At 37.4% G+C, this 141,069-nt stretch overlaps 15 protein-coding genes and 1 non-coding gene across 17 annotated transcripts; 10 read left to right on the top strand and 6 right to left on the bottom strand.

Moving 5' to 3' along the window:
* The first annotated feature begins 5,746 nt into the window (after positions 1–5,746).
* On the top strand, positions 5,747–5,821 carry Trnaa-ggc (transfer RNA alanine (anticodon GGC)). Its single transcript has one exon. It is a non-coding gene; the product is annotated as a tRNA-Ala (tRNA).
* Positions 5,822–11,294: 5,473 nt separating this feature from the next.
* Positions 11,295–19,058, bottom strand: LOC146163413 (uncharacterized). The gene is made up of 8 exons (XM_083382148.1): positions 18,907–19,058; positions 18,696–18,798; positions 18,054–18,260; positions 17,244–17,405; positions 16,832–16,935; positions 16,285–16,444; positions 15,552–15,690; positions 11,295–13,420 (listed from the first exon to the last, which is right to left on the bottom strand). The coding sequence occupies exons 1-8, from the start codon at positions 19,016–19,018 to the stop codon at positions 12,692–12,694; spliced, it is 1,716 nt and encodes a 571-aa protein (XP_083238274.1). The 5' UTR covers positions 19,019–19,058; the 3' UTR covers positions 11,295–12,691.
* Positions 19,059–43,755: 24,697 nt separating this feature from the next.
* Positions 43,756–46,780, bottom strand: LOC146163412 (monocarboxylate transporter 13-like). The gene is made up of 4 exons (XM_083380486.1): positions 46,567–46,780; positions 45,861–46,004; positions 44,426–45,190; positions 43,756–43,880 (listed from the first exon to the last, which is right to left on the bottom strand). The coding sequence occupies exons 1-4, from the start codon at positions 46,778–46,780 to the stop codon at positions 43,756–43,758; spliced, it is 1,248 nt and encodes a 415-aa protein (XP_083236612.1).
* Positions 46,781–52,168: 5,388 nt separating this feature from the next.
* LOC146163411 (monocarboxylate transporter 13-like) lies at positions 52,169–53,822 on the top strand. The gene is made up of 3 exons (XM_083380485.1): positions 52,169–52,373; positions 52,753–53,517; positions 53,704–53,822. Exons 1-3 carry the CDS (start codon positions 52,169–52,171, stop codon positions 53,820–53,822), a joined length of 1,089 nt encoding a protein of 362 aa, XP_083236611.1.
* A 2,049-nt stretch (positions 53,823–55,871) lies between these two features.
* LOC146163410 (monocarboxylate transporter 13-like) lies at positions 55,872–58,502 on the bottom strand. The gene is made up of 3 exons (XM_083380483.1): positions 58,298–58,502; positions 56,176–56,940; positions 55,872–55,990 (listed from the first exon to the last, which is right to left on the bottom strand). The coding sequence occupies exons 1-3, from the start codon at positions 58,500–58,502 to the stop codon at positions 55,872–55,874; spliced, it is 1,089 nt and encodes a 362-aa protein (XP_083236609.1).
* Positions 58,503–64,091: 5,589 nt separating this feature from the next.
* Positions 64,092–66,990, bottom strand: LOC146163409 (monocarboxylate transporter 13-like). The gene is made up of 3 exons (XM_083380482.1): positions 66,786–66,990; positions 64,407–65,171; positions 64,092–64,210 (listed from the first exon to the last, which is right to left on the bottom strand). Exons 1-3 carry the CDS (start codon positions 66,988–66,990, stop codon positions 64,092–64,094), a joined length of 1,089 nt encoding a protein of 362 aa, XP_083236608.1.
* A 5,075-nt stretch (positions 66,991–72,065) lies between these two features.
* LOC146163408 (monocarboxylate transporter 13-like) lies at positions 72,066–79,634 on the bottom strand. The gene is made up of 7 exons (XM_083380481.1): positions 79,592–79,634; positions 79,350–79,398; positions 78,999–79,135; positions 78,032–78,141; positions 74,691–74,880; positions 72,361–73,125; positions 72,066–72,184 (listed from the first exon to the last, which is right to left on the bottom strand). The coding sequence occupies exons 1-7, from the start codon at positions 79,632–79,634 to the stop codon at positions 72,066–72,068; spliced, it is 1,413 nt and encodes a 470-aa protein (XP_083236607.1).
* Positions 79,635–81,637: 2,003 nt separating this feature from the next.
* On the top strand, positions 81,638–86,260 carry LOC146163407 (uncharacterized). The gene is made up of 11 exons (XM_083380480.1): positions 81,638–81,684; positions 82,590–82,751; positions 82,879–82,928; positions 83,044–83,142; positions 83,581–84,534; positions 84,708–84,860; positions 85,098–85,198; positions 85,369–85,463; positions 85,723–85,846; positions 85,939–86,083; positions 86,158–86,260. The coding sequence occupies exons 1-11, from the start codon at positions 81,671–81,673 to the stop codon at positions 86,202–86,204; spliced, it is 1,944 nt and encodes a 647-aa protein (XP_083236606.1). The 5' UTR covers positions 81,638–81,670; the 3' UTR covers positions 86,205–86,260.
* Positions 86,261–87,154: 894 nt separating this feature from the next.
* LOC146163406 (dolichyl pyrophosphate Man9GlcNAc2 alpha-1,3-glucosyltransferase-like) lies at positions 87,155–90,364 on the bottom strand. Of its 2 annotated transcripts, XM_083382207.1 has the most exons (8): positions 90,127–90,364; positions 89,516–89,690; positions 88,739–89,158; positions 88,505–88,676; positions 88,173–88,307; positions 88,037–88,107; positions 87,713–87,968; positions 87,155–87,654 (listed from the first exon to the last, which is right to left on the bottom strand). In XM_083382207.1, exons 1-8 carry the CDS (start codon positions 90,230–90,232, stop codon positions 87,460–87,462), a joined length of 1,530 nt encoding a protein of 509 aa, XP_083238333.1. In that variant the 5' UTR covers positions 90,233–90,364; the 3' UTR covers positions 87,155–87,459. The 2 variants fall into 2 exon arrangements, with proteins under 2 accessions (XP_083238333.1, XP_083238334.1); XM_083382208.1 differs by lacking the exons at positions 87,155–87,654; positions 88,037–88,107 and having other exon boundaries at positions 87,799–87,968.
* An 898-nt stretch (positions 90,365–91,262) lies between these two features.
* Positions 91,263–94,436, top strand: LOC146163405 (UMP-CMP kinase-like). The gene is made up of 5 exons (XM_083381275.1): positions 91,263–91,342; positions 91,768–91,914; positions 92,264–92,401; positions 93,522–93,695; positions 94,275–94,436. The coding sequence occupies exons 1-5, from the start codon at positions 91,265–91,267 to the stop codon at positions 94,305–94,307; spliced, it is 570 nt and encodes a 189-aa protein (XP_083237401.1). The 5' UTR covers positions 91,263–91,264; the 3' UTR covers positions 94,308–94,436.
* Positions 94,437–98,871: 4,435 nt separating this feature from the next.
* LOC146163404 (uncharacterized) lies at positions 98,872–104,215 on the top strand. The gene is made up of 2 exons (XM_083382484.1): positions 98,872–99,071; positions 103,398–104,215. Exons 1-2 carry the CDS (start codon positions 98,872–98,874, stop codon positions 103,834–103,836), a joined length of 639 nt encoding a protein of 212 aa, XP_083238610.1. The 3' UTR covers positions 103,837–104,215.
* A 5,316-nt stretch (positions 104,216–109,531) lies between these two features.
* LOC146163403 (uncharacterized) lies at positions 109,532–114,858 on the top strand. The gene is made up of 7 exons (XM_083380479.1): positions 109,532–110,742; positions 110,889–110,985; positions 111,378–111,557; positions 112,086–112,286; positions 112,917–113,043; positions 113,720–113,805; positions 114,422–114,858. The coding sequence occupies exons 1-7, from the start codon at positions 109,532–109,534 to the stop codon at positions 114,674–114,676; spliced, it is 2,157 nt and encodes a 718-aa protein (XP_083236605.1). The 3' UTR covers positions 114,677–114,858.
* Positions 114,821–119,723, top strand: LOC146163402 (tetraspanin-1-like). The gene is made up of 4 exons (XM_083380478.1): positions 114,821–114,916; positions 117,270–117,455; positions 118,903–119,073; positions 119,574–119,723. Exons 1-4 carry the CDS (start codon positions 114,821–114,823, stop codon positions 119,721–119,723), a joined length of 603 nt encoding a protein of 200 aa, XP_083236604.1.
* Positions 119,724–121,328: 1,605 nt separating this feature from the next.
* LOC146163401 (uncharacterized) lies at positions 121,329–126,485 on the top strand. Its single transcript, XM_083380476.1, has 5 exons — positions 121,329–121,394; positions 122,454–122,651; positions 123,022–123,207; positions 123,824–124,000; positions 125,093–126,485. The coding sequence occupies exons 1-5, from the start codon at positions 121,347–121,349 to the stop codon at positions 125,315–125,317; spliced, it is 834 nt and encodes a 277-aa protein (XP_083236602.1). The 5' UTR covers positions 121,329–121,346; the 3' UTR covers positions 125,318–126,485.
* Positions 126,486–127,690: 1,205 nt separating this feature from the next.
* On the top strand, positions 127,691–132,377 carry LOC146163400 (tetraspanin-18-like). Its single transcript, XM_083381451.1, has 5 exons — positions 127,691–127,834; positions 128,467–128,661; positions 129,422–129,598; positions 131,099–131,278; positions 132,014–132,377. Exons 1-5 carry the CDS (start codon positions 127,772–127,774, stop codon positions 132,173–132,175), a joined length of 777 nt encoding a protein of 258 aa, XP_083237577.1. The 5' UTR covers positions 127,691–127,771; the 3' UTR covers positions 132,176–132,377.
* A 1,686-nt stretch (positions 132,378–134,063) lies between these two features.
* On the top strand, positions 134,064–138,873 carry LOC146163399 (tetraspanin-9-like). Its single transcript, XM_083382663.1, has 5 exons — positions 134,064–134,161; positions 134,800–134,994; positions 135,818–135,994; positions 137,487–137,666; positions 138,428–138,873. The coding sequence occupies exons 1-5, from the start codon at positions 134,099–134,101 to the stop codon at positions 138,587–138,589; spliced, it is 777 nt and encodes a 258-aa protein (XP_083238789.1). The 5' UTR covers positions 134,064–134,098; the 3' UTR covers positions 138,590–138,873.
* Positions 138,874–141,069: the final 2,196 nt, after the last annotated feature.

The raw sequence follows: 141,069 nt of genomic DNA, 5'->3' as shown, positions 1-141,069 counted from the left end.
AAAAAGCAAAGTTAGGGTAAATGTGGCATTTTTAAAATATTTATCATTAGACAGTCGCTTCAAATGCCGAAATAACGGTCAATTCAAGTCAATTTTGGACATGCGGTCAGTCGTATAGTTTTTCTCCAAAGCATTATTATGAATAAAAAGTAAAGTCATTTAAAAACAGCCCTTAATGCGGATATAGGCCAAACTTTTTACTCTTTCTAACCAATTTAACACGTAACCGATTCTGGTGGCAGGAAAAATTCGTGCAGTACAACCAGCCGGTGAAATTGCGTTGCGTACCCGGCTACTACGTCAAGGGTGAAAGCAAGATGGCGTGCGACAAGGACGGGGCCCTGAACCCCCCTGGACACACCCTCGAGTGCCGGCCGGTCCCCTGCCTTGAACCCCAGGCCCCCGAATTTAGCTCTATTGATGGAGATGGACGCGAGTACAGTAAGTTTTGTTAAATATTTTTTTGTTTTCGCTGGAGTAATTTAAAAAAAATGTTAAAAACTGTATTTTTGCATGATATATATGTTTGATTAATTTTATGAAATGCTTTTATAAAATTTTTCTTCTATTTATTTTATTTTTATATAAAATAGTTATGTTAAATGTTTTCTTTTTTTTCGGTGATGGAATAATTTTTAAAAATTTTTATGCATTACATTTTTTCTTTTAAATTTATGAAATGCTTTCATAAAATTTTGAATACTTTTTTTAGAATTGTTGTAATATTATTAAATATCCTTTTTAGAGCTTCAGTAAAGTTTACAACCTGTATTTAACGAAATATAGCAATATCTCAGGAACAAATCATGTCGAAAAATATCATTGAAATTTTTTCATTTTGTAAACCTTAACCTTGTAGTTTGCCTATAGTAATGTCCACCATAATGAAAGTTTTAGTTTGTTATATGGCACCATACGTCAATGCTCTTAGTCGAAAAATAATAAAAAAAAGCAATCTCTTAGGGACTAAGATCCTATTGCTAGTATAGTAATAAAAAATCACATTTTATTATTTGTAGACAAGACAGTGGCAATAATGTGCGACCCAGGTTACTGGGTGAAAAGATTTCACAATTTCCTGATATTACTATGCCAGGAAGACGGGTCATGGTCCACCAATCCTGAAAAGGTAGACTTGGGCAAGTGTCTTTCCGCTTTCACTTGTAAATAGTTTATAAAGCTTGCTAAAAATCTATTTTTGGGTTTAGCGATTCGAGAGAAGAGTTAGATTTTATTATTTTTCTCGCATAATTTGAGTTATTCCGTTTTATTTATACGCTCTTAATTCTAAATCGCTCAATTTTCCAATTATAGATCTTGATTTATATTTAAGCAGCCTATTTTTCGCATTAAGCAATGACAATATTGATTATCAAAAGTTAAAGAGATCTTACTCCACATATAAACTCATTTTTTTCAACAGGCCTTTATGAAACAAATAGGGCATTATATAGAAGAAAATCTAAAAAAAATTCTTTTCTGCCACTCAAAGTTTAAAATAACGAGGATCAGGTATTAGTTTAGAGATTTTGACGTCACTACCAAATGGCAAGTGATCGGTGAAATGACAAAACGGTGACCACTACCAATAAAAAAATAGCAAGAAAAACGGCATACAAAAATATGGTGCCAAATATCAAAAACATTCAAACTCCAACAATTAGCCGACAAGCAGTGTCAAAGAGCATACCTGTAATTTTTAGACAACCTTAAAACGGAGCCAAACTCGTATTCCAACATTACGTGCAGCACAATATTTGTAGGTCCGTTGTACCCCTGTGTGGTGCGACACGCCAGGTCCGTTCGAGAACGGCACTCTGATCGGCGATTATGTTAATGGGAGCCTGCCTTACCTTCACGAGTACACGATCACGTGCGACCCTGGTTTGTGGGTGGTGCACAGCAGGCTTACGGTGCAAGTCAGTCTGTGCGGAGTCCAGGGCAAGTGGGTGCCAGCCATTCCCCCAAGCTGCGTACGGTGGGTTATTTTGTTTTTTTGTGCTCGCTTTGCGCATATGCCGTGATGTGCTATTTTTGTTGTGCGTGTGGTTCTTTTGGGGGTGCGCGTTTTTGCACATGTGTGAGTGACGTGTGTGCTGTGTGAATGTTTGGTTTTTGGTTCATGTTTGATGGGGTTTGACACTGTATTTGTTTCAAAATCTAATTTTAAACAGTACCTTTGTCTGATCCCATACCAATATATTAAGTTCAACAAGATGCCTTCGGAACGGCTTACCAAGGGCTCTTCAGGATTACTTTGTACAAACAAGATGCAGCATTCAGTGGTGCTTTAGTAGTTTCTCGGCGTGCACCCCTCTTTTTAGATAAGCTATCCCGGTATAGCCGGGGGTCGTGAGTTCGAACCTCACCGCAGGCTATAGTGTTTTTTCTAGCCTGAACTTGCACTATAAGGCTTACTGATTTTTTACACAAATTATGACTAAGGCATCATGTGTACAAAAAAAATTATAGATCGAGTCACAGAGCTACTTAATAACAGGTCGTCTGAACAAGGAACCTGTGGGACTTTCGCTGTCGTGCACAATTATCCAAATAAAATATTAGTTTAAACACTTTCAAGAAGATGGCAGGATCTGGTCAATAAGGTTTTTTTTATATGACTTTACTGAAGCGCCGTCCTGTACCGTTCCAGCTTACTTTCCCCACAGAGTTAAACTCTTACATTTTTTATTTCAGAATCGTTTGTCCCGAACCTCCACCAATGGACAAAGCTACGCTCACCTTCAAAAACATGTCGGACTCGGCCGCCATCTACGCATGTGATCCCTTATACTGGATTGCAATTGGCAACCTCACTCACTGGGTTCTGTCAGGTAAGAAACAGACCAAGGTCGAGTGTTTATTCCACTTCCAGGTGCAATTTTAAGCGGCAAATGCTCCGCTGGCAAATGTAGCTTCAGGGAAAATACAATCAAATGCATTGAATAAAGGAGCGTGATGTTTTGACTTGTGTTGTATCAAAAAGCATTGAACGCACAATACCGTCTAAATTTTATCTAACATTTTAAACTATAAGTCTTATTTTTTACTGGTTTAAAATATTTCTTGCATGTATTCTTGTCATTTTCTCGCTCGTTTTTTGCCTCACTTAACCTTCGCGACGTGCTTTTATGAAACGTTATTTTTTTAAGTTGTTTTTGTACACTGGAATATCCTTGACCCAATGCCTGGCTCCACCCCTTATTAAGTCCAGAGTTTGGTGCGCTTAATCGGTGTTAAAAATTGCCTTTATTGCTTACTGCGAAGGTCAAAAGCATGTGAGGGCGGTGTGTTCTGAGACAGGTGATTGGAAACCAATGCCGAACAAAGACTTTGTGTGCAACTCTATTTACCAAGGAGACACTGACAAGAAAGGTAACAACAACATACCGTTTTAAATGCAGGCCCTTTAGTTTTTGACGGCTTTGTAGGATAACGCTGTCAGTTAGACGATTTGATCAGGTGTCATATATACTATATGTTTATTGTAAACATTAAAACCAAATACGACAGCAGACTAATATCACCAGTTTTGATAATAGTATCGGGGTTGTGCGCTTGCGTATTCGGCGGATATTGCTTTGAAACGCAATCTGATGACCGTATATTGACGGAAAATAAACAAACTACATTATAGTAGTAAAGCTGTTACTGTTTTGTGGAAGACCAGCATACAATTTTGCATATTTGTACTTTGCACTTGGTTTAATTAACGCCTAAATTAATAGTTTAACCTTTGTTACATGTATGTACCACTGAAGTGGTATGCTACAGCTCTAAAAATAGAATTAATGCTCGTCGTGCACAATAAATTAACCTTTTACTCGAAATCTCAGACTTGCGTTTGGAACAAGTCGTTTGATATAATCTTTTGGCGTTAATTCAATAAACGTAATGTTATAAAACAAATATTATACAAGTGGTACGCAACGACAGTAAAAAGAAAATTAGTGTACGCGGCTAGAAATGGGTTAAGGACCACTGGTTTAAATTGTAGTTACTTTACCACTCATTTGCCTCAGAACTTCGAACGCTGAGCGCCGACAGGTCGAGGGGTTTGCCCTTCAAGCAGCTGGTCAGAAACTTGCCCAGTTCCTGGATGACCTTTGACCCCGATTCCATGACGATTTGGGACGGCAACGTACGTCACGATCCGAAGCAAAACGTCACCGTGACCAGCGTTGTGTCTAATCCGCATCGAGATGTCACGTGAGTTTGTTTCAATTAATAATTTGTTCGGCCGACAAAATTTTATTATACGGGTTAATGCAATTCATAGCAGCAACAGTTATTTAGTAAGTTTGTTTGTGTGTATGTTTGTTTTAAAAAATATGTACATATGTATGACAACATTTTGTTTTTAAACGCATTTGTTTTGTTTCTCGAATTTGAATTAAAAGTGTTTCCGTTCAACGTTTGGCCTAGTTTTTTTTAGAAAAACATAAAAAACATTCAAAAATCGATTACTTTTACGTAAACCGGCTGTAAAGCCCAGTAATACAGTAGTATCTCTATGGAACTATTTTAAACCAGTGTTTTGAAGAAGTATAGACTGCGGTACACCGATTGCAATAAGCTTTCAAACAGCTTTTTAAAATTGACGGGGCCTTTCAAAAAGTTTTTATTTCATATTGCAATCTATTTCATATTACTTTGGCCCACTTTTATTGAGTCTTTACTGGGCTTAAATATTTTTTGCCTCGCAGGTTTATCTGGGACCACAACCCACTCACCTTCTGGCAGGGCGCCGACGCCACGTCATCACTTAATGACGTCAACGACACGCGGTGGATGATCGAGGTGCACTTGGGCGTGACGAGGGCGGTGTCGGGCGTCATGGTGATGTGCGCAGACGACGGGAGATCAGACGTTACAAGTTTCTCGATGGTGTTCGCCGGAGCGGATAAAGTCCCCAACAAGATCGGGCCGTTTAGAGTGAGTTCGAGTTGTTGGAATTCTTTGGGTTTTATATTAGAGATATACAAATAGATATAAACTTTATTAGTGAAACGACTTAATTACTCTACAAAAAAGCTACCTTCGACTAGCTAGTACAAACTTCCTTATACATGTGTCTTAAAATAGAAAATCAAACATCCCTGTGAATCCTTGACGTTTTATTTTTATTGATTGTTTACGCAAAATGGGGTAAATTTTTAATGTGCCACAGTATTCGAAAAGGTCTCGGAACTATTCGAAAGGTCTTAAAACTACACTTAAAAACTTTGCCGGGTTTTAATTATGACGTCATTACTATGCTTCAAAAACAGGCAAAATGCACAAAATTTAAACGTGAAAGGCATTTTTTTAGGTTTTTGCTTTTAGTAAATTTGCTTGAGCGATAAAAGGTTTATTTTTTTTAATAAAATATTTTTTTGACAAGTTCACCTTTCAAGGTACAATCGCTGCATTGGATCGCAAATCGTGACTGAAATCACACTTTATTTTATGGTATTGGATCGGCACTGATAGTATCGTACGAGTACCGATACTACCATTTGATATCCTGATCTGCTTCGATCTGATATTACTGGGTTTAATTGAAGGGTACCGTGTTAATTGGATTAGCAGCCTGGTTTTGAAATCCTAATCCTTATTCGAATGATGGTTTCAGCGGTGAGGTATTGAGGATTATTTGGAGGTTAAGTATAGTTGGGAGATATGGATCCCCTTCATTGAAGTTGCTTGTACTAACAGATTGAGCAAGCATTGGCGTATTGTTGTTTCTCGACTCGTTCCCTTCTGAGCCTGCATAGCTCAGTTGGTAGAGCGACGGTCCCGGCTTGACCGGAGGTCGTGAGTTCGAACCTCACTGCAGGCTAGTTATTTTTCTAGCCTGCTCTGCTTGCATCATAGATCAACAGATTCGGTGAGTCTGCAATGGCTTTCGGTGTACTAATTATACGTAAGCCGTAGTCGTTGGTCAAAAAGCAGCTTCGAAGAGCTAGATCACAGTTATTAACACACATATGTGTGAATGTTTCATTGAATAAATGATATGGTACTGTGGATCCCCTTCTATGAGGTTGCTTGTACTAACAGACTGAGCAAGCATTGGCGTATGGTTGTTTCTCGACTCGTTCCCTTCTGAGCCTGCATAGCTCAGTTGGTAGTCCGACGGTCCCGGCTTGACCGGAGGTCCTGAGTTCGAACCTCACTGCAGGCTATAGTTATTTTTCTAGCCTGCTCTGCTTGCATCATAGATCAACAGATTCGGTGAGTCTGCAATGGCTTTCGGTGTACTAGTTGGCAGATATTCGGAGTTTATAGAACTTTGAGTATTTTCTGGGTTGTAGTGTTAAGCTAAAATGCTTGTTTTCGCTAAATTGCATAAGTCGAAAAACGGTATGACGTAAAAGACAGTCAGCGAACTAAACCGACTTTAAACGGTCTTAAGACGTGATGCGGCCAAGTGAAATAAGTTAGCAGCTAAGAGTGTTTAAGTAAAAGGTAGATAAAGCAAGGATAGCAATTAAGTTATATCTACGGTTGTAGAATTGAGGAAACACGCGTTTTTAAATTTATTATAAAATAAAGGACCAGGCGCCCCTGCTTCCATTATTCCTTAAAATGCACTGGACAACCAGAAAAAGTAGTGTGTAACTTAATAAATTAATACTAAATCATTATATGCTGGCATGCCCCCTCTAAACTGGATTTTTTGCTTATTTTAGCTACAGATATGCAAAACAATTCACGTTTAGATGTTATTATGTCGCTTCACGTTATGACGTCATTCAGAGTTTCTAATCGTTCTGAGCGAATTAAACAGATCAACTGCAAAGCTAAATTGCACGTTTTTACACAAAACATAAAGAAACATGTACGAACCAGACTTGACAAACTAGATTTATGTTAGCTTTTTAAAATTAGATTAGAAATAAAATTAAATTATTTTTTTTTCCAAATTAGATTAGGATTAGAATTACCGAATTCTTAAAAAACGAATTTGAATTACATTTAACTGGTCACAATCAATTTTATTTAAATCGCGAATTAGTCCAATAAGAATCTAAATGGTGAATAGGTGTGTGTTACGTTTTATGCCTTTTAGTATATCATATGCTTTCTGGACGGTAAACATCACCTACAAGTTTTTTTTCCATCCAAAGAGTTTTATTTCAAATTCTTTGTTTCGAATGAGAGACTAAAAATGCCGTTGGACAAAATAGCATTTTTGGTAAAACCCGAATTAGATTAGAACTACAATTAGAGCCCACAAGCAATTCACAAATTAGAATAGAATTTGCCGCATTTCGCTCTAATTCATTGAAGTAGAAAACTAGAGTTGGCTAGTTGTCTAAGTCTGGTACAAACATTAATTTTAGCTTTGCAGTGTTTAATACCTTCCAGGTTTACGGCGACTTCGGCATCAGCGGGAAGCCTCGTCCCGACTTCGACCTTTCCTACAGCTCGGTGGCCACCCCCTGGGTCTTCGGGGGCTTCCTGGAGGAAGTGCTCTGGCTCCACCTGATCCTGGACGGCGCCGTGGCACCGGGAATTCCCCCGGCCATCCGTGAGATCGGCCTCCTGGCTTCGGAGGTCGAATGGGAACCGGCATACCCAGTGAACCCGATCCCGGGGTTGTTAATAGGTTCCGCTCTATTGTTGCTGGTTGCTGTAGCGTCGCCATTCGTTTATTACCTACAGTCGCGGCGGAGCGCTACAGCTTTGCGCGTTCCTCAAGAGTCGCCGCTACTTACCTGCTTCGACTACGAGCTCGCCTTCGAGTTTCGCCGGAAATCGGCTTCGAAACGCGGCGCGCAACTTCTGATTTACCCGAACTTCGCCCGCTTGAAGAAAGTCGCAGTTCTTTGGCTGCGCGGCGACGACGACTCCTCCAAGCTGTTTAGATCCCGCGCTGGCCACTGTTCCGTAGCGCTTTCCCTGGCCACTGAGCTTCCATTTGAGGATTTCCAGCTCAAGTTGTTTAGGCTCAACTCAAGCGAGCATCCATTCAGCGTGTCCTCTTCCGTAGGAGGCGAAACTGATGATTTGGGAGCGATCCGCTTAACGGACTTGCGCAACTGTAGAGAATGGACTTCCGCGCGGTCGAAAAAGGGAAGAAGGCACAAGGTGGCCAACAATAAAGTCACAACCGTCCATATGCGCGCTCAAGAGCAGAACACCCCATTTCAAAGCTTTGCTTCCTTCCTAGGCTGCCACCTGCTCGTGTCTATAGTCAATCCACCGCGCAACACACCACTGACCAGAATGGACCGTCTGATGACCGCGTTGGCCACTACAGCGGTGTCCACCCTCGCAACGCTCTACTTCCAGCTGATTTTCGCGCCTTCAGAACCTCTAGAATCCCGTGAAGTGGCGATCGCCTTCGCAGCTGCCGTCGCAATCTTTGGAGCCGTAACTTCACTGCCTCTTCCAACAATACTCCGCTACTTGTACGCTGGTGCTGGACACCTGTGCAAAGGTAAGCCGTCCAAGCGCTTCCTCTACCGATTCTGCACGCACGGGATTTTCGCGCACCGCTCGGAGCCGCGTCTGCCCTTCTCCAAAACGCTGGCCGGGCCGCTCCTTGAGCTGCTAGACGTAGCGGCCGGCGATCCTCGGCCGGTAGATGTGGCCACACAGTGCTTGGACGACATGATGTTCGATTCGGACTCTGGTTTGCGAAGGCGCTGGTCTAACCCGGACATGGGACAATCTGCCGTTGTGCCGCTTAGGCTTGCTTCTTCTACTCTTCCCGCTTCGGCGCCGCCCAAAAAGGTTCCCTCGTCATCCGCGTTAACGTTGGCCAGCGTCATGGTTCATCCGAACGCCGAGGGCCACCAAGACTTGGCCGGCGTCTCGTCGCAGTTTTCCTTTGACTCGTGCGAGTCGAGTATCAGCCAGCTGGCCACGGCAACTGACACTGAGACGCACGAGAGCGTCGACCTCGAGCTGCGACTTCTGCGGGAAAACGACGCCTCAAAGCCCGCCGACGCCACCAACTGCGTCGAGATAACAGACGAACACTGGGGAGGTGCTGGTCAGCCGAAGTGCAGAGTGAAGTGCGAAGCGAGGAGAGACAAGCTTAAGAAGACCTTTCCGCCACGCAAAGTGAAAACTTCATCCACCATCGAAAGAGGAGACGCATCCTGTCTTCCGCCGGCCGTTACAGATCCGGAAAGCGGCGACATCGCAGTCGACGGCTTCACCTATCGGCGGCGAGAGTTGGAACGCGACAACCTGCGGCTTGTCGTCTCTTGCAGCGGCGATGAAATCCTGGAAAGGCGAGTTGACCCTTCGCCAAAGATTTCCAGTCTCACAAGCGCACTTTCGTCCCTGTCTTTTCTCGGAAAACGACAGAAGAGCTTTGGAGCCCCACAACCGTCCGGCGCCGCCAATAAGAAGACGACCTACGGAGTTGCCGGTAACAAGAGCAGCCTCTTTACCTTTTCGAGCTTCTCGGAAGAACCAACGCTGCAGCTTCCCCGCGCCTCAGAACATGACTTTCTGAGCATCACAGAAACCTCGGCAAGCACTGAGAAGCCTTTGGTGGTTGGCGGTGTTTCTTCGTCCGAAATCACCGCAGAGATACAGCAAGGTTATAAAGGCGCCTTCAAACCGCCAAGCGTCGACGTTGAAAGCCTGGAGGACAGTTCCCTGGAGAGTGTCCTGTCTCCAGCTTGCTTTCAGAGCCTTTCCGCAGCTCAAACCCCACATAATCCCGTTCAGTTGCCCGTTCAGGGCCAAAACATCTCTGATTTCGGCGGGGAATATTGCGCCAAGAAGGGCCGACTCCATCACACCGTTCTTACTCATGAGCACAACGCCAACGCTTGCTCCCCTTGCTCTATTCCTCCCGGCGTCTTCATCTCATGGCTCCTGGCCGCTCTCACGGTCACCTGCTCCCTGTGCGTCATGTTGCTAGGCAACCGCGTGAGCGTGGCGGCGACGTCGGACGTTTACCTGGCCGCGGTCGTGTCCGTGCTCTTCCTCTGGATGGTCGGGATGAGCCTGGATGCTGCCGTGGGACTCCTCCTCTTTGATGAGCAAAGAGCTTATCCGGATTACTGCATCCGCAGCAAGACACAAGAGGAATCTGTGGAGGAAGGTGACGATGAAGAAGATACGATTCTGTGATTGTGGTTTTAGTGGAGTGCCTTGAAGGGTTAATCCAGTTCGAAAATGTGCTGTGGTGGTGTTTCTTATGCTCAGATGGCTTTGGTGTTATTCAAACCGATTTTAACTTTACAAAAATATTCTGACATTGGAGTTTTCAAGCCGATTTCAACCTTACCAAATGCTTTGTTCCTAGTAACTTTGTCGTTTCCTGGGACTTCGTTCTCGTCAAACCTATTAAGACTGCCAGAAATTTGATTACCTTTCCTAAAGATAAGAAAACGGTGACCTGTTATCGATCAATGATAAAACAGTGCAAGAATGGCGTAACTATTATTATACTTGCTATGAAGCCTTAATAAGCATATTTTTGCATTATCAAAATAACGTCAACGATTAGTTGCATACAGTGAAGTTCTGTGGTCAAAATAGACAGATCTATGAGTTGTTGTTTATTTCATTTCAAATTAGTGGTTCTCAATCAGTTGCCAGAAAAAAATTTGCGAAAAATCCTGGAATTCACTAAAAGCAAACATATTTTTTTCGTATGGCATAACTTGTTAGATGTACATTGCATCAATTTTTATTTTATTTCGCCTAGGATGACGCTATGCATGGGTGTAGTAATGCGAAGTATTGTTTTATGGCAGTGGTTCCCAACCTTTTATGACTTGCTGGCAAAACTAAAAAAATAAACAAATCAAGTACGAAATGTAGCAAATATAATTGAATTTATTGTACTTTTTAATTAGTTGTATCAAGAGTCTCACCCATAGAGCAAAACTAGATTGTTAAAAGCCCCAAATATCTATCGGCATCTTGAGCATTAGAAATATCACACAAAGGTGGATTAGAACTACTTGTTTAGGGTTAGTGTTAAAGTAAGTCGTACTGCGTAAACAAAAAGTTGTTTGAAAGGTTGGGGACCACTGGTTAAATTCAAGCCACTTTCAGCCTATATGAACTACAAACTACTGTTGCTATTGGCAATTTCCACGTCTTTTTTTACCTGGTGTCTTAACATTTTTACTGATTTACGCTATTTTCTAGTATTTGACATTGTATAGAAATTTATAGAATCTATTTTTTTTCCTTTTCATACACTGTTTCTGCATGTTTTATTTTTCAGAGTTTACCAAGTTCCGCGTTGACTTTTTTCGCGTTTTATCGTTTTGACTGCCGAGCCAAGAATGTGACAAACAAAAAAACAAACACACGGGCGTTTTGTCGATAACTTTTTATTTACTGCAAGCCCGCTACTCCCTCGCAGCAGTAACGTGTGCAAAATAATTAACATCTTACTCTCTGAATATGAAGAATTGCCAGCAATAACAACAACGACAACAAAGTGAAACTGAGAGCGCGAAAGCACAGCGACATAAAAAATACGCAACAAATAAAAAGAAAAAAATGCGATCGTGAAACCATTTGATACGAGTCTGTTTGCGAACTAAAAAGTAACACTGTAGCAAGGTCGCGCTTTCAAACAGGCAGACTTTCCATGCGTTTAAAAACGACGCCGAAACAGTACATCACATGAAACTTAGCACAAAAAACGAGCGAAAAAATCGTATTTCATGTTGTGTCGTAAAAAAGCAAAATGTAACGCGCGATTACAGACATTTAAAGACGCAAGAAAACAGCTAGCTAGCGGTGATAAGATACGTTTCGGAGCAGCAACTACCAACACGCTTCATATAGATTCTATGGCACACCCGTAACAGCAAATAAAATCGATCAAAAACGAAAAAAGGCACATTTCATAGTACAAATTCCAAAAGGTGGCAGTGAAGAGCTGTCTCGCTGAGAATTTCGTTCGCGTATTGGTTGCCTGGCAACCGATCCAAACAACAAAACTCGGGAGAAACTTTCGACGAAAAAAAAGCCCCCCGGGACGAATTCGGTCCCTTGTTTCCCACAGTGCTGAACGGCTCGCGACAATAAACTGTTAAAAGGCCGGAGCGGTGTTTGGTTTTAAACCAAGCGTCGGACAACCGGGAAGAACAATTGCGAAAGCACGTGTAACGCCGAGCTGTAGCAGCGACGTGCCCACACTGGTCGTACGGGCTGGAAGCCAAAGACAATGGGTCGCGTTTAAGACAAAGCGTTTGGAACTTGTTCGATTGAACGTATCACGCTACATCCTCTTTTTTTTTTCAAGGAACAACAACAACAAATAAGCTACGCTTCGATTTAAAGAAAAAATGTAATGGTTCGGACGCAAACGGTAATAGAGAAAAACACTCAACGAAAATCGGTTTTTATGGGATCATACCTCGTTCGGTTTAATAATAAAACATCTGGCCTAATGGCCTGTATATAAACTACATGATCGCGAAAGTTAAAAAATTGATAGGATAATAAGGGGAAATCTGTGCGGATCTTTAACGATCCATGTTAAGGACATCTTGTTAAAACGGTTGCGGGATAAAGCCAGATGTACTTTGACACATTGGTAAATCGTTAAAACGAATTAAACCTTGTACACCAGCTTATTACGATGCAAGAAAAAAAATCACTTGTGAGTTAAGAAGCACAGGTGTAAGCACAAAGAGTGCTTAATCTGCCGTATACCGCAACAGAAAAGGTTCCTGGTCGTTTTCAGGGCTTAGTTTCAAAATATTACCAGCTACGACTCTAAATTCGAGGATATTTTGCGTGACGGCGGGCTGGAGGCAAGTTGCATAAGCGCCATGGCTCCGTCCCACTGGTCTGAAGAGGTGTCGCCTGAGGAAGTGTTCGCAGAAGAAGAGGAAGATGACTTATCCACTGAGTCTCGCCTGACGATCACACTGCAAGCGATCGACTTCCGTTCGTCACTAGGTGGCGTGCAGGGGTCGCTTCCCTCTTCTGTCGATTTGAGATCGCGAAGGAAGCTATAGTGGCCGAGTCGCGGAGGTGGTGACTTTCCCCCGGTCTCTTCAAGGCTCAGCAGGCTCTGGACGGAAGCGATCGACGTCGATGCCAGACCCTGCTGTTGCTGCTGCTCCAGGTTCAATCTGCGTCGCGGCGAGTCTCCGAAAGCCGGGAAGGTTGGAATAGCGGGCAGCGGGCGTTCAATCGGCGGGAGACTTAGCTTTCCGCCGATGCACGCATTCTCCGCGGCCTGTTGTTTCAGCAACTGCTCGTTGTAGGCTAGGATACGTTTTTTGACCGGCTGCCGCGGGTCGAATTTTGGAGGTTGGGCGACTTGGTTCATGCGCTTTGGCGAGAGGGGTATGCGGACCGCCGGGTCGTCCAGTTCGGCGCCGGGTGGCCTGAAGGGCCCGTTCGTTTTGCGGTTTTCGTCGGTCAGCAACTGCCGTTTGACCGATGGGCCTTGCGTGGGAGATCTGGGCTTGGGAAGGTCTAGCGATATCTGTAAAACAAGGTTTTGTTCAGATGAGGGTCCGGTCATGTATGCTGTTGGTAGAGTATATAGACCAGTGCTATTCAATCGGTATACTGTATAAAGTGTATAGTGCATACAGGCAAAATGTAGGATATTTAACTAACAAAAGGTATACGAAGGTTATAGAGATTAGGGCGGTATTATAGTGCATGTCACGCCGGAGTATTTTAAATTCATCGTACTTGTCCGATACCTAAAGTTTTGTAGTCCGGTACAAATGACGTTATTACTTTGTTAATATGGTCAAACGAGCAAAATAGATAAAAAAGTTTTTTTTAACTCCAGTTGTTAAGCCTATCACAATTTGGAATCGGATCGGCAGCGATACTATTACTTGACATCGGGTATCAGCTTCTATTCGCCATTATCGGACACGCTTAAATGGCTTAACCAGGTTTTATTTTTGGTTGCCACGAAGGCCTGACCAACGTGAAATCCTGTTTTTCAGGCAAGATATATTACCAATACATATACAATCACTTTACCAAATAACTAACTTTTTTACGATTTGTGAGGTACGATGTTCTTAGCAAGGGTAAACCATAGAAAAAAAGGTTAATGGGCACTGGTATGGACATGTGCACACATACATAAAAATACAAAGTGTCATTTAGGCAGTTTCTATATAAAATCTATTCTTCGTTTCAATAAAAATTGAACGCCCTAAGTGTTTTTGCTGCAGTCGCAAACATGAGCATTTGTAATTTAGCTATTTATGTAACTAATTATGGAAAGACCCAGCGTACTCAGTTAATCTCGATACTGCGGTTTAGCTCTTGATAAGTATCGCTACGGTAAACACCCATCGTTTGACGGCAGGGCTTTAAAAAATACCCTTTTCAACATTTCCAATAAAAGCTGCCTTTCAGTGAGATTTAAAATCATGGTCTTTATGCGATCTTAGGCACGCACTACAAACAAACAGCCCAGAGGTGGGGCAAGTGGACAAGTTACTAAACAAATTAGAACTCAAGCAAATATGGCTAAGTAACGCGGTTAATGTTGCCTATTGGAATGTCCCTGTTTGTTATTGATTTTGTCGACCTGACTTTAGTGCCCAAAATATTAAAGAGCGGCATCGCAATGAATTAGGAAGTGTCGGTCATCTCTATATAGCCTACATATGACATCAACTGTAGGGTTTTTTTCCCTGAAAGTCCCTGTTTTATCGATTTTGTTAACTCGACTTTAGTGCCCTAAGTGTTGGGAACCAGCATCGGACTGAATTAGAAAGTGTCGGCCAACTCTATGTACATATGACATCAACCGTAGGGTTTTTTCCCTGAAACCCGTTTGCATTACAGAAACGCTTTATCAGAGCGCAGTGTTAAATACAGCATATTAATGGCTATATTACATAAAGCATATTAATGGCCATATTACATAATACCATCATAAACAAAATCTGGAAGTTCTATTGGTTTTACTAATGTTATATGAGATTTTCGATATGACAATTGTAAATTTGTTTTGAGTGTCTTAAACTTCGTCTAACAATAACAACATTAACTGCTTCGTCTTGTTATTTGTGTCGAACTAGGTAAAGAGGGCAAAGGGTTGAATTTGGAAATATATAATCCAAATTAGAATGTTATGATTTGAAATTATGACTCAATATATTATAAAATTTGGCTGTTTCTGGGTGGCAACATATTTTTATGAAACAAATTTAAAGACTTTAAAAATCATTTTAAGGGGTCTAAAATTAGATTATTCGGCATGTTTTGAATGTAATTCGAAAACAAAACAGTATATATGTCATGTTCAACACAATAAAAAAAACAGTTTGAAAATTTATTTTAGTTCTAAAAAAACATACATTGAGATGCACATGAAAGTTATTAGGACTTTAAATTGAAAAGCATTTAAAGAGTCCAAGACTTAGTGCAACCCTATGGTACAGTAACAGTCCACATCGCAATTTGTATTTAGATTTGAAGTAAGTTATTTAGATTCAGTTAAATTGGAATTTTAAATTATGCTACTATTTAATTGCATTTTTCAAAAAGCAACATCTCACTCAAATCCCCATTTACGTCTAACAACAGGTGTCACCCAGCCAAGACAAAGGACAACTATTCGATTGAGGGGCTGCTACCTTTGTTGATTTTGGTGTTTCCATTGTCGTCGTTGCTATTTCGCATTTCCCGTGATTTGAATCCTCATCGGAACTTGTGTACGTCTCCGAAGATTCGCGTTTCAGGTTCGATCGATTTGCACTGTTGGTTCTGTCCAGTCTAATCAGGAAACATTACTAACGTTATAACTCGATTTAACTGCGAAAATGCATTTACCAAGACAAAACATTTCATTACAAGTGAACCTGTATATGAATATACTGTTGCTGCCAGGCATTGCACCTATTATAAAGTTGTTCTTCCCAAAAATACTATTTAGAAAAAAACTAATAACTATTTGCCGGAAGAACAATTGTATAACTGAAACTCACTGTATATGTTTTTAACCAGTAAATATAAAATTGTGAAACATTATTTTAGCATATTGATAAATAATATCGAATAAGATTTTATGTAATGGAGGCGTTTATTTTGCTTATATTTTCTGTTTTATGACAATACAAGTGAAGCATATTTATTTATTAAATACCAAATTAAATAAGCTTCGCTCAAACTAAGATTACGATTGTGTGAGCGTGTAATTAAACCTATCTTGATTTAGCCAATTTGGTAGTAAAATTCATCAAAAACTTCAGGTTGTATAGTAACGCTTGGACATACTGGCATTTAAAAGTAGCTCCACTGACCACTGCCATTACTAAAAACTTATTAACTTTAGTAAAATTCTATTAGCCACACTCTTTTGAACCTTACCTTGACCGAACATATTTATCAAGCCAGGAAGATATAGCAGTGTCCTGGCGTGGCCCACTGACCAGTAACCCCTCCAAAGCACCTCGGTCATCACGCAACAACTTTGCACTGGGATGGTCGGGACAATGGCGGTTGGCATGGGTAAATCGCACCGGGCATCCTAGAAAAATTAATCAGGGATAAATTTACAATTTCCTACCTAAAGATTATATGCTTCTATTATACTGATGCTATACTGAAGGATGACGTTTAGGACAAAATGATAATGTAAGTCAAATGTTAACGAGTATTTTTTTAACCAGAAAAGGAGTTCTGCTTTGGTAAACGTGATAACTACAAAAGTTAATTGTTTACCTTTTTATACACATTATTGTGTTTCAACATTGCAGCCACCTTAAAAATTTTACTAGACCATATACCTTTTTGTTAACTTTACAAATCCCAATAAAGTTAACGACTGCAAATTAAAATGCAATAAAGGGTATTCAACATATAAATAAATCACAGCATGGATCATTAAAATTGAATGAAAGTGCTGTATGTTTACCTTCATCAGAACATTTAAATGGCTTCTCCCCTGAATGTAATCTTTGGTGAGTTTTTAGTTGGCCACTCTGAACAAATGATTTTGTGCAGTTGGGATAGTCACATCTGAAAGGTAAAATGCAAATATTTAAAATCTAATTTGCAGACTGGTGGTTTTCTAATTAAACTGACAAAACAATACCAACTATATATTTGAATTTTCCCGCTATTTCCAATTCATGAAGAGCCCTTGTTAACTTTGAACTCAAGTGGTACAAAGAGCTACTTCAACAAGAAATGACTTAAGCGCCGGAAATTCTAGTCATGTGAATGTGATACAAAAATGACCCACTGAATAGCACAGTTTCTTACACATTTCATTAAAACACTTAATATTTTACAGTTTTGCATGAACAGTGTGTCCCGTTGCCTACCTGTAAGGTCTTTCGCCAGTGTGCGTGCGAAGATGGGCCTGAAGAGACTTTTCTCTTGGAAAAACTCTGTGGCAAATGTGGCAACGGATTGTACACGTTGAATTTGATCCGAAATATTGCAAAGTCGAGATTACATCTGCTCTTGGCCTTCCCCGCTTTGACCTGGTAACATAGTTAAGCTTTTGAAAATTAACATATCAAAAACAACTACATTTTTTTAATTTTACCAAAGAATAAATTTATTATAATAAGTAAATAGGAAATATTTTTTTAGGGTCTAACTTTCTTTGGATACTATTTATGAAAAGGTAACAGGTTAATGCAATTAGGTGTACAACTGGCTTAACTATCAGCACAAAGGTTGTTTTTTAAACAATTTTGATATATTACAAACAATGTGGGGCTGCTGATAACTATATGTTGGTTTTATTTTGATATTTCTTAGCTGTTTCTTATTTTTTCAGGGTTTTTTCCTGTCAAATTTAATAAATATATACCTAATATAAAAATATATATTAAACAATAAACAACACATCAGATTAAATTTTTAAATAAAAATGACTCTGGTCTGCCAGCGTGTTACACACTTTTATAAAAAAAATCAAAGGAACAATAACAAATCTGGGAAATTTAGTTTTACAATGGCACTTTCTAAACACATCACTTGGGCTGTATATAAAAATAAATACAAGGCTCTTTTTATTTTATTACAAAACTTAATTTAAAACATTCACAGACTTTGTGGAAACCATGGTACTCTAAAAAAACATTTTTCTAAATTTCACTTGGAAATGTTGAAAACTGTCCTACCCGGTAGGTGTCGAAGTAAGGGGGCTTGTCTTTGCAATCGAGGTTAGTCTGTGGATGTTTGGTGAAGAAACTGAGCCACCCAAAGAGGGTGAACTTCTCACAGCGGCATGCAGCGTGCTGTAAGAGCCAGGCTCGGGAAAGGAGTTTTGGTGGGTGGGACCGATGTTAATCGGGGGTGAAAGTGGGGGCATTCCGGTACAGCCATATCTGATTAGAAAGCAATCTGGGGTTTGTATTCATTCAAAAAATGGTTAATAAGTGAAAACAATTTTAGCGGCATGCATGTAATGTAACATTTTTTAAATGCATAATATACAATTTTCTTTGCAATATTTATAGTTAATTGCCACATGTTAATTGTTGAACAAATGAACTTACTATTTTCCATTTAAAAACAATAATAATCATATTATGCAATAAAGACTCTAAAAAATATTTTGTCAAAACAATGATTCTCCTAATTCAGCAAATTCAGATGCTTTTTATAACATTAACAAGCAATTATTATCAACTGTAATTCCTTCAATTGTAAGTCATTTTCACCAAGTTAGTCATTAAATTGAAAGTCATTTTCACCAAATTAGTCACCATTTTTTTTGCACCAAAAACAGAAACTATTACAGACGTTAAATAGCTTTGTACCTGTTGATTTGTGGAAGGTGAAGAGGTGGTACTGACTCTTGTGGGGCACGCCATTGCCAATTCGGATTCAACATGAGATTTTTGTACAAGTTTGAATCGCACTCTGAAAAGAAATTCAAAAAAGGTAAAGCAGCGCATAGATTTAGTAACTGCCCCAAAACATTAAAAAATACCAAAAATCAACAATTTGTTTAATTATTTTTTTTAATACCGTAATCTGAAAAGTTCGGCAAAACAGCTGTTGGTAATTTCATGGTAGAAGGCATCATAACGCTTGAGTGTTGTTCCCTTGCAGGCAAAAATGGGTAAGAATAAGATGTCATGATAACAACTGGTTGTTATTTTAATTCATAAGTTACTCATTATACAACAAAAACTTCTGTAATTTTAAGGAATATTAGTATTAAAACAAAATTTAACCTAATTTGGCTCTGGTCTACAATTCTACCACATTTTTTGCCGGGGGGTTTAAATTGCTAGTACATTATTTGGGTTCGGGTGTGAGTCAGCATTTGGGTTAGGGTAGGTCAAGTTTTATCATTATATTTATTTTCCCATATTTATTTCTTATTTGCAATATTATTTTTGTCAACTTATTTTGCTACTGTTAAAAAAAGTGTTGGAATTCTCAAGAATTTTTGTTGTTTTTCCAAGCATACCATTTATAAATCACATATAGGAATTTTAATTGATCATCACCTAAATTTGACAAAGTTTTACATGTTACATTGAAATAATAAAACTGTCTCACACTGAAAGAGAAATCTAATAACATACTAAGGACTTAGAAAAGATAGTTGAAATAAAAAAAAACACTTAATTTTAACCCTTTTCATTGAATTTACTAAATAAACTTGCAACTTGGAAACTTTCAAAAGGTTTTAAATACAATGAAATGCAGTCAAGTTGCAACGTGCACCACATGAGCTACAAACTTAAGCTACCGGAAAGCAAATTAACACGATTTCAAAAATAGCTCAGCCCAAATATCCTGCCCCCACGCTTTCTAAACCAAAAGCGGGACAGTTGTACGGCAATTTATAATTATCAACACGCCCGCACTCCGGTAACCGATGTTAGCGTGGGCCCGCTTTTCGCGCCACGACAACATATCCGAAAACAACGCAGCCTCATCCTTCCTTTTCAGCTGCTGCTGCTGCCTCAACAAGCAAAAAAGCACGTGCATCGGGCGCTTTTCGCGCGTTTTTCATCGGTCGCTTATTAACCGTTTCCGCGACTGTTATGCGTGGTCTTGTGTAAACATCGTCGACGCGCTGTCCTGGTATTTTACAAACGGCCTAGAACGCAAGCCTTTCCCCGACAAGGCGCAGTTGCTTTCGACTGCCAGGCACCGTCGCCGACAGGTTACTCTCTTTTGTCGCAGCACTGCAGTTGACGAAGCTACGTGGCCGTTTAAATGACCTGTTTTGGCGCTTTGGCTGTGCGCCGCCCAGGCTTAACCTAAGCGAGACTGAAGCAGTCGCTTTTCCCGCCGAAATCGATTTGGCCGCTCACGTGAGCGCTACGCGGCGGCGGTGCTAGCGAATCAATGGGGGAAAAAGGGAAAATTAAATGCCCGCGCGCTTCAAGCGTGCAGATAGCGTTAGGTAAACAAAGCAACGGCCGTTTAATTTTGCCGGCAAAGATCAGGTCTCGACTCGACTACGGCTGCCATTCGTCTGGCGCGCCGTTTTGCGCGTGCTTTTCCAACGTTCGTACGTCGTTCTCAACCATCTCGCTTACTGACAGACGCCGAATCGCGATTGTTCGGGGGGAAGTAAACCGATTAAATTGCGCTCGGGTTATTAGACGAAATCGCTGAACCCGGCCAGCCTTAACTTGTTGCAAGAGTGCTACTGTTTAATTAGCCACACATACCTTTGTTTGAATTGATTGAGCGGTACAGCTGTCAGAAGTGCTACAATAGGATGCTTTCCAACAGTTCAGTTTTTTTGGTGGCTCCACTTTCACCAGAAAAAGGATACATCGCCTTAACATATTGCCTTAACAGATTGGCATTTTTCATATGGAATGAATAGCAGGCCATTAAAATATCCCACCCATACAATTTAAATGAAGGAAAAACGCGCCAACGGATTGCATGCCCATATTGTTGAAAGGCCATGCGACCGCAGGCCTATTGTTACTTGGTTTAGGCACAATACGGAACAAAATTCCCAAAGCCTAATTGACCTTTTGATCAAAATCCAGGCCGTGGATGATTCCAAAACAATCATAACTTAACAAAAACAGTTTATTTACCATACCTTATATGGTAAATATTTACTACTTAGACTACAAAACCTAACCTTCGTTAGATCCCCAAATTTACACACAATCTTTATTAGATCCCAAATTTTACACCTAATTTTCATTAGATGCTAAAATCTATTTAAAAAGTAATATAGCGAAGCAATTCAAACTAGGGCACCCAAACGTCGACATCAAAACGTTCTATGCCGGACCCACCCAATCGTCCCATACCCTCTCCCTGCAGTTTAAAGCGTTATATAGGCCTAATTCCGGTGAATTTAAGACTTATTTCGACAGGTTTATGTCTTATTCAGACGATTCAGGTCTAGTTCTGTCGTTGATGTTACAGCGTATTTGCACGATCATTTAGTTGGGTTTAAGACTATGTTTTTTGTAGATTTTTCTGCTTTAGGTGTTGTTGTGTGCTCCCGCATTAGTTTACTATATGCGCTCAGTTTTAGACGGTTTCCAGGCTCCGGGTAGCTTTACCGAGGCTGTAGGTTTAATTGCCCAAACGCACTCGTAGCACACCAATGCATTAACATTCATCGATTGACTCCTGCGCCATAACACAGGAAATTTGGTCCTGGGCTCTAAAACGGCCTTAATAGATCTATCCATCAATACGGCTGATAGCCTACTTGTAGCGAGCCTGAACATTGGTATAGGTTTGACTATAGTGGCGTATAGAATGTGAAAAATACGACTACGAATGTGAGCAATATGTAAATATTATTTATATGCCTAATGCGGTATTTCTCATACATTTTTTGCGGCGAGCCAAAAAAGAAAGCCTCGACCAATAGGTTGAGAAACACTTGCCTACTGCGTCGCATATCCTTTTAAATTAAAAGTTGTATCAATTTAAACGAAATTAAAGCAATGTGTGGTCCGCGAATGTTGTGTTTCGCTTCTTGCGTGCAGCCCTTGTATCTTTTTTAGTTGTGCAGGCCTGCCCCAAACTTATTGGAAATGTCCTATGCGAAATGTTTAAAACCGTTCTGCCAAAAGTGTAAAGATCTTTTATTTTTAATTAGGAATAATATAAGTGCGCGAGTTAGGCACCATTTTAGGTCTCCGCAAATATTACTGTTTGACCGTATAGTTGCAATACCAAACGTGCAATTACATCTTTTAATGTGTTTTTATTATCTTAACCAACGTTTAATGTTCAACATGTCTCATGGGAGGATCCAGAGGGTATAGAGGACACCAAACTATATTTTATGCTAAATTTTGCTATATAAATGCGAAACATTTTTGCCAACTTCTTTAATTTCCTAGTGTTTTTGTATTATCTCATTGTTCTCACTTCGTGCGAGTAGCAGAGATTCAGGTTGTATATTTACGCACTAGTTCACTCGGAAAGAGCGGGTGTTTTTTAAGATTAGTTGTTCAAGACATCCCGTTTTGGCATGAACCTATTACGTCATTGTTGAAATTTTACATGCCCCTCACCCTAAAATCCCGATTCTGACCCTGGGCCCCAACTGACGAAGTATCCGCCCTTTTACAGGCTTCCAGCTCTGGTAGTGATTTTGGTAGGAAAATGATTGATGAACAATTCCGAAATAAATTAGGTTCAAAACTGTTTTTAGCTATTCAGCTATTTAGCATACAAACATACTCAATTAACTTCTATGGTTACTTTGGATCAGCTACATTTATAAAAGTAAAGATATGTTTTTTTTTTAAACGGAATGTATTGTGTTTTATGCTTCCTAAGCATGTTTACATTTGTAGTAGTTACCCAACCAACATATTTATTTCGACATAAAAAAATGCACTTGCTTAAACCCTTAAAAATACAGAAATTTTTGAAAATTATATCGTACTGTTTTTGCTTCGTCATGCATGACACGAATCTAATTGTTAAATTTTGGTTTTCGCAAAAGAATCACCGAAACGTCAGACAAATTTGACGGAAAGCCAGTCCCTACAAACAGCAGCACCTAGTGGCCAAAATTATAGTGCTTGTTGCTTAATAGGAGTCGCTATAACTCTTGGAGTCTTGGTATACATTTTTTTATTTTTAAGGTGTTAAGGCTTGCGTGGTCAGATTTCAAAATAACTTACGAAATATGTAGCCTACTATTGCATGTATAGGTAAAATGAAGTTGTAACCAGTGTTGTAAACAAGTCATTTTGAAATTGACTTGACTTGTTATTTAGTTAAAAATACTTAACTTGGCTGGGAAAAAAGACTTAACTGGGATTTTTAGTTTTTTTTTAAATGTCTTGTTTGATGCGCCCTGAAGTAGGAAAGGTAAAGAAACACTGTCAAAATCTCTAACATAAAATTTGCATTCAAATGAACGGTTGAAATTTATACATGCAAAAGGCTGTTAGTGCTTTTACTATTAGCCTTCTAAAATATTCCCTCATAATTTTGAAATTACTTGGTAAAGAACCACAAATCTACAGTAAAATTCAATTCGCTTTTTTTGTCCGTAAGACAGCAAACATAACAGCGCACAAAGAGTTTAATGGAATTATAAACAAGTGATAAAATAGCAAAATAAATTAATACGACGGTACAAAATATGACATTATAAGATCTAGGATTTTTTTAACAGTGTAGGCCATATATCTACGTTTTGAACTGTGGAGGAACAAGAATTTGCTTTACGGTCAAAATGACTGCTGGCGGAATTTAAAGTAAATCGCTTCCTACCTTATAACCTCGTTATTTTACAAAACTCAAAAATGTCATGTTTAAGGGTGACCTAAAGACTTAAAAAAACGCAAGAAGTTTCAATATTATAAAATTATCTAAGCGGAAATATAACCGATTAAAAATGAATTCTAGTGCTGACGTTTATTACTGTTAGATTTTAGCTAAAGAGGTAAAAAAAACAAACAAGACGAATAACCAACAATTTTTAGACGATCTAAAGATAAAGTCATCTTTTTTAAAAGGTTTTCTAAAAGCGTTTGGAATCGTTTTTTACCGTCCCGATTTTCTAGAGACGAGAACGAGTTTTAGACGATTAAAATATGTTTTAAAACGTTTGTGTCGCTGCTTAAATGCGTTTGCAATACGTCTACTAAACGTCTTTAAGCACACGTTTATTACCGTTACGATTTTAGGCCTTCTGAAAACTTGAACGCAATCTAAAGGAGTTGAAGTTTAAGAAGATTTGAATATGTATTGAAAACTTTTCGTGTTCAAATGGGTGAAAGTTTCAACTTCTTGCAGGACGATTGCGTAACAGTGGAATATGAAGAATTGCTGCAACAGTCGCCAACATTGCAGAAATCAAAAACGACAATCTCATATCTCCGAAAGTGTCGATTAGGTATCCTAAACAGATGAAAAAGTTAAAAACACGTTGCGCTTATCCTATAGTGCAACATATTTCACCGTCAAAATACGGCGGGTATACTGCTCTAATAATAATAAATCGAAATGTATTATTTTAACGACATTCTTAAAATTTTCAAATAGGCTTAGCCCTGATTGAGTTTAAACTTTAATGGACCATTATTCTTTTTTTAAATATCCTATTGACCAAATTTGCTATGTTCATGGGCGTAACTAGCCGAAAGGGTATTGCACAATGTTGTAATGATTTAAGCAAATCTACCATGGTACTAGGGACTTGTTTATTTTGCTAAGGTCAGTAAAAACAAGGGAATTGAACTCTTTGTGGACCAAAAGAAAAATTGCTGGTGGTCAACCTCCTACTCGTTTAGAATCACTGCTTTAAATCATAAAATTATTGCAATACTCACTATGCATCCTTTTTGTATCAGTAGCTCGTATATGATAACATTTTTTCCTATAAATTTCTTCAGATGTAGCTTGATAATGAATTGTAAAGCCAAAAAGACCAAGTAGATCGACATCATCTAAGACGTTTCGATACTAACTTGTATCATCTTTAGTTAAATGTGAAACGTCTTAATCAAGATGATCTCGATCTACTCGACCTTTTTGACTTTGCAATTCATTACTATCAAGCTACATTACAGATTCGGGCATAGTGTAAGTATATTGGTATCAGTTCTGGAGACGTGCTTTGCCGGAATCGAAACGCCCTGTGTCCCGGCGCCTACAGATGGTCCATACCCACTAAAACGGTTTTCAGTTGCTTCTGCCTTTGCTGGATGCTGTTACTTTTAAAAGCTGCCGTTTTATGAACGGTAGGGCGGATATTTCGGTCGGTTTGCTTAAAATAGAGAGAAAACAAGAAACAAACGCCCTTACCTATAAGTGGCAAAACGCCGAATCCCAAGACGTTTATCAAAAAGCCGCAGAGGCCGATCGCCCACTGGATCTTGTTTTCTCCCACAACCTCGCCCAACAGGGGCACGTACATTACGTGAATCGGTCCGTTCATGAGACTGTGTACCGCAGTGTTGGCAATAAGGCCGGCGTAAGTTGCTGCGAACCATGCCGAGGCAGCTATAAAGGCGCTTATGAGCTGGCTGACCAGTAGCACCCATACTATGTTCACGCGCTCTAGGTCTCCCAAGGCCCCGGCACCGAACCTCGAGGGCATATTAAGTACGCTGTAGATGGAGAGCAGGGCTGACGACTGCATCGGGTCAACGTGTAGGTCTTCCCTGGCGAACGGTATTAGAAATGTGAGGTAGGCTCGCCACCCACTGAACGCCGCGAACGTGATTGCAACGAGAAGCCAGAATTTTTTCCTCGACAAACACAAGTTGGTAGTCGTTATTATATCGCGAATTGCGTTGCCGTTGTTTTCATCTCTTGACTTGTCGCTTTTTAAACGGATAGGCCTGTACAGCATCGAAGCCACGGTATAGTTAAAGCTGAGTCCGCCCAGAAGCAAAATGGCCCCTCGCCAACCATACAAGTCGATTAAGTATTGCAAGAGAGGGGCCAGGGACAGGGTTCCAAAGGCTGCTCCTGTATGGGATAAGCCAAGTGCCAGCATCTGTCTTTTGTAGAAGTACTTTACAATGACAACGTAATGAACAGTGCTGACAATTCCATACGAACACCCTTAACAGAAACAACACATTTTTCGATAATTGTGTAACTCTAGCACAGTTGCACGAAATATCTGTGCCTCAATAATTTTTTATCAAAGAAAAAAAAACATAAAATAGGTTGGAACAACCAAAAAAAAAACAGGACGTATTTCAAAACAGATTAGGCTATTTATTTAACCGTGCATTAATAAGATACTTTCTGCTGAACAACATATTTACTATTTTATTTACATTCTTTCTCAATTATTCCCAATCTATTATCCCTGTAAAATTAGGTATAGTGACACAAATGAACTAAATTATTATAAATCTAGTTTTTTTTTATTGGTCTGTGGTCCACCATAAAATATGTCCATGGCCCACTGGTTAAGAACGGCTGGTCTAGTACCCCTTACTATTAAGCAGGGTGTATGCATTTAACAATAATCTATAAGGTTTTCATTTTCTTATGTAAAATTACGTCGAAGAGTTGTTTGCCCTTTACTCTACCTGGAATAACTCCAGCTAAAAGGTAAGCCATGATAGGGGTTGGTGAAAACGCCGCCAAGCATATTCCGATCGAACTTGCAATGGAAACCAGAACACCTGTTTCGCGGTAGCCTAGCTTGTCCACTAAAATCGGTGCAAACAAATCTGAAAAAGTAACATATCGTAAATGGCGAGTTAAGAGTGTTTTTTTAAACGTTGACACTTATCGTCTTTTTACTTAGATAATATTTTGTAGTTTATAATTAAATTAATTTTAGTACCGGTACTCTGGGTGCTACGTGCCACTGCTGGTGATCGTCCAACCGAGTTTGTAGTGCCTTCTATGTCACCTATGCGCTTTCTTGTTACATATCACTTGTGACAGTTGAATTGCTGTCAGCGTTTGAGCCACTAAACAAACTTCAAAGATCTAAAGGCCCTTAGTATAAATAATAATAATATCACTTTAACTTACAACCAAATGCTCTTCCAAACTCGTAACATCCAGTCAGCCAGGTCACTTCGCCGAGGCCGATGCCGAATTCTTGCATGAGAGGAAGATAAAATATCGGGTAAGTAGCCACCGCGCCTTGCGCCAATGCTGTCGATATGAAAACCCCAAAGACTACAAACCATCCCCAACCCCCATCCGGTGGGTCAACGGCTGGGGTTACAGGCTTATTTTTTCCCCTTTTGCCTGCGATCTCCACTTGATGGTCTCCATCTTTTTCGATCATCACTTGATGGTTAATTTTTTTCTCTTTTGGTACTAGTTATCGTCTGTAAACAGTCAAAGAAAACATTGAATTCACCGCTAACACCTCGTCCTACAATTCTCTTTCGGTACTAGTTATCGTCTAAAAATCAGTCAAAGAAAACATTATATTCACCGCAAGCATACCGTCCTACAAAATGCTACTCTAGGTTAGGTATGGGACTGTGACCTATATCGGTATGACCAAAAGTTCCATACCTCAAGTTTAGTAAGAAGCTGTCCGATCTGGGTATCTGAAAACCCTCTTTTTCTCTCTTCTACTGAATTAAACTCTGCAAGGGCCTGACTGGTGAAATCACCAATTTATTACAAAGTACAAAGGCCCACATTTGGGACGCGGCCCACTGTTTGCCGACCACATGTTTGTGCGTAAACCTTGTGCCTGACACGATGACTTCTAAGGCTAAACATAGAACTACCGCACTGACAATGCTTAAAATAAAAGGCTTAACTTCGAGTGTTTGAACTTATTGCTACAACAACGCTACAACGCCATGGTTAATAATTGTACAATTGTATAGTGAGTAAGGGTGATGCATATTGTTTGTGGAACTAATATTGCCCTTTGGCTCCGTTATATCTGATTCCTATCAGAGGTGGCTTACATAAACCGTAGCTATACCCATAACACTTGAAGGCTGTGTTTACTACATTCGAGCAGCCTCATCTGGGCTGCAAATACAAAAACACACAATGTACACAAGATCAACACCTAAATCTACAAAACCATAGTATTATGACCAACGACATAAAAAGGCCAAATGGCAGTAATATCCGCAACAGACGAAAAAATGTCTGAATAATACCTAAACCTGTACGAGAAAAGTCCTAAATTCAACATAATAAGACCTACATTGACAAAATAACGTCCAACGCTAAAGGAAGAGGGTATGAGACAATTGGGGGACACCTGTCTGACATCGACCGTTTGGGCGCCCTGGAGTTTGAACAGATTTTGAGTTTCGAACAGTCTTGGCACCTGGGCGAACTTAATTGCGCACCGAGATTTGTATAGAGCAGTAGGTATCTCCTAAAGTTGTGTCGGTAATAAGCTGAATTTTGTACACAGTCCTTGCTTTACTTTGGCTATCAAGCAAACGCACTTTAGAAAAAAATATTAAAAATACATACATGCACCGTCACTATTAATTTATCTTTGCGCACTTTAGCAGTTACGAATTTGTAAGGAACATTAAACACCCACTTCAAATGAAATTAAACATGATCCGTTTGAAGATGCTGTCTCCTAGTTTATATCCTCTTAGTTTAAACTTGTTAGCTAGACAATTAAGGGTGAATATCGCTAAATATTAACATTCATACTTTTGAATATTAAGGCTATACTTAGGCTACTTGCACTAGAGTGCTGGTTAGGCTTCTGATTTAACTTATTTCGGTAATAGCTTTTCGTGATACACCCGATATGAGTATTCCTCCATCTTTGGTAAGTACTACTTCAGCAGGGCTAATTACAGTATTTAGCTACTTGTGTGGATTGCATGGCTTATAGTTTTCTTTACGACGAATATTACCTTAAAAGATTATTGTTCGAAATTACATAAATAGTTTTATTGCTTCAATGTATCTATCTTTCTATTTACAAATCTACCGCAAATAGGATCGCTTATTCTATTTGTTATATCCCTTTGTTAATATTTTTATGCCAACTCCGGAAGACAGCCTTATCATACCAAGCAAATTACTTCTTTGACGTGCGTTGTACGCGCCACGGTCGAAACATTAATTCATACGAGGCAAACTTCCTGTAGTGAAACGCGTCTCCTATTTCAGCCTTGCAACGATCTAACACAGTTTGAGTTTGAAGCTTGTCGCCAAAATCAAGCAAAAAATTAACTATCGTGGTTCAATAGACGAAGGATACGGTTTCTACACAAAAAAAAAACTTAGGCTACCAAGAGTTTGGGCAAATGTATTTGAAAAAGCGCAATATCTACCACACTTTAAGAAGTTACAAAGCAAGACACCGCAAAATAAAAGCAGTGTAAGTGCTACCGTACACAAAACGTTAACGTACACACAGGGCCACTTATGCCGTCGCAGTAAATTTAACAAATGTTACACTTTACTTATTGACAGATTACCAGGCCGCCAAACAATATTATTTATAGCACAACTTACTAAGAATAATCTTCCGTGTAGCAAATATTAACTTGAACTGCGACAGTCAGGCAAAAAGTGAAAGACTGCATATCATGAATCTTGGTAACTTAATTCACAACGATCACCGCATCATTGTCACATAGAAATCGGTATTGCTGGCAAATCCTCGTTTTCCTAAAATTGCTTATTATGTTCCGTTGAACAAGGACGCCGCAGCGATTTCAGGGCAAGGGTGGCGACTTTTTTGGTAAGGGCAACATAGACCGCAGGCGAGCGTAACGAGCCGAAATATTGGGGGGTCCGGGGGTAGAAAACAATAGAAAATTTAAGAAACTTTTAGTACTCGGCTTGAGTCAAGTTTCTTATAAAAAAATGCGTGTACAACACTGCTTTATGATTTCCGTCGCATAATATTTAACGTTGTGAAAGCAATATATCATTTTTCATGAAAAGGGCACTTTCCCCCCCCCTGCCCCCCTTAGCAAAGGACAGGAGGGGCGCTTGCCCCCCCCCCCGCGTCCCCCCTCTCCGGCGTCCCTGCCGTTGAAGGCCTGTTTTATTTGCACGACCTGGTTAGCGTTTATGTTACTGAGCAAATATGGTTAAAACGGTTTAGTTTATAGATTTCTGAATCTGTTTTATTAGAAACTAGACGAAATACCCGGCGTTGCCCAGGTTAAATGGAATATTTACCAGTTATTCTTACTGGTTAAAAATTAATTACACTTGCAATAACTATCATAATGTACGAAGTCTACCTGAATTTTATCTGGTTAAACAAAATGAAACAATCCATCATACTGTGGCTCTTTATTACTATTGCACATTACGTTGTAACATGTTAAACTGATAGCCTCATGTTATAGCCCATAATTATTGAAGCTAAGTTAGGTAATCAGCATATAACCCGACAGTAATGTTATGTATAGCGTAAGATCTTCGTAAGATGCATAAATAATGCAAACATATTTTTTTTAATGTCATACTAACAAATTTGCTTATGCCTAAACGTTTGTACTGCGTGCCACTAAATAGAAATTTCAAATCATGTCATATCGTGCGTCTAAAATCGGTTAACTTATGTTTCCCCACAATCAGAGTAACACCCCAAAGCCTGTGTGAAAGCGGCATTAATGTGAAAGAGGAAGGGCGTGTTTAATTATATGTGACTTATCGGTGTGGATCTAAAGATTTAATTCTTTGTCTTCGTAATTTCCCAGTACTTTTTTTCATTTGGTTAAAACAATCTAAAGATAAAAAATAATGTATAACCTGAAAAGCAGTTTTGTGTCTGAAATAGGTCACTAAAGGAAAGTCGCGAACGCGCTGTGACCATTTAATTACTAATTCACGTTCTACCAGCATTGTATAAGCTTGCTGAAGCCGCATGACATTGCCGATGATTTTAAAAAGCTTGGGGTATTTAACATCAAAACAAATTGCAACGTTGTGTGTTTGTTTTAATTGAGCTACTAAACACACAACCTTGACTAAACACTTCTCGCATATTTTACGTAACGAAAACCCGTGACTTATATCGATCGAAAATCACTAACAAACGTAAAGTCGCAGAAGCAATTGCTCAAATTGCGCGAAATTGAAGCAAATAAGTCATCACGGTAAATACCATACTGCATCCAACGAAAAAAATCCCGTTTGAAAAGTAAATTTGCTTAGTGTTCAAACCACTGCAATAAACGCGATATTTTGCAAACTCAGTCCAAATGTTGCGTAGTTTAAACTCGGTTAGGGTTGTTGTAAGCTGTGTAAGTGTCTTAATGCCTCATAAAAGAATGTTTAGCAAAACCTGTAATAAACGCAATATTTTGCCAACTTAGACTATATTTTACGTGGTTAAACAAACTACAAAAAGCTATCAAACATAAAAGTATAAACTTTGCCACATGAAACTTTATTTTTACCAAGGCAATGTACTTTACTCAGGTTATTGCCTTATAAATGTGTGAAAACGCTTTACCCTTTTCGTCAAGAGGTTTTGCGAGAATATTTAAGCAAAAACGTAATCCCAGTGCTAAACTGCGTCAAACGTAAAAATCCTAATTGAAAAAACAAATGCTTTCTGTTAAACTGCTGCAATGAACGCAATATTTCGCGACCTCTGTCAAGTATTGCGTGGTTAAACCAATTGAAAGAAGTCATTAGACTTTGGCCCAATCACCATCACAACATTGCTGGAAAGGCTTGTTGGATATAGCCTATGTGTAGGTTTCCTGATGTTTATTCAAAGTATGTTTAGTATACGACCCGTGTGGTAGCAGTATTTGACGTCCAAAGAACGAAAACCTAGTTTGAAAAGTAAATCTGCTTAGTGTTCAAACTGTGACAACAAATGCGATGTTTTGCGAACTCTGTCTAAATTTTGCGTTGTTGAATATACTGCCAAAAGTTTTAAACTTAAGTCTTTACTTGGGACGTTGTACACGTTCGGTTACAATAAATTTTATAAAATATTATGTTTTTTGCCTTTACGTGACCCTATTATTTACACCAAAGCGCTGGTCGTCCCTTGACTTATAAGGATTGAAATTAAATTACTTTTTTCACACGATTTTTTTATACTCAGCAACAAAATATGTAGCGACATTTATCGATCCAGAATTGCTAACAAACGCCTTAAAAATAAAAGTTGCTCATCCGTAACCGGTTTGCGACGGCGCTCGCTTGAGATGCGAGACTTTCTCTCATAGAAAGAAACAAATTTTTTTTCTGTCTGGGAGCACACGAGTTTCTTTCTATTTTTCCCATTTGCTCGGCGACTCGATGAAGAGGAAGCAGAATGAGCGACGTTGCTCTGTCTCCCTCCCTAAAATGAGCCACGCTGCTCTGTCTGTCTCCCTAAACCGCGAACATGCAGCCGACTGCCGACTCACAAACTTTCCATTTTATTATGTTTAGATGTACGTAATCAAACTAGGCGCTTGAGCACAATCTCGTCTACATGAGAAGAAGGCGCTAAAACCTAACCAAATTAGTGATAAAAGTGTCTCCTTTTTTGCTGCAATATTAGTCACTTAGGCATAGACACATCTTTGTGTGGGTGTAAAATTTATAAGTTCTCTGGTTAAAATGAGGTCAATTAATATATATTTGATATATGACGGATCACTATTGTCATGGAGTTTGAACTTTGTGCTTATTTCGCACCCTGTGTTTTGTTGTCACACATTAAAGTCTACTTCCCTGCACCATGCACGTCTTATGCGCACGTTAGGCGCAGTAATTGAAGGTTAACATTGGAATGGTGACTGCATTGTGCGCCTTAAACTTGGTGTTTTTCGTTTCGTGGTACAACATTACTTCGACGCCCATGAGTAACCTTCTAAAAAATACAACGGATGTATTTTTACCGTGATCACGTACGCAGTGGGCCCAAGGCGAGGCCATTGCACCTTGGCTGACCCTTGCGATTACCCTAAAACCCGGCCGTATAATTTCTGTTAGCTGGGTGTGCGTTCGCGAAAAAACATAAAAAAAGAAACCAACAGTTAACAATATGTAAATCTTTATACAGCAGGATGACAAGGAAACTCATTAAGCGTTCCATATTAAAAAACGAATACAACAACTAAAGTCTGCAGGGTTTATTTCGCATAATTTGTTTTCACCATGGGGTCATGCAAAATTAAAAAAAAATGTAGAAATTTTTCAGGCTGCTCCTTTCTTGTGAAAATCTCAACACACTACTGTTAAGCTTTATAAATTACAAAACAACAATCTTTTGCCTATGCTTTTATAGCTACAGTATATCCACATTCCCTCTTTTCTCGTTCATTCGATTGCTATTTAACTTTACGTCACACACGACTAAGCTTTCTACGTTTTTACCCTTTGGGCTTCTTCTCAGATATTAGTTTTTAGTTTTGTGTTATTTTTTTATTTTGTATCGTATAACTAGCATATTTAAGCGTTTGTGATATTGCAAGTCCATATAATTTGGTCAAGCGCTAGTCTTTGAAGTCAGTTCATTTAGGCTACGGTTCACACAAAACGTGTTTTAAACTTCGGCGCCTAAGGCGTAATAAACGTTTACAGTCGAACGCTTATTGTTCTCACTAAGTAGTCATAGAATTCGTTAAAAAGAGAATATTTTTACTTTTATTTCGTTATTATTATTATATTACCTAAACGTCATTCCGGATCGTCCTGATTTACTTTCACAATGGTTTAACTTTAACTCAGTGTCGTTCACGCTTCGTTTGACCTTACAAACTGGCCAAAAACATTGAAATATTGGACCCTATTTATTATAAATCATTAGGTCTAAATGTATTTTTATGAAAGCGGCCGTATTGGGGTGGTAATTTGTTTTAATACAGGTTTCCAAGAGTGAAACCGCACTTTCGTTGAAAGCTTAACATGGAATAAAAACTAAATATGTAGTTAGCATTTCAGCTTCTTGCAAGACGATTGCGTAGAAATGGAATGTGTAGAATTGCAGAGAAGGCCACCATAATTGCAGAAATCAGAAAGGCCCATCTTATATCTTCAACGCTGTCCACCAAAAAGCCTAAACAAATGTAAAGTTAAATGGGGGGTCTTTTTTAAACCACACCCGCTCTGCAAACAAGAATGTCGATTATTTTTTGCGTTGTGTGTTCTAACTTTCTTATAATAGACATAATAATTACCGCAATAAAATCACTTACTTTAAAGTTGTTATTTTTAGATTTGACCACAGGGGCTAATCTGCATGCAGTGAGGCTAATAAAATTACGAACTAAATTATTTGTATGTTTAATCCGTAAAAAGATTAGGTTAATCTCATATATTAAAGCACTTAGCTAACATTGTGAACGTTTCGAATATCGTAACAAGTTAATACGATCTTTAAAATTTGCAGGATCTCCCAACAAAAATCCTGGCCCGCGAATCGGTTGTTAGCTATGAACGTATGTGTGCCGTTTTGTTGATTGGTACCACTTTACATTTGTCGCTTACGGTTTTATACTGTTTGTGTTTGGATGCATATATCTATATAAATATATCTGTCAACTGGCCATATATTTCGAAAAGTCGACGGTTTATATATAACCTTCCTTAGCCAGAAGAATCATTTTCAAATAACTTATTCAGTTGTTTCGATGAGATGTATTTTTGTAACCCCATTAACCCTAAACAAACCAATATTTTATAAGACGATACCAAGACTGCTTACCTATAAATGGCATGATGCCGAATCCAAAGGCGGCAAGCATAACGCCAGCAAGAGCGATTCCCCACTGAATCTTGTTTTCTCCGACCACTTCGACCAAAAGCGGAACATATAAGGTGTGAATGGGGCCAGTCATGAGACTGTGAGCAACAGTGTTGGCCAGAAGACCAGCATATGTTCCCACGAACCAGACCAAAGCAGTTATGACGGCGGTTATTAGCTGTGTTACCAGAAGCACCCACACTATATTAACCCACTCACGGTCGCCCAAGGCACCAAAAACGAACCTCGAGACAATGTTTACGACGCTGTAGATTGACAGCAGGGCGGACGACTGCATTGGGTCAACATTTAAATCTTCCTGGGCAAACGGAATCATGAAAGTAAGGTAGGCTCGCCAGCTATTTAACACCGCAATCAAAATAAAGGCAATGAGCCAGAACTTTTTCTTCGCCAAACACCACTTGGCCGTCTTCAGCATATCAAGCATACCGGCGTTTTGGTCGTTTTCTAATTCATCGCTTTTCAAGTGGATTGGTCTGTACAAAACTGACGCAACGGCGCAGTTGAGAGTAAGACCCCCCAAAAGTAATAAGGCCCCTCTCCAACCGTACAAATCGCTTAAGTATTGTAACAGGGGAGCAAGTGATAAAGTTCCCAGAGATGTGCCGATCTGGGACAGACCAAGGGCGAGTAATCTCTTTTTGTTGAAGTATCTTATTATGATTACGAAGTGAACCGTTCCAAAGATTCCGAGCGCACAGCCTAAATGAAAAAAATCAATTTCTTTCACATAGATGCAAGGTAGTTGAGTTGTACAATTATGATTAGCTATTTGGGTTTGCACTTTGAACTTGATTTACCATCACTTAATATCATTGTACCTATATACCTGGGATTATTCCTACCAAGATGTAGACCATGATAGGTGTTGGCGAGAAAGCCGCCAGGCTAATTCCTAATGAGCTTCCGAAAGAAAACAAAAGACTTGTTCCACGATATCCAATCTTTTGCATTAAAACCGGTGCCAACAAAACTAAAACAGCATATTGTTTATGACAAAGTTTAGTAGTACACAACCCGTTTTTTAAACAAAAGTACATATATGTAAAATTGACATCTCCTCCATATAAATCGTGAATATGTTTAGGGTTGGAAATGGTTCAGCGTCTCTGAAATATATTCGGCATTTTGTTGTAATATCAACAATCATACGCTAAGTTAACACTAAATACAAATAGTTAAAGCTCACTTACAGCCAAACGTTTTGCCGATCTCATAACATCCAGTCAACCAAGTTACTTCGCCAAGGCCGATGCCGAATTCTTGCATAAGGGGAAGATAGAATATGGGGTAAGTTATACCGGCACCCAGGGTCAACCCTGACGATATAAAAACCCCAACGACCACAAACCAACCCCAACCCCCATCGGGTGGGTCGACCGGGAGTGGTTGAGGTATGTGTTTCATGAAACCTTTAGCTTGCTAATAACGGAGAATTGTGTTGATTTGTTGCAGTTTTCAAAACCACTATATGCAACCTTAATTCTTAGGTCTTGTATTGCTGTAAATATCTAACCAAACTTGGAATTTTTACGGCACACAGATTCATAGAAACAGCTTATAAAAAACCTGGCATTTTAGTGTTTAACTCCAAGCGCCTTATCTCGAATTTAATTTGAACCATTGTAAGATGACTTTACAAAGAGACGTCATAAAACAAGTACATATTTTACACAATCACAAGGTCGACAAACTTTGTTTAAACAAATCGTACTTTGCCCAGTCGAATGTTTTAAACTTGAGCTTGAATTGACTTTCACGCGACGAACTTTCAGAACGTCTCCTAACCGAAATATTTTTGTTTTCCCACCAAATAGAGTATAATTTCTGCGGATCAAACTAGTCTATGTAAAAAAATACTTATATTTGATTGTGACTGTCGTTCACAATTTTCTATGAACACATTGAAGAGTCCAATATGCCCCACAGGCAATGAAAAATAAAATAACTAATACTTTTGCTCTCAAAAATATTGTTTAGTTTGTTTGGAAACGAGAAAAGCATTAGATTTACCATGATTGTAAATGCAATATTGGCAATAATTGGACAATTTGATTTGGCATTGTGGCAGTCTCAAAATAAAATCATATTGACGTACCAATTTATGCTTTAGAACAGTAATCTATCTTAGGTTTAGCTAGGATCACTGCAATGCCTCAAAAACGAATTGGCAATTAAACATAATCACTATAGCTTATATTATCCTGTGCTTTGAATATATCAAATTAGTCGGGTCGTTTTACCGAATGTGTTAAACTCATAACGAAGTTATAAATGTAAATTATGGTTTCACATCTTGCCGGCCTTTGTAAAAACCTTTTAGTTGTAAATTTTGGCAAGTATTATAACGTTGGGTGCCAGCCTAACCGGCCATGGACTGGTTGGGACATCAAACACGAACTGCTGTCAGCTAAGATTACCAAAAATGGGCCTGTTTAAGTTGACTGCATTTAAAAAAAACACAGGTAAAATTTCCTGACTAATCTGATAAATAAAACGCTTCACAAAACTAAAGTGGTAATTTACCCGGTTAACACTTATTCTGTAACTTCCCATGCATAGTTCGAAGCCCGGCTAAAGACGCTTTTTTTTAGTATACCTCATTCATAATAAGCAACAAGCGTAATTCCGTTTAAAGTTTTGCCCTGAAAAATTAGAGGTAGGCTCGCCAGCTGCTGTACACAGCAACGAAGATCGTAGCGATAAGCCAGAATTTGACCCGCGCCAAACACCACTTGGCCGTCGTTAGCATATCACGCATTCCATTCACGCTGCTCTTGTCAGCTGATTCATCAGTCTTAAGCCGAATTGGCCTGTAGAGAGCCGAGACGACAGCGCAGTATGCAAATTAAATCGATATTACAAAATCAAAACACTCCCATCACCTATTAATTTAAACGCAATATCAAACTCAAAGCGCAAAATGCAATGTCATATGTTGAAAAAAAGACGCAAAGCGAACATGTGCGTCGAAACCGTTCAGTGTGCAATCGCTAACTTTAGGAAAAAAACTATACAAAGACGGTGAAGTATGTGGGATTGATTTGGTAGAATCATGTTTCGACCATTAGCCGCGCAGTTTCCCAAGTTTCATGTACAGCACTATGCTTAATTACAAGCACCTGCAAAACTACACAAAGATTGTTTTCCCCGCGTGTTATTATGCCACGATTAGCGCAACATCTTGTGGTTGAAAGAAAATAAGTTGTGTCATTTACAAACCAAACACGTGGTCTTTTGATATAAAAGTAATTTTGCGGTGACTATCATTACATAAAAAGGGCGACTTTAAACAGTCACAGTTAGACCACCTTTGAAGAGAATCTGCGTTAGTTACAAAAATTGTTATACCCACATCGGATACTAGCGCGGACAGCGGATAGCGAGAAACAGTAGTATAACTCGACGTTTTTAGAGAGAAAAAAAGACGGTGCACCTTAGCGATGTCATTTGTTGAATACAACCTCGCTAATCAGCTAACCTGAACGAAAGGCAAAAGAGAAAAAATCCTGCGTTTATGATCGAACAAACAAGAAACGAAAAACGGCGTTTTGCGTTTCATTTTGGTCTTGCACTAGCTCAAGACGTGTGACCCAATTGCATTAAAAACATTGTCGCTTTGGAAGGTGAGTTAAACCCTAACAAAAAACGATAAAAGCACTTGCGAAAAGGGGGGGGGGGGGGTGCCGAACCCAACCTCGCCTGATTCTGTTTAACGTGCAAAAGTTAAAATAACTAATTCAATTTTGTTAAAAAAAATATTTATCGAAAACAGTTAATTTTAACCCAAATCATTTGACACGATGACTCAAGTTCAAGTTGAGTTTTGCACGTTAAACAGAATCAGGCGAGGTTATCATTTTTAATCGTTTAACGTTTTATTTTTATGTCAGTGACTTAACTTGAAGTTGACTTGCTTAAATACTGACCTCAATGGAACTAGACTTGGGCAACTGCTAACTTGGACTCGAAGCTAGATTACGTCACAAATGACTTGACTGGTACTTAATTCATTTAAAAATGACTTGTTTATAACATTGGTTGATACTGGATTTAACTTGCCTATTAAAGTCAGCGAACTTTGCATTTAATTAGCATCATGATAAAATATTCCTCCATTAAAATCGGCAGCTAATACTTTTCCCGAAAACTTTTCCTTGATAGTTTCAAGATATCTCACTTATTATCAGTTCAAACACATTTAATAATAAAATATATATATATATATATCTAAACTATAGACATCGATAAATTGTTAAAAACATTATGGAAACATTAAATAATTGCACCATGTATAACACTTCTAGCAGAATACAATCGGTGTACAGGACGTAGGCTAATACACAGGGGTAAAGGAGAGGTACACAAAGCCATTTTATTTGACCCCTGTTTTAAGGGACAGGGGCTGCTAGTTTTTGGTAATATTACGAATAGGGTACAACGTAAAATAGGTAATATGGCAAAATTAAATAAAATAAACAATTCAATAAACCCATATATGTGCAATTCGTTTTGCGCGTAGGATTTTTTACAGTTATTTAATTTTTCAGATACATTGTGGAGTGTAGTTTTGTCAAGCCATCACCAGAAATTTGTCTGCCCCTAAACAAAAACCTGTACCTACCCCTGTCAGTAAATGCCTGATATTTAAACAGTCGTGTAGTTACTTAGTAGTAAGTACACACAACAAGTGCAAACACGAGAGCGGACAGCAAGTTTATTTAAAAGGTCGTTTTCTTCATGACGCTCTACTTCTGACGTCACAAAAATGAAAGTCGAAATGGAATCACGTTTTCTTAGGGCAGTGTCATCCTATGGTTCTCGATCCTAAATGGATCGCCGATTGATTTTGTTGAAGCGTTTATTTCATTAGTTTGCGAAGTTTATATGGTTAGATTAATCAAGATTCTGAGCAATTAAATTTCTTTCAAAGATATAAAACTGTGGAAATACGAAGACCTTGCTCATATTAATTACTTTAGTATTTATTTAGTCCATTTATTTTATGTCTGGTCTCCAAAGCTTCGTTGTTATGCTAACGTTTTGTATTTTGGGTCGCCGCGAAGTTTAGAAAAGGAGGTGCCATTCGAAGACGCTTCTCTAACCAACTTGTCAAAATGTGTCCCTGTTTTATCACTTTTTGTAAGGTAGATTAATCTCCAGAGAAGTAAAATAAAACATAGGCCGAAATTTGCAACTCAGCTGGCAACATTATAACAACTTAGCAACTTATTTACTTCCTATAGCCAGACAGCGACTATAGGCCTAAGGCCCTACATAAAAAGTTTATGATGCTTACACTGTTTAGCTGGAGTCTATTTAGACACCATTTTCGTTTGAAAAAATAGCAGATTTCCACAGTGTTTTCCAACGAGATGCAGGTAATTTACCTTAATAGGTTGCAAACAAATAATTTTAGTTTCTTGGCGAATCTAAAATAGAGAACATATACAAGCCCGTCAATAAGATAATATTTTTACGGCCAATTGTTATTTAAGCTAGCAGAGCGTAAAGGTAAAAAGTTTTTAGGCAAACTCATTGTATTGTCAGTAGTTATATTACTAATGAACAGGGTGGCCACATTCTTTTGGTAACTTGAAGGCCGTTTCGTTATAATGTTTCAATGACCAAAATCGCACTTTTATTGAAAGCAAAACCCGGAATAAAAACTAAAGCCTGAACTGTAAAGAATATAAATATAAAGTTAGAATTTCAGCGACTTGCAGGACGATTGCGTAGAAATGGAATGTGGAGAATTGCGGACAAGGCCACCATAATTGCAGAAATCAAAAACGCCCATCTCATGTCTCCAACGCTGTCCACCAAAAAGCCTAAACAAATGTAAATTTAAAGGGGGTGTCTCATTTTCCCTAAATAAAATCTGCCTAAAAAATGAATGATATACACTGTACAGGATTTATATATATTCTTTAGCTTTGAACTGATTCTTTTTCTGACCTTTTTAGTCGTTAGGTCACCAGTAAACTGTTGCTTAAAATTAGCTAATTATTTTACGACAAATACGTCTATTACGTCACACGTTTGCTTGTTTGCTGCTGCTAATGTTGCATTGTTGGAGTCTTTTGTTAACTACTTGTGTTGCTGGATGGTTTAGTAGTTGTGACTTGTGAGTAGCCCTACTACGTTAACGAATATTTCTATTTGCAGATAAGAATGTTTAAAACGTCGATAAATATGCCACTGATCCTATGGTAATTCGGTAAGTCATATTGTTAGATGTTTACTGTACTGTTTCATTAGTTTACTGATTTCTTGGTATTTAGAAACCACATTATTCCGACGACTGAAAGCGAGTTTACTAAACTTAAGACAGTAAAAAAGAGCTACTACGACTACGTATTACAACATGTGCGGTTTAACAAATGGCACAACATTTTTAAAGTCACGATTCCAATGCCCTTGTATTTCTGGTGAAAACAGAAAAAAACTAGCACCGAATTAGGTTTAAAAGCTTTTTGCTCTCAGTCAGGTACAGAACATTAGTCAACCTCGTGAAGGGCCTTTAACTAAAATTGCTGTACAACAACTTTATAAATTTAAAGTAAACAACCATATATTTTATTTGATAATTTTGTTCTGACTAAACTCCGTTATGAAAACCCAAGAAAATTAAGAAATACTGAATAGCAACTGGGTAAAATGATGTGCATTAGTTCCTTATCTCGAATTTAATTTGAGCCATTGTAAGATGACTTTACAAAGAGACGTCATAAAACAAGTACATATTTTACACAATCACAAGGTCGACAAACTTTGTTTAAACAAATCGTACTTTGCCCAGTCGAATGTTTTAAACTTGAGCTTGAATTGACCTTCACACGACGAACTTTCAGAACGTCTCCTAACCGAAATATTTTTGTTTTCCCACCAAATAGAGTATAATTTCTGCGGATCAAACTAGTCTATGTAAAAAAATACTTATATTTGATTGTGACTGTCGTTCACAATTTTCTATGAACACATTGAAGAGTCCAATATGCCCCACAGGCAATGAAAAATAAAATAACCATTACTTTTGCTTTTAAAAATATTGTTTGATTTGTTTGGAAACGAGAAAAGCATTAGGTTTACCATGATTGTAAATGCAATATTGACAAAAATTTGACAATCTGCTTTGGTATTGTGGCAGTCTCAAAATAAAATCATATCGACGTACCAATTTATGCTTTAGAACAGTAATCTAGCTAGGAGCCTAAGATCACTGTCATGCCTCAAAAACTACTTTGCAATTAAACATAATCACTAGCTTATATTATCCTGTGCTAGGAATATATCAAATTAGTCGGGTCGTTTTACCGAATGTGTTAAATTCATAACGCAAAGTTATAAATGTAAATTATGGTTTCACATCTGGCCGGCCTTTGTAAAAACCTTTTAGTTGTAAATTTTGGCAAGTATTATAACGTTGGGTGCCAGCCTAACCGGCCATGGACTGGTTGGGACATCAAACACGAACTGCTGTCAGCTAAGATTACCAAGAATGGGCCTGTCTAAGTTGACTGCATTTAAAAAAAACACAGGAAAAATTTCCTGACTAATCTGATAAATAAAACGCTTCACAAAACTAAATTGGTAATTTACCCGGTTAACACTTATTCTGTAACTTCCCATGCATAGTTCGAAGCCCGGCTAAAGACGCTTTTTTTGAGTAAGTACCTCATTCATAATAAGCAACAAGCGTAATTCCGTTTAAAGTTTTGCCCTGAAAATTACATCGCGTATTGTTAGCATCATTCTTAAAAAATTAAGCTTAGTCATCACTTGAAACGCTGGTAGCACACAATAGGTGCTCAGGGGTGATACATTGGGTAGGGAAAGAGGGACACTAAACTATTTTGATTTGAGTTTTCATTTTATGGGGCCTCAAAAGAGTTTTAGCCTTTTTCTTGCGGTAATGCACTATGATGATGACCATAACGCTATCTATTGCCTACTATATTTAAATAAATTTCCTAATTTTTAAGGCCCTTATATAAAAATCGAGCACATCCCTGCTAGTGATTGCCTGATATTTAAACAGTCGTGTAACGGGGAAAACACACAACAAGCGCAAACATGAGAACGAACAGCAAGTTTATTTTAACTGTCGTTTTTTATGACGCGTATCTTTTATGATGTTCCGCTTAATAACCTGACTCGCGTCCCCCCCCCAGGCCCCAACCGCCCTTAAAACTATCGGCAGTAATAAGTTCGATTAAAAAGTTTGGTGTTGTTTTTTTTGCAACACGCAAAAGTTTGACCGGAATTTGTATTGCAATTAAACTATATTTACAAGTTTGACCTTGTTATGGCTACAAAGGACTTCATGTAAGATATATTTCTAAATTACACCACTGTGAATGAAAACTGCAAAACTTAAATTTTTAACTGAAGACTCCAACAATGAGAACGAAATATGAATAACAACATCGTCGAAATTAACTTAGGCCGAAATACGACCGAAATAGGACTAACGCATAATGATCGGATAAAGAGTATAAATGGAAATAAACCTAAAAACGGCAGAATAACTCAAAAAACAGTTCACCTTACCCCAAACCCTACCCTTAACTTTGTCACCAACTCCACTAAAAATGTCATCCCTAACTCTAAATCTAAGCCCACTTATATAGGCATACCCTATCCCAAAGCAAACAGTGTCATGCCACAACGGCGGTGGCCAATCGTGAAATACCCTCTCCCTACAGTTTAAGGTCTTGTTTAACCCATTTATATATTTTCCCAACAGATTTAGGCCTTAATCCGACAAACTAGCTCTTATTCCGCCGAAGGTATTATTACTGCGCTTTTAGTTTTATAATATCGCTGGTCTTAAACTGTGGTATTATACTTAAGTAAAGTCATTTTGTCCAAAAGACTTGGCGAGTCATTTGACAACAGTGAATTAATTTTGTCCAAAAGGCAATTCATTTGAAGTGTTACGTGCACCAAGTCATTACAACACTGCTTTATATGAATACCAAACGTTCGTCAAATGTACCTATGTCAGGCGACTTAGTCGTATTTGAACTATGGTAGTAGTTCAGTCGCAGCCAAAGTTAAAACACTCCCAAACAGTGGCAACTAAACGAACGTATGCAAATTAAATCGATATTACAAAATCAAAACACTCCCATCACCTATTAATTTAAACGCAATATCAAACCTAAAGCGCAAAATGCAATGACATATGTTGAGGTTTTGAAAAAAACAAAATAAAACAGGCCCGGCTCGACGAGGTTTCAGAACTTTAGTCTTGACGAGCGATTGTGTAGCAACGGAGCATGAAGAAAAGCTGACAAGGCGATTAGTATCGCTGAGGCCAAAAATGCCAATCTGAGATTTCCAAAAGTGTCAACCAGAAAGCCTAAACAAACAAAAAGTAAAAACATTACATTGCTTGCTTGGTCTGCCAGCGCGTTGAATATTTTGCAAATGTGGTAAACTTTTGTCTTTACACGAAAATGTATTTTTTTTATGATGACATTTTTGATCGTTTTGTTGAAAGAATTTATCTACCTTCATCCCCTTCTTATGATGCGTATAACTGTCTTACAAATAATTGTTTAGTTAAATGACTACACTTGGACCTGATTTGACCTTTAGTCTTGGCAAAACACTCTAATTTTAAGTGATTATAGATTTTACTATTTCAGTTAAACTAGGGTAACGACCATTTTAAAACTAAAATAATGTGCTTGTTTGTTTGCTAAATCAAATCAAACTAAATGCTTCTCCAAATTAACATATTGCAGTTTAACATTTGTTTTCATGCTGATGATTTGACTAATGAATTGAAAAAGGGTTTGATTTGCTATTAATAATAACTTAACTTGAATTCGTTTTATAAATCAGTTAACTGGAATCTAAATTATTTTGAAATGACTGTTAGGTAGCAACGATAATACTTACCAATAAGCGGCACGATACCGGAGCCAATGACGCCGTACATCAGGCCAGTCAGACCGACTCCCCACTGAATCTTGTTTTCACCGACCACTTCGACCAACAGGGGAACGTACATAGTATGGACGGGGCCGGTCATGAGACTGTGAGCAACAATGTTGGCCAGAAGGCCTCCAAACGTTCCCACGAACCAAATCGAAGCAGATATTACGGCGGTTGTGAGTTCTGTTACCAACAGCACCCAGACTATGTTGACCCGCTCCAAGTCTCCCAATGCGCCGAAAACAACGGCCGATACTATATTCACGACGCTGTATATGGCCAGCAGAAGAGAAGACTGCATCGGTTCGACGTTCAAATCTTTATGGGCGAACGGAATCATGAAAGCGAGGTAGGCTCGCCAGCTGCTGTACACAGCAACGAAGATCGTAGCGATAAGCCAGAATTTGACCCGCGCCAAACACCACTTGGCCGTCTTTAGCATATCACGCATTCCATTTACGCTACTCTTGTCAGCTGATTCATCAGTCTTAAGGCGAATTGGCCTGTACAGAGCCGAGGCGACAGCACAGTTAAGACTAAGGGCGCCCAGAAGCAAGATGGCTCCTCGCCAACCGTACAAGTCTATCAAGTACTGCAGCAATGGCGCCAGGGCCAAAACCCCGAAGGCAGACCCGGTTTGGGTCAATCCAAGGGCCAGCATTCGCCGCTTGTAGAAGTATCTCACTATGACAACGTTGTAAATGGTGGCAAAGATTCCGAGGGAGTATCCTGCATCAAAAAAGCTATCAAAGTTGCTCGGAACTTGTTGCTGAATTTTTTTTCTTATATCAAGCCAAAAAACTCGTCAAAAGGTTTGGTACGGTAGAGCCTATATCGTGCAGCCCGCGAAGCTCTCTTATTTGGCTCGTATATAACGATTACTATTCTTGTAGACTTCGTATTTTTATCTTCACTGAGTACGCCACAGCCGGTGATTAGATAAGGGATGTCCGATGCTTGATAATTTATTTGCATGCCGATAATTGATATTTGGGGAAAAAGTATTTCGACCCGAACCGATACCAAATGATGCGCTTATTGGGCACAAAGCAAAACAGGCGAAATTGAAATGTCCAAAGGCATTGCTTTTCAGTTAAAGCAAAACTTGCTTTATCGTCATGCAGCTCGGTTACCTCGTTGTTAACCCACAATAATTTCGATAAAATTGCCGTTTAAGATTGAATCCCTCCGTTGGATTTCGAATTTTAGTTGAAAATCCAATATTAATTTAGGATGAGATCGGCGCCGATCATAGCAATTGGCATCGGGCACCGGCTCCGATCCGATATTATCGGTCATTTCTACTGGGAAATATCAAGTATTCTATAAAGCTGTACTTAATTTGATGATACAAAAACAACCAAAATGACTGTTGAAACGCTTAGAGATCATACTTTACCTGGAATTACTCCAACCAAAATATACGCCATGATAGGCGTTGGTGAGAAAGCGGACAAACATATTCCGACCGAACTTGCAACGGAAAACAATAGACTCGTTCCACGGTAACCCAGCTTGTTCACTAAAACCGGTGCGGACAAGTCTGAAAACAACCATAATATCAGTAAAACCACCAAAGGTATCTGGGAAAATATACAGGAATCACAAAATTAACAAATATCAACTTTGATATTCGATTTATAATAGATGGAAAATAAATTTGTGGTTATATCTCAATTGGGTTGCGGTGTTATACTAAATAGACTGCAATGTATACCAGTAGCACTAGTAGGCCTACTACCATACTAGCATACTTGATAAAGTAAAACATATATATAGCCTATGATCCAATATTCTGAAGTATTGCTGTTTTTTTGATTAAATTAGTATTTAAGCAAATCAGTACGTTATGGCAATATCAAATTTTTGGTCGGGTAAAAGTAGAAAAACACGGTGGTCGGGGAAATATTTAGATTGATCAAAAGTTTAAAAGCATTACTAGCAGCGATATAGCAAAACCTCGCAAAAGTAGATCCGAGTCCTGCTTTGGCGGCCATTTAATATATCAACACCTACTGTACTCTTACTTATAGCGCCATTACAGTCCTGTTAATAGAAAATACAGGCATACTATTGAAGTACTTATCTCGACCAACTGCACTTACAACCGAACGCTTTCCCGAACTCGTAGCATCCAGTCAGCCAGGTCACTTCGCCAAGGCCGATGCCGAATTCTTGCATGAGAGGAAGATAGAATATGGGGTAGGTCACCGCCGCTCCATATGTCAGGGCTGACGAAATGAAAACCCCAAGTACGACAAACCAACCCCAACCCCCATCAGGAGGGTCAACAGCCGGGTTTTGAAGCCTAGTTTTCATTTCAATTTTGGTGAATATTGAATAAGCGAAGGTATTTGATTTTCCTAAACAGCATATAGCAAAACAACAGATCAATGGTAAAATAAACCTTTGAGGCTTCAGCGATATTTAACGACACGCAATTATTACGCCCTTGAAACAACTACTGTTGGCCCAACTGTCAATATTCGCAAAATCAATTACGCGTCTTCGCTCGCTAGCCATTCGCAAAACTTTTGGCTAGAAAAGTATATTTCTTCGCAAATTTTCAAAATCAGACATCCATTTTTCTCTATAGCAGCCTACTTGTACCCATATTATGAGAAACTTTTTACTTTCAACATAGCTGTAGCAAAACTATCATAGAAACATGCTGACATCCTTAACAACTGTGCTTTAGTGGAATATCGGTTCTTGTAAGATTTGCAGCGCGCTTACGTCCACGTACATACAAGTTTCGTACTATTGGTATCCGCAATCCTAAATACTCTTCTCCACTCAGTAACGATTTTGCCAAGGCGTCACTTTTCTGTTTGTAAAAATCATTCTGTATAAATACCCTAGGTCATATTTCGCCAAACTGCTGACCATGTACTTAATATTTAATCGAGGCCAAAACCGGCTGAACATCTCGTATGCAAACATATGAAAAAATACGAGTTGGGTTGAAATGAAAAAAAATACTGTGGTCATTACCCGATCACGTCTTACGAACTTCCCCGAATAAACCTGTATGGCAAGTTTCCTTCAATTTTACAACTATAGTTTCAAAAAACGCAACACCCCAAGTTCACAAAATGTCTTCTACTACTGTTTTGCTGATTCAAGGCAGCAGCATTAAAACCAAAGTCCTAAAAATATGCACGACGACATTTGTTCTGGCTATTTAAGTTAAGTAGTAATAGTAATATAAGCTATATTTGTATTGACTATTGATTTTATACGTTTTTCCGGTATTTAGACAATCAACGCGAAATTTTTTAAACAGGTACAGCCCACCTTGGTTTATGCTAAAAATGCCTATTTCAACATCAAAGTCGAGTCAAGATCATATAGTGCAGGTAGGATTTCAAATTTAAACCCCCAAACTTTCTTGGCGCAAAATTTGACCTAAACTGTCACCAGCTGCATTGTCACATACAAAAGTTCAGAATCACTTTTTAACACAGGCGCAGATGAACACAAAATTACAGGGTTTGTCTTCATAAGTCAAGGATTAGGCAATGTTTATTATGGCAATATAAACATAAGCTTTCGGTATGTTTACCAAGCCGCTCTGCAAAAAAGCGTTTTTATTTAGATGCGTTTCTCCTACGACCAGTCTCTAGTTTCGTAAAAGTTTTTGTATAAAAAGCATCTTTATTTGCAAAATAAGCTTTTAGTATAGCTTGTCTAACGCTACGATGACCCACTATTCCGATTCTACTGTCCAATTAGCCAGTGAAGGGAAACGCGTGTTTCCTTTAACGTCGTTTATAAATGCCTTGTTTTTTCCCTGGCGTTCAAAATGCATTTAAATGTCAAGAACGTAACAGGTTCATAACAATTTTACTGCGGTGTAGCGCTTAAAAATGTAATCAATTACTGTTGTTGGAAATTGAAAAAAAACAGGGATTTTTAACCGTAACGTATTTTTTTAGACACTTTCGGACAACTTTAATTTTGTTGACACGCATTTCCAAACCTAAAATTCAGAATGGGCGCGCCAAACAGTTTTGATTATATCGCTTAAATTAAAGGCATTTATAATTTAATTAATTCAACAAAAAGAATTTTTGAGTCTGAATGTGTTTCAATAACTAAAAAACTGGGGGCGGCAAAAAATTTTGGACCATTGGTCTAGGCCAGACCTGGGCAAACTAGTACGGCCCGCGGACCTGATCCGGCCCGCGGGTCATTTACAGTAGAATTTTAACATTTTATTTCTTGGTTTTGGAATATTTTATTGAATACTTACTCTTGTAAGGCATGCCCTCGCCTATTCTTATTCTTGCCAGCTTGTCTAAACAAGGATATTTAAAGAATCTTTTAAAAGGAATCACACGTAGTAATATGTGTATTTGAGATACCCTTTTCTGACACGGACCACCTAAACATTTTCTGATTGTCATACGGCCCGCTCTCAAAATTAATTGCCCACTTCTGGCCTGGGCAATTTGTACATTTTATTTTATTTTATGGATTCAGATAGAACGGTGGTAGTTTTTCACTGGTAAAACATTCACCGGTTTGCAGCTGAGCCATAATAAACATGTGATTTTGCAAATGCGCTAAAAGCTATTTTACTGCAAAAATCATTTGCTTTGCAATATTGTTCAGCCATGTTCTACGTTGGCAAAATACTTTCGCGAAATGGATTTTTAATCTAAACATTTTGTTAACTATATAGCCTAAGAAAATGGACCGCTAATCCACCACCAGTGTACCGTACCAAAAATGAATTTAATTATTAAAAAAAAACTCACCAAAGAAATCAATTTGAACATTTCCTCTAAATAGTTGATTGTGGACTATACAGCCTTACTTTGAAAGACAAAAAATCCCGAGCAGTTTATTGAACCGCGTATCTTTTACAAATCATCCCAGGATCCGATCACGAATCGACCAGAATCAGAACTTCGGACATTTTTGCAATACGAAAACAGCACGAATTGTTGAAATGCGCTCTAGAGGTTTAGCGCATTCTTTGTCTTGGCGGCCAACGAGCAACTCCTGGGGCAGCTCAATGAAGGGAACGATGTATATCGTCAAATCATAAGTCAAATCATATATGATTGGCGTAGCTTAAACATACTCAGAAGCGAAACTGCAGTATCAAACCAAAATAACAATACGCACAAAAGTTAATTCAGAAGGGTTTAATTGTGTGTTCATATCTCTATCGGTGTCTCCAATAGCTGATGTATCAAGCGAGCATCGAAATTTGTAAAGGTATTATAACGTCAATATGTTTCGCGTTTGTTGTAGTAAAGTCTGTTTAAAAACGTTCTGACTTGTTTCCGTTTTCCCGTATGCATCCTGCTTACCGAAATCGATAACCAGCTAATTTCGAAAGCGTTCGCTTATACTGCCTTGTTAGATAAATCTAATTCTACTGTAAAGGCGCGTTTACACTACAGCTGCGCTGGGCGTAAAATTGTTTTCACTACAGCTGCGCTGGGCGTAAAAATCGCGGCACTGGGCTTTAGTTTAACAAAGCTGCACGGGGCTTGAGTTTAGCAAAGCGTAACTGTAAGCTAACTGTATGCTAACTACAGCTGCTGCACGGGGCTTGAGTTCAGCAAAGCGTGACGTTAAGCTAGCTACACGGGGCTTGAGTTTAGCAAAGCGTAACTTTAAGCTAGCTGTAGCTGCTGCACGGGGCTTTGAGTTTAGCAAAGTGCTCGCCACAATAGAATTCAAATGCAAATTACGATTTGCTCAGCTCAGTGCAGCTGTAGTGTAAACGGGCCATTGTACACAACTAAATGAACGCCATACTTGTGAGGCGTGTTTTCTGAGTTGTTGTGAACTGCATTCATTGAAAGCGCAGCTCAGGCAACTTTTCGAATGTAAAATGCACCTATTAATCTGACAATATGCATTTTGAATCGTCAAGGCGGATTGTTTAGTTCCATTTAGTGGAGTTAAATAGATAGTACAGTGGTCAATGTCCCCATGTTTAAATATACACTATAAAGGTTAAAGTAATATTATTGCTTATGTGTTAATTTTAATTCTAATGTAAATTCTGTTTTTCGCTAAAAAGTCCAATTTGAGAAATGGCTTTCTCAGTTTGTCAGTCGGAATAATTTTTAGTCGGGCATACGAACAGTAGGCCTGCAGTCTAAAAAATGCCAATCTTGGTGTATTAATGTTTAATATTTGCATCCTTCGGAAATAATCAAGGTAATTCTAGTTCAGTTTAAGTTAAATTTTTGATTTTCACGAATCCAGTAATTCTGAACTTATCTGGGAAAACGGGAAAGCTTTAGTTTTGATTCTAATTCACATTAAAAAAAATCTGTTAAAACCCTGATTCGACGTTGTTAATGGCATTTATCGGAGGTTTTTTATGTCAATAACTAGGCCACATGTCAATACATAGGATTACAATTTGTTTACACTTCCGAGGCTATTGATTCACGACTGATTAAACATCAGCATTCACGAACCCTTTTTCTGGTGACCTGCAGTTTTCAGTGTTGCAGACGTGGGCAGCTTGCATATATTTCCTTTTTCGGTAAAACCACAACAAAAATTGTTTGTTTGCAAAGTTTTGATTTGTTCAGCAGATAAGAACTAACAATTTAAAGATGTCAGTATAGTTATTAATGAATAAACTTTTGAAGTTTAACATGCAGTTACAAAAATTCGAGTTTTTAAATCTGTTCCTTTGTCCAATGGCATTTCAGTCTCTTAGTCGGGACTAAAAGTTTGAATTAATATTTTTTACTCGCAACAACTTGTAGCCTAAATGCAAAACATGCTAAAAAGTACCATGATTCCCACAGAAATATTTGCCACTTGCATTCCTGCGAGAAAAAATGCAGTTTCAACTAAATTAACTGTGATTTAATTAAATTTAATTCTGGTATAAGTATAGTTTATTTTATGCAGTGTTGTAACCAATCATTTTGAAAGACTTAAGTCTCCTTCAAGTCGTATGTAAAATAACTTAAGTCCAAGACAAGTCTTTTTGAATAAATAACAAGTCAAGTCCCAGTCAAGTCATAATTAACGCAAGTCAATTCCAAGTAAAGTCCCCATAACATTTACACGTTTAAGATATTAAAAAATTATTTTTATTGCTAGAAGCGCTTAGTCAATTGTCTAGAATACCATGTTTTGAGTTAAAAGCGTAATGCCTCTTGAAATTAATCACCGCCATCTGGAATGTGTTATTAAAGTGATGGTATTTTATGGAAAAACCAGCAGTCACATACACTTAACATGCGGAGTCGATTGTGTACGTTTACAGGAGTGAAATTATTGAACTTATCGTGTACGTAAACCTGTAAGTACTGATTTACCGTTTCTTCATTCGTAATAAATATTCTATCATTGTGGTCACTCCCACAAGTATACCTGAGTCCCAGGTCCGACTTGCGCTTCACCAAATTTGCAAACTAATATTGCCGCAAACTGTAAAGGTGGAATATCATAATAGTGATTGACTATGTTTTAACAATGTATTGTTTGTGGGTGAATTACATCACACTCCAATGGATTGCTGAACAAACACTTTGTTTTAGTTGCATAAATAGGTGAACTACATCGCACTTTTGACTGGAGTCGGACTCGGGACTCGGGTTGTTTTTAATCGGCTGCGCAACCCACTTTTAAAAATCATAAAATTACCCAAGGCCGATTTTTCAAACTGATTTCTTATGTCTTGGGACATGTGCACAAATAAGACCAATGAAAATAATGCCTACAAAACAGGCTGTTGACCCACCTGATGGGGGCTGGGGATGGTTTGTTGTCGTTGGAGTGTTTGGTTCGTCAGCCCTGACATATGGAGCGGTGGCTAGCTATCCGGTATTCTACCTTCCTCTCATGCAAGAATTCGGCATCGGCCTCGGCGAAGTGACCTGGATGACTGGATGCTACGAGTTCGGGAAAGCGTTCGGTTGTAAGTATCGTAGTATAACATGTCCGTGAGCAATCCCTTATTTATGTCTTTAAATTCTAAAGAAACTAACAAATTATTTTGGTCTATTTTGTTTTAGATTTGTTTGCACCGATTTTGGTGGACAAGCTTGGTCACCGAGGTGCAAGTTTTCTGTTTTCTTTTGCAAGTTCGGTCGGAATTTGCTTGGCGGCTTTTTCTCCAACGCCAATCATGGCTTATATTTTGGTTGGAGTAATTCCAGGTAAATGCAAATGCTAACAGTCGTTTTACGAGTTATTACGGCTTTAAATTGAATGTCAAACTAAAAAATAGTTGCTTTTTAACGAAACGAATACTCTGTTACCCTAAATTAATAAAGTTTTGAATAACTGTTGTTCAGGCTTTTCATGTGGCATCTTAAACACCGTTTGCAACGTTGTCTTATTGAGATATTTCCAAAAGCGGCGAATGCTTGCTCTAGGCCTGACCCAGGCTGGATCAGCCGTCGGAACCTTGGCACTCGCCCCCCTGTTGCAATACCTGATCGACTTGTACAATTGGCAGGGAGCTTTTTTGCTGTTGGGCGGCCTCAGTTTTAACAGCGTTGCAGCCTCAACTTTATACAGACCAATCCGACTAAAGATTGACGAAACAGGTAATGAAGAGAGAAGTAACGGAATGCTTGATTTTCTCAGGACAGCCAAGTGGTGTTTATCTCGTAGCAAGTTCTTGTTGTTTCCTGCAATTTTCGTGGTGATGTATAGCGGCTTGAGAGCCTATCTCAGTTTTCTAATTCCTTTTGCGCGAAAGGAACTCCTTCTTGATCCAATGCAGTCATCATTTCTTCTGTCGCTTTATAGCGTTGTTAATATCTTCTCGAGAACTGCATTCGGCGCGTTGGGAGATAACAAACGGGTAAACATCGTGTGGGTTCTACTGGTAACTCAGCTCATAATCGCAGCCATAACTGCTTTGGTCTGGTTCGTGGGAACCTATGCCGGTCTTCTGGCCAACACTGTTGCTCACAGTCTTATGAGTGGCTGCATTCACGTCTTCTACATTCCGCTGTTGGTCGAAGTGGTCGGTGAAAACAAGATTCAGTGGGGAATCGCTCTTGCTGGTCTGCTTTACGGCATTTTTGGCTCTGGAGTCGTACCGCTTATAGGTAAGCTTTCTTTTGTTAACCAGCTTTTGTAATAATGTTTTAGTGACTTTACCTATCTGCCGAGAATATATGCTTACCGGATGGATTTTGTTATATAAATTACATAAAGAAAATGCGCCTGAGTTTTTAAATTGTTTAATAAAGATAATAACAACTTATACCGCTTTAACCCTGTCATTTGTTTAGGCTTGATGGTGGACAGTGTTGGAGATATCAAGTTGGCGTTTTTGGCCTCAGCGGCACTTTGGACATTGTCAGCTTTTTTACATTTTCCTCTTTTGCGCAATTGCCCAGCAAGACTTTGAACTAACTCTTTTACAAGAAATATCTTCGAGTGGCGCTTGCTTTATTATATCTCCTATAAATAAGCTGAAACAATTTTGTCGGGCCCAAATATATTAGGTTTTAAAGAAAGAGGGAAAGCGATTAACAAAATTATTTTATGATCATTATGATAGACGTGAATTACATTCTACAAGTATTTTACACTATCGTTATTAGTGTTTGTTGAGTAAACCGTAAAAATATCAATTTAACCCTCTCCATTTTAGTACAACTTGCAACTTGCACCCCTTATTTAAGGAACAACTTGAAATATTTCCTTTAAAAAATGTCACCTAAAATTCATTATAGTTATTTATTCATCTCATAGGTACGAATAGTTTTTATTAATATTACTTGTAATTTATAAGTCCAAAATGGCGTCGAATGAATACATTTGAAAACCACAGCTAATATGCAGAGATTTTACCGCTAAAAGCAGAAGCCAATCCTAGGCGGCAGCGTCATATTTATTAAACACTTTCACAAGTCAAAAAATGGAAAAGTAAATTTCGCAAACAAATTGTCTCATAGCAATTTAACGGAAAATTAAGTTAAATTTGAATTAAGTTTTGTATTGAAAGTAATGAGCCGTTTTGCAACAAAATAAAAAAGGTTTAGAAATATTTTGAATCTAGATTTAACTTTGCCATCAACAGTTTTACTTCGCTCATTTAAAGAAGGCTATAGTATAAGGCAACTATGCATACTTCAAATTGTCCGGTTTAGGGGTCCGCAAATACGTTTTAGGGCGTCCAAAAATTACCACGTAGAGCGCGAGCATATGTTTGTTATTTAACGACTGGCAGTTGCATGGCTGAAAACATGATCACAGCGTACTCCATTCATGCTTAAGTGTTTCTCTTTCCTTGCTAGACCGGCCTGGCAAATTCAGTTGGCAATTGACGCAGCTATAATCCCCAACTTAAAAGCGCAGTTCGGCCGATATTTAGAATGTAAAATACACCTAGCAATCTGACAATAGTCTTTTCAATTTGTCAAGGCAGTTTGTTTATTTTAGATTTAATGGAGTAAAATACTAAGGTGGTCTTGACCACATGCACATTGGAGACCCCGACTAAGATATGAACACGCAGTTAAACCCTTCTGAATTCAATTTTGTGCATACTCTCAGATTGCGTAGAATTTATTAATTAATTTGGTTTGCTAGCGTAGTTTCTGGCTTGTAAGTGTATTTAAGCTACGCCAATCATTTATGATTTGCTGAAAAGTTTGTTATACCAAGCTCATTGCTTGTTTTATTGATATTTGATTTGGCGTAACGCAGAGAAAATCGCTTGAAGCCTTAAATTATAATGCCACTTAACCCATCCAAACTACAACTTATAGCAGCACCCTAACAGAAATAAGAAATAATGCTACCAATATAAACACCCAGACGAATATGTGGCAGGATTTTAGACCAGCGGCAGTATATGTAGTGAAAACGCGATGAAGTTATCTAACAATAACTATATGCCCTCTTCTCTCCAGTTTAGTAGGCTACATCAAAAAGGTCAATGTGTATTCTATGCATTGTTGTAATGACGTCAAGTGCACTTAAGTAACTGTTTTTAAATAATCTGACTGAAGCAAATAACTTGACTTGACTTCGGTCTTTTGAACAATTGGGTTAAAAAAATGTGATTTCAACAACCTATTTCAAAAAATAGGTATTTAGGTATATTTTTTGTTGCTCATAATCAGAAGAGTTAAACAATTGTTATAATTTAACGTTTAATTTATATGACAAGGACTTGGAATTTACTTGATCTAATTTAGGCTTGACTGGGTTTTAAACTGGACATAAGTTATTTTACAAATGATTAGACTGAGACTTTTTATAATTTCAAAATTACTTGTTACAACACTGCTCTGTGTATTACAGACTGAGTATAGCTGATTAATAGAAAAACATTTAACGCAAATTTCAATAATATTTAATGTAAGTTTCTTTGAGAATGTCGAAGATTTAAGTCCAAATAAAGAAGGACAGGCGCCACTTTAAGATATTTTTTTGTAAATGGGTTATTTCAAAGTCTTTCTGGATGATTGCGCAAAAAAGAAAAGTGTAGAAAAGCTGACAACGTCCAAAGTGCAGCTGAGGCCAAAAACGCCAACTTGATATCTCCAACACTGTCCACCATAAAGCCTAAACAAATGTCAAAGTTAAGGCGGAAAAAAATCTGTTATCATTTTTTTAGACAAGGTAAAGCTTGTTATATTAATACTCGAGCGAATTTTCAAAAAGACCTTCTAGCAAACAAATATTCCCAGGAGACGGGCAGAGTTAGTAAAACATTTTTATAGAAGCAGCTTAAATAAAATAATACTTACCTATAAGCGGTATGACGCCGGAACCAAAAATGCCGTAAATCAGGCCAGAAAGCGCGATACCCCACTGAATCTTGTTTTCTCCGATCACTTTGACCATTAGCGGAACTTCTATGATGTGAATGGGACCACTCATGAGGCTGTTAGCAACAGTGTTGACCAGAAGACCAGCATAGGTTCCCACGAACCAAACAGAAGCAGATGTGACTGCGGTTATTAGCTGAGTTATCAGCGAGACCCACGCGATGTTGACCCGTTTGTTGTCTCCCAATGCGCCAAATGCAGTTCTCGAGAAGATATTAACGACGCTATAAAGCGACAGAAGAAATGATGACTGCATTGGATCAAGAAGGAGTTCTTTTCGAGCAAAAGGAATTAGAAAACTGAGGTAGGCTCGCCAGCCGCTATACATCGCCAAGACAATGGCAGATATCAACAAGAATTTGCTACGAGATAAACACCACTTGGCTGTCTTGAGAAAATCAAGCATTCCGTTACTTCTTTCTTCATTAGCTGTTTCATCAGTCTTTAGTCGGATTGGTCTGAATAAAGTCGAGGCTGCAACGCTGTTAAAACTGAGGCCACCCAACAGCAAAAAAGATCCCTGCCAACCGTACAAGTCAATCAAGTATTGCAACAGGGGGGCGAGTGCCAAGGTTCCGATAGCTGACCCAGACTGGGCCAGACCAAGGGCCAGCAATCGCCTCTTGTTGAAATATCGCACTATAACAACGTTGAAAACGGTGTTCAAAACTCCAATTGAGAAACCTGAACAAAAGCAGTATATAAAAGATTTTAGTTTAGTGCAGTGGTCGGCAAACTGTGGACCGCGGCCCAAATGTAGACAGCAGAGCAATTTTTAGTGGCCGCCTGAATGCTGTACTTAAATTGTATTGTATCTTAAAAGTTGATCTGGCAAAGGAATTTTGATATTGTCTCAGCGTGTTTCTGGCCCGCCTGACAAATGTGGCCCTGTCAGATTTTTGTTATTTAACATTGTAATACTGTTATTGTATCGCGACGAGTAGCCTAATATTTGTACAAATTTTACTACAAGATTGACTTAATGTATACATTTTTGCGTTTGGTGCGAACGTTTTACTTGATTGCGGGTGTCGCCATTAAGCTGATGATGTCATATTGTGTTAAACTTATGCATAAAGTATACGTCCGACTAAGGTAAACGTTTCGCCAACTGGATTTTAGCTCATATTTGCACGAGTTCGTTTGAGAACCACAAGTGTTTCTAATAAATTAACTTTGTGACGTTATTCTAAAGCCTCCAACTCAAACAAATGCCTGGATCCACCCCTGTTTTTGTAGTGGGCCTTTTAAAATTTAACTGAAATAAGAGTTTATTCGCTTTCTAAACTACCAACTCGTTTTTGCGCATGGCATTCAATTAAAGCGGTAAAAAACAACTATTAGCATTTGAATTTACCTGGAATTGCCCCAGCCAAAATATACGCCATGATAGGCGTTGGTGAAAAAGCCGACAAGCATATTCCGACCGAACTTGCGAAAGAAAACAAAAGACTTGCACTGCGGTGACCAAGCTTGTCCATCAAAATCGGTGCGGACAAATCTAAAACAATATATATTTGTAGATAACAAAAATTTGGTTTCTCAGAGTTACATCGTATTTGCCAGAGATTACCGATTTCTATGAGACAATGATGCTGTAACCGCTTTGAACTAACTTTCTGAGACATGTAGTCTTATGTTTTTGCCTGACTGTAGTGGTGAAAGTGTTAATCTTGTTTTTGTGTAAAAGGAAATACCAATTAGGTTCGACAACCTGGTCGGTAGTGTAACTGACGCTAATTGCCTTAGATTCTCCCGTTTCTCCAAATAGTTGGTGAGCATAATATTTGAAATTGTACGACGAGGTAATTGTATTGGACACGCGTACTGCCTTTGGTGCACTTCGCTGACTTTTGCTTGATTTCAGCAAAAAACTTTAAATTACAACTGTGTGTGCTTGATTGGTGGCTAAACAGGAAACGCATTCACAAGCCTCATATAGCGTTTTGCGCTTAACCTGGTGCGTAAAACGAACGTTATAGTCAGAATCTAAACACAATAATACGGAAATACTTAAAACATATTATACTACGATACTTACAACCGAACGCTTTTCCAATTTCGTAGCATCCAGTCAGCCACGTCACTTCGCCAAGGCCGATGCCGAATTCTTGCATAAGGGGAAGGTAGAATATTGGGTAAGTAGTCATCGCGCCAAATGTTAAGGCCGACGAAATAAACACTCCAACTACGACAAACCAACCCCAGCTCCCATCAGGAGGGTCAACAGCGAGTTTTTCAGGCATTATTTTTATTTTGCTTATTTTGGAACGTATCTCATAAAATATTTATAAGAAATTAGAGAATCATGTGGCCAAAGCCTTGGTGATATACTAAAGCTTAGGAGCGTTGGTTATATATTAACTTTCCGGCATTAAAGGTCGAGATGCACTGCCTTAAGTCGCTTTATTCTGCAAGTTGCCGCTGTTATGTTTTTCAGCTAAGTCGCGCAAGTCTCAACGCATTCAGATAATTAAGCAATTTTCAGTCTTCAGTAGGCTACTTATCGTTCATTATTTATTTACGTTTTTAAAACTTTTATACTTCGTCCAGGTTTTTGCTGAGTCTTGATGGACAGCTGGTTCTGTAAATGCGCTAATTTTTTATATAGGCCTACCCAGTGTTGTAAAGACTTAAGTCAATGACTTGACTTAAGTGCACTTAAGTCACTGTTTTTAAATGACTTGACTTTGCTTAAGTCATTTCAAAATGACTTGTTTACAACACTGGGCCTACCTAAGAAAATAGACTGCTTAATTCAGCGCGGAATAAAACCACAATATATTTCATCTGGCCTAAAAATTAAATTAGACGTTAGGAAAAATCACCAACAAAACGTGTATTAAATTTAAAAAACTGTTCAAATTTTCGGGACTGCACGCTAAACTTCAAACGTATCCTAGCATGTTTTAATCTAAATTAACAAAAAGTATGGATCATACATGCAAACTGCCCACTTCTGCAGCATATTTTCTGCTAACACTGAAAAACTGCAGGTCGTCAGAAAAAGAGTTCGTGTATGTTTTGATGTTTAATCAGTCGTTGGTAGCCTAGGAAGTGCAAACAAACTGAAGCGTTAGTTAATTTATGGACTTAAAAACCTCGATACGTCCTGTTCAATGCTACCAGCCGCTTCACGTAAAACTTAAAAAATATGAATATAACATGATTACACCAAGATTGGCAAATTTCAGTCTGCAAACTATGTAGACCTAATGTAACTTTGAAAAACAATGAAGGCAAATTTCTTTACAAATACTGGAATAAGTTCAAATAAAGCAAAGGCCGCTTCATTTGGCGATGCCTTGACATAGCCCGGGGTCAGCAAACTATTGCGCGCGTGCCAGACACGCTCCGCAGAGTTCCCGAGTGTTCTTTAGTTACCGCCAGTGCTTTGAGTTGAGTGAATAAAGATGATTATTCTAAATGGTTGGTTCAAAGTCTTGCTGGACGATTGCGCAACAACGGAAAGTGTAGAAAAGCACTTAATGTTACAGTAACTTTTCATTAACATTGTGATATTAAACCAGTTAAACATATTTTTTATGTACGTAACTATAACTCTGCGTTTAATATGAAATAATAAGTATATATTTACTTAATATTCGCAATGTAGTCAAATCTCATACAATATAAAACCTACACTGGTTGTATGCCTAATGGTGCTTGTTGTTAGCTTACAATAATTGTGGCTAATCTAACATTAATGACATGGGTTTATAAGCACCTGTAGGTAAATAAATACAAATTAAACAGAGATAAATTCTACAGTCACTAAAATCAAGCTATCCGGAAAAAGTAAACGTTTAAACTTTAAAAGTCAACATTAGGGGAAAATGGGCGCTCTTTCACTTATGTACGTGAAAAGTTATGCAAAAAAAAAATACTAATACCGCATACCACAACGCATATTGTTTGGGTTAGGGTGCGGGTTAGCGTTTGGGTGAGGGTGGGTCAAGTAATATTATGTTTACTATTAATAATAACTTGACCCACCCTCAACCAAACGCTAACCCGCACCCTAACTTAAACAATATGTGTTGTGGTAAGCGGCATTTGGAAGAAAAAATTTTTTTATTAATTTTTACGTACAATAGTGAAAGAGCGCCGAAAAATGTTTACCAATGTCGAATAAATATTTCCAAGTACATTATATTATCTGAAAAGATCAGCCCCAACATTGTCTGAAAAGGGCTATGAAATTTTAGCAAACCATTGTGTCTATATATGAACTGCGTGTGCAGTAACAGTTCTACCGGCTTATATTATACACCTAAACGTATTTCGCTTTGTTGCGATGTGCGCGCGCACCCACCTGGCGCGAAACTTGGTTGCTATAGCGACAGGTTGCGTTGACAACCGACCTGTACAAAGTGGAGCAAGTTGGAAATGTGAAGTATTCGTATTTTGTGATGTTTGGGAGCAACATAAGTCAGTAATAATTTCGTAAACCCGAAATTATTGAAAACGCTGAGAGCACAAAGTCCGTTTCTCCGCTTTTTAGTTAAGTCCTCTTATTTTTTGTGAATCAGACTGATGCCTACAGGACAAAATATCTGTGTTGTTAGCATACACTCCCGAGTTTATGATGCTTAGGGGGCTTTGAAAGAAAACTTGTGTATAATGAAGCATAAAATGGAATAGTTTTAGATTTTTGATATTTTTTTTACAAATAGCAACAAATGTTGTAAGTTTTGGCAAAATTCATAAAGACTATACTTTAAATGGCAAATAATAAATAAAAATCACTTTGTTACAATGCTGCTCAACAGGCCTAAATAAAACATAACCTATAAATAATAAAGTATTACAAAATAGTTTTTTTAACAAAGTTACATCATGTAATAGGATTGAAGTACATCGTGTAATAGGATGGTTGAAAATGCAATTTTAACAAAAAACGAACGTCTTTATGGTTTTGGTTTAAAAGATTTTTCAATATTTTGTAGCAATGACCTCTTCCTTAAAAAGACCGACAAAGTAACAATCTCTAAAACCATAGTATTAAGACCAGCGACGTAATATAGCCAAATACGCAGTAATATTCACGACAGAATACGAACGTAATCGTCGGAATAAGATCTATACCTGTCGGAATAAGCCCCAAATTTATCGGAATGAGGCCTACATGGCCATATTACTGACTTCTGTTGCTGGATCCCAAAGTGTGTGCTTGCTTACTTGGCTGTTTCTGGTGTTCCACTCCCCAATGATGTTCATCTCATTAGTGCTGGTATTCTGCTTCCCATTACCAGTGCATAGAACCCCTTGTTTTACTCCACATTGATAGATAGATGCACTGTTCAATTGGAGAAACTTAATAAACGTAAGACTTCTGCCCAAAGCAGAAATAAAGAAGGGAATGTCATAGCAGAAAGTCAACTTTAAATCGAGAAATGTAAAAGAGTTTGTCGATAAATTTGCAAAACTTATGCTCCAAATTAATGCTTCTTTATTTAAATTTTAAATTTTAAAATTTGGTGAGCCTCAAATCGGGCCTGGGACTGAGGTATAGTTGTGGGAGTGACCACAATCAGAGAACATTTATTGCCAATGAACAAACGGTAAATCAGTGCTTACAGTTTTTCTTACGATATAAATTCTGCAACTTTACCTCCGTAAACGAAGCCTACTCAATCGACTCCACATGTTGACAGAATGACACTACTGGTTTTTGCATAAAGTACCATAACTTGAATAACACATTCCAGATGGCGGTTGTTAATTCCAAGAGGCATTGGCCTACGCTTTTACATTATAACACAAAACATGAAATTCTGGACCATTGACTAAGCGCGTCCAGCAATATTCTGACACAGTTAAGGCACATGGACAGACGTACGTTGACGTTACAAACGGGCAGACTGACCGAACAGAATAACTGGGGTTTGGCCCTTTCACAGGGTACAAGCTGCTAGGAAAGTATGACGTAATCCTGCTCGAGTCAGAAGACCCGAGTCCTATTCCACAGCACTGCTTCAAAGCAGTGTTTCTCGACTTTTTTCAGCGTTTTGGTATGGCAAAACAAAAATTTACACGGCACTTTTTGCCAAACAACAACATCATTATTTGAACATCGTTTTTTATCTGCCATAATATCATTAAAAACAAAAAAATAACTGCGACCGATCTGAGAATTTTCTTGAGCCGCACAGGTGTAGACTAAACTGCTATAGGCTTGTTTTATTTTTTAAAATGTGATTAGAATTTCAAATCAGAGTAGGCCTATTTCAGTTTTTTATTTACTCATGTTATAAGATTAGAACATTTTAGTTTTTTCAAATTAATTTAACGAAATGGAATTACAGGATTCATTATAACCAGAAAGTAAACTATACTTGGACCATAATTAAATTTAATTAAATCACCATCAATTTAGCTTAAACTGCATTTTTTCTCTTGATAATGCGAGTGACAAATATGTCTGTGCCAATATTGTTACTTTTTAGCATCTGCTGCATTCACAAGCTGTTTCTACCAAAAAGAATTAGTCCAAATTTTTGTTCCCACTGAGAGACTGAAATGTCATTGGACAAAGTAGCAGATTTGATAAAACCTGAATTAAAACGTTTCGATTTTTGGTAACTGCATGCTAAACTTCAAACGTTTATTCATTAATAACTATACTGACATCTTTGAATTTTTAGTTCTTGGCTGCTGACCAAATAAAAGCTTTACAAACAAACAATTTTTGTTGCGGTTGTTAAGAACAAGAATGAATTACAAATGCAAACTCTCCACGTCTGCAATAATGAATACTGCAGGTCGTCAGAAAAAAGGTTCGTGTATGCTGATGTTTAATTAGTCGTGAATAAAGGGCCTATAGAAAGTGGAAAGAAATTGTAATCCTATCTATTGACGTAACCTATTTATTTGACATAAAACCTCGATACGCTCTATTAAATGCCACTTACGCTTTCGAATCCGATTTTATTGAAATAATTTTTTCCAAGTTCTTAAATCGAATTTGAATCAGTTTGAGCTTTCTAGGTTTTCCAATTAGTTTCAAATTATTGGATTAGGGAAAACGAGATATTAATGAAGCAATGTTCAGCATACAGTTCCCATCCTTTGGTATTTAAGTTTTTAAATTTTTCTACTTTGTCCGGGCTCTTTGCTGAGTCTTGATTGACAGCTGGTTCTGCAATTGCCCTAATTTTTGATCACAATATATCATTCAGCCTAAAACTAAAATTAGACGTTAGACAAAGTCACCAACAAAAATGTGCATTAAATTAAAAAAACGTTTCGATTTTTTGAAGCTCCATGTTAAGCTTCAAAAGTTCATCTATTAACAACTATACTGACACTTTGAAATTGTTAGTATTTACTACATATCAAAGTTAAAAAAAATGAATCATACATGCAAACTGTCCACTTCTGCAGCATAAACTCTGTTAACACTGAAAAACTGTAGGTCGTCAGAAAAAGAGTTCGTGTATGTTTTGATGTTTAGTCAGTCGTTGGTAGCTACGGAAGTGCAAACAAATTGGAGTCTGTGTAGTTATTTATTGACACAAAAAAACTCGATACGCCGTATTAAATGCCACTAACACCTTCGAATACGACTTTGATCAAACATTTTTTTTTAATTCAAAATAAGATTAAAACAAAACTAAAGTTTCCAGGTTTCCCTAATTAAATTAGAATTACGGGATTCGTGAAAACATGAAATTCTACTAAAATCTTAACTAGAATTGCCTTGATCAATTAGCATTTATTTTAAAAATATAATACTTTTTGTCGGACGAATAAATTAATATAACATTAGTACACCAAAATTGGCACTTCAGTATGTACTATGTAACCAAAACATTTTTTGGCAAATAAGTAGTTCAAAGTCTTGCTGGACGATTGCACAAAAAAGGGAAGTGTAGAAAAGCTGACAACGTCCAAAGTGCCGCTGAGGCCAAAAACGCCAACTTGATATCTCCAACACTATCCACCATAAAGCCTAAACATATGACAAGGTTAAAGCGGTAAAAGTTGTTATTATTATTTTCAGACTGTGTAAAACCTGTTAAATCGGTAACCCATTTGCCTCGTGTAATTTATATAACAAAATCCATCTAACAAACAGATATTCTCGGCAGATGGACAAAGTCATTAAAGCACTTTACCAAAGGCAGGTGAAATAAAGGAATGCTTACCTATAAGCGGTACGACGCCGGAACCAAAAATGCCGTAAATCAGGCCAGCAATGGCGATTCCCCACTGAATCTTGTTTTCTCCGATCACTTTAACCAAAAGCGGAACGTATAGGATGTGAATGGGACCACTCATAAGACTGTGAGCAACAGTGTTGGCCAGAAGACCGGCATACGTTTCCACGAACCAGACAAAAGCAGATATGACGGCTGTTATTAGCTGAGTTATCAGCGAGACCCACACGATGTTTACCCGTTTGTTGTCTCCCAATGCGCCAAATGCAGTCCCCGAGAAGATATTAACAACGCTATAAAGCGACAGAAGAAATGATGACTGCATTGGCTCAAGAAGGAGTTCTTTTCGCGCGAAAGGAATTAGAAAGCCGAGATAGGCTCTCAAGCCGCTATACATCGCCATAAAAATGGCAGGGATCAACAAGAACTTGCTACGAGATAAACACCACTTGGCTGTCTTGAGAAAATCAAGCATTCCGTTACTTCCCTCGTCATTAGCTGTTTCATCAGTCTTTAGTCGGATTGGTCTGTATAAAGTCGAGGCTGCAACGCTGTTAAAACTGAGGCCACCCAACAGCAAAAATGCTCCTTGCCAACCATACAAGTCGATTAAGTATTGCAACAGGGGGGCAAGCGCCAAGGTTCCGACGGCTGATCCAGACTGTGCCAGGCCTAGAGCAAGCATTCGCCGCTTGTGGAAATATCGCACTATAACAACGTTCCCAACGGTGTTTAAGACTCCAACTGAGAAGCCTGGACAAAAACAGTTAATTAAAGACTTTATTAGTCTAGTGCGGCGTTTCTTAAACCATGCGCTGTGAAATGTTGAGGAATTATAAAAAAAATCATCAAATTCTGTATGACTTTCTATTTAACTAGTGACCAGGGCTGCGGAGTCAGTTGAAAATAACCCGAGTCCCTCTCCGTACAGAAAAATAAATCAGGGTCTAACTCTAGAGTCCCAAATCCGACTCCGGCCAAATGTGCGATTTCGTCAAGTCCCGAGGCGGTCCAGACTGTCTACAGTTTGTATTTCACACATTTACGTAACTGAAATAATATGGGTATTCATTATTCAGCAATCCACTCATATGGGTGTCATATGATTTATCCACCCACAATACACGGTTTAAAAATATTTCACCATTTGCTATTCCTCGATTACGACCTATAGTTTGCCGCTTTAACTATTTTAAAATTTGGTTCTGCCCATGCGCAGGTCGGACTCGGTATTCGGGTTGTTTTACGTGGTCTTACTCGAGTCCCGAGTCCAACTCCAGCTAAACAAACCGACTCCATGGAGTTTCGAGTCCGACTCCGCAGCCCTGCTAGTTACAAGCATTAAGACCAATTATAGAATAACATCAACGCTGAAATAAAACACAGCTCGGAATAGGATCAACGTAGGACCAATACCTAGTAATCGAAATTAGATCTAAACGGGAAAATAACTTAATCAACGTTTTAGATTATCCCAACTCCTCCAAACTTCAGCACTTACTTCTCCAAAAAGTCCACTCTGAACCCAAATTTTACTCATTACAAACACCTATCCCCTATCACAGATTTATTTGTTTTAAGATTTTGTTGTTTTGTTGGTCTTATGTGCTTTCTAATTTAGAGGTCGTATTGTAAAGATCAGACATACTGAAATGTTAGATTTCAATCGAAGAAGGATATTTTTTTCAATTGTTAAAAGCAGTATTTTTTCTCAGTGTTCCACGTCATATATATGTGAACGGAGATTTTAGCTATAAACAGCACTGTGTGTTTTCATAATTTACAATACTAAAGGCTCATTTTATTTTTTATTTTTCTTTCGGCTTGTCTCACAGAGCATATTAAACTTTTATAAATAATAAAATTAGGAGGCCTGTGAAATAAAAACGAAAGAAAAAAAATCGAAGAAGATAAAACAAGATAACCCAAAAAAATTTATTTTTTATTTTTTTAGGGGTAAAAAGTTTAAGAAACGTTGGTTTATAAGTGTAACAAAGTTTTCGTTTCGTAAACGCACACTTTTCGAGCATGACATTTAACTTAAAGTCCGAAGACCTCGCAAAACGACTGTTAGCATTTGAATTTACCTGGAATTCCTCCAGCGAAAATATAAGCCATGATTGGCGTTGGAGAAAAAGTCGCCAAGCAAATTCCGACCGAACTTGCGAAAGAAAACAAAAGACTAACACTGCGGTGACCAATCTTGTCCACCAAAATTGGTGCGGACAAATCTAAAACAATATAAATTATAGATGAAACTAAATAGCTTGTTAGTGTCTTACTTTCTGTCTATTAAAGTTTTTGTTACTCAGAATGTAAAGACAATAATACGGATTAATCACAAACGTGTTATGCTACGATACTTACAACCGAACGCTTTTCCAAAGTCGTAACACCCAGTCAGCCAGGTCACTTCGCCAAGGCCGATGCCGAATTCTTGCATAAGGGGAAGATAGAATATCGGGTAAGTAGTCGACGCTCCAAATGTCAGGGCTGCCGAAATAAACACCCCAACTACGACAAACCAACCCCAGCCCCCATCAGGAGGGTCAATTGCCTGTTTTGTAGCCATTATTTTCATTTTACTTTTTTGTGATCACATCTCCAGAAGTATTAATAAGATATTAGTTTCACAAACATCGGTATGAAGTCAGAATAAACGGTCATTGGATATTTTATGGCTTTTAAACTGGGTTGCGGAGTCGGGTAAAAATAACCCTTGTCCGACGGTCAAATGTGCGATGTATTTCATCTATTTATACAATTACATTAAAAGCTGAAATAAATTAGGCCTACATCAATTACAATTTTCGGCATTGAATCTTCAATTTTCTCAATATCAATGTAGGCCATTGAGCCAAAATTTTATCAAATTAAAATTACACACAATGGAAATGCCTCAATTATATTACAACTACATAAAAACCTGTAATTAATTACATCAAATACTATTACAAATTACAATTGATTTAACTCTGGTGTCCAGGAATTCATCCACCAACCATCCAACAATACATTGTCGTGAAATATTCCATCATTTATGCTATATCACCTTAACAGTTAACAGTTTGCGGCATTATCAGTTTTGACATTTGGTGAGGCGAAAGTCGGACTCGGCATTCGGGAAATCTAACGTGGTACCTGCTGGAGTCCCGAGTCCGACTCCACAGCCCTGATTTAAAGCATAGGTTCTCATTTTTTTTGGTCGCAGTATGCCAAAACAAAAATTCAAAGCGCACTTTTTGCCAAACAACAATATAACCATACTTTTGATCTGCTATAATAATATCGTATAAAACAAAAAAATCTGCGGTCGACTTGAAAATCTCTTGAGGTGCACTGGTGCAGACTTGAACATATATAGACTTGTTATCGCTTTTTTAAATTATATTGCAATTAAAATCAGAATATCTAAGTTTTAATTTAGTTATGATAGAAGTCAAATTAGAACATTTTAGTTTTTTCCAATTTAAATTAGAACTGGAATTATCGAATTCTTGACAACCGGAAAATAAAGTATGTTTTACCCAGAATTAAATTTATTTAATCAAAATCAATTGAGTAAAACTGCATTTTTTTTCTGGAGAGTGCGAGTGCCAAATATTCTTGTGCAATAATTGGTACTTTCTAGCATTTTTTAACATCATATGCATCTTCAATTTGTTTAGACCAAAGAATCCTAATTTGAATTTGTTATTCCGACTGAGAGACTAAAATGCCACTGGACAAAGCTTTGATAATAATCACTATTCTGTCATCTTTGAATTGCTAGTTCTTAGCTGCTGATCAAATCAAAACTTTGCAAACAAACAGTTTTTGTTAATGTTGTAAACAAAACATGAATTTATCATGCAAACTGGCCACATTTGCAACACTGAACACTGCAGGTCGTCAGAAAACGGGTTTATGTATGCCGATGTTTAAACAGTTGTGTTATAGCCTAGGAAGTGCAAACAAACTTGATCCCTATTTAATGACGTATGTAGCTTATTGATGGACATAAAAACCTCTATACGCTTCGTTGACACTGGAATTTTCGCGTTGTGGCCATACCTAGAATTGCCGCGAGCGGTCAAATTGACCGTTTGTCCAATAATGAAAAAATGCAGAATAATTTAGCTATTTTTAATATAAGTTTATTTAACTATTGGGAGGCTTGTGTCTTAGCAGAGGTGAGATTAATATACGTTGTAGACTCCATTATAATATCATGTTCTGGAATATAGCTAATTCATAGGCCATAGCAATGAATAGCATTGTAGGTCCCAACCTACTTTTTAGTGGCGTAAAGGGAATTCGATATTGAAATTGTTTGAAAAACAATTGATTTTCAAATATTCTAAAACAAAACGTTCTCTTTTATACTGCTTTTTGTTGTTATGGACCGACTACAAGTAGCTATTCAAAAGCATACAAGACCAAAAAATTGCAGCGCTCAACGCAATCCACATATTCAACTTGAACTCGTACAGTTTCCACAAGCTAATACACTGCATCCACAGCCTATAGTTTTGTTTTGTTGATAGTTCACATTGGTGAGGATTTACTTCCGCTATCTGCTTCCATCAACTATTGAATTCTGATAAGACTCGTTGACTCAAAATCATTAACTAGCTCGTAACCAACTGTTACCAACCACTGCAAACAATCGTTTCATGGTTGTTTTTAAACCATGGGAAAACAAAAGACTATCTTTTAAGGCGATTTTATTTGTGAAGGAATTAGAATTTGCTTTACTGCTAAAAGACCGTTGGCTGTAATTTAAGGCAAATCGCTTCCTACCTCATACTTTGGGTATTCTAATAAACTGAAGATTTACACGAAAAAAGGTGAACTAGAATTAGGAACCTCAGTAAGTTTTCTTTATTTTAACAGGGGGTGACATGGCCACCGTACTATCTGAACTCCACTAAATCGAAACTAAACAAACTTTGATTGAATTCAAAGTGCATACTGTCAGGTCGCTGATAAATTTATTGCACATTCAAAAAAATTATCATAGCTCCGATTTAGATAAAACAACCTACTGCATAGTAAAAACACGTCTGGCATTAAGGTTTGCAGTACAATTAATTCATAAATACAACGTCCAGGAAACGCGAATGCGTAAGGGATTATCTGGTCTATTATCGACCTCGGTAAGCATATGTTCGCTCTCTACAATTTTCAATATTTCAATAAGACCGGTAATTCTAGTGTTAAATGCCACTAATACTACTAGCTAAATATCCTAGTAACCGGCTGCTGAAATTTTTCGCGTAAACTGACCTATCACTGAGGCGGCGGGCTCAAAAAAATGTGCAGCCAATGCTCTCCAAATGTGCACCAAATATGCTCGAAATGTGCAATTGTACCTCGAAATGTGCACTGGTAAACTTTTCGCCAACTGGATTTTAGCTTCATATTTGCGCAAGAGTTCTTTTGAGAACCACAAGGGTTGCTAAGAAATTAACTTTGTGACGTTATTCGAAAGCCTCCAACTCAAACAAATGCCTGGATCCACCCCTGTTTTTGTAGTGGGCCTTCAATAACTCTGAAAAGAGTACTTTGGGCCGCGACAAAAAAAGTTTGCCGACCACTAGTTTAGTGTAACACAGAATTCGCTTTCTAAACTACCAACTCGTTTTTGAGCAGCATTTAATTTAAAGCGGTAAGACATTGAAAAACAACTATTAGCATTTGAATTTACCTGGAATTGCCCCAGCCAAAATGTTAGCCATGATTGGCGTCGGTGAAAAAGCCGCCAAGCATATTCCGACCGAACTTGCGAAAGAAAACAAAAGACTTGCACCTCGGTGACCAAGCTTGTCCATAAAAATTGGTGCGGACAAATCTAAAGCAATATATATTTGTAGATAAGAGACAAAATAACTTGATAATTCCTTACTTTCAGCCTAACAAAAATTTGGTTTCTCAGTGTTACATCGTGTTTGCCAGTGATTACGGATTTCTATGAGACAATGATGCTGTAATCGCTTTGAACTAACTTTCTGAGACATGCGGTCTTTCATTCTTGCCTGACTTCAGTGGTGAAAGTGTTAATCTTGTTTTTGTGTAAAAGGAAATACCAATTAGGTTCGACAACCTGCATTTTCTCCCGGTTCTCCAAAATAGTTGGTGAGCATAATATTTGAAATTGTACGACGAGGTAATTGTATTGGACACGCGTACTAGCCTTTGGTGCACTTCGCTGACTGTTAAATTACAACTGGGTGTGCTTGATTGGTGGTTAAACAGGGGACGCATTCCCAAGCCTCATATAGCGTTTTGCGCTGGACCGGGTGCGTAAAACGAACGTTATAGTCAGAATCTAAACACAATAATACGGAAATACTTAAAACATATTATACTACGATACTTACAACCGAACGCTTTTCCAAAGTCGTAACATCCAGTCAGCCAGGTCACTTCGCCAAGGCCGATGCCGAATTCTTGCATAAGGGGAAGATAGAATATCGGATAAGTAGTCGCCGCTCCAAATGTTAAGGCTGACGAAATAAACACTCCAACTACGACAAACCAACCCCAGCTCCCATCGGGAGGGTCAACAGCCTGTTTTTCAGGCATTATTTTTATTTTGCTTATTTTGGAACTTATCTCATAAAATATTTATAAGAAAGTAGAGAATCATGTGGCCAAAGCCTTGGTGATATACTAAAGCTTAAGAGCGTTGGTTATATATTAACTTTCCGGCATAAAAGGTCGAGATACACTGCCTTAAGTCGCTTTATTCTGCAAGTTGTCGCTGTTATGTTTTTCAGCTAAGTCGCGCAAGTCTCAACGCATTCAGATAATTGAGCAATTTTCAGTATTCAGTAGGCTACCTATCGTTGATTATTTATTTACGTTTTTTAAACTTTTATACTTCGTCCAGGTTTTTGCTGAGTCTTGATGGACAGCTGGTTCTGTAAATGCGCTATTTTTTTTATATACCTAGGAAAATGGACTGCTTAATTCAGCGCGAAATAAAACCACAATATATTTCATCTGGCCTAAAACTTAAATCAGGCTTTAGGCAAAGTCACTAACAAAAATGTCCATTAAATTAAAAAAACGTTTTGAATTTTTGAAGTTGCATGCTAAACTTCAGAAGTTTATCTATTAACAACTATACTGACACTTTAAAATTGTTAGTATTTACTACATATCAAAATTAAAAAAATGAATCATACATGCAAACTGCCTACTTCTGCAGCATAACCTCTGTAAACACTGAAAAACTGCAGGTCGTCAGAAAAAGAGGTCGTGTATGTTTTGATGTTTAGTCAATCGTTGTTAGCTAAGGAAGTGCAAACAAATTGGAGTCTGTGCAGTTATTTATTGACATAAAAAAACTCGATACGTCCTATTAAATGCCACTAACACCTTCGAATACGACTTTGATCAAACATTTTTTCTAAATTTCAAAAAAAGATAAAAACAAAACTAGGGTTTCCAGGTTTCCCTAATTAAATTCGAATTACGGGATTCGTGAATACAATAAATTCTGCAAAAATCTTAATTAGAATGGCCTTGATCAATTTGCATTTATTTTAAAAAATATAATATTTTTTCTCGGAAGAATAAATTAATATAAGATTAGTACACCAAAATTGGCACTTCAGTCTATACTATGTAACCAAATATTTTTTTTGGCAAATAAGTAGTTCAAAGTCTTGCTGGACGATTACGCAAAAAAGGAAAGTGTAGAAAAGCTGACAACGTCCAAAGTGCCGCTGAGGCCAAAAACGCCAACTTGATATCTCCAACACTGTCCACCATAAAGCCTAAACAAATAACAAGGTTAAAGTTGTTATTATTATTTTCAGACTGTGTAAAACCTGTTAAATTGGCACTCGTGTAATTTATATCAGAAAATCCATCTAGCAAACAGATATTCTCGGCAGATGGACAAAGTCACTAAACAATTTTGCAAAAGAAGGGAAAAGAAAGGAATGCTTACCTATAAGCGGTACGACGCCAGAACCAAAAATGCCGTAAATCAGGCCAGCAATGGCGATTCCCCACTGAATCTTGTTTTCTCCGATCACTTTGACCAAAAGCGGAACGTATAGGATGTGAATGGGACCACTCATAAGACTGTGAGCAACAGTGTTGGCCAGAAGACCGGCATATGTTCCAACGAACCAGACCAAAGCAGATATGACGGCGGTTATTAGCTGAGTTATCAGCGAGACCCACACGATGTTTACCCGTTTGTTGTCTCCCAATGCGCCGAATGCAGTTCTCGAGAAGATATTAACAACGCTATAAAGCGACAGAAGAAATGATGACTGCATTGGATCAAGAAGGAGTTCTTTTCGCGCAAAAGGAATTAGAAAGCCGAGATAGGCTCTCAAGCCGCTATACATCGCCATAAAAATGGCAGGGATCAACAAGAACTTGCTACGAGATAAACACCACTTGGCTGTCTTGAGAAAATCAAGCATTCCGTTACTTCCCTCATCATTAGCTGTTTCGTCAGTCTTTAGTTGGATTGGTCTGTATAAAGTTGAGGCTGCAACGCTGTTAAAACTGAGGCCACCCAACAGCAAAAATGCTCCTTGCCAACCGTACAAGTCGATCAGGTGTTGCAACAGGGGGGCGAGTGCCAAGGTTCCGACGGCTGATCCAGACTGTGCCAGGCCTAGAGCAAGCATTCGCCGCTTGTGGAAATATCGCACTATAACAACGTTCCCAACGGTGTTTAAGACTCCAACTGAAAAGCCTGAACAAAAACAGTTAATTAAAGACTTTAGTAGGTTAGTGCAGCGTTTCTTAAACCATGCGCTGTGGAATGTTGAGGAATTATAAAAAAATCACCAAATTCTGTTATTAACTAGCGACCAGGGCTGCGGAGTCAGTTGAAAATAACTCGAGTCTTTCTCCGTACAGAAAAATAAATCAGGGTCTAACTCTAGAGTCCCAAATCCGACTCCGGCCAGATGTGCGATTTCGTCAAGTCCCGAGTTCGGTCCAGACTGTCTACAGTTTGTATTTCACACATTTACGTAACTGAAATAATATGGGTATTCATTATTCAGCAATCTACTCATATGGGTGTCATATGACTTATCCACCCACAATACACGGTTAAAAAATATTTCACCATTTGCTATACCTCGATTACAACCTATAGTTTGCCGCTTTAACTATTTTAAAATTTGGTTCTGCGCGTGCGCAGGTCGGACTCGGTATTCGGGTTGTTTTACGTGGTCTTACTCGAGTACCGAGTCCGGCTCCAGCTAAAGAAACCGACTCCGTCGAGTTTCGAGTCCGACTCCGCAGCCCTGCTAGTGACAAGCTTTAAGACCAATTATAGAATAACATCAACGCTAAAATAAAACACAGTTCAGGATAGGATCAAAATAGGACCAATACCTAGTAATCGAAATTAGCTCTAAATGGCAAAAAATAACTTAATCAACGTTTTAGATTATCCCAACTCCTCCAAACGTCACCACTTACTTCTCCAAAAACTCCACTCCGAACCCAAATTTTACCCATTCTCATTACAAACCCCTACCCCCTATATCACAGATTTATTCGGATCAAGATGTCGTTGATTTATAGGTCTTATGGGTGTTCTCATCTAGCGCTCTTATTGTAAAGATCAGGCATAATGAAATACCCACCAGCCAGTGTTGGATTTCATTGAAAGAAGGATATCTTTCAATTGTAAAAAGCAATATTTTTTCTATTGCAGTTTTCCACGTCATATCTCTTTGAACGGAGATTTTAGCTATGGCCAACACTGTGTGTTTTCGTAATTTAAAATACTATAGGCTTTTATTTTTACTTTCCTTTTTTGGAGGCCTATGAAATAAAAACGATATAGCAAGATAACCAATAAAAGTTTAGGCCTAGTTGCGTCCTGCATGGGGTAAAAAGTTTAAGAAACATTGGTTTAGCAGTGTAGCAAAGTTTTCGTTTTGTAAATGCGCACTTTTCGAGCATGTTATTTAATTTTAAGCCGTAATAACTCGCCAACGACCGTCAGCATTTAAATTTACCTGGAATTCCTCCAGCCAAAATATAAGCCAAGATTGGCGTTGGTGAAAAAGCCGCCAAGCATATTCCGACCGAACTTGCGATAGAAAACAAAAGACTTACACTGCGGTGACCAATCTTGTCCACCAAAATTGGTGCGGACAAATCTAAAACAATATATATTATAGATGAAACTAAATTACGTGTTAGTGTGTTACTTTCAGCCTATTAAAATTTTTGTTACACAGAATTTAAAGACAATAATACGGATTAAATCACAACATGTTATGCTACGATACTTACAACCGAACGCTTTTCCAAAGTCGTAACATCCAGTCAGCCAGGTCACTTCGCCAAGGCCGATGCCGAATTCTTGCATAAGGGGAAGATAGAATATTGGGTAAGTAGTCATCGCGCCAAATGTTAAGGCTGACGAAATAAACACTCCAACTACGACAAACCAACCCCAGCCCCCATCGGGTGGGTCAACAGCCTGTTTAGTAGGCAATATTTTCATTTTACTTTTTTGTGATCATATATCAAGAAGTATTAGTAAGACATTAGATTCCCAAATATTCGTATGAAGTCAGAATAAACGGGCATTGGGTAATTTAAGGCTTTAAAACTGGTTGCGGAGTCGAGTAAAAATAACTTAAGTCCGACTCCGGTCAAATGTGCGACGTATTTCACCTATTTATGCAACTAAAACAAAATGGTTGTTCAGCAATCCATTGGGGTGTCATGCAAAGTTGGTTCAATTACATTTATTCAGTTTAATAACAATTGCATTACAATTACATTAAAAAGAAATGAATTAGGCCGACATAAATTACAATTTTCGGCATTGAAACAATTTTCTCAATATCAATGTAGGCCATTGAGCCAAAATTTTATCAAATTACAATTACACAGAATGGAAATACCTCAATTACATAAAAACCTGTAATTAATTACATCAATTACTATTACAAATTACAACTGATTTAACTCTGGTGTCATGTAAATCATCCACCAACATCCAACCATACATTGTCGGAAAATATTCCATCATATATGCTATACCACCTTAACAGTTAACAGTTTGCGGCATTATCAGTTTTGATATTTGGTGAGGCGAAAGTCGGATTCGGGATTCAGGGAAGGTGAATTATCGAATTCTTGACAACCGGAAAGTAACTATGTTCAACCAGATATAAATTTATTCAATCAAAATCGATTTAGTAAAAGTGCATTTTTTTCTCTTGAGAGTGCGAGTGCCAAATACTCCCGTGCCATTATTGGTACTTTCTAGCATTTTTTAGCATCATCTGCATCTTAAATTTGTTTACACCAAAGAATCCTAATTTGAATTTGTTGTCCCGACTGAGAGACTAAAATGCCACTGGGCAAAGCTTTGATAATAATAACTATTCTGACATCTTTGAATTGTTAGTCCTTAGCTGCTGATCAAATCAAAACTTTGCAAACAAACAATTATTGTTGAAGTTGTAAACAAAAAGAATGAATTTTACATTCAAACTGGCCACATTTGCAACACTGAACACTGCAGGTCGTCAGAAAAAGGGTTCATGCATGCCGATGTTTAAACAGTCGTGTTTTAGCCCAAGAAGTGCAAACAAACTTGATCCCTATTTAATGACGTATGTAGCTTATTGATGGACATAAAAACCTCGATACGCTTCGTTAACACTGGAATTTTTGCGTTGTGGCCATACCTAAAATTGCCGCGAGCGGTCAAATTGACCGTTTGTCCAATAATGAAAAAATGCAGAATAATTTAGCTATTTTCAATATAAATTTTATTTAACTATTGAGAGGCTTGAATCGTAGTAGCTGTAAGATTAAAATACGTTCTAAACTCCATTAGCCTATAATATTATTTTCTGGAATATACTTAATTCATAGGCCTTATCAATGAATTGCATTGTAGGTCCCCAAACCTAACCTAGCGGCGTAAAAGGAACTTGATTTTTTTACAATTAACCTGAACAATAAAATTGTTTGAAAAAACAATTCATTATCAAATAAGCTAAATAAAATCAAATCAATTTTTTTCACTGCTTTTTGTTGTTATATGGACCGACTAAAAGTAGCTATTCAAAAGCATACAAGACCAAAAAATTAGTAGCGCTCAGCGCAATCCCCATATTCAACTTTCATACAACTCGTACACTTTCCACAAGCTAATACACAGCATCTACAGCCCATTTTTGCAGTTTTGTTTTGTTGATAGTTCACATTGGTGAGGATTTACTTCCTCTATCTGCTTCCATCAACTATTGAATTCTGATAAGACTTGTTGACTCAAAATCATTAACTAGCTCGTAACTAACTGTTACCAACCACTGCAAACAATCGGTCCATGGTTGTTTTTAAACCATAGGAAAACAAAAGACTATCTTTTAAGGCGATTTTATTTGTGAAGGAATTAGAATTTGCTTTTCTGCTAAAAGACCATTGGCTGTAATTTAAGGCAAATGGCTTCCTACCTCATACGTGGTTATTCTAATAAACTAAAGTTTTCTATTTTTTAACAGGGGTGACATGGCCACCGTACTATCTGAACTCCACTTAATTGAAACTAAACAAACTTCCATTGAATTCAAGTTGCATACTGTCAGGTCGCTGATAAATTTATTGCACATTCGAAAAAATTAGCATAGCTCCGCTTTACATGAAACAACCTACTGCACAGTAAAAACACGTCTGGCATCATGTAAGGCTTTCGTATGGTTGTCTGGTTTGCAGTACAATTAATTCATGACTAACGTCCAGGAAACGCGAATGCGTAAGGGATTATCTGGTCTATTATCGACCTCGGTAAGCATATGTTTGCTCTCTACAATTTTTAATATTTCAATTTTCAATAAGACCCGCAATTCTTGTGTTAAATGCCACTAATACTAGAAGGTAAATATCGTAGTGACCGGCTTCTGAATTTTTTCGTATAAGCTGACCTGTCACTGCGGCGGTGGGCTAAAAAAAATGTGCACATTGTGTTCCAAAAGTGCATCGGCGAAATGTGCACCCAAGGCTCTCCAAATGTGCACCGAATGTGCTCGAAATGTGCACTTGTACTTTATGTTGCACCAGATGTGCACCTTATCTGCTTGTGCCAAGTTCAAAAGTTAAGCCTGCTGCACGAATACCTAGAAAGTTTTAGTGTGAATCATTTCTACTACACTATACTTTTTGTTATTTCAGGAATATTAACCGCCTACGGAATACTAAAAGATTTGAAAACTGTTTTTTAGGGTGTTAGCATGTTAAATTCGCAGTACCGTATGAAACAGGACTTAAGTTATGTTTAGCAAAATTTAGAACAAAGTTGCCTTTTTAACCAAATATACAAGTGGCAATAATTTGGTGACTCTGACAGGGTGTTAATAAAACGTCACAACCCGCTCCTCCCATTTTACGCAACTATCGCGGTCAATTATTTCCATTTCCAGTCAAATTTACATCCTGAAATATTTTAAGTAACAATTAACGATGTTGGTCGGCGAGCTTACGTGGTCTACAATCTTGCCACAGCGTTGAAACAAATATTAAAACAACGTACAATATTTGGGTCAGGTGTCACCATAAATTGTTTGGAATGAAGAGTCAAGTATTGTTATATTTATTATTATTGCTTAACCTACCCAAACCAACCCGCACCTTATCCAAATGTGTTCGTTGTGGTAGGATTCTAGACCAGTGCCCCAGCTGGTCACAACACGTTTGGAGCTTATGGAAGTGGCCACCACCCTGTCTGGAAAGCATAACAAGTGCACTTATGACTTTGTTTCAACAAACTTGCACCCTATAAATTTAAAGCAGGGATGCGGAATCGGTTCAAAATAACCCATGTCCGACTCCCGAGTCCGACTCGGGTCAAATGTGCGATTTTGTTGAGTCCCGAGTCCGGCTCTGACTCAACAGCCTGTATTCCGCCAACTTACGTAACTAAAGTAAAGTAGATGTTCAGCAATCCACCCATGGGGGTTTCGTATAATTCGTTCATTCAAAATATATGTTTCGAAAATATTCCACCAAGTGCTAATCCACCTTTATAATTTCCAGATGGTGGCCATATCAGTTAAAAATTTGGTACTGCGCATGCGCATGTCGGACTCGGGTAGTTTTATGTGTTCTTACTCCAGTTTCGAGTCCCGAGTCCGACTCCGCAGCCCTGATTTCAAGACCCCAATTCTTGTGTACACCACCTGGCGTGGTGCACTTTTGACCTTACCTACACCTGATCATTTTAGTCGTGCACCCGCAAGATCTGTCATACTTTCCAACCTTGGTCCCTCACCTTTAAAAGGTTCAAAACCACTGATTTGACTAACCTAAAATCAAGCGAAACTTAATGTATTTAACCTTAGGAATTTGCTTTTTTCAACTTCATATGTTGTTAACCGATTGTGTAACTTAATACGTAGGTCTAACTACGACTGATATTAACATGTCAATATATTTTTTTCTAGATTTTAAATGGGATTAAAAACAAAAAACAGTTTTCCAGGTTCCCATAATTAAATTAGAATTACAGGATTCGTGAAAACAAGAAATTTCAGCAAAATCTGAACTAGAATTGCCTTGATTAACTCGCATTTATTTGCTTACCTATAAGCGGTACGACGCCGGAACCAAAAATGCCATAAATCAGGCCAGCAATGGCGATTCCCAACTGAATCTTGTTTTCTCCGATCACTTTGACCAAAAGCGGAACTTCTATGATGTGAATGGGACAACTCATAAGACTGTGAGCAACAGTGTTGGCCAGAAGACCAGTATAGGTTTTTACAAACCAAACAGAAGCAGATATGACTGCAGATATGACTATTAGCTGAGTTATCAGCGAAACCTACATGATGTTGACCCGTTTAATGTCTCCCAATGCGCCAAATGCAGTCCTCGATACAATATTAACGACGCAGTAATAACTCGTAAAAGGACTGTTAGCACTGAAATTACCTGGAATTGCTCCAGCCAAGCTTGTCCACCAAAATCGGTGCAAACAAATCTAAAACAATATAGATATTATACATGAGACTAAAACTTGTTAGTTCCAAACTCGTAACATCCAGTCAGCCAGGTCACTTCGCCAAGGCCGATGCCGAATTCTTGCATAAGGGGAAGATAGAATATTGGGTAAGTAGTCATCGCGCCTTATGTCAGGGCTGCTGAACTAAACACTCCAACTACGACTAACCAACCCCAGACTCCATCGGGAGGGTCAACAGCCGGGTTTTCATGCATTATTTTAATTTTGCATATTGGCAAACATATCTCAAGAAATATTTATAAGAAATTAGACCAATATTTATAAATTCCCTATCCATACAAAGTCAGAAAAAGGCATTGGGTAATTTCATGGCTTTTAACTGAGTTGCGGATTCGGTTAGAATTAACCCGAGTCCGATTTTGCCTAGAAAGTTACCGCCTCCGGCCAAAAATGCGATGTATCACTCATTTATGTAACTATAATTTATAAGGTGGTTATTCAACAATCCTATGGAGTGTCATATAATTCGCTCAACAACCATACAAGGTAGGAAAATATTCCATTATGTGCTATTCCATCTTTACAGTTTGCGGCCTTTTTTGCGGATCATTCTAAACCTGATTGAGTCCGATTACCCATCAGCACTGCTTCAAAGTCAATTTTTTAGCTTACGGAATGTCAAGACGAAATTCACAGCGAACTTATTGCCAAACAACCATATCATTTCTTGACGATCGTTTTTTATCTGCCATAATATCAATAAAAACAATCAAGAACTGCGGGCGGTTTGAGAATCTCTTGGGGCGCATTTGTGCAGACTTGAACTTATAGAGTGCTTTTGGCTTTTTAAAATTATATTTGATTATTCAGGGTACGCTGATGTTTAAACAGTCGTGAATCAGTAGCCTATAGGAAGTGCAAACAAATTGGAAACCTATTCATTGACATTTAACCTATTTATTTACATTAAAAAATCGATACGCCCATTAAACTCTTGCTCTAAGGCTGGATCCCCACCGGACTTCTAACACGACGTGACGAAACATATCTGACTGATGACCTGTCGTGTCATGTGTGAAATCAAATCTGCCTAAAGCGCGCTAAACTTGAACTCGCCAAAGCTAGGCTATATAATTCAGTTGTGATCACGGCGAAGGCAAATGAAATGGAAACTTTGGCAGTAGGCTATTATGGATTTGGAAACTTATCAAGCGGTTTATACGGCTACACAAGTGCTGGGTACCAGTACGCCCTATTTGTAAAAAAAACATACAGAGGGTTTTTCCTACACACTTTTTTACACTGTATTGCAACATGAAGGTAAATTTCAAAAAAGCGCAAGAATTTCGTCAAAATATATCTTGACCTTAGGTTATACCACTTTTAAAGTTAAAATTGTATTAGGGAAGAATAAATTCCCATTTAAGTTGGAAAAAATACAAGCTTCGTTATGCAAAATTACAATTAGGACAAACTGGAAATGGCTTTTGAACCGTTTAAGTATTACATTTTCATGATATTTAAAAAAATATCTGCTGAACCTTTAAAAAACACATTCCTAATATAAAACCTTTAAAAACCTGTAAAAAAAATCGTGGCTTTTATCAAAAAACATCTTTAGTCACGGTAAAAAGTATTCCGCGCCCTATCTCGCTAAAAATGCATTTTGTCATAACTGACAGCTGTACGTAAGATTTACGTCTAATCTGGTCGGTGGAGACGCGACAACAAAATAATCAGTGTTTTACCTCATTAGTCTCGATCGGTCTGAGTTTAAGCATTTGGGACTATCAGGTGGGGATTCAGCCTATGGATCAACGCCTTACTTGTAGCAACCCCCAACGGCAAAACTGCAACAACAAAAATGCTCGCAAGAAATTTCCTTTTTTTTGACTTTAAAATTGTTTAATAATTATGACGCTACTGCCTAGGATTGGCTTTTGCGTTTGGCGGTAAAATCTCTGGATATCAGCTGTGGTTTCCAAATGTTTTCATTCGACGCCATTTTAGATTTATTTTAATATATGCCTTGTAAAATATACTTTAGCGTTTTCGGCATAATCTAATATACTTGGGCCCTAGGCCAATATATTGCGCTTTTCTAGAATCCACCTTTTTTATATTGCTAGCATTATTTGTGTTGGGGTACAAGTTGCGTTTTGGTGAGTCAAGTATTAATATTATTAGATACCTAATTTACTTAACTTTGTGAATTTGCTTTTTAAAACTTTACCTGTTTTTAACAGGTTGTGTAACTTTATACGTGGGTCTGAGCACGACTAATATCAACATGTCTATGAATCGGTGAGAACTATTTTGTGTTAACTTTACTATAATGATTACATGACCAACTGCATGTTACTAGTAAATTAAAAAATGTTGTTTTTATTGTAAAACTGGAACGTTTTTACCACACACTCACAGTGGAAAGAATGGCAAGTGCACCCGCGAGTTTATTTCAACCTTTCAAAAGTGCACCTGAAAAAAATCTATACTGCATTCCAAAATGTAAAACGCTTGTGCACCCTTATTTATCACATTTACAGTGGTATGTATACAATACATAGTGCATCGGAAAATCATAAAGTGCACATGAGGTGCACTTTTTTTTGCACCAGTATTTTTTCGGCTGTGCACCCACAAGATCTTTTTAACATCGGCCATACTTTCCAGACTGGCCACCACTGATAAACGTGTTTAATACATGTTGACACTGTATTTGCTTTGTTAAAGAATCGGTTTGTGTCTGTAATGTTCTACATTAGCACCTTTAATGTTATTAATTTTCCGTTTTTGTTTTTGTTTTTTTTAGCATCGTCGTGACATCATTGATATTGGATTGGGTCGCGATATTTTTGTATAAAATATTAGTTATCGGCCTCAGATTAAAATATAAAGTATTGAATTCCCTATAAAGAAATATAGGTGCTGGTCAAGAATCCTGCCACAGTTAATAAATCAAAGTGCAATATTTGGGTTAGGTTGGGAGTTAGCATTTGAGTGTGGGTGGGTCACATATTATTATATTTATTATTTATTAACATTGCTTAACCTACCCGAACACACCCTAACCCAAAATAATGTGCATTGTGGTAGGATTCTAGACCAGCGCCTATATTTCTGTATAGGCAATTCAATACATGACAGTTTAATCTGATAGAAATATGAGCTGAAATATATTAGTTTTTACAAAATACACCCCTTTTTAGAAAATCAGCAAGGTCCCTTGTGGGAATGTTCGACAAAGAGGCCCTTCATCAATTCAGCAGTGAACCCGAAACAATGAATGACCATTTGAATCGATACTTCAAGTCCATTCAAAAAATGTCCAGTCCGATTCCATCGGTCCCCATGATGCATAGATTCCAGAGGTTTGTATTGCATATGATCTTTAATCAAATTTATACACAGTTTCAGTGTTTAACTCATTTCCCCTACTAATAAAAATGAGTTTTTTCTTAATCTGTTTGGTTATTATTTTGTTATGTATTTGTTCAGAAAACCTGATGATGAATATACTGACGAGTCTTTGAAACAACCAAGTGATGGTAAGTCATAGTATTATGCAGATAGATTAGTTATAATTTATTTTAGCGCAAAGTTATTGTTTGCTATTTGTGTTGCCCAACTTTTGCCATTTTTCTCATCAAAACATGTTTTCAGTGGGTGAAGACCCGTCATTTTTCAAGCAAGAACCTGAGAGTTCACCACAGGGCTCCTTTCTTCCCACTCAGGAGCATACATTTGTGACAAATGTTAAAGGTAATGTATTGTTTTTCGAAAAATACCATAGTAACAACATTGAAAACAGAATTAATTTGTGTCCTGTTTCCAAAGTAGACAACAAAAAACTTTCATTTGTTATAACATTCAGATAAACAGTTGTGGATAAAGTCTTATTTGTTTTTATGTTTTTTTTTGTTTTTTTTTAATAATTAAAGCGTAACTATTTTATGGGTTTGCTAAATTACTGTTATTAGGATGTTTGTTTTATTATTATTTGATCACTAATCATGGCCTAATTTTCTATATTAAATTGTTGTCGTAGACGGCGTCAATATCACCCTAGTGTTGGGTGAGTACTTATTTTTCATTTGACGTCAGGTATCAGCTCCGATCGGATATTATCAAAATCTCTAGTAGGCAATAGCATATACTCTAGAATAAACCTAATCAATAAATAAAATAATTTTTTTAAAGGATCAAACAATCTACCTCTTGCTACACGTCAAGATCCACAAAGATATCCAAACCATTTGGACACTCATAAAGCACCACCACCTAGAAGAAGCCAAACGGCAAGGAAGACCATCGTTTTAAGCAAAGCCGCCCAAAAGCAACTTGAACAGTTCCGAAAAACAAAAGAGAACGACTTTATCGAAGAAACTTCCCCATCTTCCGTCATCGCCACAAAACAACAGACCTCCCCTGCAGCAAAAGAAAAAACAAAAAATAGACCCAAAGACACAAAACGAACAAAAATCAGAAGATCTACATTAACTTCCCTGCAACAGGAGGCAGAATGGTTTTTGACTGATGACATCACAGAAGATGAAAATGGAAATGAAAGCATTAGGCAATCTCGGCGTCAACGCATGAGACCTAGAGACTCATTGTCCTCTTCTGATTGGAGCAACGTGAACACCATTCTGACAGAAAGTTTTAATTTGCAAACGAAGCAGAGAAAGGCCAATGAGGAACCTCTGCAGCAAAGTAGGACAAAGGAAAAGTCTGTCGGCAAAACTAACCAAGAGATTTCACCTCGAAGATTACAAAAACGAAAAAACACCAAATCAAGGACAATTAAAAGTAAACCTAGAGAATCCAGTTATTCTGTAAAACCTGCAGAAACTGCATTTTCAAAGTTTGACCTAACACATGAAAGCAAGGCAACCTCAAAGTCCACTCCTCCTTCTAAAAGAAAAAAAATACAGCATCACCCAGATGAAAACGACAATACCTTGACAACCAGCGTATTAACAATGCCTGTAAGAACAACGCCTAAAAGCCCTGAAAGAAAATCAGAAAAAGGGCTCTCTCAACAACAAGGAAATAATAATGCAACCCACAAAACTGATGATTCACTTTTATGCAATGATATAATAGACTCGGATGATAGCCAAAGTACTCTGGATGAGTCTTTGTCTCTAAATGGTATGTAAGTTATAAAATCTGTCCTAATCATTGTCCAAACTTTTAAAATTATATTTGTTTTATCCTACACCAATGTTTAATTCTTATGAATCACTAACACAGGACAACAGCTAGTAACTCTCTTAAAAACAATGTTGTTGCATATTAACCATATATATTTACAAAACTTGTAGACCCCACTCTCGATGAACCAGGAAATGGAACCGACACCAGTGTTGGCTCTGATGCTAACCATTGGAAGTTTGTGCGTAAACAGATGAGTGCCATCACAGAGCCAGTTTTCTTTGCAGGCCTCCTGCAGCAATCCTACGAAAATCAACTAAAAGGTACAATAGTCGAAAAACACTACTGTGGCACAAAATATATAATAAAAAATATATAACTGGTGTGAATGTTCAGCTACATAAATAAATTGAGTTTATTATTTTTTTTGTTTTGTTATAAACTCATCTCACCGTTTATCAGTAAATCAGCTTAAATAAATTATGAATGTATTTTGATAAACAGCAATAGCATTTTATTTATGTATATACAATTCTTTGTAAATACAGTAATTTTTTCAGACCTTTCAAATTACAAAAGCAAGCTTCGAGAAAGTAGTATTGACCTTGCTTTTCAAAGATATAACAAATTGATGCTGAAACATAATCATAAAAATTCCAAGGTAAGTTAAGTTAGGTAATTGTAGAAGTCTTATCGAGCAATATAATATTTTAAAAGGTCATAATTACCACAAAGCTCTTGTTTAAAAAAAACACAATAAAAAATACTTCATTTTAAAATAAGCTTTGTGTGTTTCTGTCTTGCTGTATTTTACTGCGATTTTATAAACAGACCATCGACAGTCTTCTGGAGAAGTCAGTTGCCTGTTTAAGTCAAGCCCAAAGAGCAAACTGTAGGTATCCAGAATCGTTTTGGCAGCAGACAAGGTTAGCAATTGAACAGCCAAAGTCCATTAAAACAACTCAAACTTTAATTTAAAACTAAATAGCAAACCTTGGAAATTTAGATATATATTTTATAGTATCAGATAAATTTTGTTACACATATTTTTTGTAGTTAATATTAAGTTAAGCTAACACAAATATATATTTTTATATTTTTAATTAAAAGATGTCAGTAGGTTTTATATATGGTATAACTTACAATAGCAATAATATGTTTTATATTTTTTTGTTTTACCTACAGCAATATGAATTTCATTCTACCACCAGAAATCCCAATTGAACTTGGCGCGACACGGTCACAATATAAAAAATACGAAAAGCTGTGTAAAGCCATCACAAAGAAACAGGAGGCAAAAAAAGAAAAGGTTTGTAGAGTTGCATCAAAGTATTTTTATGCTGCAATGTTTAAAAATGAAGTCTGATATCATTACAATAAGTTTTCTTTGTGTTTGTATAGCTGGCAAAGTTGCAAAACCTTCAACTGCTTTATTTTGATCTTGGATCTTTAAAAAAGTGTGGAGATAGTGTTTTGTCTGACAAAAATGCTACACACGTTCATAGGCTTAGAGCTACTCACAAATTTGGCAACGCTTTATCAAGTGGTAGGTTGTTATCTTATATTTGCTAAACAGACATTGTTATATTTGTTCAATTTACAGTGTTTTTTTGTTTTCAGCACGTCAGATATCAAGCTACATCAAAGAACCATCTTCATCAAACTAACAAATATTTATTTAAAGTTCTTTTCTTTTCTACATAGTTAAATAAACACTTTTAAAATATGTGTTTTCTTTGTTGAATTGATTTTCAAAGGAGGAAATATAGGGATGCAGATACTTTGTTTTTCAATATTTGATGTTTTAGGCAAAAGTAGAGTCCATCCCATCGAAAGCCAAGAGTAGTCATTCCAGTGGTCAGATAAAAATTGATTAAATTGGACATACAAGCATAATGTTGTGTATTCAATTTTTGAGCATAGATATCTTTTGCAGTACCCAACTTTTTGGTAATAATTGGGGCGATTATTTTTTGACCTGGCAAAATAGTCGAAATTATTTTAAGTTAAAACCGTTTACGAAATGCACAAATATTGTTTAAAAAATTACCCCAAACTGTAGTGAGTTTTTTTTAAATTGTCGTTCAGTTTAATATTTTATCAGATTTAGTTTGAATTACATTTAAAAACATTTTAACTGTACTATATCTTTATTAAGATCAATATACGGTATATGCAAGCCGGCACAGTGAACCCCACCCCACATGTCTGGTGTATTGCAATAGGTTCAGCTCGAACTTACTAATTTTTGACAAGCAACCAATAACGCCAAGTGCATTACTTCATACAACAATGCATTGTTTAATTCGATGTATTCTATTAGGTCAAGATTTTGTTAGAAAAAAATATTTTTAGGTAAAAAAATAATCGCCCTAGTAATAATTAATATGTTGTTTTAAATATCTTGGTATCAGATAAACAACTCCTGTGTTAAACTAATTAGGAGAATTTGCAATGAATTCGAACACAAATTACATGACTGAATCAGCATGTTTCTGCTGGATTTTTAATAAAGTGTATTGCCTTTAACTACAAATCTAATATTTTATGTAATTTGGTGTTGAGAGCAGAATATTTTGTTCAGTTGTATAGAAGTCCTTGCATATAGTATACAAGATGATTGTATTTAATACATAGGTAAAACAAAGGCAAAGCAAAAATTTGGTTGCTCAAACAAAAAGCCAATTTCACAACTTGTGTGTAACACAAACAACATGTAGATTGTAGAATAGAAATTAAAATAGAAAGATATGAGATTTTTTATGACACACAGTAAGACTAAAGGAAATGATTTTCAGGATTTATATATAATTTCTAGCTGCTCAATACAGCATACCTTATCTTATATAGTATTTGAACAACAAAGGCTGTTTATCTTCTTTGTCACACAATTTGCATAGAAAAATACTGTATTTTTAATGTTTAGTTTGACTTTTTGGTATTGGTTAGCACCGTATTTCTGAACTGCAATATTTGAAACATTATACAAAAAAAACAGAAAAAGGCACAAGATAAAGTAGAAATAATAACTGGAAAAATGTCCGGATATCTTGCAGGAGGTCTGATGGTTGCCATGGCGATGATTAGTGCATATGAAATCAATGTAGAAGAAACAAACTGGAAAAAAAATAAAATGATTTGTATATTATAACAAAAGTTTACACACTTTTATTACCATTATCCACAGCGCATTGTCTGCAAAAGTTTTAATCCTGCCTTGATGAAAGCCTAGACTTCTTGTAAGAGAAGATACATTTTTTATAGAGAAACCACGGTAAAACCAACTGAGGACGAGAAAAATTGTGGAGGCTGAAAGTGTTTGCAGAATAAGCCCATCTTTTAGTAAAAGTGGACTCATACTAAAGACAGTCATGTGCAAAAACCACGTTATGAGCACTGGTGCGACTTCATCGTAAAGAAGACAGGCGGATCTTAAAAAATGTAAAAAAAGTGTTGATTTAAATACAGAATTGCCATATTGCATATATGCTTAACTTACATTGCTGGAATTAAGATTGATTTTTCATGAACTTGATATGAAAATAGAAAGAACACCAATGACACGTTTAGCTACAGATAAAATAGAATGTTTATCATCCATTAAAATCTCGTTTGAGAAAAATACGATTACTTACCAGTGATAATTTTAGGCACCTGATTGTTGGATAGCAAAAAAGTCGTATACATGAGGGCAAGGATAGTGCCAGAGTGGTTATCCCGCACAATTTGACAAGTGATGGCTGTGTCATGTACAACTTTAATTTGAAAACCTACATTCAACGATATATTCACATAGAAACAATATTTTCCTGGTTGTGTTAGGTGACCGTTTTTTAATACAACATATTCCAATATTAATGGATAAAATAAGTAATTTTGTTTGTTATATTGAGATATTTAAAATAATTTGTCACTTCTTTTTTTTTTAATGTACCAACTTGGTTAACCCTGAAAATTGAGCACTTACTGGTGAAATTGAGCACCAAACATTGGCCACTTTGTCTTCAAATAGTCCACGGCCAAAGGGAAACAACCTTTGAACAACTGCTAAGGCATTTTCTATGCTAGTTAGCCAAGGTAGCCAAAGTAAACCAAAAACTGCCAGCACAGTGATCCCCAGTGTAAATATTTTCCAAATGCTGAAAACAAATAGGCCAGGAGAAAAAAATGCAATAAAATGATAATCTTAATTATGACCTACCCTTTCAGCCATGATTCTTTGTATGCTGTGCCCAAAAGGTAAAAAAATATTGGAAGTGCATGATAGAGCTCCATCTGCTTGTAATTCAAGGACAGACAAAAAAAAACCGCTCCCAAAATATCACGCTGACAAGTGAAAGCCACCACACACCAAACTAAAAGGCCCAGGCTTACGTTGTTGTACTGAAAATGGCCGTGATCGATTAATATCAGACCAGGATAGAAAAGACTGAGCAGAATCATTGGTTGAACTGTCATCCTGGTTTTAGGCAGCTCAATATAACGGAGGGCCATCAGTGCCGGAAAAATAACCACCAGGTCTGCTGCCAGGACAGTTGAACGCATAAAGAGTTGGTGAAAGTATCCTTCAATGCCTTGGGAAGCTTTAAGGGCAATCCATTGTGGATTCAGCAAAGATGCTCTGAAACCATAAGGTAAAGAGACGTTAAGAGAATTAAAGAAATACCATTTGTACAGAATGCAGGATTTTATCCAGCTGATATATAAGCCTAACAACTCACAATTTCATAAAGGGGCTATGGGTTAAAATATGATTTAATAAACCTAACCAGCATAAATTGAAAGTCTTTAACGCAACAATTGCATAAAATATCATTAAGTCAAAAATCTCGGGAAACAATTAAACACGGCAGTTTAACATAAGTGTAGTTTTATCTAAAAACTTTAACAAATTTGCATAAAATATATCATGTTTTAATACACTGGTTTATTTGGGAAATACAAATTGTTAATACTGCAACTAACAAGATATTCTTACATGTAAGCACACAACCAACTGTGATATGCTGTAAGAGGGGGGTAGTCAAGGCCCCAGTATTGAAGATTATTTACACTGGAGTTCCGGTACCATTCCTCCACTGGCAAGTTAAAAGTAACTTCTTGCCAGTGACGCTGTGCCTCATAATCACCGAACAAGGGTGGCTTGTTCTTGCCTGAAAATTACATAAAAAGTCAAGTTTATATAAAGGATTTGTGGTTCTTTCCTAACTGCTTGTTTTAATATCTAGGTTTGTATGATTTATAATTTTGTTTGTATCAATGTACACAGTTGAACGCTGGGCTAGAATTGTACCACTTATTACAGTACTGAAACGAGTTGTTGAATATGCAATTGCAAAGAAAAATAAATACAACAATATTTATAATACCAAAAATGCTTACTCGCATCCTAACTTCAGCAAAAAAACACCTAATTGTATACACTGATACAACACATTTCCAAAACAAATACAAGAAAAAATTGGTTAATTAATGTAATGTTGAGGCATTTCCAAAAGTGTTTATAACTTAGCTTTTACAGAACTCTTAAGTTGATATATTACTACGCAGAAATTATGCCTATTAAATCAAAAAACGTCGTTGATTTACCGGAGTATGGTCCAAGCGCAACGCACCACCTTATCAATATGGAGGCAATGCAATGCAGAATAATTCCTGCAACGCTTTGGGTAAGGAGCATATGCAAGCGATTCATTGATTAAATAACTTTATTTCCGATTATAGAACATAGACGCGAATGTTTTTTACTTGCTACGCGACTCTCCTGATTTGTAATAGATCATCTACACGAGTATTTGTTTGTTTTGGTAATTTCACTCTTTTACGATTTGTGTTGTCAATGCCGCCACGTTACAAAAATCTTGATGACTCATGGTTGTACTGTTTACATGATGTAGCAAACAAATTACTGCGAAAAACGAGATCAACGTTTTAAAGTGTGGCAAAAGTTTTATGAAACACAAATATTTGATTTTATTAATAATAAAAAATATTTAAGAGTAATTTTCCATTTTCATGAATCGTACGTTAATGACAATAAGTTGTAAAGAAAAATCGGTGAATGTATTGCTTGATTGATCATGCAAAACCATGTCAGTTCTTCAAAAGTAAATTAGTTTTGTTTGTTCAAGTTATAGCAGGGGTGAGCCACTTTTTCTTGTCGCTGGCCAAAACCAAACTCAAAAGGTCTTTGTGGGCCGTTAAATGTTAACTGTATAGACTACGCGTATTTTTATTATCTCAACGACAGTTAATCAGGGATAAAACTGGGGCATTTTGCTATTTACACTTGATGGAGGAACAAGATTTACTCAAACTGCCAAAAAACATTTGCTTTTAGTATGTTAAGTAGCCGAAAATAAATGTAAAATGTCCTCGTGCATGATTTGCGTTGGTTGGCCGTATGTGGATGCTCAATATAGCTGTAGACGAAACGAGTTAGTAACTTGCATTTAGTTATAAAGTTTAGACAATATGACTTTACCTGACTAAGGCCAGTTTAGACAAATTACTTGTCTACGATTTAAGTTTAAAAAAATTTGTTAGGATAGTGTTAAACATTTTTGATGTCAAGTAGCTCTTATTTGTTAAGCAGTATTCATTATTTTTATGTCAAAGGTAATTTATGTATTTTCTTTTTGATTTATTAGGAGTTCATACTATCCAGTTAATGAAACTGACTTCTGCCTTTTTTGTCCAATTATTAAAAATCTCCAGCTTCAAAGAAATGTCAAAACCAAAGGTTGTTTTTGTTCTCGGCGGCCCTGGATCTGGAAAAGGAACGCAATGCACCAACATCAAAGAGGTGTTTTATTTTAAATGTTGTTATTAAAAGCACCTAGTGGGCCAACTGAGACATGAGGCCGAGCCCACTAAGCAATTTCATCTAGCACACTAGTTGTTCATTTTTAGTTAAAAACTTTTTAGCTAAAGAAAGCCTTTGCTTTCTGTTTTTTTTCTTGATTTTAGAATGTTTTTTTTAAAGTAAATCAATTTCGCGTAATCATCCTTACATTCCTTACCTAATTCTAGTGTTAATAAATCGAGGATATTGACAGCTTTATTTTAGAAAGATCAAAATATTTTCCTACTTCTTACCTAGTGAATAGTTGTATAAAAAAATACTTTTTTAAATTAAAAATGTATTATTTACCTAAGCTTTTTCAAAAGGATAACAAGTGATATATTTAAATAATTGCAATAATTTAATATTTTTGAAACTTTGTTTAGAAATTTGGTTACACACATTTATCTGCCGGTGACCTGCTTCGTGCTGAAAGAAACAGTGAAGGTTCTAAATACGGAGAACTTATTTCAAACTACATTAAAGAAGGAAACATAGTTCCTGTCAGCATAACTTGCTCTTTGCTAGAGATGGTTTGTTTGTTTGTTTTTTTACAAAACCTTTTACTTGTAAGGTTACTTTAGTTTTCCAGTACATAAGAATGAGTAATACGCTGTTTTTTTAATTTTTAGTGCTGTTGTTTTAGGCTATTATCTTTCTTATTCTTACAAAGTTTAATAATTCATGTAACACTGATGATTACATTTTGTGAGTTTTACTAACCTCTTTTTCAAAATTTTAAACTTCATTTAAAATAATGATTGCTATAAAAATAGGGGAGCTGTATGTCTATTTAATATATAGCTGTAGATCTATAATGATATATGTCAAAAGTCATTTTTGTAAGTACTGTAAGTGGTTACTGAAAGCAATTTCTTTCAGGCTATTATTGCGTCCAAAAATGACAAGATTTTGGTGGATGGCTTTCCAAGGAACCAGGATAACGTGGATGGCTGGAACAAACAGATGGGTGAAAAAGCGATTGTTGACTTTGTGCTGTTCTTTCAGTGCCCTGAAGAGGTAATGACGTAAACTGATTTAAAGATAAGTATATTCAATTTAGTTACTGAACATGTGTTATTTCAGCGGTTCCAAAACTTTTCTAAAAATTTTACCTGGTGGACCTGTTGCAAATATTTCATATTTCACGGCCCTATAAAAGTTCAAGGGTCAGTTGACCCATGTTACTTAGTACACTAGTGCAGTCACCATTCTTTCTAATGTAACAACTTTCTAACTAATGCAAACGATTCACTGATAGCAGGTAGTACAGCATAGTAGATGCTTTATGATGTGACAAGAGACATCATAAAACACGCTATATGATCGAATAATAAAACATATTTAAAAACAATAATGATGACAGATAATGGTTAAAACATAGACTAATGTTTAAAACAAGCGCAAAAGCCTAATGTTGAAAAACTTAAAACTAATTCCTTGCATATCCTCTGAAACTGCTGTACGTACCCCAATTGGGCCACGGACCCCAGTTTGGGAACCGCCGTGTTACCTGTTTTCAGGCGTTCGGTAAATAGCACATGACATCGTTAGTCTAAAAGTCCTCGAACGTCGGAAAACAAATTATTACATGAAAAGGGCGTGTTGAAAACCCACATGACACTCACAGTTAGATGAACTTTTAAGAGAATCTGCTTCAGTTAGAAGAAATGCCTTTGCTACTCAACATTAGGAACTCAACCTATATTAGCACAGACAGTGTACAGCGAGGAACATTAGCCGGGTTATAGCGAGTAAAAGGGGAAGAAGGCTGGGTTAAGCGTTTTTAATTACCGACCCATACTTGCTAATCTAATAACCGGAACCAATAACGAAAGGCAAAAGAGAAAAAATGTCCCCCATTTACGGTCGACCCAAGAAACGAAAATCGGCATCTTGCGTTTTTTGGTTTCGTATTAGCTTAAGACGCGTGACCCAATTACGTTAAACACATTGCCGCTTCAGACAGCGAGTTGAACCTTGATAAAAACTATAATACCACTTACAAAAAACGGTGCTCGAACCCCAAGACCCCTCTGGATACGCCACTGGTCCCAACCAAGGGTCACCAAAGCCTCCTTTTAAAATAAAGGAAACAAGACTGTGGGGCAGTTTGTTATTTTGTGTAATATATTTTCAGGTTTGTACCGATCGAATTATGCAAAGAGGAAAGACAAGCGGTCGAACCGACGACAATATGGAGAGCCTGAAGAAGCGTTTCAACACCTACATCAAAGAGACAATGCCCATCGTTGAGCATTACAAGTCATTGGACAAAGTCCGGACAATAAATGCAGATCGTAGTCCAGATGAGGTTTGTATTGTATGTATTGGATAATTCGAGGGACCTCTATGGCACTTATCGTTTTAATGGAATGATTAAAATCCTTCTTTCAGGTATATACATTATGTTGTGTGTTCCAAGTTCTACTTTTATATGAAGCCATTGCTTTTTAAATGTTGCTATTCACCTGGTAAATGGTAATGTACTTGAAATCATATTTAGGGTCATATTTGGTGAATCATTAGTTGTTTGTGTTCTACAAGCCTGTGTAACTCAGTGTTATTGAAAGTGTACATGATTTACTTATTTCTTCTAAGATACCTAATTTACTATTTTCTCCAAAGATGCATAATTTTATGTTATTTTTAGTTTAAATAGAAGTTTTATCAATAGCAACAACGTTTGACATTTAAATGTCCTTTATTCATCGCTTGTATTAAACTCCGAGCATACAACAAAGTGAAAATATACACCCTGTATTGCGTACATTTCAAGACATTGAATAAATGCAATCAAGAGTTATTCAAAACGTTTAAATTAATACCTACTTCTGTATGGGCATTGATATTCTTATAACGACATAACTGTTCTGTTTGTTTTTTTGTTCAGGTCTTTGTGGACGTGGCGAAGCTGTTCAGCTGAAAAGGTTGACCGCCGAAATAATCGTCCTCGTGTAGAATACCGTAGTTGCTATACATCCGTCCGGCCCAGTCGATTAATGTCGCTTCTGTTTTCTACACCGCCGCTCATGCAGGCCCTGACTTTGTGATCGTGCTACAGGGTTTGCCAAAAAACTACAGGGTTGCCAAAAAGTCTTTAAATCTTTAAAAGTCTTCGAATTGATTTTTGTATTGAAAAATCTTTGACAAACCCTATGATTTTCCAAAGTCTTTAAATTCGTTTTATCTCCAGCTTAAGATCTGTGTTTTAAAAGTGCCGTTAAAAATCATTTAAAATAATACTTTTAGTTGCGTTAACTATGACATTTGTGCAGTTTTTTGTTTTCCATTTGTATTAGAAAAAACGTCGAGCGAAAGATTTTTAGGTCTTTGAAAGACTATAAATTTTGTTTTACAAATATTGGAATGTCTTCGAGGATTTTTCATAAAATTGTATGGCGACCCTGCACTATTTGTGTAACTGGTCTGTATCGTTCTGAAGCAATTTGGCTGGAATTTGTACTCGTTATTCTATTTTAGACGAGTCCGTATTGACCGTACACTTTCCGATTTAACAATTTGCTGATTTTCTTTGATTGCGCTCTGTTTTGAGTAATTAGAAATATGTGAGGAACTATTTTTTTGCCTTATCGTATATAGCCACCTGCACTAGCGTATTATCATGTATTCGTGTTTCTTTGTGGCCCAATTTACTTATTTTAGCACCTGCACATCGAAAACGCGATCATCCTGATATTTTTAGACAGTGCTGAAATGTGTTTGACGTATCAAAACTATCTTAACGATTTCCTTTGTGTATTTTGTGCGATTTGAGCTCTCATTTTAATTTTGTCAGACATAGTATATTATATAGACGCTGCATTGCAAATAGGGATATTCGATACTGTATATCTCATTTTGATACCGTTTGGACACGAAGTATCGTGATCCTATCCGATCCAAATGACGTCATTACTATTCTCAATCAAGGTATATTTAACTAATTGAAACGTTTCTGGTATTTTTTTTTCAGGTGATTAGGTCACAATTTGCTTTAGCAAAAATTTTTTTTTGATACTGACAAAACTTTAGGGTCTATCCTGACATAATTTGCCCGCATGTGCAGTATCCCAAAGTATTGTTCGTTTTGCTCAAGTTCATGTTTGTTAAATTATAGCTCGTTTTGCGCAGTTTGATGTAGCGTAATCGGCTTTCAATATACCCAATTTTGGCTACACAAGCGTGATTTTGTTGAATAGACGTAAACGAACGAAAAATCGAACTGCAATTCAGAAATTTTGTAATAGTTACCAGTTCGTGTTGTGCCGATTTTATTCCCCAATTCTTTACAGCAACAAATAGGGAGATATGAGGTTTCCAACACTGTACTTAGCTAACGACACAATTTTTTTAAAAGCACATATTTAATAATGAGTTTAGAAGTTTTTTCAAACAGCCATTTAAGTTTTAGGCACTCTCGTTTTTTGAAAAGCTCATACCAAATAGGCATTTTAGAAGTTTGGGCACACTCGTTTCTTAACCTAAAAGAGGTTTCGGATTTGTTTAGCTAGATAATTTAAATAATTAAATATGAACTAAACAATCGTTAATTTTATTCAATACCCGCATGCTAGAGAATTTAAAGTAGTCGTGATGTGATAAAACGTAAAAACGACTCCTTTCCTTACACTTAATCATTTAAAATAAAAGTACTTTGTCATGGAAAAAAGTTGTCTCTTGAAACGTACCATATTGTACACTGGTGGCTACATGCCGAACACCTAAACTAATCGGTGAATGACACCCTACGCCTGTTCCAAACACAGTCCGTGGTTCTGAGTTACCCAGTATAGACGCCACCTTACATGTTTTGTTAAGGGACGTCGTCTTCTTGTTTCGACAGTAAAGTGCTGCAACTTGTCTGTGCGACCTGCGCCTGGCGGTCCGCGTTTCCGTTATCGGCAGCGGATTTGCATAAACGTATTTTCGAACGCCCTTACTATGATTCACTGAGTATAGGGCCGCTTTTGTGGCTTTGCAAGTGTAAGTTTATAGTTGTAAGTGGTTGTACAGGTGTTGATATAATGGTTTTTCATTGGATGACCTGTTATTTCATAGCAGTTCCCGTTTAGGGAAAGATTGTGAAATATACAGTAAACCGCGTCATTTGATACGCAGCAGTTTGTTAGATTAGTTGATACGCAGCAGTTTGTTAGATTAGCTGTTTTATATAATAGCCAATAACCTAAAAAGTCGCCTAAAAGTGGATACCCTGCATAGATAACCTTTAACCACTTCGATATTTTCGAAACGTTCTTCTGTGGTCTGTCTTAAATGAATATTAAATAACAAAATCTAGTGTTGGCAAAATAGGAGCAAGAAGCTTTTCCAGTACGGTAAGTAACGGCTTAAAAATAGCAACAATGTAAACAACACCAAACCCTGTTGCACTTCGCGAGTGTAATCAAGGAGCATTAGTTACAATCTATGTTATAGGCGCGAGTTTTACTGCAGCAAGTTCTGACCAGTGATCAGTGGGTTACACAAGTTCTGATCAGTGGGTCACGCTTACATTATTGAGTCATCCTTTTGGTTCTTGGAGCTGTGACAAACGCACCGCGTGTGGTCATAATAAGTTGATTAAACACATCATGTTATAACCAGTCGAGCAATGTAACGTACGCACGCCATGTGATATTAACGGCAGATAGAGCTCACGTTAAGCAATCGGATTTATTGTTGGTTTTTTAGGTTGCTTGTAGTTTCGTTCAGGTTTGTTGTCGCTAATGCAAAGTTGAAGAGATTAGACATAATAATTTAGGAAACCTATGGAACACACTCAGTGGTTGAAGTTATTTAAATGCCACAGCGTTAGCAAATAAAAAAAATCCGCCTGAGATAAAAGTTGTTTTAATTTTGCTTGAGTTTAAGTTTGAGGGTTAATCAGTGCTGCACTTATTTTTAAATAGTTTTTGACAATTACTTTAAATATCTAATATTGCGCTGTTTTCATTTTTGTAAAATATGTTTTACGAGTGCGTGGTCTGTATATTGAATGGCGTTTTGAGTTAGAATTTATCAAGATAGTAGCTAGGAAACATTTATTATAGTCGTAGCTTAAATGACGAAGTGACCATCGGTCGAAAACATTACACAAGACTTGCTTGACGTTCAAATACCTCTGAAATGCCCCATCGCCTTAACTATATGAGGAAGTGTCTTAAGGCAAGGTCTATCTCTGCTTAAAACAGGAAACTTTTGACGTCACAAGCGAACAGTTTACTTGGCCACCACCAACAGCACAATGCCTCTTATTTTGAACACACCTTTGTGATATACACAAACCCTGTCTATTGGATACCGGTATGTTTCAAGATATTTAAGCGCGTTTTTTTATAAGAGGCCATGAATAAACTGGCCAAGTGTAAAATGTTAACCAGGATGCAAAAACGTCACGAGTGTCATAACAAGGGGAAATTACCAAACAATCGCGCAGTACAGCCGGTGTTGCTAGTTGCTATTGTACCCATGTCATGTGAGTAAAGTTTCGTTGGGCATTTATATTTCGGCAGGGTTTGTCTACGTGCGGGCAGTGCGCCTGTATTTTAAGTTGTGCCGTTGTGTGAAACTGACGTAAGTTAAATCGTCGAGTCTTTTGACCTTTGGGTTATTTTCAAAAGAGCGTTTATATAAGCGAAAACGTTTGTACTGTATTTATTATATAGCAGATTTGATTAAACAGGGCATAAGACGTTGGCTTGGGTGCTGGTATAGTAAATTCAAACGTCAATGAAATTTACTTCTGTGTAATAGCGTTACATTTTTCTTTACGGAAGCTGCTCATAAACGTTGCAACTTGCACTGTGCTGTCCTTCCGTCGCATTTCGGAGTACGTGAGGACAAATCCTTCATAGGCAACGCGGAAGTGGTGTAAGGGCTTGTCCTATGGCAAATTCGAGTTGATGCTGTACTTTGTATTCGAGTTGAACGGATAAACGTTCCTTCGATTTGCCAACCAGTAAGATCATTCTGCCAGCTCTTTGTAGTGGAAGTTGAAACGGATTAGGTGCAAAAAGCATAGCCCACAATATATACTTTTAGAGTAGATCGTATTCTTCAAAAGGATAATTACCAAAGGCATTAGTTTGGTATTTGAGCGACTTTGAATTTTTTTGTTTATAGAGATGATTTTGTGTCTTGTTGATATAATAATCTATTAGATTAGGCCAAACACATTGATTTTTTTCCAAAGGGATGATATGTCTTTTGTAGAAACGGTACCCCAAACTAGTTAAAAGACACAAAAGAAAGCGTTTTACCCACGTTGGAATGTATAGTATGTACATAATTACTTTCGCCCCAGATATAGTTTAAAAATCTATAATTAAACTTAAAAAATTACGACTTGAAGGTAAAAAAAATGTATATTGGTTTAATCTTTAAGGGTAGCATATTGTAATTTGTACACCTGTGCTTTACTCGGTAACCATTTTTAACATTGCTTTTGACAGTTACCAATTTTAATAACCACATACAAACGAACAAGCATGGTCACGCGCATGGTAAAGGTTTGCGTGCTGGGCGACACCAACGTGGGCAAGTCAAGTATCACCCTTAGATTTGTGGAGAACCGTTTTGACGAGCAGATGGCCAACACCATCGGCGCAGCGTTCAAATCCCGCTACTGGTCCACGGAACACGGAACTACATTTAAGCTGCAGATTTGGGACACCGCAGGCCAAGAAAGGTAGACATTTACTTACCAGTGTTCTAAACAAGTAACTTTTACGATGATGTAACTTTTTTAAACTGAGTCCCAGTCAAAGTCATCGGTTGCCAAGGCCAAGTCCCGGTGTAAGTCATTATTCAAAATAGTCAACTTAACTAAAAAACACACTAAACTACAGTGTTGTAAACAAGTGTTTTTATTTAAATGACTTCTCTCAGTCAAGTCATTTGGAGAAAAAAACGTACGTTAAAGCTAAGTCTTTTGCAAAAATAACAAGTTAAGTTCCAGTCCAAGACATCAGTTTCCCAAGTCAAAAAATTGTTGTAATAAGTCAACTCTAAGTCAAGTCATTGACATAAAAATAAAACACTTAACATTTAAACTTAGTAAACCATTCGACTATTATTAGCAATGACTAAACTAAATAACAAGCGAAACGCAACATTTATCGATCAAATTGTTTCACGTGCACATGTTGAGATAAATAACCTAGCTTTATTAAACAAAGGATTAACAAAAACACTTAATTTTACTCAAAGTCCAATTAAATTTATGTGTTTAAATAAGTTGTCGAGTCAAGTCATTCGAAAAACAGCAGATTAAGTGCATTGTAATCATATCATTGATTTAAGTCATTTTTGAGCAATTAAAAATATCAAATTCACCGAATTTCTTAAGTAGAAATATTTCAAATGACCAGCTTATACCGCTCTAGAACAAGTTATTCACAACTCTGAATAGTATTTTAAATACATCTGTTTGTTTTAAGTAACAGCAGATGCACAACACATCACAGGTAGCCGCTATCATAAGCCATGACACATCACATACGTCCGCTCGGGAACTGCAAAACCAAAGTTACGCCTTGTGTCACATTCCAGGGAATCTATAATAATTATAATTCTTTTTATTGGTAGTTAGAAAAGGTACATAAAAAAGAATGATACCTAATAGTCGTAATAACATCTAGTCCTAAACCCACCGGAATAAGACTTTATGTGGCCAGAAAGCAGAATAAGACCTAAATGACCAGAATCCTATGCAACATTTTACCTAACTGCAAACCCCCTTCCTAAGTACATCAATAACTCCCCTAATAATTTCAATCCTAACCCATTTTCTGACCAATACCAATTAACCAACAATAACCCCAAACAGGGTAAAAAATCCAGTGTTAAAATAGCGGAGCCTTGACGGCATGGTTCAAAATAGGACGCACAAACGTCGACAGCAAAACGGCCGATGCCAAACCCATGGCCCCGATCGTCCCATACCCTCTCCTTACAGTTTCAGGCATTATTTTGTCCATTTAGGCATTATTCTGATGATTTTAGGACGTATTCCGACAGATTTAGGTCTTAATCAGACAATTTCGATCTTATTTTGTCGTGGATATCACTGCGTATTTGACTTTATTTTGTCGTTGGTCATAATACTATTGTACTGTAGATTTTCCTGCTTTAGGTATTGTTGCTTTTTCGGCCTTATTGTGTGTTCCCGCTTCGGGAATTTTGCACGCGTGTCACAAAGAGTGTTCTTAAATTAACTTGTATGGGAAAACGCTTTCGATAGGGTCGAATTGTTCGTGAGTCATAAGCGAACACAATGCATGGGCGTTATGAAAGGCTGTTTCAGTCCTAACATCGCTTCTACGCTGCAAAGTTTGCCGCCCTTTTGTTTTATAAAACGGTATTAGTTATAGTTATAATTGTGTGTCTCTTTGAAACAATCTTTTGAAAAGTCGATTTACATTTGTATATCCAATAAGCCTAGACTTACATTTTGTCTAATTTACAGTTTGAAAGAGACACTTATCTGAAACGTTAAATTTTAACACCAAATGAGCCAAAATATAACCCTAAATGACTGAAAACTTTTAACAGAATAAATTGGCTCCCGTAAAAAATTTCAAGCACATGGTGCAATGCTTGGTGTTATCTCACGCCCATAAAAATGGTAATTATATTTAGAACGCAGTTTGCTCAAAGTGCTATGAAATTATTTTTTAAACAAAATAGTTAAAATAAGGTCAGCTGGCAGTTTCTGCCGAAACGTTCGTTTGTAACAAAGTTGGTGCTAGACCAGAATAGCATAGTAAGCCTGTTGTCATACCTACGTCATACATATAATAATTCTATAGGATGTTTTTATCGATGTTGAAATCATGTAGGTTTCTTTCTGTCAGTTACTGCTTAGATTATAGTTATATATTCCGCTTAAATGCCTCTATGATTTTCTCTCTTACTTTTTAAATTACATCCAGCAAAGCTGTGCTATAAAAAGATTATATTATATTTTGATAACTGTACGGTTAAAAATAAACCGTATAGTAGACCAGGAGTTTATGCGACGCGGCATTCTGCGTGCGGTTGCGTTACGTAGAAGACTGAGGTCACGTGCCCGTGCGTCAAAACGCCAGACGTATAGGACGCGTAAATGACAAACGCTTGTGAAAACTGGCAACCGCACGTCAAGCCACGCACGTAGACCACTTACATAACAAGTAACTACTAACTGCTGCGTACTTTCATTTACCACATAAGCATCACTCATTGTGCGTCATGGTAAGACGTGTTAGTGTGACACCCACTGTATTATAATTATTTAGATACATACTTTCTCTAATAAAAATACATTATTTAAGTACGTGGGTCAGTCTAAACTATAAGTCATTGTTTCTTAACCTTTTCAGTCTTTTTAGGTTGCACCTGTAAATATCTGTTAAGTTTCGGTTACATAGGCTTTGTGGTTTGCATAATAATCTTTAAAGTAATGTATGCTCAACAAGCTAAACCGAACGAAAATGTCAAAAAATGATAAAAATATATGTTCGGTACTTTTGAATATGTTTTCCTTAGCCTGTGACACACTTGGAAAGCTTTAATTAAGAAGGGCTGGTCCAGATGCTGGTGATTTCCAATTTGTTTCTATGGCTACAAACCTTTGAAAGGTTCGGGAATCCCTGTAAACATCCCAGTATCGATACCACTAGCACATCATTGACTTTTTTAAAGAATAACAACACTACGTCTTGTGCAAAAAACATTTTCGCTAAGCCTAATAAAAAACAAACCCGCCTTTGCATTGCCTATAGGTTTTCTGTTTAAAACGTGTATTTTTTAAACTTAAAGGGTTTTAATAAACATTTCAACCTAAAAATTACGGTTTTTAAAATAAGAAAGGTATCTCGGTATTTCGGTGTCAAATTTTGTAACCAAAAAAAAAAACAGATTTTCTAACGTTGTAAAACTTGCGTGTACGTGTTCTCTTTGTTGTCTTCGCTTAATAATGCTGTTCGTGTTCAGATAATTATTCAATTACTTTTTAGTTTACAACAGCAAAATAGTCTAGCGAAAAAGGCATAGTCGGTATATTTGAATAAACAGCGTTACAGTAGAAATATTAGATAGAATAATTAAAAAATAAACTAAACTATTCAGATATACTAACGATGCGTTTTCCGGTGGAGTATATATATATATACTAATTATAAAGAAGGTTCTTCCGACAATTATTTATTTATTATATATTTATATTGTCGGAAGAACCTTCTTTATAATTAATACAATAATAAATAATTGTCGGAAGAACCTTCTTTATAATTAATACAATGCCTGGCAGCAGCAGTATATTCATATATATATATATATATTTATATAACTTTTAACATGTGAAAAAAGTGTCTGATGTGAAGTACTAGCTTTGCTGTACTATTCTGCTGTGTGTAGGAATTGTAGGCCTACCATATGTCCTCTTTTAGGAGGATTTGTCCTCTTTTTTCAAGAAAAGTGAATGGTCCTCAGAGGACGCTCAAAATTGTCCAAATGTCCTCTTGTCGCATTTCGAGTTGGTTGCCTATACTTTCAACCAAGACTTTTGGGCGAGTCGTCGTATTTATTTCCAAAAAATTACTGCCTTGGCGGTTGTATATAATTTCAATGATATTTCGTGTAAACAATATCACGATCTCGTTAGAATTATCATTTCTTGTTGTCAAATGTTAAGGGAACCGCTCAGTATTCATGGGTTGAATCGGAAAAATAAATTTGATTTGTTGTTTTTGTGTCTGCTTTTGTAACTTTTGCTTCCCTTTTATGTTGTAACTTTTGCCTGCAACTACCGAGGAAATGTAAAACATCATCAAACTCAAACGTAACAATTCTACTTTCGTTTTGCTTGCCGGCAAAAATATGTCCTCTTTTGGGGTGCTGAAAATGTGGTATCCCTAAGGAATTAAGATGGATGTTTATCTTAAATAGGTCTGAATATAATTTCCATTATCACATATTTCAATGCAACATTACTTTTCTATTTAAAATCAGTAAAAATATAATTTGCTTTCAGGTACAAGTCGCTAGCGCCGATGTACTACCGTGGCGCAGCTGTCGTCCTAGTCGTCTTCGACATCACCCGCGAGACGTCGCTAGAGAGCGTGCGATACTGGATGAGCGAACTGCGCGAGAATGGCCCGGCCGACGCCGTCATCGCCCTGGTCGGCAACAAGCTGGACCTGGCCCCCCAGAAAAGGGAAGTTCCCGTCGCCGAGGGCCAGCGCTTCGCCAAAGAGTTCAAATCCATTTACTGTGAGACGAGCGCTAAAAGCGGCGAAAATGTTGAGAAGATTTTTAAGGATGTTTGCAACTTTCTTGAGGACAGAAGCGCAACCGATTCCAGCAACATTTTCTTCAACTCCGGTCGACGGCCCATCAACGTCCAAGACCGCTCCGTGACCGGCTCGCCCTCTCGCCGTGGGCATGACAGGCCTTCGGGCTGCTGTTCTTAGCTCTCTTGCGCGCGGTTGTTTATTTATTTTGAATTGCCGTTAGACGTCGCCCGCGAGTTAGTTCAGAAAGTGCGAACTAGCACCGGAGGAAACAGAGAGAGGCGGTTAAAAATGTTTCGTAAAACAGATGTCAGGCGTGTTTGGTAAACAGATGTCACCATAAACATGAACTTTATGGCGTTATATTAACCGTAACCTATGAAAGGCGTCAAGGCTACATTACCTTGGCCGCTTTCGTGGAGGTCTATTATACTTTTAACGATGCCCTGTAAGCCTGATCCGACTAACGCCAGTTTTCAAGCTTACTTTTAGATAACCGATCGGAATTATTTTGCCTTCGTGCCTTTTTTCTTCTCGCCTGTGAGTTTGGCTTTTTTAAGTTGACGATGATTTTTACAGATAACCGTAAAATCATTTACATTTTAATACTGTGACTGTGCCAATTTCAACATTTTGAAGCATTTTTTCTGTTAATGTACTACCCTTTTTTATGAAAATAAATATGTATAAGAGTAATTTTTGGCAATCGTTTTACTAACAAGTGTAAAGAAACGTAAAGAATGCGGTAGATTGAAAGGAATGTTTAGCTATACTATCGTTGCTTAGTTTTAATTTAGGTTGGTAAAAAAATTATTAAATTTTACCTTTGTAGACGAATAGTACTTTAGAGGTCAGGGAAATCGCGACATTGCCGGAATTCCAACTAATAATGAGCTTAACAAAACCCGACTTCTCATATTGAAGCCATTTTTCAAGTTTATTTCTTTGCAAATGTAATAATTTTTACTGCTGTTGTAGAAATTACCTTTCCAAGCTTAAAATGAGCACTGTAAGGAACTATCTTGTTATATGGCCAATGGTGGGATTCAAATTTTTTGTCAACCGGTTCTATCACAAATGACACACTTTTAAACCGGTTCTGTTACAAAAAGTCATCTTTTTCGGCAAATAATAAAAGTAGTTGCAATAACAGAATACAACTCCAGGTTCCAGCATTTGGTGCGAACAGGCTGAATCACATCACTAGGCTAACAGTCACACTTAAAAGCAGCAGTCGTCTTCTCATGACTATAGTTGTACTTGTGAGTTGTGACGCACCAATTCAATTTTCAGACAAAAATTACAAAAAGGAAATTGCTACAATTATAAAAATTAACTCAATGGATGACTGCTACGTGCGAACTTGACCATTGCACATTTTGAAAAAAACGTGAAAAAATCGATGGATTAGATAATATACGAAAATCCATTGACAGTAACCAGTAATCCTAACCGGTTCGCTACTCTCATAAAAGTTCGTGAGACGGTTCTATAGAACCGATGCGAACCGGCTGAATCCCACCACTGGATATGGCTATAGTATAGATAAAATGCCGAACAGTTTCCACACCTCAAGTAGACCTATTGATTCAAGATAAAGGTTATATAAGAGCGAACTTAGACCTGTACAAAAGTGGAGCCCGGAAAGTAGAGGTCACACCCCTAACCCTTACGCAAGTTCGTTTAGTTCAGTTTTGCACTTGAACTGAGACAACCCGCTGCATTAGCCTGTAGCATGCCAGAACCAAGGGAATTTGTAAATTATAACGAACTATAGGCTTTGAAAGCTTTGATAATTTGCTAACCATTCCTTGCGGCTTTTGGCAATAGCAGTTTAGATACCTTACCTAGACGTGCTACTGTTTGGTTGTCTAACGCGCGGCTGATATTATAAAACTAAATCAGAATATATAGCACGGCAGCGCATAAATGCGAGAAGTTGGTTACACGCAATTTAATCATGTGGGTGTCGTTGGGTCTCGGATGGCTACAACGCAAAGGATGCATATTTAACGGTGGCTGAGTATTGCTTTAACAATTTTTCCAAGAGTTTAGCCGTATCTAATTGCATAACCAAGGGGCGCCCGTTTCCGCTCCATTTTTAAACAGCCGCTAATGGCTTTTGTAAGCTCAAGTATCTCAGCATGTGGCTACATTGTGTTTTAATGTATTCATCGGCACCACCCGTTGCCGCACCGCGTCTAAAAATCGCTGAAAATCAACACCGCCACTATAAAACATGTATTCGACCGGCAAAAAAGCGAACCGCGGATCTGATTGGCTTAGGGACAATCGCGGAACAAGCGGAGCTTGGAAAATTACTCCAGGCTGTGTCCTCGTGCTGAAAAGGCGCCGCCGTATTGTCCCCCCCAATTACGCACGATGTGGGGGGTGGGCCCCGTGAAGCGTTAACGGCCTTGGATTAAGGCACAGGGCGATGTTAAGGCCTTCACGGGATTGGTCACTAGGGAGAATTCCGCAGACCGTTCACGTTTGCTCGGACGCCGAATGTTGGGAGTCTTTTGACCGGTCGAGAGTTGTCTTTTGAGTGGCTGGAGATAACATGGAGACGGTGACCTACCGCAAGATAAAGTGGAGTTTGCTTTTGGCTATTGTAACCTGCATGGTAAGTTTTCGTGCGGATGGCGATTTTGAAATAATGAACATAATAAAATTTATTCATTTTATAGAGTTAAATTTAACTTTTTGTTTGTAACGTGTGCCATTTGCACCAAAAACCGATTTTCACTGCCCTGTAAAACAATAGGGTATGTACAACTTCTATTCCAAGAATCGATGGTTATTAGTAGTTTGCAAGCTGCATACGAACCACTAATGGTATGATATAGGTGTTTCACGAGCTATTAGATAAATTAAATGTGTAGGCCCTAATAAAATTGCGACTTCTGTTACTACATATTCTTTCTTTGTTATATTGATTCTGTCATTATTCTAGATAAAATCTACAGTTAGAGCTTGAAGTAGGCTAAGTTTTTTTGTAATTTTGTAATGCATTCTGGAAGATCTTATTAGTTTTAAGAGCTGTACCATTGAGATTGTCGTTTATATTTTTGTGATAAAACATAGTTTTAATCACCCTGACTATCGATGTGCAAATTGTGCAATTGTGCATGATATTGATAAAATATTGGTGTTAAAGCTTATGGACGGTTAGTTGTTTATTTAATCTGATGCATAGTCAATATCTTACCAAGATATATCTTAGGACACCAATTCCATAGCCAAAGATTGATTTGACGTGGTGCTTTCTTTGTGTGTTTTTTGTATAGCGCAAGATTCCACGCTCTCACGTTATTATATCCAATCGTGCTGCTGGTGTTCAACAACGATTATAGATGTATTTATTTCAGCCATTCATACAGCGTTACGCTGAATTACTTGTCATTATAGAATAAGTGCCAACTGGCTCCTAAGAGGTTGCGTTGTTTTGCTGATCCCTTCATCCAAACTTGTTCTGCTTAACTGGAGACATATCAACAAGTCACTACATTACAAGTGGGCCGTTAATTGGTCGGTATACATTTGGTGGTTTGCTTTGGCATTGAGCAAGCCAAACACAATTTGCCACAACTTGAAATTTGTTTACCCCCGCCGCTCATTTATCAGTCTACATTTTGCTCCTTTTGCCTGGTTAGGCCTATCTCGCTTTTTGAGTAGTATTTGCAGTACCGGTATGTTAAATTTTGACAGTCTGTATATGCCAACTATATTTCTTGCAAACTATCGAGTTCACACATAAATGGAAGACTACCGGTAACTGATAGCTTGAAATGAAAGGTGTCGAGCTATTTTGTGCAACCAACGGGAGCTGTAATCACTTGTGAAAAATCTCTTAAACACTGCAACAATGGCATGACGGCATAAACACCATAAGCTTTGGTGTGGACAAATAGGCCCCAAAAAAATCGTGTCAGAAAATTGGGGGCCTTTTATGTTTCGAATAGCCATGCAATCTGTCGTATCCTAATATTGTTTCTGCCGTAGTGTAATCTATCTTATACATTCAGATATGCGGCGCTGTGGCCCTCGGGATTGGTTCCTGGGCCAACTCGGCCTTTAAGTCGCGCGTTGGCCAGCTGTTTCTGACGCGGTTCGACTTGTTTGAGGATTCCACCTACTGTCTCATCGGGGGTGGCGCCATTACAATAGTGGTTAGCCTGTGGGGCCTGGCCGGCACCCTAAAGGACAACAAAGCGCTCATCGCCTTGGTGAGTTTTTGTTTACGATTAACAGAAAAAATGATTAAAAAAATAATGGGTTATTGGAATTTTGATAATGAATTTACAAACCAAAAAGGTCGAGTAGATAGAATAGACATCATCTAATTGTACGGTGACGAAAAAGCAATTCAAGTATCACTTATAAAAAATTCATTTTTGAAAAACAACTAAGCCTAAGCTAAAATATAAGTAGGCTAGAATGCTGGTTGTATTTCCAGATAACTCAATTTATATCTTGATGACCTGACGGGTGAAGGAATATAAACAGAAAAGTTTTTTTTGCCATATAGCACTACTGGTACCGTATGCAAAAACGTATAGTCGCCGAATGGAATATTTAAATGCAGTATTTGGCCAGCTTTAGTCTCGCGAACTAAAACATAATATCTTACAACAAGCTTTGAGGTGTTATGATTGGTATTTGTTTTTATTGGATATATTGACATTGCAAAACGGACGACTTCGCCGCTAATTCAGGTAAATTATTTCCCCTTTATGGGGGTGTTTTGCAAATTATAATGTTGCCTATGCCTGCACTTTGCAGCATTGTAAAACGTAAAGTTTGGGTGTTTTGTATAGAAATGTCGAATTTTGTAACGCGCGTCGAAATTAGCGTCGCCATAGCAAATCGGTAACGCCTGGTCGCGTCAAATTCAAAACAACTTCAAACTGTCGTCCAGCAGTCGTTCAACAATCGCGAAAAACCAACCTTCAGTTTTCCTACAATACGTCGACCCTCAAAAACGCCACTCCTAAAATCCGCCGCTGCCTTTTTCCCACTCGACCTACCCTTCGTATCGTTTTTCCCACCCTTTGTTTGCCTTTTGTCCGACGCTACGTAGTTACCGCTAGCAAGAGTTTAGGACTTCAGTAGGGCATTAAAAGGGCGACAGGCTCCAGTTTTTTAGGCTGCCTGAATTTTAGGATATTTGCTTTCTCAGCAAAACAACAGCGCACAGAAGCAGTGCGGCGAAAAACAGGATTGTCGGCACCTTTTTATGTGCGCACTGCAGACCAACGGCGCCCATTGAAACCGTCAATTAGATAGACTGTTTAGGAGTTTTCGTACTGGCGAGTTGCTTAGTGTTTGGCGCAAAAGGAATAAGTTGTTCAATAATGTAGATACGGCGTAATCGCACTTGTTGGTTTTGCAGAAGTATTTTTGTACTTCTAGGTTTGTTATTAAATATGTGTTTAATCCCACGTGTTTTGAAAGACATGCATACGCAGCAACTGACAATATCAGAAATTATTTAGCTGCATAGTTGGTGGTAGAAGTGCAAGAGAAGTTGATTAGGCGAGTCTAAAAAGAATAAAATACCATTTATACTCTGCACCAAACTGACAAGCAAGAATAATGGAAATCCGGCCTGTTGATTTGTGGTCATTCAACATTTAAAATAAACATAAAAAACAAGTGAGTTAACGAATAGGAACAAATTACCATACAATTTTTGGTAAGTTATGCTTTTGGCTCTATCAATCATACTATATATCAATCATACTATTACTATATCAATCATACTTGAAACTACTATCAAAAACTCTAAAATTAGAATAGTAGTATTTTATGATTTTTGCAGCTGAACTGTTTATAAATCTGTGGTTGGATTGTTTTCACAACCACGATAGACATGCAATGTCCATCGCCCCTTTGCGAGGCAATGTTCACATCACACAGCAATCTGCTCTACCATCTTCGCAATGATCATAGAGACACTGACCTCAAAGATCTGACTTGCAAAATTCCAGAATGCTATAAGTGCTGTTCAACATACAAGGCTTTCAGGACACATTTGTACCGATATCATGGTGGCCTAGACAAGAAACCGCGCAGGTACCGAACGATTAATCCTGAATCTTACGATTTGGGAGAGTACCTTGTGAAATATGAAAACCTTAATATTGTAATAGAAGCGCGGAACTTTGGCGAACTGATGTCAAAGGCAATCATGAAGCTTAACATTGAAAATTTCTCACGAATAAGACTCCAGCTGTATAACAAAAACTTTGAAGAATGGATTGATGTGATGAAAGGAGATAGCTTTCCACCTACCTTATCAAAGCTAAGGCTGCTTTCTGTATTTGACGAACCCTTTAACCCCTCTTTATTGCACCTAGATGGCAGCTTGCTACAAACAAACAATACCTCTTTGCCTGGTCCCTCAACTCAACACAATTCTCCTTCAGCACACCACAATAGCTGCCAACTGCAGTTGGACGCTCCACCAGCACATCATAATTCCACTTTATTGCACTTAGACCAAGGTGCCTCTACACAACACAATAGTTTTAAAAACTTCTCAAACCACCTTGAAAGCTTTGGCCAAAGTGATGTGACCGAAAGCGATGCGTCAAGCATTGTTGACATGGACGGGGATGCAAAATCGATGCAACTGGTGGAAGTCAGCGACGGAACTGTCGAGCTGCTTGAAAGCATCGATAAGAGTGAGCCCCTCTTGCCAAGCGACGATCTATCTTCTCTTGAAAAGAGCCAGAAGACTGATGAACCAGTTGAGATTAGTGGTGGAAGCATTAAGATGCTTAAATGCAGCAAAAACTCAATTGGTAAGTCAAGGAAGAAAGTTAACAGCACACTTGAAATTGTCAAAAGGGAACAGAAGCGAAAGCAAGCAACATCCAGTCAATCGAATACTGATTCATCGTCTGACGAATGGACTTTTAAGACTAAAGGTTGGCCAGCCACCTACGAATTGCCTCCATTCGGTCAAGTTATAACTGATCATATTGAAATGGTGGCCAAAGGTACCTGGCCCTACGTGTTGAGTCGAATCCGCAACAAAATTGTCAACATTCTGTTTAATGCAATGACCAAGTACACTTTGTAAGTATGTAAATAACTTTTTTTAGTGATGTCAATTTGTATTCTATTTCTTTGGTCAATTTTTTTGGCTTAAATGATTACATTGTATAATTATATTATAGCAGTTTGTTTTGCGATGGATTGTCTAATTTGTTTCTGTATTGTAGGTATCCCCAGCCATGTCAGTACCGGATTGTTGGTCATACTCTTGTGGAAAAGTTTCCTGTCCTTCGGGACCGCATTGCAACTAAAGGTGCATATTATGTAAGTTTTTTTTCTGTTAAATGATATATATTGTTTTTTAAGTAGCAGTTATAAGTTACTCTGTCTAAGGCAGGAATGATTAGAAATGGTGATGTTTAATTACCTGACATAACACCAATCCAAGTAGTAATAATAGTTGGGGGTAGTTGATAACAATTTAAATATTTTCCATTGGCAACACAAAATAAACTTTTTAAAGCAATTTAATAATATGCTACAAGAAGAAATTGAGTAAAACGGATAACAATTCTGATTTTTGTTGCCATCTGAATTTTTAGAAGATTTTATATAGTGAGATACTTAAAGGCAAAGCAAATTGAGTTTTGGTCGGAGGTTATGCAGGAGTTTAAATCTTCTGAAAAGACATTCCAGACTACCTCATTGCCTTTCAGAACTCGTGGGTTCTAATGCTCAGAAATCGCTACAAGGATTTTCGAAGGCGGTGCCCCAAAAACGAAACGCGACTCTTGATGCAGAAAAAGTATTCTGCAAAAAGAAAGCGTCTGAAAGATATTACAGCACTTCCACTTGTTCTTCGGCCCAGACGGCATTTTGACTCACTGGCAGCGGAGGTAAGATTTTTTGTGTAATGTTAATTAATATTAATACTTTACATATTGCCCTACTGTGTATTAGGGTTGATTGTCAGGTAAGGAAGTGTGCCACTAATAATTTTTGATTTTATAAGTATGCCCCAATCATGCCTTTTTTTAGTGATTCATGCATATTAAGGTGTAGGATATTTATGGCCTGTGAGTTATGCCCCTGCCAAAAAGGGCTACAAATTGCAATTCTATCATTTCCTACTAAATTATTATGTTTTTCTTGTTTTGACCCTTTGCTTTACCACTATATTAGTGGTCTTCAAAAAAATGTTGTAAGACCCAAGCTGTAAAACAACTTCTAAAAATAAACATTCGCTAAACCCCACAAATATACTGATTTTGCTTTAAAAGCACCTACACCTCTTACAGTGTATTTTTGGTGAGTCAGCTCTAAATCAGTTCACAAAAAAAAGAAACGTCATTTTAAGCTCACATGGGCACTATATTTTGCTTGTCTATCTTGCCCATGCCCTGATCCCCACCCCTGCCTTGCAGTACCCCGACCTTCAGGACGACCTTGTCACCGGTCAGCACATCCGTGTTATTCAAGAAGAAATGCAGAAGATCAACCCTTCAGTGGAGGTTGTGAGGAACGCTCTTAACCGCACCTTCGAGCAAAGAAGGAAGCAATTGCAGCACAAAGACCAATTAGCCAACGTCTTGAAAACTTACCTGCCGCTGAAAAATTCCGAATGGGTGCGTTTTCCATTTTGTTTTTCACTACAAAATGGTGCGACATACATGTGGGGCAGATCTAGGATGTTTACTTGTGGGCCATATTTTTTCAGCTATGTGATGTAGTGGGACGTCATAATACTAGTAATATTAGGAACTACATTCTTCTCGATTGGACTGATGTGCAAATATGCAACTAATATTAATTAATCACACAAGGCTCGAAAAACAGAATTTATTTCATTTCAGTTGGCCTGGCCATATATATAAAAACAATATTGGTTATTTTAAGCAAGACATTTATTGTTGACATAGCTTGGTGTTTTTAGGGTGAATTGGGTAAACTAAACATTGTCCAACAAAGCAAAAACACGCGGACGAAATTAACACCAACGTTACACGTTCAAAAAAACTTAACTTTCAGACGATTACCGCGTCCAAATTTTAAGTGTTGACTTTTGGCACAGATGTGTCTATTGTAGTTTTACATTTATTTTTTTATTTTTTTGACTCTTTTCCTGTAGGTTTTTTTTCGTATTTTTTGTTAGCAGGGTGTAGCGAAGTAATAAAAAAGGTAGCGTACTTTGTGTATTTTGCTGGGCCCGATCACAAACCTATATAACCCTCCTTATCTTACCCGTTTGTTTACAGCTTCTTCACGAAATGCGCCAACTCACCGGCAAAGACGTCCTTGTCGAGTTACGACTCAGCAAGCTTTCCCAACTTAAACTACACCTCAACCCGAACAAACTACCATCTGAGTTCGTTGAATTGATTGGTGGGTAATATAAATCAGCAAATAAAAAAAACAAATGTTGACTTTATTATATACCGGGTACTTTCAAACCGAAAATCAGTCGTCCTAATTACGATTAAAGATTAACAAGGCAAGACTGGACTCCTGAGGTTCGAGGTAACGACCCTTGACTAATGTACAAGAGTCGATTGGTTAATAGACCAGCGGCAAAGTAAATAACGAAGTGCTCAAAAAGTGCATTGTTAGTTGTGACGTAATAATAAGGAACTCTACGCTTCAGTCAAAGTTTTTTCTCGCTTACGAAAACGACCTGCTATGTTTAGATTTCAAATTGGTCTCTCCTCATTACTTGAATCAAATATGCATATGAACCCAAATTTCACTCACAGCTCTAATGTATTTTATTTGGTCAAATTCAATCCCCGTTAAAGCTAAAAAATCCCAACCTAAATGAGAATTCCCTTCAGGTTTAAAACTTCTCGTCTAATTATATTGAAGTGCATGCAAGGCTATGCTCGAAAAATTTAGCCTGCGGTGAGATTGAACTCACGACCCTGATCAAATATATTATTGTTTTTTTGACAGTTGTCTTTATTTGAAACCTTGTCTGTGCATTCAATAAGAATGGTGCCTTTTTTGTTTAATTAATGTTCATTTGCCGGGTTGTTTATTTAAAATCTTGTCCGTGAATGCGCAGAAAGAGACACTACGCTGACGGCTTGGATAATCCAAATTCCTCTCATCTTTTGCGAAAACGTGAAGCACTTTGCAGCGTACAAAGCGGTAAGTTCATTTGTGCAACCAGTAGTTTTGAACAATTTATTGATTCAATTATTTGCCTTGCAGAGTTATTTTAAACATCTTAATATAAAGGTATCTATATTCGTTGCAGTGATGAACAAATATTTTTGGCCAGTGATTACCTGATGTATTAAGTAGCGCAGTAACCCATTATAAACAAATTTTCCATGATGTTAATGAATATTCAAAAAAATAAAAAAATAATGCCATTGGTGAAAAACTTAAAATGTTTTACCGAAAAATAAATATGAAATTAAAGCTTAAAATATAAAAGGAGTATAATCGCTATTTGTTTGAAAAGACTTCTATGTTTTTTCAACAGTTTGAACACTCTTTAAATTTATTTTATTTGCAGCTTACGTTATATGTTTAGAAGAAGCCGTTGTAAAATATTTTTTTTAACTCTAGTAGGTTCATCAATACGTTTACTATTCTGTTTTTAAATTTCATTCAAAGCATTTCTAGTTTTTCCAATTTCAGGTCTTAAAAAAAAACCTAAAAAGTTTCCTTAGAAGAGTTGAATATCTTTAAATATTTTCACACGAAAACGTATGACAACCCTTTAACAAAACAATAACAAAACCAAATGTCGCCATAGCAACCGGACCTGGCCTACCCGTGCATCCGAATCGACGCCGACCTCAGCAAGTGTGTGTGCGTCGACGGGAATGAGGTGACAGTCGAGGGCGATTTCTACGCTGCCCTGGCAACCCTGGTGTCCAGCTACTGGGCTTTCAACATCGCCTTTCCGCCCCCGCTCGCCAAGACCATGGCCTTTGTGTGCGGCTTTATTCTGCGCCTCGGCGACGTTAAAATCCCCGAGAGCCTCTTGCGCATTATCAACAAGCTATAGCTGCTATATAAGGCGGTTCTTGAAGTTTTGGGACCGCGCCCCTTTTGTAACAATTTGTTGAAACTCGGCAACCCCTATGCGAATAATATGTTTCATTGGATACGATGGAAGAGATAGTCGTGTAAGGAAAACAATATTAAATAAATGGAAAATATATTTTTTCTCGAAGAGTTCTTCACGCCCCCTTACAAAGTCTTCACGCCCCCCCTAGAGCGTCGCGCCCCCCAGTTTGAGAACCCTGTTAAAAACTTTAAAGCTTTTATCCCTCTTAATTTTTCTAGCTTCTTTGTTGCCATACTTGCCTCAAAACGGCTTTTCTTTTTAAATTGGCTTAAAAAAATAGAGTTAAAAACGAGGGTAAACACCGTATCAGACGTTTGTCTAAAAAACAGTGTTTCTCAACCCATGGGGCGAGCCCCAAAATTGGGTCGCCGTTTAATATGGTTATATGGCCGAAACATATTAAGCAAACACTTCTCCAAGAATTTCGGTAAATTGCGGTGGTAATACGAAGATGGCAGGAAAGACATTAACTAAACTCGAATTTTAATTCACTTCATAAATGTACACTATTTCGTTTAAAATCGCCGAGGAATGCGTATAAAAAAGTTGCGCGTTTTTAACGTTCCGCAAATAATGCTGTTTTATGTTCCCTTTTCAAATGCAACTTGAACTACCTTTTGCTGCTATGTTTTTTATACTTTTTCATTTGTTTCTAACGCCCGCTCGAACCTTCAAAATAAAGAAAATCTGATGTTTTATTTCTTCAAAATCGCGTTTTATCTTTGGTGTTTGTGTACAATTGTTCTACTTTTATTAATGAAGTTCTCTTGCTTCTTAATTCTTCTTTTATTAAGCACCTGAAAGCTTGTTACTTATCAACACAAGATAACTGATGTCTGTTGTCAACAGGCTCCAAAATATTGCCTTACCCTTTTGTAAATAAGTGAAGAATCGCTTACTCTGGTTTCTTCTTTTCTTTTGTTACCAGGTGTTCATCTCTTGTTTGTTTGTTTTTGTATAACGCCAATAAATATAACAACTCCTGACGAAGTTTTTTTTTTAGGCCTCCGAATATATGGAAAGTGCAAATTTGTGTTGGTTTGATTTTTCAAAATACCTTTGTATCGTCGCATAATTACAACCTAAGCGTGTTCGCTGTATGTTGAAAACCACTCCTACGATAAGACCGTTGATATGTATTTGTCAACGAAAGTCATGCATGTCAAACTGGTGACGTAATAACATGTGACATTACGTCACAAAATATCGGAAACCGAATTGCCCGACTAAAAAGCCGTGGTAAAGGTAAGCGAAAACTGTCCGAAGTGGCGTAACGCTCAAATATTTTTTGCAGGTATACGCCGAACCGTTAAAAATAATTTTGTTCATAAAATTTTATTTTTATGTACAAATAAATAACAAATTTTTTATTGACATTTTAAAGTTTATAAAAATGTTATTTTTTACCAGGCTATTTTCTTTGAACAACTCTGAAAGTTTTTAAACAAATATTTCAGTTGCATATTTGTGCACGACATCAAACGATAACCTTCATGTTCCTAAGGTTATTCGTTTTAAAAGTCCCGCTGTGACGTCATGTCTGAAAATTGTCATGCGTTTCGGGAAGAAAATTACTTAACCCCCGCTCCTGCAAAAAGCCAAACATCCCAAAAGCCTCTATTATCGAATTGCGACGAAAAATGGAAGGCATTACTCGTCGCAGGTGCTTCATTCTAACTTGCGCGAGATTCCGCGGGATATAACTGCTATTAGGTACAGTCGCACCTGGCGTGGTATTTATAGAGCCCGCTCCTTTACGATTTTGGTATGATAAGGGTTAAGTTCTTCCAGCCTGAAAATTACCCAACCGCTTTTCACTTTGGGACTGTATACATCGTCCCTTCCAAAATATTTGCAAGGCTTTTTTGAAGCTGCAAATTTGTAAAAAGTATAAAAACCGACACACCAGATAATGCAAAAAAAAACTGACACTAAAACATTGGCTGTTTAATTTTTGACAAGCGCCATTTAAAGTTGTGTTTCAAAATTTATATACAAATAAAAGAGTTTCGGGCCATTAAGTCAAACTTTGCTTTCACGCTCTGAAGCTTTGATGGCTTTAATTGTCGAAATGCCTTTTTTCAATAGTCTGTTTTAATATAGAAATAGCCGAGTTGCATCACGAACCGAAATCCACAAATTGATGTAAGATCGGATCAAACGTCAAACAACGGTTTTGAACGATTATCGATATACAACTTGTTATCGGTTTAGATTTGAGATGAAAGTAGACGATGAAAATTACGTCGCTAAGTTACGCAGACTTCACAAAGCTTGCAACTTTGAAAATCCTAGCCTAGGCGTTCAATGTGAAGTTTTGTGATATGGCCTTGTAAAAAATGAAATATTTTTTTGAAATGGCGGAAAAGCAATTCATATTTTACCGGAATGCAAAATCCGGCAGTAATTATTTTTCGGCTTACATTCACCACTGGTTCAAACCCATATGTTATCCGACATCTGTACTCACAAACTATCCGGTTTTGGATTTTGTCTACATAAAAGTAAATTTAGTTGAATTTTTTCACAGTTTTCGGTCGGGCTCTTCACACTTGCAGCTGTCTACGCATCGTCAGCCACCATGGTCTTCACATTCGCCGTTAGATCCGAACGCAGCTTGGAGGTGGCAGCCCTGTCGGCAGTCAAGTCCCAGTACGCCACTTCGCACCCCTACGCTGCCACCATTACCAAAGCATGGGACGCCATGCAAAAAGAGGTAACCTATTACTGTGCATGTAGGCTTTGTTTACTGTTGATTTTGAGCGTATAGGAACCTGAAAGCTTGAAAAACTATACAAGATTTGGAAATAAATTCACAAAGATAAGACTGAAAAAAGTTATCAGGATTACCAACGACTGCTTTTTTTTGGCCAGATTATCTAGCGATTTATTTATAGTCATATATGCCGTCAAGTTTGACCGAAACATGTGCACAGAAAGCACTATATGCAGTATGTGCAATGCGCATTACTACAATACTGCAGAAGGTTTTTAAATTGTTTTACCACAGCTCATATTTTATGAGCAACACTTTAAAATACATTTCTCTATTGCAGGTCGACAAAGTAATTGATAATTTGTAACCGAGGGCTCGAAACCTTTATTAAATGTACGACAACAGCTAGCACAAACTTGTCATTAAAATTTTATCTTAATGCGCGCCGAATAAGATATCTATGAAAGCTCGGGTGTAGAAACAGCTCATTTCAGAGCCGTTGTTTACCGATGCAAAGCCACCAGTCAAATCGTTAAGGAATCCCAAACCACCAACAATAGGCCTCTAAAGGCTGCCAGGCGTGAAAGGTGCAATTTTATTTGGTCATTTCTGACCGTAATTGTTGGGCCGTATCTTATTGTTAGAATTTAAAGTCCAGGGTTGCGCGCTATGACCTCTAAATTATTGCTTTCAGGGTAGAAAGCAACAGGGCTGCGGAGTCGGATTTTGGACTTGGGGATCGGTACTTTAAACAGTTAATTTATTTTGCTGGAGCCGAACTTGACACTATACGCTGGACTATACTTAAGCCCCGAGTCCGACGTGCGCATGCGCAGAACCTAATTCGAAACCGATAAGACCACAAACTGTAAATTCTAAAGATGGAATAGCATAGGGTGGAATATTTTCCAACCACGAATTTAGAATGAATGAGATATATGACACCCCCTTTGAGTGAATTTCTGTTTTTATACCCTGTTTGAGTTAAGTAAGAGGGCGGAGTACATTCTTTAGAGTCGAAATAGGACTCGGGAATTGACAGAATGGGCAAATTAAATGGAGTGGGGACACTGGAGGCGGATTCAAATTTACTTTTTTGGTCCTAGTTGGACGGTTGTTTTTAACCGACTACGCAGACTTGAAAATCAATTATACAGAAAAACCTTATCGATTATGGTCAACGCAAATGCAGCTGCGTTTTGCTGATGGTGCTTACCTGGCGTTTAAAATAACAACAGAAAAGGCCTCAAACAAATAAGCCTAAAAACGTTACAGTCTTCATTGTACAAAGACCTTGAAGTTGTCGGCCAATATGTACCGACTTTTTTGGCTTAATAACCACCGGTAATGCATTAAAACTAAACCAGCCACGTTGGTACATCTAAAAAAAAAACAAAGCCTTGCATGAAATTGGTGTTCATAATTTATGACCCTATATTGTTAACAGCGCCACTGCTGTGGCTACAACAACGGTTCCGACTACACTTTAAGCAAATATTCAAGCAAAAGCTCCAAGCCGTGGCCGGATTCTTGTTGTGCTCTTTCGCCATCTAACGTAGTCGCAAGCTCGAATTCTTGCACTCAACATACCAACAGCACCAGATCTTTCATATCGAAGGTAAACCTACACGTATTAAAGGAAGGGAAGACTTTTAGGTATTAATCAATATGCTTTTGTTTATGAAACCTCGCCAGTTTGAAGTTTAAGTTTAATCGTCACAGTTGCCTTTCGAAATTATTGATCAAGTAATCTTCGCGCTTTCGGAAAGGCGGCCTATGTAACATGTATAAGTGTATTATGTTCGCCTGCAATAATCACTAATTTTTATTTAGTTATATATAAATGACTGAATTTATATATACCACGTGTTGTACCATATTCATTTTTACACGATATCATGAAGCATTAGTTGTTTCTTTTTGCTTTTCGGAACCCCTGCTACAATTCTTTAAAGTGAAACGCGTTTTTGTACATTTTTGTTATACACTTTGTGTACACAACATAATCAGGGTTATTTACTGGTTTACTTGTACTTTTTAGCACTACTACACTTACAATTTTAACTTAATATTACGCATAATATAAAGCCATGGAACAAAATCTGTTTTGATTGCCAGGGCTGCGGTGGACAAATTCGATCGATGGTCAAGAATTACGTGGTTGCAGTGGGCTCGGTCGCACTTTTCCTGACCGCCCTGCACATCTTACTTCTTGTGCTTTGCTTTGTTATTGTATGTCACGTAGACCGGGTGTGGCTGACGTTATAAAGTGTATCAGGGTGAAAAAGTATATCAACTAGCCAACAATTAAAAACTATACTGGGAACCTGATTCGATTTTCTAAACCAGTGCTTTTCAACCTTTAAAATTTCCATGCGCACGAAACAAGCGCAGTAAGTTTGCAGCTTTTAGTTTAAATTCTGAAAAAACAACATGAAAGCGTTTGTGTATTAAAACCGTATGCCTAAGCGTTGACCGATATAAAATAGATAGCTTAAGCTGCAATGAACTATTATACGAGACTATATTACTGTACCTGTAACGCAAGTGGGGGCACCAGCTTATTTAATTACTATATTCCATATGATAAAAAATAATAATGCACCATTTTCATCCGCACATTCATCCGCACGACGTTAGTCATCCGCATTACAATTTTTTTCATCCGCACAAGTGCGTACCATCCCACGGGTTGAAAAGCACTGTTCTAAACGATTTGGTAATTTTCAATACAGATCTGTGATGATCGCCAATTGAACATGCGATTTTTTTTTAATTTTTTTTTCATCAGGCCACCCTGCCATCTCCTTAACTGTACATATTTAAACTAAGAGTTCAGTTGTATATTTCTGCACTGCATCGAATGATAACCTCAGGTTTCCTATTGTTACATGTTTAGACGTTCGTTATGATGTAATTTTGTGACGTCATCAAAACTTTTTTTTCATTGTTACTGTAAACAAAAATTATTGCACTTTCACCACTGCGTAAACCCAATGTTTTATGTTTCTGCCGTATAGCGTTTTTCGCATTTCGTTTTCTGATTATATATGCTTTACACAACAAGCAAGCATTTTTAATGTAAGCTACGTTTAACGCCTTATGTGGCCAGCACGTGAAACACCATTCTCAAGAATATACATTTATTTTGTACAATGCTTTGGGCTTAATCTGAGTTTTACAAATCGCTCGCAATTTTGTTTAACCATTACTCGTATTGTATTCAATTGTAAAAAAAAGAACAACTAATCTGGTTTATTTGCTGATTAAAATACTCGAAAAAGTTTTTGAAAAATGACAACATATGCATCACAAAGATTAGTGTTGTGATGACCTATTTTTTAATTACTGTATTGCTCATAATCGGACGAGTTTACCAATTTTAATAGTTTAACGTGTAATAGTTACGAAATGACAAGTACTTGACTTTGAACTGACTTGCTCGAATTATGACCTGACTGGGACTTATACAACTTTGTCATTTAAATTGATTTGGCTTGGGCTTAAGGTATTTTAAGAATGACTTGAATGGCACTTAGATAATTTCAAAATGACTTGTTTACAACACTGGAAGAGAGACACGTGTAACCTAAAAAAAGAGTGATCAGCGAACACGCGCACTGCTGTCTGTTTTCCAACAATTGGTTTTCCAAAAGGTGTGAAACGCCCATGGAAAAACATGTAAGGCGCAAGCAAGTGTGAAAGGTTTTTTCATCGCAGTGCAACGCGAGAAGGTTTATATTGTGTTGATCGAGTATTATATTTCAAATTCCCCCCAGTCTTTTGTCATATCCCATAGTCGTGTATTGTCGACGCCGCCGGGGTAAGATTCTACTGGAATTAAAGCTTGAAAGGTGCTGCGGGAGCTGCTGGACAGACGATTTGTGGAAAATGGAATGCAGCTTGTGTTTTAGGGTTGTTTTACGTCTTCTTATTCTGGTGAGTACAAGTAAGTTATAGTTTATGGCTATTATAGTGGTATATGGGTTGAACCATTAGTTTCATGATAAGCCTTTATAGCAATTTTCATGTATATCGTAAAAGGTTGTCGGATTTTATACCGCTTCTCACATCTGTGATGGATGTTTGCTTTTGTAAGGACATTATTATTTTTGAAAATATAGTAACTGTTAAGCCCACACAGCAGCACTAGACTTTTATCTTGATTGGGTATGATGAAGATGAATTAAATGTAATTTAATCTCAGCTTTTTAAGCAATTATAGCGGAGTCTGGGCCTTATTTTGCTTTTTACCAGTGACAAAGTTGGTAGAAAACCATTAATACATTGAAGATAAAGAAAAACCCGAAAAGGTTTATACTTTATAGCCTCCTGTTGACTATAGGCACCCAAAACTGGAAAACTAATTCACTATGGCCGCACAAAGCTTTTTAGTCACATACACCCGCCAAGCTTATCAAAACCATTTGTTATTGTTGACATATGGCTCTAATGAAAACCGTTCGTTATCATTCTTTTGAAAAACCGAGCAGAAAAGAACACACGTGAAGGTTAAGTGATTCGGCGAAATTAATATATGACTTACAGTCGAATTCCGCGTTAGGAATATGTGTTAGGAACTTGTAGTTCAACTAACTTTTCCAAACTTATCCATTTTAAAGTACTATTCAGATACTTACACCTGAAATTGTGGGCAAAAAGTACCGCAAAACGATCTGATACCGAACGACATCAGTACAATGGTTAAACATAAACAATCAAATTTTCTTGAAAAGTCTAAATTTGATGATTTTAAAGGTATGAAGTCGAACTATAGATGTAATAAAGCTTATGCGGTACCTTGGATTTTGAATGTCATATTTTCGTATATTTTACTTTTTAACTCTACGTTGGATTGCCAAACATGACTGTTTTGCACCAATCATTATTGGTATGTGGAAGTCCAGTTTTGGAGTAGCGATACTTTTACTCTTATCGGGTAACGGCTCCAATTACAATATCATAGAACATCTCTTATTGTGAACTTCGCGCTTTTAGCTTGGCAGCTTTGCGTTGCTCGTCGTGTCAATCTGGACCCTGATCAACTATGAAACCCAAGAAAGTTTGATCGGCTCTGCTTCGAACGTTCTGGAAAATGCCGCTTTTTGTGGCACAACTGCCGGGGTGGTTGGACTCTTCACCGCTTTGTGGAGTCTCTTCGGCGTGAAACAAGAACGCAAGGCCGTTTTGCAAGTGGTAGGATTGTATTTTGACTCTTTGGTATGCTTCGTTTAGAAAGTATAACAATTGTCGTGTAGGTCAGTGCTCCGCAACCGGTGTGTCGTCATATATTTCGTATAGGTGTGCCGCCTAATATATTTAGCTCTGTTGGTGTGCCGCAAGTGTAAAAAGGTTGCGGAGCACTGGTGAAGGTCGAAAAAATGTTTATCAATCCAGTCATGGTAGCAAAAAATAAACAAACAGATCGGATTTACTTGTCGACAGCGATCAGTTGTTACAAAGTCACTTAAATATGCACAGTCGCGATTCGTTTGCAAACTTTATAATATCGTGGACTTTTGCTCTCGTAACTTTAATTAATAATGCATTTCTTAATTGGTTTCAGATGCTTGCAGGCTTGGTGATCACAATTTGTCTGAGCATCGCGGTGGCCGTTCTCAGCTTGTTGTTTCTCGGCATGTTCGACGTCCACTACGGTGAGCATGCGATCGCTGCCATAAAGAACCACTACAAGTGCACCTCCACCACTTCGGCCACCATCACCTTGGCGTGGGACGAGTTTCAAACAACGGTAAATCTGCGGACTGAATTTCGACAGTTCGCTTTATGGTTTTACGCTAAACTTTTATAGAACGAACAGGGTTAAATCCGAAATAATGAATTAAATTATAGCCTGTTTTAGATTTAAGCTGTCTGGCTTCCACAGGAAAGAAACGAAGTTTTTGGGACGATGGACATCTATTACTCGAATTAAACAATCCGCGATTTAAGATGGAGTAGATAATTATATTTTCCTAACACTATTGGGGCCGTTCAGTATGGATATTTGTTTCACAGAAATATCAAACCAATACTCAATCCCAAAAAAAAGCTGTGGTTCTCATAGCTTAACATGGACCTACTGTGTTTTGGACTGAAAAGGTCCCATTAAATTTCCAAAAAGGTCGGCAAATATTTCTTCAAAGAAGTTTTTGACATTAAACGCTGCTATAGGAAATAAAGCATTTGCGGTTCACGGTACAAATTTACGTCCAGTTTAGCCAATTTTCGCCTCTAGTTTACTATGTTGCCAACAACATAAAGTATATAAAACTGCATTTCAATTTGCCTTTCACACACAAATGTATCTCAAGTTTTCAAGACAAATTCGCTAAAACACAACAAACTAACGGTAAAGCCTTACACAGAACGAGTGCTGCGGCTTCTTCAGCGACTACCAGTTTAGCTACTTCCACAACACTACCTTGCAAGTTCAACCCTGGCCGCTGTCCTGCTGCTCTCTGGCGGCGTCTGGCGGATACGTGAGCTCGTTTTCGTGCGTTCACAGCGCAACGGTGAACGACACGGTCACACATGGAAGCACGGTAAGCATTTAACCCTTTTTGTGTTTTTTGCGGAATGCTGCTAACAACCTTGCCAGCTGAAACGTGTTGCTCGGAGCATTTGTCTTTTAAATATTGTTGCTTAGCCCAGATATACAAATATTAAGAGTTAGTGTCACAGTGAAGCTTTTACGGCCCATTTCTCTAAGCTGAACGTTTTGTCAGTGGACACAATTAAAACAAATAGCCTACATAAATTCGAATTTTCATTAATTAACAAATGCCATGTTTTTCCGTTTTTCCCCCAGTTTTCTCATATTTTGAAAATACCTTGTATAGAACCAGTCTTAATAAATGTACACATGTAAACTAATGGAGTCGGCGACTCAAACTTTGTCACCGAATAAAACGGTGACCCATAGGCTGAAAAAACCTGGCATACCCAATGGCTCTCAAACTAATTTAGCCTGCGGCACACCAAACAAAAAAACAAATTTGCGGCACAATTTTCACAAACCATACAATAATAACTTAACAAACACCCCTAATACTAAGTTAGTTGATAAATACCATTACATTGTCAGTTATCTAATGGGTAGTGTATATTCAAATCTTGTTCGTTTTGCTATATGCCTTTTTGTTAATAATAGGCCAAAAAAGTTCCGCGGCATATTTAAGAATCTTAGAGTTAGACAAACAACAAAAAATTGGGAAAGATATTTGCGGCTATAGAAAACTTTTTCATGCCACTGGATTTATGAAGTCAAAATTTGGTACTGATTAGCACAGATTTTTATTCATGGAAGCAAACATAATACTTAGAACATTTAAGATCTTGTTTCTATACTCTGCCTTCGTTAGCTGTAATACTCGAAATCGGTTGGTTGTGTATATCCAGTAAAACTTGAACCTATTAATTTGGCCTAACCATGCATCCTTAAAATCCATAAAAAACAAGGAAAACTTGAGACTATTAATTTGGCCTATCCTTGCATCCTTAAATAACATAAATGTGATAAAAGTTCACAATAACCCTTCTATGCTTAAAAATGTCCGCTAAACTCTAGCACGTCATACGCCATCTTTGGTCTGATGAATTTCGCTTCGTTACGTTGCCATTTTTTGTCACTCCAGGGCTGCCGAGAGCGGCTCTACTCGTTGTTGGGTGCCTACGCTACGCCAATGGGCGTGACGTCATGCTTGCTCCTGGCGCTTCTCCTCCTCCTCCTGGTGACGTCACTGGTGACTCTGCGTCGCCTTCAGCGGCAGCCGAAGCAGGTGAAGGAGGACCACCCGCCCGTCGTGCATTTCGAGAGGACGAACCCTGGAGATGGCAACATTTATACAATGATTACTTAACTGACTGCGTTAGTTTGTGGATACGAAATAGGGTAGACTTGATGTAGAAAGCAATGTTGCCTGTAATTGAGTCATTTTTTTGCTTAAAAGTGCTGGGTTACTGTGATGCGTGCTGTCGGTGGCTAAGAAGCGCTAATCATAAAGCTCTTTTCTAGGGAAGTGAAACATATAGATATTAGCTATGGAGATTTTATTTTCTCGTAGAAAGACAAGTACATTCTATGAAGAAATTAAAGCTGTTAAATGACCTTAGATTTAAATATGAGGATTACCAACCATGAATTGCTTTTGCCTAGTTTGCCTGTTTTGTCAGCGACTCTACTATTATTTCAAACGATTTTAAGTTTTTCTGTATTTTATTGTTTTTCTTCTAAATTTAGTGTATAAATTCTCATAAAATTTTGTTGCAGTTTAGCCAAATAATAAAAAAAAATAAGACAGTGTGTTTTTCCGCCTAAAATAGAGGACATGTCGTATCGGTCAACTTTTAGACATGGATTGGACATGCTGGTATATTTATACTAGATGAAAATACATCGATGCGAGTACGTCATTAATTATGGAGCGATATAAAAGAAACGCTTTCTTGAATAATTGATGCCGCAAATTGATATCTAGCAACGTGCAGTTTTTCTTGATGCGTAAGGCATTTTATTGTGGAGTTCTTATTGTTTTTGACCGTATTCTTATACGTCAAATGTTTAAATATTTGTTGTGTTGCAATTGAAGTTTTTGTTAATATTTGCAAAGTTTCACATCGTTTCATATTTGTAGTGTTAAGAATTGAATGTATGTATTAGCATCCCTATTTCAAACGGTTAAACTTTGTTTTAGTTAACACCACAATTACCCGTTTGGTTATACATTCAATGTTTTTTAGAAAAAAGTGTTTAAAATGTGTCTGCAAACTTAAAAAAAATAACCAAAATCAGTAGGCGTTATAGGTTTATGCGTTACAGAAATCCAGTTCCTAGAAATGCTAAAAAGTCAGATACTTTAAGCAAACCACAGCTAAACTGACGACAGTGGCGCAACATTTGGACCATTTAAAGTCGTGGTGTTCTACAACGTTCTTTTTTAAAAATATACCTACTTTCATCTTAAGTTTTGTTCACAAGAACGCTCTCTTACATTTAGAATAAAAAGCCATTAGTATGTTAATACACGTACGCTACCTGAGAATTGTATGTTCTGGTTTGGCGAATTCAATTGTATTATTTATTTAACCCCGTCCCTATAGGTTGCCATATAAATGGTTGAATTTCTGACCGCTCCGTTATGATAAAATTAGCTAAACCATGAGTATAAAAATAAAACATTAAAACTATCAAAATTGGTAAACTGTTCAGTGTATGATCAATATCTTAACTTAATATGAACAAAAAATGCAATGTATAGTAAGCAAATTGTTTTACGTGCAACAATTGAATAAATATCTGATTTTGTTGAAAAAAATAAACAAAAACATTTAATCTCAACCCGAGATATTTCACACAATGATAAAAACAGTAAAAATCTAGTCAGTTGCCTAAAACATAGGAAAAATACTCAAGTAAAGGAAAGGCATGTAAAAACAGTTAAGTCAAGTCATTGTTGTCATTAACGCCTTTACAGCACTACAAATATGATTATATAAACAAGTTTTGAATTAAGAAAATAAAATACTGGCATTCATAAACAACACTGTGCAAGTGCTAGAATAATTTACATTCAAGGTTGATAATATGAAAGCGTGGGCACCGCGGCGTCCAAAACTTTTCGCAAACAAACGACGGCACAAAAAACATGACTTTCTTCAAAACCTGTATATTAGGTTGCCGCCTTTAACAATAGTCAAATCGAGGGAGATAAACGATGTCTTATTATTGGAATACTCTATGAATAGCTGGACTTAGGTTTAGCAGAACAAATGCTAGGACAATTTACATCCCCACCAGTATTAAGCGTGTGAAAGCTTTGGTGCGACAGCGTCCAAATAAGTTTGCAACAAACGACGGCATAAAAAGCATGACGTTGCTTTTCGAAATCTGTATATTACGTAATCGCCCTTAACAATGTTAAAATCGTTGGGCTGCCCGTAACCCAATAACCGCCTGGCTGCGCAGTGTTTCCAAACATTGAGTAACCCGGTAGGCAGTTGTTGCTTGTTGATTGGCAATCCGCTCGAAAATTGGACACTCGCTTAGCCGACGGGCTCCCTGTGTTTTTGATTTGTTTCAAGGGCTACTTGGAAACCTTCTTGCGTGGCGCGCGTGACACACAGCGTCCCCTTTCGCTTGGTGTTAAGTTTCTTCAGCCAGAAATGCTTTGCCTTGTCAGTGGAGCTACTTAAAGTCTTGCGTTTTGCCGTGTCATTCATTGTTGAGACCGAATTCGAGGCGTGAGTTTTGATTTTTGCAGAAAGTACAATTTAATCCAATTTTGGTTGCGAGCAAACGCTGAACTGCTTTCGCCATGGAGGAAAAGGGCTTTCGACGATGCAAGAACTTAATGATCTTTTTTAACCTTCTGTTTATGGTGGGTTTTTGTTTTGTGTACGCTAATTAGCAGTATTTATGAACCAAGCAGTGAGTAATTGGTAATTACCCAACCGGTTATAAGCTTATATTGCGACAGTCGACAAGTTAGAAGCCACAATTACAAACTTGATATTCTTGTCAAACAGAATGACACTTAAAGTATATATTCCTTAACGGTATATTATAAAAAATGATGATTATATTATTTTAAAAAAGTGATTTGGATTCAACTTTTAACGAAAGAAATAAATACTTTAAAATTTACTTTACATTAAAAAAAACATATATTTTATAGAGTTTTTAGATGCAAATTAGGCCCCCGTTTATCTAACATTTATCAGATTTTATTCCTAATCCTTTGTTTGTGAAATTAAAAACTGTAAACGCTGCAAATTTTACTCAGCTCAGCTAATTCGGGTAACACGACTGACACACTTTACCGACGAATGTAACAGTGAATCTATGTAAAAACAAGCTGTCGTTACCTGCCAACAAGTGTAAAACTAACATGCTTTTCGCATAGCATAGTAACGACTACAAACTTTTCCCCAAGCGCTAACCGCAATCACAACCCTTCAACCGGCTTTTAAAGTGCGACAGTAAGAACAAAACAACATTTAACTTTCACAGCTGGGCGGCTTAGTGCTAGCAGGCCTCGGAGTTTGGGTTGTGGTCGATTACAATTCGTTCAGCAGCACCCTTTCCACCAATGCGCTCTTCCAGTACGCAGCATTTATCTTGATTGGTGTTGGAGCGGCCATCGCCGTTGTGTCGTTTCTCGGCTGCTGTGGGGCCTGGAAAGAGAACAAGTGCCTTCTGGTCACGGTAAGGCGATTGTAGTTTACTAAACACAAAGTTTGCTCCGAATACCAATAAATAAACGACAAATTATTAAATGTTATACTTGTTTTAAAGAGAAATTTAACGTGCCAACAACCTAGCTGTGTTTTAAAAACGCCGCCCCAAGTTAGTTTATTTATCTAACTGACTTTAGCTCAACTCAGTACATTTTTCCACATTCGCAGTTAAAAGTTTCCCCAAAACTGAACAAGTACAAAGGCGCGAATAATTCTAACATTTCTGCGATCAACGCCACCATCCGATACTTCGTGTTATATTTTTGCTACCATGACCACATATAAAAACATATTTGAAGCAAACAGTACAATCATACGATGCGATACAAAAATAGTGCATTACTATTGATAAAATAGCTCAAAAAAAAACTGATGGCCAACAAGCGAGCACAACTGTACCATTTACTACAGTCGCTTGAAAATCACAATCACGAGGTTTTTCCAATAGATAGAAATCGATTTTCTGGTGCAAACGAAGTATAAACCGACGTTTTGGCAGCAGATACCAGCTAACTACATTCCTGATGCTTATACTTCGTTTACACCAGAAATAGCGATTTCTATTCATTGATATGTTGTCTTGTGGATTAAGTTTATCACTACGTTTTTTCTGCGTCGTCCTGATAAGGTCCGCTGGTATCTTCTGGCGAACGTCGCTTTATACTTCGTTTACACAAGTGCGAATCTTCATAAATTTAATCACGACGATTTTTTCTTCGTTCCCCCAGTTCATCATCGTCATTATCCTCTTCCTCCTCATCGAGATCGCCGTCCTGATCCTTGCCTTCCTCTTTACCTCCACCCTGGAGCAACTTCTCCGACAGGGAGCTGACGCTTCCATCAAGATCTACACCAATGACGTCACCGACCCCGTCACTTCCGGTTGGGATTCGCTCCAATTCGCGGTAAGTCGTGGGATGTCCGATAGTATAGTTTTTTTTAGGAGTCGATACCTGATATCAGGTAATGGCATTGGCACTCGTACATTTGTAAAGTCCAGAATTGAACTAGATTTATGATAACTTTTTTAAATTAGATTACAATTAGAATTAGATCATTTTGGTTTTTTAAATTAGAATTAGAATTACCGAATTCCTAAAGCGATTTTTAACTGAAATTTGAACTAGAATTGCATTTAAATATTCACAATTAATTTCATTTAAATCCTGAATTATACTCAAAAGTAAGTGAATAGTAAATATGTGTGTGTCAATTTTTACGCCTTTTAGCATAGCATATGCTTTTAAGACAGCAAAATTCACTGAGACTTGTCTTGTTATTTGTTCAGTTGTTGATAATGTCTTCTTTACAATACTGGAAAATATTCATGAAAAGCGACCTTGAAAAATAGCTATGTAACAAAGCATGATTAACTTCGTCTAAAAGGGCGTTGCTAGGTTTAAAGTTTAAAGACAAGACGTGTGTATAATTTTCTAAAGCTCCGGATGTTCGGGTTCCTGGGAAGCGAACGAAACAATAACCCAAAGCTGCAAAACACCAATTGTTATTGGGTTTAAATCCTATCAATGGTAGTCTGTTTCTGTGCCCAACATGTTTTGCTACAGACAATTTCAAAAAGTGTACCCGAAGAGCCTCCTTTAGCCTGTCGCGACGTTGCCGCGTGGCGTTTTGTTTACTGACGAAAGGTCTTGGTTAAAAGGTTTACTTGTGCCAATATGAAACATTGTGGTGTTGAAATTGTAGAAGGTAACGTTTACGGTTTTGGCTCTTAAAACCGCCTGACGAACAAATGCTTGTAAAGATCTTCGTGCATTTAATTTATACTTAGTTTGTTTATCGAAAACTTGTCTGTTTCACCACGAGCAAATGATTTCCACCGAGCAACAGCGTCTAATAAACATTACGCATTACACAAAGCAACCTGAAGTTGTGTTTATGAAACAGCGGCTCCTAACAGTTTTGTTCATTTACATATTTGCACTGTTTACACCTTTTATAAATGGGATACAAACTGCACTTTTTATGAGCTAATATTCCTGTTTTACCACTAGTTGTTACGTTCCATTTTTATCCATGCTTCGTCTTATGTATTTTCAGTAATTTCGCATAATTTCTAAGCTCTATTTCATTTGTCTAAAAGTCAAGTCCAGTCACTTGCCAAATCGACTGAAGTCCAGTAAAGTCATTTGAAAAGCGCGACTTTTTAAGTCATTGACTCCAGTCATTATAACTCTGCCACGTCTAATCAACAATGCGCGGTACACCGACTTAGATGTGTGCTTATAAAATAGTTTCTCCTTCTTTATTTACATACACTTTTTAAACCTTTTAAGCTTTTTTATGAACTAAGCTCACAAAAATGTTTCTCTGTTTCACAACTCGTTGCCATGCAGGGTGCCCTTCTATTATTCTCATAACTATTTTTTCTGTCTTTATTTCCGCAGTTCTCCTGCTGTGGCTACACAAACGGTACCGATTACACCGGATCCCTGTACGACGCCCAGTCCAGTACCGTCCAGCCTTGGCCTGCCAGTTGCTGTGTAAAGAATGGCGACGCGTACGTGGACTTGTCCGCTTGCCAAAACTCGGCGACCGTCAGCGCGGTCAACACCTTCGCGCAAACGGTGAGTTTTTGTAGTGTTAGTGGCATTTTAGGTAGGCATACCAGGTAGGTAGTAGTTCTATAACTCCGTTGCCGGTTTCAGACTTGGACAGCTAGGTTTATTTTAGCTTTTTAAGATTAGATTAGATTAGAATTTGAGCATTTCAGTTTTTCCAAATTAGATTGGAATTAGATCATTTTGTTTTCTCAAATTAGATTATGAAAGTAGAATTACATAATTTTTCAAAACCAAAATTTAAAATAGAAAATGAACTAGAATTGGCCTAGATTTAATTATCTACAATCCATTTAATTTATTCGCAATTTATGATTTTAAGAATGTGAATAGTAAAAAAATATTATTTTAGCGTTATTTTAACTTTGGATTAATAAGTTGCCAGGCGAAGCTATAGGTTTTATTGAAAAACAAAAAGTAACATTATTTAAGGCTAAGCGATGGCCCGTATGATTTGGCAAAACATACAGTAAACAATTTTTATAATGAAAGTTTTGTCAACCTAAACCATACAATGTAAAGGCTACTATTCCACAATAAAATACCTGATTAAGCTATTCTTTTAATTTCCGGTCGGAAATATCGTCGAATGGAATTTATGAAGATGGATGGGGTTGCCCACGTTCAATAATTTATTTTTGTTAACGATTTCACTAAAAAGCATAAGAGTGATCTGTATTCTTCCGCAGGCATGTCAACAAATAACACACACCTGCTAAAATTCTTCGCTTTATTTTTCAGGGTTGCTTCCATGCTCTGCGCGACCTTGTTATGAGGTACGCTGGAGTGACAGGCGGCGTCACTGCCGGTGTGATGGCTTTGCAGATTCTCGCCGTCATTTTCGCCTGCTGTGTCACTTGCGGTGTCAAGCACAACAAGGTCCACGAGACGTGGTCCTACTGAAGAAGTTTCTAGAACTTCGAGCGAAAAATTTCGCGAAGATTGAAACTTTTTTCTGCCGAGCGCAATGCTGTTTTATGTTTTTGCACATTCCTTGTTTGATTGTGAATCGTATTTTTTAGTTTCATGGATTTAGCCTGAAAGGTTAAACCGCCAAATTTCTTCCTAAATAACTAAAAAAAATTAAATAAAGTTGTTAAACGTATGGTGTCTGCGACTCTTGGAATCCATTCTTAATAAAAAAAGTGAATTTAAATACTGTAGTTATTTCAATCTTCAACCATATTTCAACGATTTATACGGACTGTAAAATGCGCTAAACTGTCAGAATGAGCACTAGTTCAAATATTTTGCAGCGACGGATTGACTATTTTACATGCTATGCAACGAAAGTACCTGCGAAACTGTTCCTTCGTGCATAAAAGCTTACTAGCGAACCCCCTCTTATTCAAAGAGCACTGGTATTTCGATTAGTTCCTACAGCACTGTGAAGCGTACATTTTCCCAATGTTTGTCATCAGCCATCACCCTCTCCTGCGACACCACATTTTGCTTGTTTATATCTCGTATAGCTGGATGTAGAATAACACTTTTGGTCCTCCGTCGTTAGTAACCGTAGAGCAGTGGTTCCTAAACCTTTTTGGCTCGCGGCATACTATAAAAATCAACTATTTCGCAGCACACTTTTAACAGAACAACAAAAGAGTAATTTTACAATCGCCCTTTACACACGACAAACTGTATGTATGTAGAAATCCCAATATTATTAATTTGTAATAAATAGTACGTATATTTAAGTCTGAAATGCTTGCATGTATTTGTACTCTATTTTCCGTAACATCTTTCGAGGCACACAGTTTGGGAATCACTGCCGTAGAGTGTTGACAATTTTTACTTGTCTATACGCCTGTGCGAGTTTGACCTTCGACTGTACGATTGTTTCCGCTTTTGAATCCTGTCATTCCCACTCCGAAGGAAAAATTGACTTTAAAATGGACTATGGCGATGTAACTTTATCTACGAAAAAACGAACAAACAGTAATCTGCAAACATAAATTTCATGTTTTTTTAACTTCCAACAATTGATTTGGTATAAAACTTAGCTGTTTGACTTAAACTGGGCAATTAAGATCGTGTTTTGATTTGCGTTCATTTCTTTGGAATTGTACGAATTATCAATGAACAATGTAAGCAAATATTTCCAATCTATTGCATGCCATTTTTTCACCAACATTGGTTCGAAGATTAATGGTCATTCGAGTCCATGTGATAGTTTTACAAACAAATTTTAATCCAGAAATCATATAGCATTATAATAAATTCTTATCGTTAAGTTCCTTTATTTTGTCGCTATTCGTTTTGGGAAATAAAACAAACTTAAATAAGTTTATTTTCTCTTATATACAATACCACATTTTCGGATAGGTTAGGCCTATTTATAAAAAACATGCAGAACATTTCTAGTTAAGGTTGTTATTCATATCGTTATTAATCGTTTGTAAGCTGCATTTCGGCCAGGCCTGAGAACTAATATTTTTTTAGAATTACATTCATTAGAAAATATTCAGTGGGTACAGCTTATCTATTTTTTTTGTGTAAAGTTTTTGTGTAAATGACTTGAAAAACTGTTACAGCAGTACTGGACAATTTTGTTATTGTGACGTAACACGCACTGTTTTTACAATTTTGCCATTGCTATGCAAAAAACGGAAAATTATATTGGCAAACTTGGTTTATCAGATAATTTATGAAAAAGTTAACAGTCAATTGTAACTGCAAATTGGCCGTGCAGCAAGAATACACAAAACGTACTAGAAACCAGTTTTACGAATTTAGCGTGAGTTGGATTCTCTTAAAAACTTATTTACAGTCAAGTACAATTTAAGCCTATTTTGGTTGGTAAGCAAACGCTGAACTGCTTTTGCCATGGAGGATAAAGGCTTTCGACGATGCAAGAACTTGATGATCTTTTTTAACCTTCTGTTTATGGTAGGTTTTTGTTCATTTTTGTGTACGCTAACTAGCAGTATTTATGAACTACGCAGTGAGTAATTGGTAATTACCCAACCGGTTATAAGCTTATATTGCGACAGTCGACAAGTTAGGAGCCACAATTACAAACTTGATATTCTTGTCAAACAGAATGACACTTAAAGTATTTATTCCTTATAGGTATATTATAAAAAATTATGATTATATTATTTTAAAAAAGTGATTTGGGTTTAACTTTTAACAAAAGAAAGAAATACTTTAAAATTGACTTTACAATGAAAAAAGAAACATATTTTATAGAGTTTTTAAATGCAAATTAGGCCCCCGTTTATCTAAGAATTTTCAGATTTTATTCCTAATCCTTTGTTCATGAAATTAAAAAATGTAAATGCTGCAAATTTTACTCAGCTCAGCTATTTCGGGTAACACGACTGACACACTTTACCGACGAATGTAACAATGAATCTAGGTAAAAACAAGCTGTCGTTACCTGCCAACAAGTGTAAAACTAACATGCTTTTCGCATAGCATAGTAACGACTACAAACTTTTCCCCAAGCGGTAACCGCAATCACAACCCTTCAACCGGCTTTTAAAGTGCGACAGAAAGAACAAAACAACATTTAACTTTCACAGCTGGGCGGCTTAGTGCTAGCAGGCCTCGGAGTTTGGGTTGTGGACGATTACAATTCGTTCAGCAGCACCCTTTCCACCAACGCGCTCTTCCAGTACGCACCCTTTATCTTGATTGGTGTTGGAGCGGCCATCGCCGTTGTGTCGTTTCTCGGCTGCTGTGGGGCCTGGAAGGAGAACAAGTGCCTTCTGGTCACGGTAAGGCGATTGTAGTTTACTAAACACAAAATTTGCTCCGAATACCAATAAATAAACGACAAATTATTAAATGTTATACTTGTTTTAAAGAGAAATTTAACGTGCCAACAACCTAACTGTGTTTTAAAAACGCCGTCCCAAGTTAGTTTATTTATCTAACTGACTTTAGCTCAACTCTGTACATTTTTCCACATTCGCAGTTAAAAGTTTCCCAAAAACTGAACAAGTACAAAGGCGCGAATAATTCTAACATTTCTGCGATCAACGCCACCATCCGATACTTCGTATTTTACGTATTTTAGTTTTGCTACCATGACCAGATATAAAAACATATTTGAAGCAAACAGTACAATCATACGATGCGATACAAAAATAGTGTATTACTATTGATAAAATAGCTCAAAAAAAAACTGATTAGGCCTAAACGTCTTTATAATGACGATCGTCCACAATTAACCTGCAGCAGGCCAACAAGCGAGCACAACTGTACAATATACTACAGTCGCTTGGAAATCACAATCACTAGGTTTTTACAATAGATAGAAATCGTTTTTCTGGTGCAAACGAAGTATAAACCGACGTTTTGGCAGCAGATACCACCAGCTAACCATATTCCTGATGTTTATACTTCGTTTACACCAGAAATAGCGATTTCTATTCATTGATATGTTGTCTTGTGGATTAAGTTTATCACTACGTTTTTTCTGCGTCGTCCTGATAAGGTCCGCTGGTATCTTCTGGCGAAACGTCGCTTTATACTTTGTTTACACAAGTGCGAATCTTCATCAATTTAATCACGACGATTTTTTCTTCGTTCCTCCAGTTCATCATCGTCATTATCCTCTTCCTCCTCATCGAGATCGCCGTCCTGATCCTTGCCTTCCTCTTTACCTCCACCCTGGAGCAACTTCTCCGACAGGGAGCTGACGCTTCCATCAAGATCTACACCAATGACGTCACCGACCCCGTCACTTCCGGTTGGGATTCGCTCCAATTCGCGGTAAGTCGTGGGATGTCCGATAGTATAGTTTTTTTTAGGAGCCGATACCTGATATCAGGTAATGGCATTGGCACTCGTACATTTGTAAAGTCCAGAATTGAACTAGATTTATGATAACTTTTTTAAATTAGATTACAATTAGAATTAGATCATTTTGGTTTTTTAAATTAGAATTACCGAATTCCTAAAGCGATTTTTAACTGAAATTTGAACTAGAATTGCATTTGAATATTCACAATTAATTTCATTTAAATCCTGAATTATACTCAAAGGTAAGTGAATAGTAAATATGTGTGTGTCAATTTTTACGCCTTTTAGCATAGCATATGCTTTTAAGACAGCAAAATTCACTGAGACTTGTCTTGTTATTTGTTCAGTTGTTGATAATGTCTTCTTTACAATACTGGAAAATATTCATGAAAAGCGACCTTGAAAAATAGTTATGTAACAAAGCATGATTAACTTCGTCTGAAAGGGCGTTGCTAGGTTTAAAGTTTAAAGACAAGACGTGTGTATAATTTTCTAAAGCTCCGGATGTTCGGGTTCCTGGGAAGCGAACGAAACAATAACCCAAAGCTGCAAAACACCAATTGTTATTGGGTTTAAATCCTATCAATGGTAGTCTGTTTCTGTGCCCAACATGTTTTGCTACAGACAATTTCAAAAAGTGTACCCGAAGAGCCTCCTTTAGCCTGTCGCGACGTTGCCGCGTGGCGTTTTGTTTACTGACGAAAGGTCTTGGATAAAAGGTTTACTTGTGCCAATATGAAACATTGTGGTGTTGAAATTGTAGAAGGTAACGTTTACGGTTTTGGCTCTTAAAACCGCCTGACGAACAAATGCTTGTAAAGATCTTCGTGCATTTAATTTATACTTAGTTTGTTTATCGAAAACTTGTCTGTTTCACCACGAGCAAATGATTTCCACCGAGCAACAGCGTCTAATAAACATTACGCATTACACAAAGCAACCTGAAGTTGTGTTTATAAAACAGCGGCTCCTAACAGTTTTGTTCATTTACATATTTGCACTGTTTACACCTTTTATAAATGGGATACAAACTGCACTTTTTATGAGCTAATATTCCTGTTTTACCACTAGTTGTTACGTTCCATTTTTATCCATGCTTCGTCTTATGTATTTTCAGTAATTTCGCATAATTTCTAAGCTCTATTTCATTTGTCTAAAAGTCAAGTCCAGTCACTTGCCAAATCGACTGAAGTCCAGTAAAGTCATTTGAAAAGCGCGACTTTTTAAGTCATTGACTCCAGTCATTATAACTCTGCCACGTCTAATAAACAATGCGCGGAACACCGAGTTAGATGTGTGCATATCAAATAGTTTCTCCTTCTTTATTTACATACACTTTTTAAACCTTTTAAGCTTTTTTATGAACTAAGCTCACAAAAATGTTTCTGTTTCACAACTCGTTGCCATGCAGGGTGCCCTTCTATTATTCTCACAACTATTTTTTCTCTCTTTATTTTCACAGTTCTCCTGCTGTGGCTACATAAACGGTACTGATTACACCGGATCCCTCTACGACGCCCAGTCCAGTACCGTCCAGCCTTGGCCTGCCAGTTGCTGTGTAAAGAATGGCGACGCGTACGTGGACTTGTCCGCTTGCCAAAATTCGGCGACCGTCAGCGCGGTCAACACCTTCGCGCAAACGGTGAGTTTTTGTAGTGTTAGTGGCATTTTAGGTAGGCATACCAGGTAGGTAGAATAGTTCTTTAACACCGTTGCCGGTTTCAGACATGGATAGCTAGGTTTATTTTAGCTTTTTAAGATTAGATTAGATTAGAATTCGAGCATTTCAGTTTTTCCAAAAATTAGAATTAGATTGGAATTAGATCATTTCGTTTTCTCAAATTAGATTATAAAAGTAGAATTACATATTTTTTCAAATCCAAAATTTAAAATAGAAAATGAACTAGAATTGGCCTAGATTTAAATATTTACAATCCATTTAATTTATTCTCAATTTATGATTTTAAGAATGTGAATAGTAAAAAAATATTATTTTAGCGTTATTTTAACTTTGGATTAAGGAGTTGCCAGGCGAAGCTATAGGTTTTATTAAAAAACAAAAAGTAACATTATTTAAGGCTAAGCGATGGCCCGTAGTATGATTTGGCAAAACATACAGTAAACAATTTTTATAATAAAAGTTTTGTCAACCTTCAACCTAAACCTAAACCATACAATGTAAAGGCTACTATTCCACAATAAAATACCTGATTAAGCTATTCTTTTAATTTCCGGTCGGAAATATCGTCGAATGGAATTTATGAAGATGGATGGGGTTGCCCACGTTCAATAATTTATTTTTGTTAACGATTTCACTAAAAAGCATAAGAGTGATGTGTATTCTTCCGCAGGCATGTCAACAAATAACACACACATGCTAAAATTCTTCGCTTTGTTTTTCAGGGTTGCTTCCAGGCTCTGCGCGACCTTGTTATGAGGTACGCTGGAGTGACAGGCGGCGTCACTGCCGGTGTGATGGCTTTGCAGATTCTCGCCGTCATTGTCGCCTGCTGTGTCACTTGCGGTGTCAAGCACAACAAGGTCCACGAGACGTGGTCCTACTGAAGAAGTTTCTAGAACTTCGAGCGAAAAATTTCGAGAAGATTGGAACTTTTTTCTGCCGAGCGCAATGCTGTTTTACGTTTTTGCACATTTCTTGTTTGATTGTGAATCGCATTTTTTTAGTTTCATGGATTTAGCCTGAAAGGTTAAACCGCCAAATTTATTCCTAAATAACTAAAAAAAATTAAATAAAGTTGTTAAACGTATGGTGTCTGCGACTCTTGGAATCCATTCTTAATAAGAAAAGTGAATTTAAATACTGTAGTTATTTCCTTCTTCAACCATATTTCAACGATTTATATGGACTGTAAAATGCGCTAAACTGTAATCAGAATAAGCACTAGTTCAAATATTTTGCTGCGACGGCTTGACTATTTTACATGCTATGCAACGAAGTACCTGCGAAACTGTTCCTTTGTGCATAAAAGCTTACTAGCGAACGCCCTCTTATTGAAAGAGCACTGGTATTTCGATTAGTTCCTACAGCACTGTGAAGCGTACATTTTCCCAATGTTTGTCATCAACCTGGAAATAACCCTCTCTGCGACTCCAATTCTTGCTTGTTTATATCGCGTATAACTCGATGTAGAATTAACACTTTAAGCAGGGCTATGTTAAATAAAATTGCTGGATCCGCCCCCAGTCGTTAGTAACCTTTGCATTTACTACTAATAGACGCCGTAGAGCAGTGGTTCCCAAACTTTTTTGGCTCGCGGCATACTATAAAAATCAAGTATTTCGCGGCACACTTTTAACAGAACAACAAAAGAGTAATTTTACAATCGCCCTTCAAACACGACAAACTATATGTATGTAAAAATCCCAATATTATTAATTTGTTTGAACTCTATTTTCCGTAATTACAAAAATTTCGCGGCACATCTTTCGAGGCACACAGTTTGGGAATCACTGCCGTAGAGTGTTGACAATTTTTACTTATCTATACGCCTGTGCGAGTTTGACCTTCGACTGTACGATTGTTTCCGCTTTTGAATCCTGTCATACCCACTCCGAAGAAAAAGTTGACTTTAAAATGGACTATGGCGATGTAACTTTATCTACGAAAAAAAAGAACAAACAGTAATCTGCAAACATATATTTCATGTTTTTTTAACTTCCAACAATTGATTTGGTATAAAACTGAGCTGTTTGACTTAAACTGGGCAATTAAGATCGTGTTTTGATTTGCGTTAATTTCTTTGGAATTGTACGAATTAGCAATGAACAATGTAAGCAAATATTTCCAATCTATTGCATGCCATTTTTTCACTAACATTGGTTCGAAGATTAATGGTCATTCGAGTCCATGTGATAGTTTTACAAACAAATTTTAATCCAGAAATCATATAGCATTATAATAAATTCTTATCGTTAAGTTCCTTTATTTTGTCGCTATTCGTTTTGGGAAATAAAACAAACTTAAATAAGTTTATTTTCTCTTATATACAATACCACATTTTCGGATAGGGTAGGCATATTTATAAAAGACATGCAGAACTTTTCTAGTTAAGGTTGTTATTCATATCGTTATTAATCGTTTGTAAGCTGCATTTCGGCCAGGCCTGAGAACTAATATTTTTTTAGAATTACATTCATTAGAAAATATTCAGTGGGTACAGCTTATCTATTTTTTTGTGTAAAGTTTTTGTGTAAATGACTTGAAAAACAGTTACAGCAGTACTGGGCAATTTTGTTATTGTGACGTAACACGCACTGTTTTGACAATTTTGCCATTGCTATGCAAAAAACGGAAAATTATATTGGCAAACCTGGTTTATCAGATAAGTTATAAAAAAGTTAACAGTCAATTGTAACTGCAAATTGGCCGTGCAGCAAGAATACACAAAACGTACTAGATACCAGTTTTACGAATTTAGCGTGAGTTGGATTCTCTCAAAAACTTATTTACAGTCAATTGCAAAAAGCTTGGGTGAAGTTAATCTACTCTAGGCCTACTTGGTAAGTATGCCCGGACTTTTTGTAGTGGAATACTTATTTAGCACTGGTCTAGAATCACACCATTTTTTTACATTACCGAAACCAGTTGTTAAAATTGAAATCACGTGGAATAAATATAGTATTATACAAATTTAACACGCGACTTTGTGTATACAAACTCATAAACTAGTTTATTATCATCAAAACTAAAAGAAAATCTTTTTGCGCCGGTTAAAACAATTTCGGAATGGGACACTTACTCGGAGTCAAAAATAAATTAAATTAAGCCCCGGGTAGCAAAGTTTTTTTTTCGGAACAATTAACTCTTAATGTCAAAATCCAGTATTATTGGAATATATCTGTCAATGAAAATCTACTTAATAGAAATTGAAGTAGGACCGATATTTCTAGTGAATTACTCTAAACTAAAACAATACATTTATTTATTTGCCAAACTAAAAACAAAGGGACTATATTATTTTCTTCTGTTTTTTTCTCTTTGTTTAAAGTTTCTGTTGGCATTATACTGAAATTCAACAGTGCTT

This window comes from Ascidiella aspersa, chromosome 2, assembly GCF_963924565.1.
Source record: "Ascidiella aspersa chromosome 2, kaAscAspe10.2, whole genome shotgun sequence".
Taxonomy (NCBI): domain Eukaryota; kingdom Metazoa; phylum Chordata; class Ascidiacea; order Phlebobranchia; family Ascidiidae; genus Ascidiella; species Ascidiella aspersa.
Note: the sequence above shows the minus strand (reverse complement) of the source record. Positions and strands in the feature narration are given on the sequence as shown.

Excerpts from the sequence above, each read along its gene's own strand:
- LOC146163407 (XM_083380480.1), top strand. Across the intron at positions 84,861-85,097 it reads CTACGAAAATCAACTAAAAG|ACCTTTCAAATTACAAAAGC; the intron begins GTACAATAGTCG and ends TAATTTTTTCAG. Across the intron at positions 86,084-86,157 it reads TGGCAACGCTTTATCAAGTG|CACGTCAGATATCAAGCTAC; the intron begins GTAGGTTGTTAT and ends TTTTGTTTTCAG.
- LOC146163413 (XM_083382148.1), bottom strand. The coding sequence starts at position 19,018 with ATGACATCTTATTCTTACCCATTTTTGCCTGCAAGGGAACAACACTCA. Across the intron at positions 18,799-18,906 it reads GCCGAACTTTTCAGATTACG|AGTGCGATTCAAACTTGTAC; the intron begins GTATTAAAAAAA and ends ATTTCTTTTCAG. Across the intron at positions 13,421-15,551 it reads AAACACCAAAATCAACAAAG|ATATCGCTAGACCTTCCCAA; the intron begins GTAGCAGCCCCT and ends CTTGTTTTACAG.
- LOC146163403 (XM_083380479.1), top strand. The coding sequence starts at position 109,532 with ATGCAATGTCCATCGCCCCTTTGCGAGGCAATGTTCACATCACACAGC. Across the intron at positions 113,044-113,719 it reads TGAGTTCGTTGAATTGATTG|AAAGAGACACTACGCTGACG; the intron begins GTGGGTAATATA and ends GTGAATGCGCAG. Across the intron at positions 113,806-114,421 it reads ACTTTGCAGCGTACAAAGCG|CAACCGGACCTGGCCTACCC; the intron begins GTAAGTTCATTT and ends ATGTCGCCATAG.
- LOC146163410 (XM_083380483.1), bottom strand. The coding sequence starts at position 58,502 with ATGCCTGAAAAACTCGCTGTTGACCCTCCTGATGGGAGCTGGGGTTGG. Across the intron at positions 56,941-58,297 it reads AATTGGAAAAGCGTTCGGTT|GTTTCTCAATTGGAGTTTTG; the intron begins GTAAGTATCGTA and ends GCTTTTGTTCAG. Across the intron at positions 55,991-56,175 it reads CGGCGTCATACCGCTTATAG|GCTTTATGGTGGACAGTGTT; the intron begins GTAAGTATTATT and ends ACATTTGTTTAG.
- LOC146163401 (XM_083380476.1), top strand. The coding sequence starts at position 121,347 with ATGGAATGCAGCTTGTGTTTTAGGGTTGTTTTACGTCTTCTTATTCTG. Across the intron at positions 121,395-122,453 it reads TTTTACGTCTTCTTATTCTG|CTTGGCAGCTTTGCGTTGCT; the intron begins GTGAGTACAAGT and ends TCGCGCTTTTAG. Across the intron at positions 124,001-125,092 it reads CGGTCACACATGGAAGCACG|GGCTGCCGAGAGCGGCTCTA; the intron begins GTAAGCATTTAA and ends TTGTCACTCCAG.
- LOC146163402 (XM_083380478.1), top strand. The coding sequence starts at position 114,821 with ATGGAAAATATATTTTTTCTCGAAGAGTTCTTCACGCCCCCTTACAAA. Across the intron at positions 117,456-118,902 it reads GGGACGCCATGCAAAAAGAG|CGCCACTGCTGTGGCTACAA; the intron begins GTAACCTATTAC and ends TATTGTTAACAG. Across the intron at positions 119,074-119,573 it reads CCAGATCTTTCATATCGAAG|GGCTGCGGTGGACAAATTCG; the intron begins GTAAACCTACAC and ends TTTGATTGCCAG.
- LOC146163412 (XM_083380486.1), bottom strand. The coding sequence starts at position 46,780 with ATGAAAACTAGGCTTCAAAACCCGGCTGTTGACCCTCCTGATGGGGGT. Across the intron at positions 46,005-46,566 it reads GTTCGGGAAAGCGTTCGGTT|ACTTGTCCGCACCGGTTTTA; the intron begins GTAAGTGCAGTT and ends GGTTGTTTTCAG. Across the intron at positions 43,881-44,425 it reads CGGTATCGTGCCGCTTATTG|GCTTTCTGGTTGACACTTTT; the intron begins GTAAGTATTATC and ends TTGTTTGTTTAG.
- LOC146163399 (XM_083382663.1), top strand. The coding sequence starts at position 134,099 with ATGGAGGATAAAGGCTTTCGACGATGCAAGAACTTGATGATCTTTTTT. Across the intron at positions 134,995-135,817 it reads ACAAGTGCCTTCTGGTCACG|TTCATCATCGTCATTATCCT; the intron begins GTAAGGCGATTG and ends TCGTTCCTCCAG. Across the intron at positions 137,667-138,427 it reads TCAACACCTTCGCGCAAACG|GGTTGCTTCCAGGCTCTGCG; the intron begins GTGAGTTTTTGT and ends TTTGTTTTTCAG.
- LOC146163405 (XM_083381275.1), top strand. The coding sequence starts at position 91,265 with ATGTCAAAACCAAAGGTTGTTTTTGTTCTCGGCGGCCCTGGATCTGGA. Across the intron at positions 91,343-91,767 it reads AATGCACCAACATCAAAGAG|AAATTTGGTTACACACATTT; the intron begins GTGTTTTATTTT and ends AACTTTGTTTAG. Across the intron at positions 92,402-93,521 it reads TCTTTCAGTGCCCTGAAGAG|GTTTGTACCGATCGAATTAT; the intron begins GTAATGACGTAA and ends ATATATTTTCAG.
- LOC146163411 (XM_083380485.1), top strand. The coding sequence starts at position 52,169 with ATGCCTACAAAACAGGCTGTTGACCCACCTGATGGGGGCTGGGGATGG. Across the intron at positions 52,374-52,752 it reads GTTCGGGAAAGCGTTCGGTT|GCTTTTCATGTGGCATCTTA; the intron begins GTAAGTATCGTA and ends ACTGTTGTTCAG. Across the intron at positions 53,518-53,703 it reads TGGAGTCGTACCGCTTATAG|GCTTGATGGTGGACAGTGTT; the intron begins GTAAGCTTTCTT and ends TCATTTGTTTAG.
- LOC146163400 (XM_083381451.1), top strand. The coding sequence starts at position 127,772 with ATGGAGGAAAAGGGCTTTCGACGATGCAAGAACTTAATGATCTTTTTT. Across the intron at positions 127,835-128,466 it reads TTTTTAACCTTCTGTTTATG|CTGGGCGGCTTAGTGCTAGC; the intron begins GTGGGTTTTTGT and ends TAACTTTCACAG. Across the intron at positions 128,662-129,421 it reads ACAAGTGCCTTCTGGTCACG|TTCATCATCGTCATTATCCT; the intron begins GTAAGGCGATTG and ends TCGTTCCCCCAG.
- LOC146163406 (XM_083382207.1), bottom strand. The coding sequence starts at position 90,232 with ATGAATCGCTTGCATATGCTCCTTACCCAAAGCGTTGCAGGAATTATT. Across the intron at positions 89,691-90,126 it reads TGCGCTTGGACCATACTCCG|GCAAGAACAAGCCACCCTTG; the intron begins GTAAATCAACGA and ends TGTAATTTTCAG. Across the intron at positions 88,677-88,738 it reads AAAGAATCATGGCTGAAAGG|CATTTGGAAAATATTTACAC; the intron begins GTAGGTCATAAT and ends ATTTGTTTTCAG.
- LOC146163408 (XM_083380481.1), bottom strand. The coding sequence starts at position 79,634 with ATGCATGAAAACCCGGCTGTTGACCCTCCCGATGGAGTCTGGG. Across the intron at positions 79,399-79,591 it reads CCCTCCCGATGGAGTCTGGG|ATTTGTTTGCACCGATTTTG; the intron begins GTTGGTTAGTCG and ends ATATTGTTTTAG. Across the intron at positions 78,142-78,998 it reads CGGCGTCGTACCGCTTATAG|ACAGGGTGGTGGCCACTTCC; the intron begins GTAAGCAAATAA and ends TATGCTTTCCAG.
- LOC146163404 (XM_083382484.1), top strand. The coding sequence starts at position 98,872 with ATGGTCACGCGCATGGTAAAGGTTTGCGTGCTGGGCGACACCAACGTG. Across the intron at positions 99,072-103,397 it reads GACACCGCAGGCCAAGAAAG|GTACAAGTCGCTAGCGCCGA; the intron begins GTAGACATTTAC and ends ATTTGCTTTCAG.
- LOC146163409 (XM_083380482.1), bottom strand. The coding sequence starts at position 66,990 with ATGGCTACAAAACAGGCAATTGACCCTCCTGATGGGGGCTGGGGTTGG. Across the intron at positions 65,172-66,785 it reads CTTTGGAAAAGCGTTCGGTT|GCTTCTCAGTTGGAGTCTTA; the intron begins GTAAGTATCGTA and ends GTTTTTGTCCAG. Across the intron at positions 64,211-64,406 it reads CGGCGTCGTACCGCTTATAG|GCTTTATGGTGGATAGTGTT; the intron begins GTAAGCATTCCT and ends TCATATGTTTAG.